Consider the following 144,179-nt stretch of genomic DNA (forward strand, 5'->3'; position numbering starts at 1 on the left):
GGCTCTGACGTAGCTCCCGACGCCCGTGTGGAACCTGAACAGGAGCTGCAGCGGCTTCCCGGCCCACCGCCTGTGGCCCTGGGTTCTCTGCAGTGCCCCGGACTGGAGAGAGAGATTCCCTAGGAAGGACGGGGCAGAGAAGGGAAGGGACTCACCCCCCAAGGCTCAAATCAAGACTGGGGACAGCTGAGGTCTGTCCCATATTTGAAATACACTGTGGGCCACCATAGGCAGTGGAAGCAGGTGCACAGTCTCCAAAGGGTTAACCTTCACGCCAGGGTGCTGCCGATCTTGATATACTAATTGCACCAACAGACAATGCACTGGGGCTAACACAGGCACTGGGCAACCCACGGAGGAGGCAGATAGGGAGTGAGGGGCATTCGTAGCTAGCACACGAGGGGGACGTTGCCCCTTAGCCACCAAGCCAACCACGCAACCTGCGTCATAGCCAGCATAGGGCCAGCCCACCCCCTCCATCCCCAGAGGGATCTTCAAAGGGCCCCTTCTCTGGGACTCAATGGCCAGGCGTGTCTCTGGACACTGCTGTTCTGCAGAGATTCAAAGGTGGAAGATTGGTGCCCTCTGGTGGTTATTGCTGAGGAGCTTCTTAAAAAGTTCCTTTTTTAAAACCTGCCTTGGGAAACTAATTCCAGCCCTTACAGTGTGGGGTCCGCGGGCACTGGCTCACCCAGGCCGGCTTTCCAGAGAGCTGGCCTTGGAAAGCCCACCCCTGCTTCTCCTTCCTTTTGCACCCTCACCCTTCACACTGTCACCTTAAAATCAGCACTGCTGGTGAAAGAGGCCAGCCTGATAGCCCTTGAGCCGTGTGGGTATCCACCTAGCAGGTACAGCCTGACCAGAGGCAGGGCATACTTCCCACACTCTGCCACCCCAGCATGACCCAGGGGGAACCCTTCCGGGGGTGAGAGGAAGGCTGAGTCACCACAGCCCAGCTGTTCACTGGCCGCTCCAAGGAGAGTGATGACGAAGGCCAAGATTTGGGCTAGGGAGGTTAAACTGGAATTAACCGGCTTGGAATCTGGGCAGGTGCCGGAGGTTAACACCCTGCCCTCCATCATTCATGTCCCAGGATCTTCATTCCCATTGGTGCTCTGGCCCTTGGCTTTGCATTTCACCTGCAGCCAGCCCCTCCCAGCAGCAACGCGGACCCTAACGACACCCTGGGTCTTTCATTCAGTACTGCCACCAAGGGATGAGTGTGGCCAGCTGCCCTTTACTGCCGCTCCTTGGAGGGGCTAAACTAAGCTGCCCCCGACGAGGGACGCCGGATTTGCTAAGCCACCCCCGACGAGGGACGCTGGATTTGCTAAGCCACCCCCGATGAGGGACCCTGGATTTGCTAAGCCACCCCCGATGAGGGACCCTGGATTTGCTAGAGCTGGACAGTGGTTTGTTCTTTCCACACCACGGGACGTTCTAGTGTAGACAAGGCGCTGGTGTTTTGTTACCATGCTTGCTGCAAGTCTAGAGGCTGTGGTGCAAAACTTGGAAAGGAAATCGGAAGAGGTCATTCGGGTTTGACAAGGCCTAAGGCACTTTGTTATTGCAGGGCTCAGCAGCGTATGCATGCGTAGCTAGGCCAGACTCCCACTGCAGTCAGCATTTAGCTTGGCAGCCCAGCCGGCCTTACATCTGCCTCCGTGTTCTTAGCCTTCCTTCTAGGTGAAAATCAACCCAGCACAGAAGCCAGCCCAAAACGTGAGCAGTTCCCACTTACACTGTTCGTTATTGGCTGTTTCCTGTCATGCCCTTGCCCGTCTGTACCCAGCTGTTGTCTCAGGCCTGCATCTTAGATTGGAAAGTCTTTGGGACAAGGACCCAGTTTTTTGTTCTAAATATATACAGCACTTAGCACAATGGGGGGCTTGGTCCACACTTAGGTGCTATCTCAATACAAATAATGAATGTAAATGCTCCAAATCGGTTTTACATGGGGCTCAGTTGGTGCCTAGCCTCTCTGCCCGGGGTGCATTTCAACCTCACCAAAAGTGCTTGGGTCCAGTTTTTCAACAGCAAATGAAAACCAAAGGGAGCTCTTTTTAGAGATTTCAAACTTTGAAAGTTTATTTAAATTTTTTACAGCTATTTAATGGCATAAAATCTGACAATGGTACAGACACAGAGCCCCTCCCCGCTCGCTCCTTGTCAACGATTCTTTTAGGCCGACTGGGCAAGGCATGCTGAGCAGACCAACAGCAGGTGCACGGTTCCACAGATCAGCGGCGATGGCACCCAGATGGGACCGGGGAAACCAAACAGGGGAGGGAATGAAGTGGGGGAGGACTTCCATGCCACGCTCCAGCAACAGCCCGAAGATAAGACTAAAAAGCTTCAGATCGTGTGTCAGCCGCACAGAAATCACACACAGCGGAAACGCAAATGCTGTAAGATGCACCCAACTCCACCTCCCACCTCTGCCTCCCACGGATGTCGTAAAAAGGACCAGATCCTCAGCTGGTGTCAAGCGGCACAGTGTAACTTCAGTGGAGCCGATTTGCACCAGCTGTGGAGCTGGCCTGAGGTTGACACTCTGGAAGCTCTGCCCAGGGCTGGAGGACAAGGGTTACCGTGTTCATTGGGCCTCCTTGTTGGGGCTGTGCTGTGTGGAGGCGTTTGCCCCTCTCGGTTTAACACTCTATTCTTGCTTACCCTGTAGGCAGCTGCTGCCCACTTCTCCTCCTTCAAGGGCTCCCTCTCTCCTTCTTTGCCCCCCTCCACACTGCTCTCCTCTCCTCCACCCTCTCCCCGTTGCCCTAGGTTTGGGCTGGGTTGCAGCATGAGCTCTTGGGGGCAGGCGCCATGTCCTTGGTATACATCATTTGCCATGCCCCCGAGCCCCCAGGCTCTCTACACGTGTTCATTAGCCAGGCTATAGTCCCTTGCTGTGAATCAAGTAGCAATCATGAGCTCTGGGAGACCGGCCCAGGGTAGGAAGTCATCCTGCACCCTTGAGAGGATGAAAGGACTCCAGGGTATATTGCTCCATAGACACACGCCAGGAGGGGGGTGCTGGGTCACACACGCAGAGGTGGTGGCTGCTCACTCGGGCCCTACCGTGGAAGGGCAGCCCAAGCGTGGGGGCAGACCCTTTCCAGTTGGTGTCTAACCATTCGTCTGCTCTGCCTCTCTCAACGCAGGGGCTCAGTCAAACACAGAAAAGTGGCACCCCTTCCCTGGGGCTTTCGAGAGCTGCTGATTTATACTAGCCACAAGGGCAAGAGGACCACTGTTGCACAAAGGGACCCCACCACGCTCAGACAGCAAATGAAACCCAGGCTGGATTGGCCTCCCCGCTGAGCTGGAGCCATGTCCTCTGCCCTGTCCCCTCACCATCCCTTTGGCTGGCTGGGCCTCCAGTGGGGAGGGAAGGAATCACATCTGGAGCCCACTTGCCAACTCTCCAGTGCCCTCCTCAAGTTGATCTGACATACAAGCAGCCTGGTAGGGAGAGGTCCTGCCCATGCACAACCCCCACCAGCACGCCCAGGGGATGCGCAGCACCTGCCCCAAGCACAGCAAGTGACTGTCCCTCCGCCCCCGAGATTTGTAACTTGACAGCCAGCCTGATCTGCTTCTCCAGCAGTGGGAAGGGAGTGGGGAGCACCTCACCACCTGATTTCTCTCTTCGGCCACAGGATCAGGCTGGGGGGAGTCTGCCAATCAGTCACTCCTTCTTCTGGTAACGGATGTGGAGGCAACTCACTGTCTCCTCTCCCTCTGGCCATAGACTGGAAGGGGAGAGGGCAGCAAGGAACAGGGGCCAGTCCACCCTCAACGCCAGCAACGCCATCAGCTTGATTTGAAACATCAGACTCCAAATCCCTGCTCTTGTTTGCTCAGCTGCTATTTCAGATTGATTCGGTTCCTTTCTAGGTCAGTGCCGGCAGCTGACATCCAACCTGGGCTTTGGCTACCTTATCGCTTTCCAGTGTTTCAGAAACAGCACACGGTCCTACAGCAGCTGAGCACCAAAACAGAGCCAGCCGGCTGGAGCCCTGCTTCTGCACGGTGCAGAGGGGAACGTAGGCAGAGGCCTTGGGGCTGATGAACATGCGCCCCCATGAGCCAGCTAATAACCCGTGTGGTTTATCCTCAGTGCAACGTAAAAAGCTCTTAAACGCAGTTAACCAGGATGGCAACTGGTAGGCCTTTCAGCAAGTTTTCAACTTAAAATCCGGTAACAAGGAAGGGAAAAACCCCTGAAGAACCATTGCAAAACCTTCAGTCAAGTTCATCCTCAAAAGGTATAAAACAGCAGTCCCCCAGGATGCTAAACCAGATGCACCAGGGTCCATACAGAATGGCAAACGACACCTTCAGCCTGTGTCTCTTCCCGCACACCTCCATCCGTCTTTTGAAACATTTTCTCACGCTTTTCCTTCCTTCCTTCCTTCCTTCCTTCGTTCCTTCCTTTCTTTTTTGTTTTTTTGCTTTATCTTTTGGAAAACGCTCTCATCGCAGGATTTTTTTTTTACAGTACTTTCCAGTTTCACAAAAGCTTTTTTGTTTCGTTGGTTGGTTGGTTGTTACAGGTTTATTGGAAAAAGTTAACAAACAAAACCAAAAATAAATAGTAGCAAGATGAAATCAGAGCTTCCCATGCATGGAACTGCTGATGGGAAAGAGACAGTATAGGTACAAGAGTCAACCAAAGACAATAAATACAGCCACACACGGCATCAGAAAGGGTCATGGTGCCGAGGGTGGTCATGCCTCTTTCAGGGATAAGCAGCAAGGCTCGGGTCCTGATAATGCTTGCCCTTGTTTAAACCGCTGAGTAGTTCCCATTGACTTCAGCTGGGATTTTCAAAAGGACCTAAAAGAGTGAAGTTCTTGTCCTAGATGACCGGCCAGATTTTCAAAGGTGCAGGCAGGTGCATATTGGAACTTACAAAAAAAGTCTCAGTAGCTTAGAAATTAATGGGCATTAGGCAGTTATCTCAAACAGACACTTTTGCAAACCGCACTAGAAAACCGCACCTGAAAATCTGGCCCCACGCTCTTGGGGTAGGGCCCATCTTTTCTTATGTATTTGGACAGCACTAGCACACTAGGTGAACTGCAATACAAATAAATAATAAATAATAATAATAATAAATAATAATAATGAAAGGTGACTACTGCGGATGGAAATTCAATGGAGGGGGGGTTAACTTCTCTGAAAATCCCAGCCTTCAGTGGGACTCCTCACGGAAGTAAAGCTACTCGTGTGCCTGCGTGGTTGTTGGCTCGGGACCCTTCCGTCCTTGTTGCTCTGTGGTATTTGTGCTGCAGTCACGCGGACGATCAAGCAGAGCAGGGATGGTTTTGTGCACCTTGCTATTGGTAAATTCTGTGGTTCGTTCACTGCACTGTTGAGGTCCCTGGTGCTAATGATATGATTCGTGATATTTTTCGGTTGAATGTTTTCAGAGCTGATGCTGCAAATGATAATACCTAGCTGGCACAGGGTCTGTTCCATCCACAGGAGGCCTTCCAGTGACCTCAATGGGCTTTGGAGCAGGGCCATTGTGATTATTACCATGAGCCTGCAATGGCTTGATGAGACCGTCATGGTAATAACACTAGGCACGAATGCTACCTAGCAGTTGTTTGGCTGGATCAGGCTCTGAGAGTGAAATTCACCCCTGTTCATAAAGCCTACAAACCACTTAATGCCATGATTTAAACCCTATCTTGAGGCTCTGAATAATGCCTCAGCCTTGTGCTGGGGAGAATTTCACCCTTTGTCCTCCAAAGAACATTGTCAGATGATAAAAAAAAAACAAGAAAAGAGCAAATCCCACATCCACGTCATTCACGATCCCCCTGCAAGAGAATCCCTTCTGAAACCATTTTTTTTACACGCTAAATGGCTTTCTGCCATTTACACAGTCGTTCACTTTTTGCATTCGACTCCTCTTGCACAATGGAACCAGATTGGTCAGTTTAAACTGTTGGGGGTGGGGTGGGGGGGAATTAAGACAGTTTCAATTCCTGGCTCCGAGGTTGGGTTGCAAAAACTGCAGGAAACTTTTAAGTCCTGCACAAAAAAATCTGTTCTGATAGAAATCAAAAGAAAATCCAGGAAACATTTCTGTAAAACTTGAAACAAAATCTAAATTTGGGAGCTGAACCTCCCTGCCAGTGTCCCCGAGACAGAGTATTTGTGGAGTCTCAGGCCCTGATTCTGCAAATACTTAGGCGTGTGCCTAATTTCATTCATGTAAGTTGTCCCGCGGCGGTCAATAGGAATGACTCACACGAGTAGTTACCTGTGTGCATGTTTGCAGGATCGAGGCCACAGTCACTGAAGAACAAGGACATAAAACTGCCCCATAATATCTATTAAAATCCTTTTTAACATTTCAAAAGTTCTCTGCAATTTTTCATAAAATAACCCATCTCCCCACCCTGGCAAATAACTGCAGCTCTTGCGGAACAAAATCAAGGCAAATATGCCATGAAAACCCAATGGACTGAGCCTCTGACACTGCCCTGATGTGTGACCATGGGCATGTCAGTTACCATGCTCTGTGCCTCTGTTTCCCCTCCCACCCTTTGTCTATTTAGATCATAAGCTCTCTGAGGCCAGCACTGTCCCTCATTATGGATATGTACAGCACCTAGCACCATGGGGGTCCTGATCTCAGTTGGTTGCTACCATAATACAAATAATGATAGATTATAAAACAGACAGTGATAGGGAGTATTACTACCCCTTTAAGGGACAGTCTGGAGTTTACAGCCAAGACAGGCTGGGCACAGTCAAGGAGCAACCTGCCCCACCCTTGTGGCTTGGCTACATAAACAGGAAAAGGAGGCAGCCGGGCTGCTAAGAGTGAGAGGATCAGCAGCTATGTTGTCTGCTGCAGGTTGCCCAAGTCACTAACCTGTCTTGGGCCCTAGAAACTTTGCTGTTTCTGAATGTAAGTCTGGTTGCTCTGAAGTAAGGAGCTTCTGATCTTGGTTAAGTGGTTCCTCCCCGACCTGGTGCCTCGGGAAAAGGGAGAAAGCCTGCCTGCCTCCGACAACATTAAGGGTATGTCTGTGCTTCAGCTGCTACAGTAATACAGCTATGGTGCTCTGCTGTAGCGTAGACCCTGCTGTGTCTACACTGGGGGTTAGGATGACCTAACAGGTGCTCAGGGCTGTGAAATTTTCCACAGCTCTGAGTCGTGTAGCTAAGTTGACCTAACTTTTAAGTGTCGACTAGGAGCTCTGGTGACTGGGGGTGATTTGGAGGCTTTCTTAAAAGGCTTTTTTTTGTTAGTTTGGTTTTGGCCTCCCCCCATTCTTGAATCCCGTGCAGACCCGAGAAGATATGTTTGCTCAAAACAGTTGTGGTGTGTCCTTTTAAAACAGAGCTTAGAGATAGAGAGGGAAACCTGTCAGCCAAATGAAACTTGGGAAGCTCTACGGTGCAGCCTGATCACTACCACCAGTTTAGCAACCCTTCCACTCCGTCTCCTGTGCCTCTTTGCCTTCTATGGCGCGTCTCTGACGCTTAGATGGGAAGAGCCAGTGGTCAGCAATTGCCCTTAGCTCCATAAGGGAGAGCATGGGGCCTGATTCTGATTTTCTGCTGTTGTAAATCAGGAGCAGTCAGTGGACAAGTGTGGGGTGAGAGGCGATTTAGCCCTAGCCACCCAATGCGTGGGCCTGAGGCTGCCTTACATCTTGTCATAATTTGCACTAGTGCAGAGTGGCTAGAACACACTCTTGTTCTGGTAGAGTGGCACTTCCCCCTCACTTGGCGTGGAAGTAAATGATGAGACGCAGGGCAGGGCAAGGGCAAATCAGGCCCTACACCTCCCAAGTCTAATCTCCACTACATTTCGTCTTCAAAACTTCCTCCCTTCGTGTATCAACATGTTCCATTCCAGATTTAGTTCAGCCTCTCAATGCTGCCGATGGCATGTTTGATGCCAGCCATCTGAACGGTTGTCACCAAGTCTTTGAAACCAAATTCCGCCAGTGAAACAACCAGCCATTAAAATACATGTGAAGCAAGGTCCTCTTCTCCTGTTTCTGCTACGACTGACCGGAGGCAGTGTGTGCAGGAACAGCAGAGCTATACTTGGACTCGGGTGGGCCTTGCTCCTGAGGAGAAGTGGGTTTGGAGGGTATCACGGGAGTCTGCCTTGGAGTTCTGTTTTGCCTGTTCTTTGCTTTAGCTCTGGTGCAGCTCATAATGCGGGGGACAAGGGGTAACTATGCGGAAGCCGTCAGAGACCACAGTGATCGGTGAACCACTGGTCCAGATGGTAACGCTGTCCCTGCGGCCTGTACAGTGATGCTGACAGTGATCGGATTAGGGATGGATGATGCTTTTAGAACAATGGACAGGCAGAAAGATCCCACAGATTCTCATCCATTGGGCAGCAGGGGAGTGGCTGATTCCATGGAAATGCCTCATGCTCTGTCAGCGTTCTAGCTGCAGGAGGAGGGAATCAGGTCAACATGTGAGTCCTGAGGCACCAGGGAAATAGAGGGAATGGCTTATTGAGAAGGGGAGGAAACTTAAGGGAGGGGTTAAAGGGCCCCTCTTCCTCTCTTGCTCCTGGTGGAGCACACGTGACCTAACTGAGGGCTGACCCAGGAGTTAGTGGTCATCTCTACAGAAGGGATGGTCCCTCCTTATCACTGTTGCAGACCATGATCTCGAACTGGTTTTGCACATGTAAAGAGCTGCTTGAGGGGCGGCATGGTCCAGGGGGTAGGACATTGACCTAGGATGCAGGAAACCTGGTTTCTATGACCAATTCTGCAACTAACTTACTGGGTGACTTTAAGGAAGCCACTTCCCTTCGCCTCTCCTCCCACTTGTGTGTGTCTCCTATTTAAACTGTAAGCTCTTTGGGGCAGGAACCCTCTTACTACACGTCTGTTCAGCACAATGGGCGCCCGGACCTTGATTTGGGGCCTCTAGGTGTTACTGAAATACAAACAAAAATACCATTGTAACTTCTTATTTACACTAGTGTGAAGAAACAATCAGGCCCCCAAAAAGGAGCTTAACCCTTTGCTCGATAAATCAGAACCCCGCCCCCAACCCCAGTACAGAAGGTCACGAGCTGTCAGTGCTGTGGAACGGCAAGAAGCCCGTTCACTAGATTGTCTTTTTCAACTGCCGTTTTGACATGAAAAACTTTAGCTTGCTGCCTAATCCAGGCGGGATGCTCCGCTGAAGTCCGTGGAGCTACCCCAGTGAAAGGGGAACCAGAACCTTGATTTTTTGGGCCCCAGTGCATGAAAGCATTTAAAGCATGTGCTTCTGACTGCCCTTCTGCGGGACAGCACTTGAGTGTGTTTAAATCCTACAGACTTCAAAGAGACTTTAGCAAGTGTTTAAAGTTGAGCATCTGCCTACGTGCTGTCCTGAAGCAGGACACTTTTCTGAACCTGGGCCATAAGTTGTAGCCATTTTTATCAGTGTATTAAGATTTTTGCCCCTCGGGTCTGAGAATATCAAACCTGATGTCGATAGATAAATTAGCTCGCCATTTTCAACAGAATCCGAGTTTCCTTGGATAACTGATAAAATCAGGAATGTTAACTCCAGCTAAATCCTTACAAAAATACAAAATAAATAGATGTATAAAAGAGAGGTTGGGGCTCACATCCCCCCTAGTCTCCAAGAAGGCTCAGAGCGTTGCTCGTACATTTCATGTGAGCTTTTCCAACGGAGGTCTCTGCAGTATACGGCTGATCATTCTGAAGAGCAGTCCCCACCACCCAACACCAAAGCCAAACATGGTGGGGTGTTATTGCAGGCGTGCCCCCTCCCACTGCCCAAATGTTCTCGGTCCATATCTTAACCACGAGTGCCCAACTCAAATAGACACTCGAGGCTCCTGGACCCAGTTCTAAGTGCTGGTACCAGTGGCAGAAATGCAGGAGCCAAGCTTAGGTGCCCATATTTGATAAAGGGACACCCCACATGTGTTCATCCTTCATAACTGGCACGGAAAAAGGCAAAAGGATGTTGGAGTTTTTGAACGGGCATTTGTAAATGTCTTGCAGGAAGGATTGCCATGAGGAGGGAAACAAGCTATCAGTTAAAGAACTCCTGGGGTCTGATTCTCCATCACGTTGCACCCTGTGCCACCCTTTGCACCAGGACCACGCTACATCAGAACAGGAACGTTTCACACCTACTTTGCACAGATGTGTCTGCACAACGTGGAGAGAATCAGGCCCAATGCTTCCTCCTCCCAGTCCGTCCACCCTCTAGTCATTTATTCTTTAACATGCATCCATTCTGGCAAAGGTGCAAGGATCATACACAGACAAAGATCTGGAACAGGAAATGCCAGCATGTCCTTTATGAGCTGTGCTTCTTGCATGTCATTTGCAACAACCCTTGAATAACTGACCTTTGCATCATACAAATGGGATCCTTGCACTTCTGCCTGTAGGAGCAATCCTAGCTAGGATTCATTGGTCAATTAAGTTAGACCAGGAATGAATTTCCTCGCTAGATCGTTACACTCCAAAGTCACAGCATGTCCCCGGTTCAGCTGAGAAACCAAAAGATAGCATGGACAAGCCCATGCCACCTTCTAGGTGTCAAAGCCCAAGAAACCAAGGGAGAGACAATACAGACAGTTTTCCTTTAACGGACAGAGGTGACTGGCTGTTCACCTACTTATGACAACCCCTCCTTCCAAGCACTCAATCCTGCATTCTGTGCCACACCCACCACATCCACTGACTTCTTTAGTACACCACAAGTGTCCGTGGAAGTTCTGGCTGTGTCAGGAAAGCAGGAATGAGCTTCAAAGAGACGAATGGCCAAATGCTCTGTGACTGTAAACTGGCGCAACTCCACTGAAGTCATTGGAGCTACTCCCAATTGCAACAGGAGAGGATGTGATTGTATGTGTGTATACATACACACACGCACAGAAATATGAAACCATTCAAGAAACTTTTGAGACAACATGCACTGTCTTCTTTAGAGACATGGAGGCTGTGATAGCAGCTGCGTTTTACCCCCACGCTCCATTCACAAATGGAAACAGAACCTCGAAATAAATTAAAACATGCGCACAACACTTTGCGTAGATCGTAAATTTCATAGGTGCGATGTTGGAAGGTCCACGTGTCCCTGAAGAGATCAAACGAAAGCCAAAGGAGAAAAAAACAAAAGCCAACACAATGTGTTTCACCTGTGCCAGAAGTGTACGAGTTTTCTGATCGGAACCCGAACTGGTATCCGCTGGCCACACGCCAATGATCAGCTGTGCAAAGGACGCCATCCTAATAAATAAATAGCAACCCCAATTCTGCATCCGGCTTGTCAGCTGTTTGGTAACAATGGGAATGCACGTGCATCTGGTCTGGAGAAGCTGGTGTGATGTGTACATTCTGCTTCATCAAATATGCAAGCTCTCCTGGGAGCAGAAACATTAGAATATTCACTTGAGCTCCACTTCTTCCTCTTGCTATTGATTTCTTTATTGCATCCCAGGTAGGAGCTTTTCGCCAGCCTTGTCTTTAAGAAAAAACCTCTCCTCTCTCTAGAGAAAGTTTCCCAGTGGCTGGGTTCGAAGGCAAACTCTGCTCTGGATACAAAGCTTTTAAATTACAGTCCCGGTGGTGGCTGGCATGTAAAGAAAGCCTCGTGCCCAGAGACTATCACGATCATGTCATTTAAAAAAAACCAAACAAACATGTCAGTTACAGGTTTCTTCCAAACTCTCCATCGCTCTCCCCATCCTCACCTTCCAGGGCTTCACGGAGGAGTGAACAATCGTGGCTCAACAGCCCACGCTGCTGGCCACAATGAGGATGCTGGATGTGAATACGGATGGGTGCAGGGGGTGGGAAACCAGACTGAACTGAATGAATGAAGACATTTTATGGAAGGCTCCAGTTTCTCCCCCATCCCTTTCCTGTTTTCTCAGTAGGAAAATGGAATGCTGCCCCAGGGAATCAGCTGGGGAGCAACACATGCTCCAGGAAATAAGTGATGGAGTCCCAGTGCTTCCAGAGGAAGAGGAGGAAGAGGAACAGCAGGGCGGTGCTGAGGATCCGCATGCGGGTCTTCATGAGGGGCGTGATGAAGTTGGCGATGGTGGAGACGAAGACGAGCAGCACCGCCATGAGGGCCAGGATGACGTTGATGAATTTGCCCAGCAGGGCCCGGGCATTGGCGTTCTCCACCCCTTCCAGCTGCACCACCTGCTGCTGCTGCTGCTGGAGCTCCAGCTTGGTGACGCGGGTGAGGCACGACTCTACCGCTTCCTGCGGAGGTAGACGAGAACCAGGGTTAGTTTGGCCGCAGGGTAGGACACCACAGTGTAGCAGCTACATTGTGTGGCAGAGTGTGCTGTCTGGTGGTTAGAACCAGGACTCCTGGGTTCTGTGCCTGTCTCCATGAGAGAGGGGAAGCTAGTGGGTTAGAGCCAGGGACTGGGAAGCCAGGATGCCTGGGTTCTGTACTCAACTCAGTGAGGAAGTGTAGGTGAGAATACAGCACTCCTGGTTTCTGTTCCTGGCTGTGACATCTTGGGACAAGATGCTTAAACAATGCTGTGTGCCTCAGTACACCCACCCAGAATAGGGGAGTGTTATTCACCTACCTCAGGGAAGTTGTCAGGATCAATTAACATTTGCAAAGTGCTTTGAAATCTGTTGATGATGGGAGCTATCGCTATGCAAAGTAGAGTTATTATTAGGGTTCTGATGTGACAATCTTGTACCACTTAAAGCATCACCCCAAAGAACCTTACAATGAAGGTGTACAATAGTCAGAAAACCCCAAGTAAGGAATAAGCCAGTTGCAAGACTCCATTTTGGGATCCCTGGTTGATGGGACTCTTGTGCACAGGGCAAAATATTCCTCCCTCAAAACCTTCTCCACCTTCTTCCACACAAACCCGCTAATTCTGAGCATTAGACAGAGGTATTAGAGCAAGCGGGAGTATATAGTATGCACAATGCAGTAGGGAGAACGGAGCTACAGCTGTGTCTACCCACACGTGCCTGGTGAAGAGGGTGCAATGCATGTAAGTAAGGAAAGCACAGAGCTCTTCCATTGCTTTGCAGATTTGCATTTTGCTTGGTTTGCGCTTAATTCATGTGAAATGTATTTGCTTCCCTTCCACAATATATGTGCTATTTTTTTTCAAAGGCTGAATAAAATCTGAGCATCAGATATAGTCAATTCCACTGGGAAGTTCCCCAAATTGCCACGTGGGGGCAGAACAGTCCCCTGCAGATTGTGTTGAACAGCTACAGTCAAATCCACTCACTGGGGGCCTCTGATAAATGGCCCGTATATTATTGACACCTGAAAGGTGACAACGCAAAGGGCAGCGCGATGTGACAGTTCTAACAGAGCACTTCTGATCAGTCCCTCTAATAATGGGTGCAATACAAAAACCCCGACAGGTAGACAGACGGACTGACAGATGCATAGATTTCAATGGCCTGTCCGTAAGACTCCAGCAGCCCCGTTTTCAGAGGTGCTCCAGAGAGAAGTGGCAGCTGAGCACCTCTGGAAACTTGACCAAAGCTGGGAGCTGGCATTTGCTCCCGTAGGTTTTAATGGGAATGTTGTGTGTAAGACAGGAGAGGTAATTGTCCCATTCTACTTGTCAATGGTGAGGCCTCAGCTGGAGTGCTGTGTCCAGTTCTGGGTGCTACACTTGATGTGGACAAACTGGAGAGAGTCCAGAGGAGAGCAATACAAATGATCAAAGGTTTAGAAAACTTGGCCTACGAGGAAAGGTTAAAAAACTTGAGCACACTTAGTCTTCAGAAAAGAAAACTGAGCCGGGACCTGAGAACAGTCTTCAAATATGCTAAGGGCTGTTATAAAGGGGATGGTGATCAATTGTTCTCCACGGCCACTGAAGGTGGGACAAGAGGTAATGGGCTTATTCTGTACCAAGGGAGATTTAGGTTAGATATTAGGAAAAGCTTCCGAACTCTCAGGGTAGTTAAGCTCTGGAACAGGCTTCCAAGGGAGGCTGTGGAATCCCCAACATTGGTGGTTTTTAAGAACAGGCTGGACGAACACCTGTCAGGGATGGTCTAGATTTACTAGGTCCTGCCTCAGCACAGGGGGCTGGACTAGATGGACTCTGGAGGTCCCTTGCAGCCCTACATTTCTGTGACTTCATGTTCCCTCCAATGAGCCCCTCTGCTCACCTCAGGCTGCTGCTCTGCCCAGCTGCTGAGTGAGTGACTCGGACCTTTGCACTGTTTCCAGAAACACCCTGTGTTTTCCTCATGTTCAAAGTGAATTTAGTTCACTAGGACCTGGACACGCTGCAGGCACACATTCCATGTGGGCCACTGAACAGCCATCAGTAGTCCATTACCAGTCCCCTGAGCCATGCAGCTCCGCACCAGACTAAGAGTCTCTGAGGGTCATGGCTAAATTGTCCCATTGCTGTCTCCTCTGGGCTCTCTGTCTCTGAAGAGCGTATCACAGCAAGTGACTGCTTTGGAGGGTGATAGCTCATTCCTTGAAAGTGGGATCCCCTTGATCGTTCAGGTACTAGCCCCACACTTCCCCCAAGGCATGTAGTGTCCCTTCTCCCATTGCAGAAATCTGCCCCCTCCACACACCGCCCTGCCTCTTTCCTATCTCATCTGCAAAAGGACGCCAGTTCAGCTGAGTAAGGATGGTGGCGTGGGCTCTCTGAGTTCCCATACCTGGATGTCCCTGGCCCTCTCATAGGACTGATAGGCCACCTTCTCCTCCATGCTGGCTAGCTCTTGCTTTAGGTTGGTCATTTCATTCTGGTGGAGCTCCGTCAGGTCATTCAGCTGCTCTTCCAGGCGCTCGTATCTGGGGGAGGGAGGAGAAGGTGCATGGGGAAGGTGTGAATGCTGGCAGCCGGGTTATTACATTTGACTCCTCTTTCTCCTATCATGCAAGGAGAACCGTCTGTTTTCATCAAATTCAGATTCCATTAACTCCAGCTCCCCTCCCCCAGCCCAAACCTCACTGGCGCCCCAGATATTCGGCATACAGAGGTGACGTGGATGACATGGAAATGACTTTGGGTGTCAAGCAATTGAAGCACTCCACACAGCAATGGCACTATGGAATCTAAAATAAATAGGACAGGTTCCAGTGCTGCCTGGAGTCCACAGATGGACACTTTGAGGGATGCAGATTAGAAGCAGACAGAGGAGGCTGTGTGCACGCAGCGATCGATAACGTGGAGTTTATTTCATCTCTCCTGTTTTGTCTCTAGGATGCCTGGTTTGTGCTGCAGTCCCCGAGGGGCTGGCCTCGCTCTCAGAAGCAGCCATCTTGGATTCTCCAGCATTCCCTTAGCTGTGGAAGGGACTCAAATGGCCCTGAAACCAGAGGTCAGTGGAGCTTCAGAATCTCCTGGTTACCCAGCTCCTAAGCATCTCCCGTGCCTCCCTCTCTGAGATGAAATGTGTTGGAAGGGGACCTTGTGTCTAATGGGGTGGGGGAAGCGAACCTTCTACCCCATCTTATCCACAGAAGAGGCATAGCACAGGCAACAGCAGTACGAATACAGCCCAGCACCTTAGCCCTGATTTCTAAGGGTGAGAGGGCAGATTAGCTGCCTTCATCACCCATTCAGTCCTTGGACTTTGTGTCAAGACTGCCATCCAAGTGACCACGACAGGGGTGGCTGCCACTTGAGCTGCACCCCCACCTCGCTTCATGTGGGCCATCAGATGGCAATGGCTTTCCTACTAAACCTGGGCCCCTAAGCTGCATTCAGACCAGCAAACTCTAGTAGATGAGAGAGGCTCTGTGACCCTTACTCCTAGTCCCCTTTGTTGGAGGTGGGAGGGGGGAGGAAGGAAGGGAGGGGAGTTTCTCTGGTCACTTAAGACTATCTGGATTTGGGAACATGGTGATTTATTTCCATCTCCTCTGACACTGGCAAGGATATTTCAGGACATTTTCCAGCTACTGAGAAGGGCTTGGAAGAAACTTCAAATAGCCAGGGAAAGAAAGGAACCCCAATGACATCACAAGCCCATACGTCTGTAACGTGTGAACTCTCACACAGGCTCTCAGTTGGAGAAGTATTTTTAAACAGTGTTTCAGCTTTTGTCCTCAGCCAAAATGATCTAAACAAAGAAAGCCCAAGCCAATGCCCCCTTTAGAAGCTGGTCCTTATTTCCTATTCCCAAGAGTTGAGAGGGCTGGCACTGCCTGTCGAGCAAGGTGATGCATTTCCTCTTGCCTCTTATAAATAGCAAATAGCCTTTTTTCTCAGGGTGATTGGCAGAGGGGAAGCATCACGGGATTCCTTTAGGGCTATTGGCTGCTGGGAGGTCCTACAGCTAAACAAACAGACAGAGCCTGGCTCTTCAACGTAGAGGCTATATGGGAGCTTGCCGGGATCAATGTAACAAAGCCTGGTTCCTTTCCCTAATGGGAACAGAGTCCCAGGATTCCACTTCCCATGGAAAATAGAACACTCAGGTACTACAGTATGTACGGAGCCTTTCACCACTAGATTTGCCCTTTCGAATGGCTCTGCTTTGTTTCATTCCCTAAGCCCGTGGTTCTCAGCCTTTTTTTGATCTGTGACCCACAAAATGGCCAATAGGCCATCCCAGGATCCACCTTATTCCATAATCCTTTGTAGCTGGGTTTGTGGGTTTAAACTATAGTGCCCCCCCCACTAGTAAAATAGATTGAAATTTACATCCCCCTAAAAAGCCAAGTGCTCTCAGTAACACCCAATTTTTGTTTCTTCAAAGACACTGTCAAGGTGTGTGGCATCATTGTGGTAAATCAGTTACTTTCCACACTGGGAAGCTTGAAACATGCATCTACTTCCTTACCAATATCCTCGTCCTCTGTGCACACACACTTATTTGTTATTGTTGTTCAAGTGTGCACAGCGGTTTGTTATTGTAGGGTTGCTTCTGAGGGCCAGGCTGCATACACGGCTTTGTCACTGTCGAGTTGCTCAGGGGGTGCACGGGAGCTGCGCACATTGGTTTGTTATTGCAGGGTTGCACATGAGCACTGTGGCAGTGGGCGTTGAAGGCATTTGCTTTAACTGAACAGCTCTGCACAACGAATTGCAAAGAACTACATATAAAATAGCAATGCTATGAAGGGCCGATGGAGATGCAGGCCCACTGGTGTGAGCCACGTAGGAACAGCCTTGCAGAGACAGGGAGGTGGCACTCATGCACGCGCTCACACACAGCTGCACTGGGGCTGGCCCTACCTGTACCGCTCCTCTTGCAAGCACTGCGTCATGTAGGTATAGTCCCTCTGCAGCTGCGCCTTGAGATCCTCCATCGAGTCCTCCAGGTGCGACTGACTGTCCTTAATCTCCCGGAGCTCCTCCAGGATGGTGTCAAAGTTATTGTGGTGACTGTCCAGGGTATTGGACTTGGGGCTCCCCAAGCCGCCGGGCCCTGCCCCTGAGTTGCTGCCTGCCGCAGATCCTGAGGTGGCGCTGGAGCACTCGTCGTCGCTGCCATACTTGGGGCTGGACACCAGGGTGGCACTGCCGCTCAGAGTCCTCGAGGCCTCCTCGGGGTGCCCGTCATCCAGAGTGTCCTTCAGGTGGGCGATGTTGTCGGCGCTGCCAAACTTGTTCCGGATCAGGCTGGCGAACTCCCGGGGCTTGGAGACCACAGCCGTATGGGTGGCCTGGGACAAACCCGACAGGCTTCCCTTGACACCTTCCACTACCCCGCCTCCGAAGCCGCTGATGCTGGACCGGACGTTGGCCCCCACATCCTTGAGGCCCTGGTGCATGTCCCGGAAGACATCCTTGGGCTGTCGGGAGAGCCCGTTCTGTTCAATCTCCTTTAGCTTCTTGTGGTAGTGCTCGAGCTTCTTATGGAGCTGGGCGATGGTCTGGGCCGACTTCTGGTTCTTCTTCTCAAAGACTTGCTTAATGCGGGAGGCCTGCTGCTTGTCAGCGTTGTTGGCCAGCTTCAGGTACTCAGCGACGTTGTCGTCCCGGGCCTCCTGCTCAATCTTGATCTGTTCGGTGATCTTGAGGATTTTCTGGTGCAGGTGGTCGATGGCAGCTTTCGTCCTGTGCGGGTCTGGGGTGCCATCTGGGACATCCAAGCAGATGTTGCTGACGTCGGCGTCGCCATGGCTGGTGTTGGAAGGCAGGCTAAGCGTGCTCACGTCCCCTTTGTCCAGCTGGGAGCAAAGAGAAAGGAGAAGAAATCTGAATAGAGGGGTCTAAAAACAATACACCCGGGGAGCCTCCGGTTCCATAGCAACGAACAAACAGAGACAGAGAAAGACGAGAGACAGACCGCGAGAAGCAGCTTGGTTCCTGGTAGATGTTTCCCACCAGTAAAACCATTACTGACACCATTTGTAGAAGCCAGTGAGAAGATGCAGCAACAAAACTGTTACACTGGGTACCCTTACAACAGATAGGCTATTCTTTGAGTAAGCTTTTGCTCTGAAGTCACCTGCACAAGGCAGCTTGCCTCCGACATTTTACCCTCATTCAATGCAAGGATAGCATGCTAGATGCGCCGGTGTTTTACTAGAGTTGCAAATCCAAACAATCTGGGGAAAATATCATGGAAAAAAGTTATAAGTTTGGAAGCATTTCAGGTTCTAACATCTTGTACTCAGGATCTGTCTCCTCTCATTACGGAAGTTACTGCTTTGAGAATTCTAACACGGTTCAGCATAATTTCTTCCCAAGCTGCAAAGGTGGGGAAGTAACATTTTCTCCACTTTCCAGAGGAGGAAACGGATGCTCCGAGAGGGGCAGTGATTAGGCCTGAAGCTATTCAGTGAGTCAGTTTTCCCCCTCTAGCACCTGGCATTGGCCACTGTCGGACAGTGACACCTTCTCCTTCTGTAATCAGATTCCAGATCCCTTTACAAACATTCTCAACCCCTCACGTCCCGCCGGGAGGGAAAAGAGTGCTTTAACTTACATTTTACAGACAGCCAGCCTGAGGCACAGCGAGGGGAAGTGACTAGCCATAGGCCACATAAAAAAGTCGCGGGCTAGAGCCAGGAATAGAAACCAGGCCTGTCCCCCTGTCCCTAGTTTGAAATGCCGAAAGCACGCTGCCTTCCCATTTGAAAACCACACATCTTTCAGTGGCTGAGTTTTCTATGCAAATTGTTATGCAAATCTAGGTGACGCATAAATGGCTTGCAGCTTCTAATGAAGAGTTGGCGAACAGTTAAATATTGTTGGCCGACATGGCCTGATTTCTAATTTCCATCAACTTTTCACCGAATGACCCTTTAGTACAGTATAACTTTGATCGCTCGTTACTTTGGAATACATTATCACCAGCATCTTGCACAGGAGGAGTGGCGCATTCTCCAGAGACTGCACGTAAAGGTTTAATAACAGTGACGTGTCCTAGGTGTGGATGAGACAAGCACAGATTTCATTACTAGGAAGGGATTTGCCTCTGTTGTTTACTGTTGAGTCTCCTCTCCTCCATGGGTTGCTGTTATATTAACCATAGGGACCCCACTATTAATGACTTCAGTGGAAGCAGAAACCGGCCTTTAGACAATAAGCTCCAGGACACAGTGACCTTATCTTCCTATATATCTGTGATGTCTCATGAGCACCTACGGTGCTATAAAAATAATAGGGAGTCTGATCTTGCATGGAACACCCATCAACTTCAATGGAAGTTCAGCACGCAGAGGGCCCAGAAGATCGGGCCTAGGAGGCGATCTGCACTGTTCCATTGGATGCTTTACTCCCCAGGCTGCAGTGGTCCATCCACGCAGTGACCAGCCAGTCCTTCTGTCAGGTCCACGCATGGCTTCTGGCAGCCAGCGCTACTAGGTAAAGATAGCTGGGGCTTGCGGTGGGATGTGCAGCATGTGGATACTTCTAGGGAACTCGAATGGAGCTTTTGGACAGAGAACATTAAGGGTCCGTCCATGCTGGGGATAGTTGTAGCAGTGTAGTAGCTACACTGGTGCAAACCCCCAGCACAAATGCATTTTAAATTGCCCTGTTTAACCCTGGTGCAGCACATCTACACTGGGGCTTTGCATCAGTACCGACAGGCCCTATGCTGAGGATTGAGATGATCTTTGACTATACAAAGAAATAAAGCGTTTTCTCTAAAATCAGACATGTTCCTTCTTCAGTCCTTGCCCACATCCATGGCCAAGAGAGAGATTACAAATGTGTGGAGGGAGGGGGGAATGGCAGATTCCCCTTTTTGGGGTGTGATAAGGACCCCGATTTCTAAAGATATTGTTAAGATCTGCAAAGACCTTTGAAGATGCAGAGAAAGCCTGTGTCCCCTGCTTGTATGTTTTGCAAAGCCCTGGTGCTTGGCCAATAATAACATCAAGCCATAATTGTTATACACAGTAATAGACTAGGAGCAAGAATGTCATTGAATTACAAACTGCCACAGGATTGAAAGCCACCTGCTGCAATATACTCTGGAGGGAGTTTTACTGTTTTTTTTTTTAATTTCTAGGTGCAATCCTAGCCCCAGTGAAGCCAGTGGGAGTTTTGCCATCTACTTCCATGGGGCCAGGATAGAATCATAGGACTGGAAGGGACCTCGAGAGGTCATCTAGTCCGGTCCTCTGCACTCAAGACAGGACTAAGTATTATCTAGACCATCCCTGACAGGTGTTTGTCCGACCTGCTCTTAAAAATCCCCAATGATGGAAATTCCACCACCTCCCTAGGCAATTTATTCCAGTGCTTAACCACTCTGACTGTTAGGAAGTTTTTCCTAATGTCCAACCTAAATCTCCTTTGCTGCAATTTAAGCCCATTGCTTCTTGTCCTATCCTCAGAGGTTAAGAAGAACAATTTTTCTCCCTCCTCCTTGTAACAACCTTTTGTGTACTTGAAAACTGTTATCATGTCCCCTCTCAGTCTTCTCTTCTCCAGACTAAACAAACCCAATTTTTTCAATCTTCCCTCATAGCTCATGTTTTCTAGACCTTTCATTATTTTTGTTGCTCTTCTCTGGACTTTCTCCCTATCTTTCCTGAAATGTGGCGCCCAGAACTGGACACAATACTCCAGTTGAGGCCTAATTAGCACAGAGTAGAGTAGAAGAATTACTTCTCATGTCTTGCTTACAATACTCCTGCTAATACATCCCAGAATTATGTTTGCTTTTTTTTTGCAACAGCGTTACACTGTTGACTCATATTTATCTTGTGATCCACTATGACCCCCAGATCTCTTTCTGCAGTACTCTTCCCTAGGCAGTCATTTCCCATTTTGTATATGTGCAACTGATTGTTCCTTCCTAAGTGTAGTACTTTGCATTTGTCCTTATTTAATTTCATCCTATTTACTTCAGACCATTTCTCCAGTTTGTCTAGATCATTTTGAATTTTAATCCTATCCTCCAAAGCACTTGCAACCCCTCCCAGCTTGGTATCGTCCGCAAACTTTATAAGTGTACTCTCTATGCCATTATCTAAATCACTGATGATAATATTGAAGAGAACTGGACCCAGAACCAATCCCTGTGGGACCCCACTCGTTATGCCCTTCCAGCATGACTGTGAACCACTGATAACTACTCTCTGGGAACGATTTTCCAACCAGTTACACACTCATCTTTTAGTAGGATTTCACCCTTTGCCTTCCTTTTTCACAACGAGACTTCTCGATGCCCCGTAAGCTGACCAGCTGTGTATCCCCTTTACTATTTGTATTATGCTCACACTGGGAGACCCTCAACCAAGGTTGGGGCCACATTGTGCTAGGTGCTGTATAGACATGAAGCGAGAAGCAGCCCTGCCCCAAAAAGCTAACAAAGGAAGGATTTTTACCCCATTTCACAGACCGAAAATAAGTGACCAGTACAAGGTCCCATAGAGAGTCTGTGGCAGAGCCAGGGATTTAAACCAGGTCTCCAGTCTGGTGCCTTCACCATATACCCATTCCTCCTCTGTCATTCACCTCTCTCTCTACAAACAGAATAAGAAACCTCCTTCGGGGCATGGCCCTTAGAGGAGCTTAGAATGCCAGGTACTTGGCACATCTCAGGATCACACCCAGCCCCCTCAGCCTTTTACAGCTGGCAGTACCAACGGTTTCTCATTCAATCCACCCAGATCAGCATTTACAGGGTACCTTCCATTTTTCATCTGGATCCACCAACTTCTTCCGTCTCATGGTAGTTCAGTCCTCATCGCTGAGCAGCGTGGAGAACCCAGCTAAGCAAGAGCAGGGAATACAGTCTGGGGTTGGTAAATGATGCCAGGGGACCCATCCCGAGCATGTATCGCTCTGTTTCAGGTGCCTTTCTGTACACTGGGGCAGGGGGCAGAAAGCCACGGGAACAAAACTCATCCAGTAGGCAACCCTGGAGAGAGCTGCAAACTCGCTTCATCCTTATTAGATCAGCACATTTTAAAAAAAAAACCTTGTAGACTTTGCAAACTGCGGCTGCCAGGCTATTCTTAGCCGTTTGGTTGCTCCTGTCCTTTTCCAGGCCCAGAGCCCCGGGAAGGCTTCACCCTTGTCTCTTATCGGCTGGCAGGAATTGGAAGCGGCAGGAAATGGATTTTTTTTTTTCCAGCTGTATATTGCTATACGCGGTAAAGGATAAAAGCAATTTTAAAAAAGAAATAAAACAACCCGAGATAGCAGCTCCGACAAAAGCTGAAAGAGGAAACGGGGCTCGAGCAATTAACTGGAGAAGTTGCTCAACTTTGTTTCCGTAAAATGCATAATTATGGTCATTTAATTCCCTTTTTTGTCAAGTACACAGCCCACACTGAGACGGGGGGGGGGGGGGAGGGAGAAGTGGTCACTGGAAAATACTCCAGGTCAGCAGCATGACAAACTTCTAGCAGTAGGCGATGGCCTTGAAAATCTATTGGCTTGCAGTGGTTCTAGAGATGGATATTCTGTAGGGTGGGGTCATTTAACAGGAAGGCTGGCTGATTCCCAGACTTCTGGGCCAGATTAATTCAATGGAGGGACGCTAATTTATACCAGCTGATGTTCTGGCCCTTACTTTCTCCCAGCCTCATGGTCAACTAAGAGGCTGGAACAACAGCAAATGCATAGAAAATACCCTAGGGCCCAGATTTTTAAAGGTATTAAGCATTGCTTCGCTAAGCATTGAAACGCCTAATTGATTTAGGAGCCTAAATCTCCTTTTCAAAAGTGATTCAGGCACTTGGGAGATAAAATCCCTAGACGGTCAATGGTATTTTGGCTCAGAAATCCCTTTTGGGAATGAGATTTATGCTCTGAAATCAGTTAGGCATTGCAACGCGGAGCACGCCACCCCCTAAATAACTTTAAACATCTGGGCCTAGGTCCCTAAACAGTGTGACCTAGTGGCCAATACCCAGGAGACCGAGGCCAATATGTTCAAATGTGAGTGGCCAAAATTAGGCCTCTATATCCATATCTCAGTACCCAACGCACTCGCCTCTGCGGAAGCTGTTTGGGTCACTTCTTTAAATGCACTGACTTGGACAACCGTGGCTAACAACTGGTGCTAGCCTGCAGGTCTCTACAGGGGTTTGCACCTATTGAGCTAATCAGGATTTACTCTTAATTAATGTCCTGATCTTCACTTAGGGGTGCAGTTATACTGCATCAGGGTTATTCACAAGTACAGACAAGGCCAGCCAATCCCCGTGGCATTACCCAGAATAAAAGCCACGGGTTATTGAGAATTCTCTAATCTCTACCTACACATACGTTCACTCCCCCATATAGATATATGTGCGAGAGAGACAGCATGCTTGAGCGATCCATGCTAGCGGAGACCTAGCACTGCACTCAGATGCCCCTGAAGACATGCTGAGAACTGCCAGACGATGCTCCACCAAACACCTTCTGATGGGGAAATCAAATTGCTCACGGAGCCAGGGAAGCTACACTGCACTTAAGGCAAAGCAGCATGGTTAATGCTCGCTTTTTAGACAGACGTCCCTGGACTCAAGCGGCACATCAAAGAGGCAGCAGCATTGACGAAAGGGAGATTAAAGGAGTACCACACCCTGCCTGGCATGTATTATTCAAGCTTCCTGTCTCTTTCAGAAAGAGCAGGGCACGTCCGACTGGAGAAGTTCCATCAGGGGTCACGGCTCCAAAGTCGTTGGCTTTCTATGTTAATCGTTTAATAAGAAATCCCATTTCACGCTGCTTCGTTAAATTAGCTGGGGCACCGATGTCATTAAGTGAGGTTAAAAGGTTGACGTGGAAACGAGGCAGAGCCAGACAGTGCAAAGTCACTTTAAAGCAGCACCAAGGGAATAATCCTGCCTGGGGAAGGGGGAAAGAAAGCAAAGAAAACACTGCCTCTCTGCACCAGACAGCCTCTCTCTGTCTGACTCTGCCCCTGATGGTGTAAACAGCCCAGCGGATTACAGACTTAAAACCGGGAGGCTGGCATTGTTGAAATACTGAATGCAGGCAGTTGGCCACCTTCGGACCAAATTTATCCTTCACAGCCATGGCTGCTCTACCTGACAAATGGGTATCTGCCTCTTATCTCTCTGCACCGCTCCCATTAGTGCCAGTGGGTACTCTCTCTCGTGTGTGAACTCTATTACAATGAAGCCCCTCGTCCCGACTTTGTTCTCTCCTACACAGATATAAACACCCAAATTGTGAGCTCACTGGGGCAGGGACTCTCTCCTTCCTTACTTCTCTTCACAATGAAGCCCCAAGCCTCGAAATAATAACCAATAGCCCATGTAGAAGCGAGGGCGCTGCACTAGTTTTAACACACTGAACATCTGGCCTTGTAAGTCACTGTTGGTTTGTAGGGCTTGTAAGGCTTCGTTGGTTTTGATGGAGCTATGCCGGTTTATACCAGCTGACTACCTACTCATCCCGCCATTGTGGGGAAGTGGGGTTTGACGATTGCCTTAATCCAGTGGTTCCCAAACTTCAACAACCTGGGAACCCCTTTCGCTAAAATGTCAGGTCTCGCGAACCCCCTCCTAAAAATGAATATTTCCAGTGATTTTCTTCTTTACCTGAGTATAAATTATAAAAGCAGTGATCTTGGAAATACACAATTTGTTGTTATGACATGCTTATTGCAGAGTATTTGTTATTAATTATTATTGATCATTACAGTATTTTTATTACATTATGAAAACGGCAACTCTCTTCCAAGATATCACTTTCGTAGCTTGTATCACTTTGAATAAGATAAGCCTGTTATAAGACAAGGCTTCTATGTTTCATCAAGGAGTATCAGATGTGAAAGCATGAAGGTATTTAAGGAGCCAACTCAAAGAGTTCCTCCTACACAAGCATTCAGGTCTGGAGAAGTCCAGGCAAACAATGCACGTTACAACAAAGCTTAAACTTGTTCTTCATAATAATTTTAAAAACAACACTAGCTGCCTATTTAATTTTAAAAACAGCAAAAAATATCCACCTCCCTTTCCATTTCGTATAAGGAGTCTTGAAGTTTCAATCTCCTCAGTGTGATAGATCTGCTTGCTTTGATCTGCTTAGCTCATGGAAGTCCAGGGGCTCCGGGCTGTGCTGCCCAGGGTCTCTAGGGACAGCTCTGTCCACCATTAGGGAATTTTTTCCCAAGAACCCTGTGTAACATTTTGCGAACCCCCAGGGGTTCACGAAACCCAGTTTGGGAACCACCGCCTTAATCCATGACTCTGGTGAGATCCAGGCAGGGTGTTGGAGGACGTGCAAGAAGCAAGGATCTCCACTGATGTCTGGTGGCGTCTCCAACTAAGCAGTTCCCTTTACACGCCATTAAGCAGGCTCCGTTTCCAGACTGGGTGCCTGGTTTGTTTATCTTCTGACTGAATAGAAGGTGGAGCTATTTCAGGTGCAGACTTCCAACAGAACTGAAGAACACTTTTAAAAGATCAGTGGCAGGAATCAGCAGCGACTGAGACAGCTAGCAATTGTCTAAGGATGCTATCAGTTAATTCTTCTGCAACAAGAACAAGAACAAGGCCCTAAGATGATAAATCAGACAAGGGTGCTCATGAATGAGAACACTTCATTTTCCAGAGAACAAAAGCAACCTCTATGCTTTTGTGTCCGCCTGCCACTCTCCGCAAGGAAAACCCGCCTAGAAACTAGGAAACAGCTTGGGTTTCCAGGGAGGGGCCAGATCCTGCTCTCAATGCCTCTGAAGTCAGTGGAGTTATTCTGGCATCATTCGTGGCAGAATTCAGCCCAGGGCATTTGCCCTGAATTGCTCTGTGGGGAGAAGGGGATGTCTGCACTTGGCAGACAGTTCCGTGCCCGAAAGCTGCAACGTCCCGAGATTCATGCAGATCTCTGAGTGGCTGGAGAAGTCAGGAGCCTCTGCAGGAGCTGGGAGTCCCCATCCTGAGCCCTGGGACCCATGCTGCCATGATAGCAGCTGCAATCACCCACTTCAGAGGGGGGTTTGCAGCTACATACATGAGCATGGTGGAGGGAGGAGCTGTTCCCTAGCTCTTACTTCAGACTACATCCCCTAAGCTATGATGCTCCTACCAGCTGGAGAGGCACTGCTGCTGGTGCTCTTCCCCTTCCACATGCTGTGCATGGTGGAGGGAACATGAAGCCTTAGTCTTTAATCTCCAAGTAGTTTCTCCCCTCCATGGGGCTACAGCTCAGGAGCGTGGAGTGGGGGGATTCCCTGGACCCGTTAGCCCACACCCCAGTGCAGGAAGGCTTTGCACTTCCTTGCTTAGCACAGAAAGCGGCTTCCTCAGCCTGACCTGAGACTGACACCGGAACAGCGCAGACTGCCCGGGCGCTGAGCCTGCAAGCCCCTGGGCATGAGGACAGCCCTGAAAGGCTGCTAACGTAATGAGACAGGACAAGCAGGCTGGCTGCTAATGGCAGAATCGAGGGGAAATGTCTGAGAAAACCCGACTCCTGGATGACTGTGTAAACAGCATGGAGGGAAGCGGCAAAGCAGCTCATCTTCGTAAGCTGGAAAGGGGACGCAGTCACCATTCAGGGAGGTTTACAAGGACACTGAGGCCGGACACCACTTTTATTGACTGTTTGGTGAAGGAAGCTTGGCCAGAGGTAGGACACCAGCCTGGGGCTCAAAAGATGCGGGTTCCACTCCCTATGCGGCCACAGATGCCCTGAGTCACGTTGGGCCAGTCACACAACCCCTTAGTTTCCCACGTGTGTAATGGAGATAGCAGCACTGGTCTACCTCTCAGGTGTGTTTGGAGGATACATACATTAAAGATCTTGAGGTGCTTAGATACGACAGCGCTGGGGGTGACCCATAGGTGCTGGAACTAGGGGGACTGGGGGCGCTGCTGCACCCCCTGGCTTGAAGTGGTTTCCATGATATCCAGGGTTTACAGTTTGGTTCAATGACTCTCAGCCCCCGCCACTGTACAAATTGTTCCACCACCGCTGGGGCCAGCTAAGTACCTAAGACAGAAGGCGTTGGGTCAACTGTCAGATAAACAAATCTGAGATCCAGGCTGACCTTAAACCTTAATTTTCCCGCCAGCTTCTAACAATCCACACTTCACACACGTGCGCAGGCAGGAACGAGCATACACACAAGCACCCATGAGAATCTAGCCCCACATCGCGCTTGGCAGGACTGTAATCTATAGAACATTAACACTTCATTTCCGGCTTCCAAGTTCTCTGCAGGAACCTGAGACCCAATGGCAGGTCACGTATTCTGGGAGACAATTACTGTTCTCATCTGGAAAGCGGCTTTGCAGATACCAGGGGTGTGTGGGTGTGTGAGAGGAAAAGACAACTGCCGCATGTGATGTAATCGGACTAAATGGAATAATAATAATAAAAAAAACTCCAGCAGTAGGACAAGATTTTCAGGGCAAAGCTGTTTTAAAATCATAACGATCAGCCACATCTGGGGAGTTGTTTTGTTTTTCATTTTCAGCCTATGACAAATATTATCATTTTAGGTCTAATCTTCAATAAGGGCTTGATCCAAAGCCCATCAAAGCCAATGGGAGCTGTGGGGGCTCAGTGCCCCTGAAAAACCAGGCCATTTCTATTTGGGTGCCCAACTTTAGGCAGCCAGGTTTGGGCTTTTTGGCTGGCCCTCGACAGCTGAGCATCTCCCTTTCTTTGCCTTGTGCTCTCTTTGTTTGGTTCTGTTCCATTCTCTATAGTTTCTTATACCACATTCATCACCTTCCAGTAGTGCAGGGAGCCATGGGACTAATATCTGTCACGTATTGTTTGTATTGTCCCCGGGTCAGCAACTGGCAGCAGGATACTGGACAGCTTACCTCCCAGTCTCCCAGGTCGGCTGGCTCTTCGGTGGCTTATGTGAAATGGATTCAGTCCAACTCCTTTTGAAAAGAGGTCGATATCACCACAGCTCCCATCGCTGGCTCTGATCCTGTGCAGCACTGAGGGTAGGTCTACGCTGCAATTAGATACCTGTGGCTGGTCCATGCCAGCTGACTTGGGCTCATGGCACAGGGCTGTTTCACTGAGGTGTAGACATTTGGGCTTGGGCTGGAGCCCAGTCTCTAGGACCCTGCGAGATGGGAGGATCCCCGGGCATGAATGTCTACACTGCAATAAAACAGTCCCTTAGCCCAAGTCCCGCAAGCCCAAGTCAGCTGGCACAGGCCAGACGTGTGTTTCTAATTGCACTGTAGACATACCCCTGAGTGCCCTCAACTCCAGCTGGAGTCAATGAGAGTGGAGGACACGTGACACCCTACAGCCCAGCGCCTACCATCAGTGCTAGCAGACCCCATTGGTGGCAGACTCAGCAGATAAAATGGTGTCGATGGGGCTGGAAACCAAAGTCTCCTCTCCCAAGAGGGCTTCTCCAGGGCAGGGCTAAAACACACCAGCAGGGGGAGCATGGGAGTAAACTGCCCTGCTTCCCCGCATGTTGTAACTTGTCCTGAGGCTAGCAGAATTTGGTGTCCGGGGCTGTCTACCCTGCCCCTCTCAGGTGAATGCAACTCACAAAGCTCTGCTCTGTCTCAGACGCATAGCAACCCAGAGGGAAAACCAACCTGGTTATTATTTTCTAAGCAAAAGGCTAGTACAGCTTTCAGCACTATTAACAGGCACTGCCATTTAAATCCCAGCAAACCTAAATGACTGCCCAGTGGATTTAACAGAGGGATTACTGAAAGCCGCACTTTCCATACACGAGGAAAGCCTTTCAAAAGTCAAAGCAAAATTAAACTTCCATTTGTTTCCCATCATTTCTTTTCCAAGGGAGGCTAAGGAGTAAGTGGGGGGTTAGTGTGCATCTGGTGAGTCTGTGGGATGCAGGAGGAAAAACAATTCTTATAAACACAGTTTGAACCAGGAGAACGAAGTTCTGCACAAAGCTCAATCTAATAAGCTGAGCAAACATTACCTTAAAGGCCACAGCGGGGGCACAGTTATGAAACGTTGATTTACTATCGCTGTTACGATGTCACTGCGGTTTGGATGCAGGAAAGCTAGGAGGACAGAGCTTGGGTAGACAGCTGCTTTTGGGTCCTTTGCGAGCTCTCCTGAGAGCTGAGAACTTCCTGAATCCCAGGATTCTGTGCTGCCCTGCCCTGCGGCCTCTCTGGTACAACGGTTTGAGTCCTACTGTGCACTGAGTGTGCATTTATGAGTAGTCTATAAAATGCCCGATGTTTTAATAAACGGTCAATCAACTGAAAGCTCCACAGGTTCTCTAGTGATGGACACCTGTGCAAAATGGCTTGTGAAGTGTCACCATTCTGATCCAGTCACACAGCAGGGCATTGTGTCACTTGAGGGACCAAGTGGTTTCGATGATATAATGTGAAGGCACCATGGGGTCCTTGTGCGTATAGTGAGGAACCTTTGAGGCTCTTTGCCCTTGACGGAACAACCCCAAAGAACGCAAGAATTATTGTTGCTGGTGCCTGCTCTTCCTGTAATCAATGCTACATTACTCTTCCATAGCACTGCTCATCTGAGGATCTCAAAGCCCTTCACAAACATTAATGATACTTGCAACAGTCTTGTGAGTTAGGTCATTATAATTAGCCCTGTATCATAGATGGGTGCACTGAGGCAAAGGAGTGGAACAGAGAATAGAACCCAGGAGTCCTGACCCGCAGTCCCTACTGCTCTAACCATGTATGCCACATTCACCTCGCAGAGCAGAGAACAGAACCCACTCCTGACTCCCAGTTCTTCACTGCTGTAAAACACTCTCCTTCCATGGCCAGGAACAAAGCCCAAAATGCCCAGACCCCCACCTCTACTCTCTGAGCACTCTGACTATCACTGCTAATGCCGCAGCACTGCCTAAAGCATACAAGAGCGGACTGTGAAGAAAAGTTAACAAATTAGATAGTAACAGATTCCTCCTCCAGTTCACTAGCTTGAGAATATTTCTTTTATTTAATCTGGGGAGCTGAAATCAGAGCTTTCCACACAGTCATAGATGCCCTGAAATCAAACATGCCAGTCGATTTTATTTATTCATGGAAGCCTTTCTCAGTTCTTCAACGAGCATTAGAAATATAACTACTGACTGCCCCTGCAAATCCATGTCTGTTTTAGAATGATCTTTCCCTCGACATTACTGTAAGATCAACAATTGCCAAGACCTACCTCCATCTCACGAAGGATACAGGAACCCAAAGGTTAGTCCACATGGGCTTTTCTGCTGCTTCGCCTTAGACAAGCTGAACTGGAATGTGATGTGCCAGTGCAAACCTGATACATCGTGCCGACAGCTCTCCCTGCCATGCTGAGCAATGCTGGCTGGGGGAACATGCCCATCCAATTACCTGCGAAGTTTAGAAGAGAGGGAGGGAACGAGGGGTATGTCTAAACTACAGCTGCTACAGCAGCACAGCTCCTACACTGCCGTGCTATAGTGTAGGTGCTTCCCGTGTTGACGGAAGGGGTTTTTCCGTGGCTGTAGCTAATCCATCTCTTCGAGAGGCGGTAGCTAGGTCAACAGAATTCTTCTGTCAACCTCGCCGTGCCTATGGAGGGGGATAGGTCAACCTAACTATATCGCCCAGGATGCAAAATTTTTCACAGCCCTGAGCGATTTAGCTAGGTCAGTCTAATTAGATTGACTCCAGTTAGAACTGAACAACTAGGGCTCTGTTCCACCATTCCAATGCACTCAAAGCTCCCACTGAATTCCCTGGGAGTTTTGAATGAGTAGGGACTGCAGGATTGGAGCCAGGCTGTTTTGCCCGACTAAGGACTGCTGAATCAGTACATCTACTCTATCAATGCTGTTTAAAATCCCAAACATTATATTAGCTAGACACTTAGAGAGACATAGTATCTAACTAACTACCTGTGTATCTAGGTGCTTGTACTGCACCTATTACCGTACTACCTGAGCACTTAACACAGCAGGTATTACTATTACGTGCCTATGGTCTCAAACGGGTACTTCCTCAAGGTGGTTGGCCCACCCCACCGCTCGCGCCACCATGGCTATCTTCTATTTTTGGCGCTCGAGCTTGTACTGAGCTAGCGCAACCACGTCTCCTTGAGCTGGCAGCTGGCAGTGTAAACATACCCTCACTCTGACACTGGTGTGACTCCACTGAATTTCATGGGACTTCCTCCAGATTTGCTCCAGCAGACATGAGATCCAAAGCTGATCCAGCGCCATCTCACTCTTCTGATGTCTCATTTCATTTCTTTTTTAAATTGTAAATGAGGACAAGGTGCAGCCAAATAAGGGATGAAACGAGGGAGAAAACGCCTCTACCAATCTAGGAAGAGGAATGTGTTTGTTTCTATAAATTGCCATATTCTCCTGTGACAGGCGTAGCTTGTGGGCACCTGAGCCAGTCTCTGCAATCGCTGTGTTTGTGCTTTGCTGAGTGAACATTTTGGCATTTCTTCAGCAAGCGAGCCCCAGTTCTTTCCCAATGCACCGAGCAGCAAAGCTATTAACTAATCCTGACACAAGTGGCTGGGTAGGGGTATTTTTCTGATAAGTCATTTTGTTGTTGTTGGGTTTGTTTTTCTCAGGCTGGATTTTGTTTTTTTAGATAAGGGAAAGTGTGAGACGCTGTGATGCTTGGGTGTTCCCTGCTTAGTGAATCACCCTGTCTATCTATGCACGAGAGGTAGCACAAGTGTCTCCTCGAGCTGGGATTCACACGCCCCACTCCAAATGTAGATGTGTCCCGAAGGAGACCAGCTTCACTGTAGTTAGAGATGGGGCCCAAAGTAAACACCGTGCACCATGTCATCATGGAAACATGTCTAATGATTGTGGCTGCCTCCATTTTTGGGTGACCAATTTGAGACACCGGAACTTCAGAGGACGGGTGCTCAGAACGGTCTGAAAATTGGGCCCTTTTAAGGTGTCCCAGGTTGGTGCACTGACAATCACTAGCCACTTTTGAAAATCTAGGTTTAGGTTTGAACGTCCCCAAACTTTAAGGGAGTTTGGAACCTAAACCCAGCTCTTTATAGTGAGGCAAACCAACCCACTAGAGCCAAACGCGCCCAAGCTTTGGGTTGTCCAACAATCCATATCAACGGAGTACAGTATATCAGAAGCATTTACACACTCTTCTCATGCAAGCTACAAAGGCAAAGGTTCATTTCCAGTTCTCCATTAATCCCCCCCCCAAAAGCTACTAGAGACAACAGCTTCCAAGATGTTCTTTTCAATGCATTTAATTGTACAGTCCAAAACGATGAGCCGATCTTGTCCCAGATATGTGCTGAATGGGGAATCCAAGTAGATTCCTACACAGCTTATTTGCACTATAACATCATGATGCTGCAAGCGCTCAGCATGAATTTTTGTCTTGCTGCCCCAGGGGCAGAAAACGGTAGCCAAGGTGGCAACTCTATTGAATACTTATTATTAATCATGTTTATTCTGCGAGTGCCCAAGGGCCAACCAAGAGTGGGGTCCCATTCTGCTAGGCGCTGTACAAACACAGAGTTCCTGCCCCAAATTGCTTACAATCTGAACAGACAAGAGAGCCCCGAGGCGCAGGAAAGGGTATAAAACACAAGCACGCTGAACAACGTTATGGCGAGACATGGCCTTTTAGTGACACTTTTGGGGGGAAGGGAGTTACTTAGGAGGGGATCGGCTAAATGGAAAGAAAAGTGCAGGATAAAATATTTAGCTGTCACTGGGGCTTGCCTATTCTAGATTAAACACACCTTCCCCTGTTTACACCAGAATGGGTTAAAAAACCCAGTGCTCTAGAAGGCAAGGTGGTCCAGTGGGTACAGTAGCAGACTCACTTAGGAGATCTAGGTTCTGTTCCCAGCTTTAGGGTCAGCTGGTTGAGTGCCCTTGGATACATCACTCTCCTTCCTGTGTCTCAGTTTCCCCATCTGTGAAATGGTGATAATGATACTGTGACCCACTTTTGAGCAGTGCTGTGTGTTGTTATTCCATCTCTGATCACCCAGAGAATGGAAGACATTAGGACAAGTTCTAGCCAGCATTGTCGCTGCTCCCTTTGGCCCCGTCTACACTACGAAATGGATCTTGACCTGCTTTACCTGCTAGTGCGGGCAGCATAAAACCATCCTCTGTACTGACAGCACTCAAGACTCATATCTATCACCCCACAAATGCCCTGACCCCAAATCCCCATGCCTCCATGTGCTGGGACTGTGGGCTCCCCAAATCCTGCCACCACCAACCCTGCACAGCAGAAACTCTTATATTCTATTAAAAAAAACCCACACATGTTAAAGAGTGGCTGGCCCCTTTAAGAGGGAGTGGTGTTCAGAACTCCTGTGACTCACTAGCTGCTTCCCAGGTATGTGGGTCAGAGAAGGGGAAGGAGACAGGAAAGGCACGGTGTGACCTGTCTGAAAACGGAGGAGAGACGGAAGGAGCAGCAGAGTTACTCAAGGAAAAGAGCTGCAGGAAACCAGGAGAGCCATAACTGTGAGCTACTGGTGATGGGTGCTGAGGAAATGTGTGGAAGCTCAGGCTAGAGCTGGGGAACTCTGCCCAGTTGCAGGAAGGCGTATGTAGGGGCCCTTAGGAAGATGTGAAGAACCAGGGTGGTCGGTGAGAGCCAGGCAGCAGCAAGGGGTTGACTCTGGAGGGAGGTCCCCAGAAACAGGGGTAAAACTCACAGGCTAGGAGGCCTTGGGAGTGAAACACTGCAGGGAGCCCTCTTGAGGGAGACCTGATTTGGGGCTACAGGAGAAGACTTGTGGGCGAGAAGCGGGTCTTGGAGCTCTCAGGTAGATAGTATGGAGAGTGGGGCCCTGGAACAAGGGTCAGAGTGGCTAATGACTCTCGGGTGAGTGACCCTGGCATGGTGACCCTTGAATGGGATTGAAAAGCTGCTGTATTGTCACCTTGTTTCACTTTAGGGCTTGGGGAGGACCTGTTTTTACTATGAGGGATCTGCAGACTGTGGCACTTTACATGTACGAAAGTGGTTGAATTTGCTAAGAAAGGCAATTTTCCTTGGCCTGGGCTATAGAAAGGGGAAACTGAGGCAGGCATTCATGCGGTGCCGTGGCCATGTTGACAAGTTATGAGCTTTCGGTAGATACCTTACATGTTACTCTTTTGGGATAAATATCCTGCAAGACATGTGTTTGGTGTAATGAGTTTCTCAGGTCTGAAGTGACAGTTGCCTGCAAAGAACAGGGGACCCTTTGTCAAGTTGTCTTTCTGTCACAGCTGCCACTGAACGGCACCCCAGATGGAGGCTGCCCTCTTACAAACTAAGAGGGAACATTTCCCTTTTAAAAAGCATACACCCACTGGCAGGTCTGGCGACAGGTCCATGCACTGGCCGCCTGCATTATTTAATAGAAGGAACGCCTGCAATTTGCAGATAAGCTAAACAGTGTGAAAGGAGGAACTAGCCACAAAAGCAGCAGGCCTGTTGTCAGGCTGCATAGAGACCATAAACTGGCTGCAACTGGCCAGTCTCCAACTGGCAGAACCGTTTCTTATAAGTGCCCGCGTGCAGCTCTGACCTTCTGGGGGCATCAGGTCCTCAACAGCCTACTCTGCATATCTTGAAAGGGAGTGAAGCATCCTTAGATAGTTAATCCTTGCAAAAGGTGGCCCTGCAAAGAAGGTGGGATCCAAACTGCTCACAGAAAGAGGGAAACAAAATCACAAAAAAATAACATCTCCAACCTGCTCTCTGTATAAAAGAGAATCTGACCTCAGCAATACCCCCAGTAGTCCGAGGTCACCACTTTAGTGGCAGATCAGAACACTTGGGTCCATATTTATCCCTCAGTACCACTCCTGCTATCTCACAAAGTTGGGCAAGGGTGTAAACCAGGGAAGAACTCATCCCTATGCACATGTGATTTGCGTCTGCTTGTCAAAAGTAGAGTGCTGTTAACCACTAAGATGGTTAACGGCAGTTCATGTAATACGGTATACTCACAGCGCCTTTCATCTCAGGATCTCAAAGCACGTGATCATTAAGACTCACACCCCTCTGATGAAACTGACACACAGAGAGGTGAAATGACTTGCCCACACTGGGCCTGTGGCAGAGAGGGAAACAAAATCCTGTAGCCTTGAAACACCATAAACTGCTCTAACGACTAGGCGACATTCCCTGCCAGGTTCCATGGCCAATCCTTGCTCTGAGGAAAATGACCCATGCTGGCACCAGGAACTGATGTGAGTAAAGAATCTCAGACCCAGTGACAGTGACACAAAACATTCCAGCTGGGGACCTCTAGACTGAAGTTGTCATTCTGGCCCTACCCTCTTTCCTCTAACCATGTCCCAGCCTGGGAAGCGGGGGCCAGGATGTGGCTGATGCAGGGGCTAGCTATGCCAGCTCTGTGCCACACAGGGATTTCCCCAGCATGGGGGGAATTCTGCCGGCTAGTTACACTGGGCTTTCCAGCTCCATCATGACACATTTTTAAAAGACAGTTCAATCCTCTCCTTTTCTGGTGTGTGGCTTAAAAGCAGGGAAAAGGCTGACAAAATAAACCACGTGAATCAGTAGAACTCATAAAAATAAGAGAAGGGGTAGAGATGCAAAATTCAGATCTGGTTTTCAAACGACAAAAGTAGGTGAGGTTTGGCTATATCACACATGAAAAGTAAAACTCACAGGTATCCAAATACACCTCTACCTCGATATAACACTGTCCTCGGAAGCCAAAAAAATCTTACCGCGTTATAGGTGAAACCATGTTATATTGAACTTGCTTTGGTCTACTGGAGTGCGCAGCCCCGCCCCCCCAGAGCACTGCTTTACCGCATTATATCCAAATTCGTGTTATATCGGGTCGCATTATATCAAGGTAGCAGTGTACATATGTCCCTGGGTACGCAGCTTATTGAGTGATAGAGAGCACAGTTGTTAACCTGCTTGACACGGACTGAAAACCCTCTGCTGGAATTCCAGCACCTCAGTAATTCAAAAGCCCAGGTTAACAGAGTCTTTAAACTTTTTGATTTTTAATTCCACTGTTGGGTTTGCCGCTCCTGATAGAAAAGAAGAGCTTACCCAAATCCCCCCCACCATATCCAATTCCCAGCAGGCCAGGAAAAATCCCCCAGCACTGGAAACATGCACTGAATATCCCCTCCCTGCCCCATGCTGAACTTCCCCTTCTTTTTTAAGCTTTCTGGGGAAACCCTGGATTCAATTCTGCTCTCACTCACTGGAGTGAGATGCACTATAGCCAGTAGGGGATGCACTCATCCCTGCTTTTACGGGATGGTGATTACAACCGCAATTCAGAGCTGAGATTCTCCGTTCATGGCCCTGCTGTTAATTCTGATGCTATTGAGAGCCTCCTTAGCCTGCGAGCCAGTCCCACGGAACACATGCAAATCCCATGTCACCTGCCAGGCTCTTCTGGGTCAGTTTAGGAAAGACTGAGCTGCACAGACCTTCCCTCAGGATGTTCGAGCAACACTGATAAAAGCCCCAGAGCTCAGGATCACATCCTACACTTAGCCTGCGTCTGAGGGAACCTGGAAAGCGGCTTTATATGTTCAAGTTCAGGGGCAGGTCTAGTCACAGGAGATCACCTGTTTTGACATCCCCAGCACAAAGGAGGTTAGTGGGCCTCCTGGCCTGATAGGATGGAACGTGCACAAATGTTTCCTCTTAACGTTTTAACTCCTCCAGGGTTAGCAGGACTTAGAGGACGCACTAGTGCCAATGTTTTGCGGTGTCTGCCATCAAGGGGACTGACTGCACTTTTCACACATCCATTCACTTAGCCTCATGACCACCCTATGATGTGGGTAAGAATTACTACCCTCAGGTGGCAAAGAGCTCACCTAGCGCACCAACATCAGGGCTAGGAATAGAACTGAGTAGCCAGCCTCTGCTCTAACCAGTGTCACACTGCCATCTCAAAAGGCCTTATCGAGTTGTTTCTTACTTGGCCCCACAGGGACAGCGCCTTGGTGGGGATCCCAGGAGGTAGGATGGGGAAAGTGGATTTTTTTCACTAGGGTGTTGGCTGTTGGCCTTGCTGGTACGCTCCCCTCATCTTTAGCCCTGGCCTCTTGCTACCAGACATAAACCACTGCAAGAGCTACATACGTATTTCAGGCCCTGCTAATATGAGGCAGATTTTTCCAAAGAGTTCAGATCTCATTTAGGCACCTAAAGAAGTGGCTGGATTTTCAGAAGCATGGTGCACACTGGGCGCTGAACAATCTGACCTGAGCTCTTTTGAACCCTGGCCCCAAGCATCCACAATAAGCAAAGGGTCACCTAGCAATACAAGCCATACGCACCCAGCACTTTCAAGAGCACTCAGCCACACTGCCAAAAGCCTGTCCTCCAAGCTGCCAAATGCTGTGGCAGGGCCTAGCGGAAACACCTGAGGTACTCGATGAGATCAGAGCAGCTTCCAAATCAATGCCCGCCATTTAAAAAGTCAAACCATGGCAAAGCTCTGCAGCAGGGTAAAAGCCAAATACTCCCCCCATAAAGGAGAGAAAGCTGTGTCCTTAAACGTATGGGTTCACTAAGGCCACAATACTGATATATGCAGAGATCTGCAAGTTGACCCACTCCTATTCCTCACTGACCCCAGCCCTCTATAGACCTGTCAGCCCTAGTGCTCAAAGCATTACAAATCATCTCCCAGCCTGGGCCTTAAAATGCTGCAGCTGGGCTCCTTACAGACCTGAGAGCCAGCCCCTTAGCAGCCTACTTAACACGCACAGGTTCCAGGTTGGTCCTCAACCCTGGAAATCTTTTCCTTGTCCAAGCACAGAAGTAGGAAGGAGAGGAATGTACTTACAAAGGCTCCCACTAGGGAGTTTAATAGCAATATCCTTTTCCCAGGACAGGAGTCGGAAGGGTGCATTTCCGGCATGAGGACGCTCCAGTGGCTTCTGCAAAGCGTCTGGCCGGTGATCCTTGTGCTGGCAAATTCTTCTCCCTCTGTCATGGCTGAAGTTAAGGATTAGAAGGGTGAGCGGTGGCGGGGGACTAGGTATATCTACAATAAAAGAGAGCTATGTGTGCAGAGGCCGCTCTGTGGGGAACTGAAGCTTCTGTATCAGCAGCCAAGAACAACTAGCACAGGCAGGTGCCAGTGAGAACAGAGGGAACCCGGAGGCTGGGTGCCGGAGGGAACGCTCCATCCCTCTCACATTAGCTTTTCCAACTGCGTTCTGAGAACAAAATATCACTGTCAAGCTTGTTTGATCAGGTTGCCCTTTTCCCGCGAGACGCAGCTTAAGAAATAAACAAAAAAATCTAGTGATATTTAACAGTACAGAGATGATATGGGATAACTCTTCCACCACATGGAGCTAGCAGTAATAGATATCTACCAGCAGCAAAGTAAGAGTTCTCTCTTGTATGGTCTTTTACAAAGAGCGATTAATTAAGCCACGCAGTCTTAGAGGAAGGATGGTCTTGTGGCTAAGGAAATGGGCTAAAAAGCGAGCTATGGGCGGTCAATTCCCTCCTCTGCCACAGCCTCCCTGTGTGACTTTGGGCAAGTCACTTAATCTATCCTGTGCCTCAGTTCCCCATATGTAAAATGGAGATAAATGCATCACTTCTCCCACATGATGTCCATTTAAATTACAAGCTCTCCAGAGCATGGACTGTCTCCTACTACATGTAGGTGCAGCCCCTGGCACAATGGACTCCCAATCTTGGTTGGTGTCCAGGGACACTAGTAATAATGAAGTGTTATCATTCAGCTTCAAATCTCGGCAGGATTGACTTCATCCTTTGTATTTGGGCAAACTCCCACTGACTCTGAGGGAAGGTTTGCCCCAATAAAGGCCTCAGGATTTGACTGACTGAGAAATAAGTGCTCAAATGGAGAGGGTGGGTATGAGGGGTCGGCTTATACTTGACTCAGCCAGATGGGTCAGCTGTGGTAAACTGGGACTATATTTTTGCAGAGATGAGTCAAAGATGATCCCTTAAGTGTGGGATTTGCTACTTCCTGGGTGGGCCTCAGGGTGATGCTATTTAAGGCCCTGCTGACACTAGGGGCATGCCTGGAAAATTTCCCCCAGTTGTTACTATTTGGTCAGCTCCACCAGAGAAAACATTGGCAGCCTTGGAGCTGGTGGTGTTTAAAGCATCAGGGCAATTAGGCCTGCTCTGAGTAGTGTTAAATGACATGGCAGCCCAAAGCCCAGCTACTCCAGGACTCCCAGTGCTGCTAATAGCACCGGAGACGAGTTGGCGTTAGCAACAGAGGAGGATTTGTAAAACATTTTCCTAGTGTAGACAGGGCCATGAAGTAGGACGAAACTGGACAGACACAGGCTGTGAATGTAACGGGGGTGAGGAGTCTAATGGCGACCTAGTCGCTGTACAGGAATACCCTGGTTTGTTCATTCTGCCTTGGGTGCTGAGAGCCAAATTCTGCTCTCAGCCACAAAACCTCACTGGCTGAACTGGATTGCAACAGATGTAGAGGAGAGAACAACGTGGCCCTGGGAGTTTCTGAATGTACTGTTGTCTATCACCAAAAATCTTGCCAAGTCAGCTTTGGGAGGGTCACCTTCTACATGAGTTGGTGTATACTGCTATCTGTACAGTGGGCATACGATGCAAATCTATATTGACTGCACTCTTCAATGGAATCTGCATAGTCTCTTGTACCACTAACTGGAACAGCAAACAACAGCCATAGGTCAAACGAAGCTTTGCAACACCAAGTCTCTTCGCTACATGGTGCGTTGGTTCTGTAGCTACATCCCCTTCAGAATTAATTAAATGAGACTATCTAGGAGCAGTATCTAGCCTCTTCTTGTGAATTAATTTTGACCTCTTCTAGCACCTTTCATCCAAAGATCTCAAAGCACCTTACCAGCATGAATGAATGAAGTTCCACAATACCCCAGGAGGAGCTTATCAGTTTACAGATGGGGAAATGGAGGTGTAGAAAGTCTAGGTTACAAGTGGCTTCTGATGCCTCAATTTTCTTGGTGCCCTACTTAAAACAACGTTGGGCCTCATTTTAAGAAATGGCCTACAGCTCCCATTGACTTCCACTGGACTGGTAGACCCTCAACGCCTCTGAAAACCAAGCCCAAGTTGTTTCAAGTTGGGCACCCAGAAATTATAAACCATTCTTGACAATATGCGTCCCTATCTGACTTATCCAGGGTTACAAGGGAGCCAGTGACAGACCCTGGAATAAAAATGGCGGCATCCTGTCTTCTAGCCCCTGCTCTACCACATTTCCCTTCTAAAGGGAATAAAACCCAGTGGTGTGGCCTGCCCATCTCCTGCTCTACTCACTAGACTGCGCTCCCGCTCATAAATGGCTAGATCAGTCTCTGTACACTCCATTCAAATTAATGGACGCTGCACTCTTGAACTGAGGGGAGAACAGGCACTGGTAACTTCAGAAAAGAATCATGAAACAAGCAGACACAATGAACTGATCTCTCCTTTCCCAGGGTGGAGGAAGCACTCAAAGAGCACATCCAAAGAACAATCCATGCTGAGGATGTTGTATCTATAATGCATTCACTTGCCCTGCTTGCTTTGATTTCCCTGCAACATTGGTATTATTCATTATCAGGGCCGGCTCCAGGGTTTTGGCCGCCCCAAGCAGCCAAAAAAAAAAAAAAAAGCCGCGATCGCAATCGCGATCTGCGGCGGCAATTCGGCGGAAGGTCCTTCACTCTGAGCAGGAGTGAGGGACCGTCCGCCGAATTGCCGCCGAACAGCTGGACATGCCGCGCCCCTCCGGAGTAGCCACCCCAAGCACCTGCTTGCCAAGCTGGTGCCTGGAGCCAGTCCTGTTCATTATTATTAAATATCTGCGAGGTATTGCTGGGGTGGATTTATTCTATGAACCTCAGCATAAAATATCCCTGAGATCTGCAGCTGTTATGAAATCACAAGAAAGGCATGTAGCAGAAATTCCCCAGGTCTGGCTAACGCTGCTGCTGCAATCAATTTACATTCTCCAGCTAAGGGGGTGGGGACACGAGTCCGGGGCTGGGAGGGGACATGAGGCAGGGGCCAGATTACATCATTTTACCCTGTTTTCTTTTCTCAAGAATGGTTTGACTCTTAGCCCCTTTCTCTGTGACTTTTAAACCACTAACATTTTCCGAAGGTCCTGGGGTGACTTACCCTTCGCCTCCCTTGAGCACCGCCTACTTGGGTAAGGAATTAAGCCTCACAAACAGTTATCCTCATTTTACAGATGGGAAAATTGAGGCACACTGACCCAAAATCCGACATGAAGCCTAAGCCACAGTTAGAAGCCAAGTCCATAGGTACCTATGTGAATTAGGTCAGATTTGGGAGGCAGTGTTGCCTAGGGGATAGAGCACAAGACTGGGCCTCAGGAGACCTGAGCTCTATTCCCAGTTCAACCTCTGGCCTGCTAGGTGACCTTGGACAAGTCATTTCCCTTCTCCGTGCCTCAGTTTCGCCATCAGTGGGGACAATGCTACTGAACCTTTGTAAAGTGCTTTGAGAGCCACAGTGCTATTATTATTGATCGTTACAAGGTGCTGAGCACCTCAGCTCCTATTGACTTCAGTGCAATTTGTGCATGCTTTGCCCTGCTGAAACACGGGGTGCTTATTTAGTGCAAAATATAGGCATAAGAGCTTAACGTTAGGCTCCTTCCTACATTGGCCTGGATCCTATACCTACAACCATCCTTTCTCCTAGCAAAAATACTGAAGGTGGGCGCTCAGTGCTGATTTCACTATCATCACCAAGCAAACTCTGATGCGACCAAGAGGGAGATTGACTTTCTATTTTCTTTACAATTTTAAAATGTGCTTTGACAATCTGTTCAGCTATTAGTGTCCCAGGCTGTGTCAACCTATCCAGTTGCTGTGGTTTACTCCTAAAACACAGGCAAATCACTACAATGAACCCTTGCTACTTTGTTCTTTGCTAACCCACCAGCCTGATCGTTCTCCTTACAAAAGCGGTGGTCTCATCCCACTGCTGAGTACAGATTTAACAGCTAGGAGCGCAGCAGTGAGTTCTCATGGTTCTATGACTTCACGGCCCAAATTCAACCATGGAGTAACTCCACTGGCTTCTAAGGAATTACACCGGGAAACAACTGGGCCCCATTCCTTAACAAAAGAACATTTATTATTACACTATAAATAATTGAGGGCCAGATCCTTAGGTGGTGTAATAGCTCTAGTGAGGATCTGGCCCTTAAAATAAACCACATTTGTCAGATTCAATCAGCAATGCAACATCATAGGATTCAGCATCCTGAAAATATACATATATTTAAATCACACTCGCTAGCTGACACCTTACTTCATAAAACACACAATCCACTTTCGGTTTGCCAACGGTTAGGGTGAATTAACGAGGCTCCTCTGTGCTAGCGGGTCCATCCAACATTGAACATGTTTCAGTCTAAGCCAGCTGGCTTCCTCTCTGCTCCCATCTCATTCCAAGCTACAAGCAATAGGCAAAGGATACTCCAAGGGTGCTGGGATTCCTGGCATCCCCTGTCCGACAGCTCAAAGCACTGGGGTATTTCTGCTCATTCTTCAGACACAAAATTGCCTCCTGGAAATGAAGTCTCCTTTCACCATCTTCTCGGCTTTAAATTCTTCCCCTCCTGAATTTGCTCGGCGTTTGGTCTGACTCAGGAAGAGTCACTGCCTGACGTGCAAACCCCTCTGGCTCTCTCCAGCTCTGGAGCATAATCTTTCACTGGACAGTTGTTAATTCTGACAAGTTCTACGTAACCTGATCCTTAAAAGGGGGAAAGCTCCCCCGCCTTGAAACCTAATTCCATCAGATGCCAGCTGGCGCTGAGGAAGGAGCCACTGCTGTGCCCGGTCCGTCACAGCCAACAAGAACGCGCCTTGTCAGAAATGATGAACTTTGACTGACTTTCCTGAACTCCCCGCCCTAGGCTGCACTGCAGATGGCTGAGCTATCTCCACTGAAGACTTCTCAGGACTTTCAAGGCTGAGAAATGGTCAGTCCTCAATGTTACCGGGACCAGTCTGGAGTTTTCCATATAAGACCAACTACGAACTGGAGCAAAGGTTGTGACCTAATATCTAGGGAAAAATTCTTCCAAGGAGGTCTCTCCAGAACACAATCCCTGTGTTAAAGGGCCTGATCCAACTAAACTCTCCCATCGAGTTTGGTGGGCTTTTAATGAGGCCCTAAAAGCAGAGACATAACTCTGGTCTTTCCAGAATTTCTGGGCTCAATGGAGTAGGAGCAAACATAGTCCCATAATGACAAAGGATTGGGTAGAATTCAGCAGACAGCATGCTGAAGCGACAAAAGGCAGCAATTTTGAGAAGGAGCCGTGCACCTGAACAAACACTGCTATGGACTCCCAAAGAAGCAGAAGAGGACGAAACGGAAGGCTACAGAAAACGTGTGACGAACAGGGCATCTGGATACTCCATTTAAATTAGAGAGGGAATGGGAATCGGGACACCTGGGCTCTATTCTCAATTCTTCATGTTTTGCGGCACTTATTGTCACTGAGCCTTTAATGTGGACAACACACAGGACCTCGATTTTTAAGGTTTCATATGCAAGACCCGCCACATGGGAAACCACACGGGAACCCATGATCCTTAGGCCCCCTAAAACTGCCCAAACTCTGAGAATCCTCAGGCAGGTAATACCATTTACGCAGGGATTGGCACAATGAAAGCAGCTGGGTGGGAGGGTGTGGACACTGATGAGGAAGAAGAAAAGATGATTGTGAAGCTAATGGTTGCCTTTTGTTACATTTGAGGCTACATGAACAGGGCAAGAGTGTAAGTAATAACGGGGAACGCTGGGGTCAGGAAGAGAATATTAAGACTGCCACGGAGCTCTCCTATTTTTGTGAGTTAGTATAAACAGAGAACGCAATTTCATCCCCCTGACTGCTGTTTACTGCAACCAAAATACAGCACCCTATTTCACCCCAGAGGTGATTGCATTTCACGACACCCTTGTGTACAGTCACTGTATCTGTTTGTGACGTATTCTGGGCTCTTCTGTATTGAAACAGCTTGGTATAAAGTCATCAGGTCAAATTCCCCAACACCTATTGGCATCCACGTAGTTACACCAGGGATAAGGCTGACCCATTACATTCAGAAATGGATCTCTCTGTCTACTCAGAAGCTGATCTGAAGTATTAGCCCCCACCTGTCTAATGACTGAAGTATCTGAAAAGCATGAAGGTATCACTGCTGGGTGGGGGAGGGAGGAGGAAGGAGGAGAAAAGAGACCACAGCTGGTGCTGTCATTTGTTGCTGTAATTTTATCCTGTCAAGAGAGCCAAGGGCAGCCGTGCCAAGAGCCTGACTGAAGCATTTCAATGCGCTGACAAAAAATTCAGTGCTGCTGCTACTGAGACTGGCTTCTGCCCCATGGCTCTACAGGCCCCCACATTATTTATTTCATATTTCGGCACAGCTAACTCCAGCTACCCCAGTTCTGTATCAGGCCAGTCTGCCTCAGGACAACAATTTATGTATCCTCGTGATTATCTCACCTAGACGCCATACCTACGGATCGAGGCCCGCTGGTGCTGGGTGCTACACACACAGCTAACGAAAAAGGGCCCCTTCCCCAATGGGCTTAAAGGCCAAGTACACAACGAGTCTCTTATCCTGGCTCTTCTCTCTAGCCCCCACAATATTTGTTGGCAGGGAGTCAAGTATCAGGGGGTAGCCGTGTTAGTCTGTATCTACAAAAACAACAAAGAGTCTGGTGGCACCTTAAAGACTAACAGATTTATTTGGGCATAAGCTCTTTGTTGGCAGGGAGATTTACCCTAGAGAGAGAGGGACAAATTCAACCCTCCCGAGGTTGCTCTGTTTTCAGCCAGCACTCAGCCAGGGGGCTTCCGGGGTGTTCACAGAGCATGAGCGGGCATTCAGAAAACAGCAGAGACAGCGACATGGCCCTGGTTATCTCTGGGTTTTCCTCCTTGCATTTCCTCTCTCTCATTTCCTCTCTGTCTCTCTCTCTTTCTCTTATCAGGGGGTAGCCGTGTTAGTCTGTATCTACAAAAACAACAAGGAGTCTGGTGGCACCTTAAAGACTAACAGATTTATTTGGGCATAAGCTTTCGTGGGTAAAGCATTTCAATGAGTGAAGTGAGGTTTTTACCCACGAAAGCTCATGCCCAAATAAATCTGTTAGTCTTTAAGGTGCCACCAGACTCCTTGTTGTCTCTTTCTCTTGTCACTCTGTTTCCTCCCAAGATGGCTTGTGGGGAGCAGACTTCTACAAAGCCAGTGTCAATGTCCTCACTTCTTTCTGGACAACAAGGAAACCCACCTGTGCAAGTCCTTCCTCCACCCAGCTCTGCTGATGCACCTCAGCCCTGACCTGAAACAACCCCTGCTATTCCAGTAATGGACCCCTGGGACAGCTCTGCCGATGCGCCTCAATCCTGACCTGCAATGCTCCCTGATATTCCAGTCCTAGGTTCCCCATCCACACAGCTCTGCCAGTGCACCTTGATCCTTACCCACAGCACCCCATGCTATTCCAGCCCTGGGTCCCCTCTGTGCTCTGTCACTTCCCCTCAGTCCTGATCTGCAATTCTGCTACTCCAGTCCCACCCCCTCCTCACATGTCTGCCACTGCATTTCAGTTCTGACCTCCACCCTCTTCCCCACCGCCCACCGCCACTATTCCAGCCGTTCACAGGGAATGCCAATTGGATCAAACTGCCTTGCTTTTGTAAGGCAGGCGAGGAACCACAATGAGTCCTCACACATTCGTTGCTGCCTTCAATCCAGACTGGAATCTGCTAGGTGTAAACCAGAATTGCACCGTTTACAGCCCGGCTACACACACGCACTTTCCCACAGTATCTGAATCTCTAGTTTAAATTCTGCTAAAACAACTGAATTAGGAAGCCTGATGTATATCCCCTTAGCAGCCCTGATGCAGGGAGGAATGCAGTAACAATGCCACCTAATGACCAAAGGAGTGGCCAACGATTGCTGCTGAAACTTCTTTTGTAGAGTAATATTTCAGACCAGCACCTGGGCCCATGCGACTGTTAAATGGATCTCACACGCCTCATTCTCTGAGCCCTCTACTGAAAACACGCCTGTCAATATTAGAGGTGCATGGCTCAAATCTTCCCACTATGCCTTTGTTTCCAGGCTGGATGCAAAACTGGAAGAGGCTGATTTTCCACCCCATAGATTCTGCAGGTGCTCAGGCCCCGAAACAGGAGTGAGGCGCCTAAATACCTTTAACGATCCAGGCCGCCATTATTATGATGCTGAGAGCCCTGTAAATGAATAGACTGATTTGACCGAGATGCAGCCCATGATGGGAGAAACGTCATGTGAGCGGCTGATTGAGGACAGTTTCCTTGCCCTGCAGGACAAAATTTCACAGGAACAACTAGTGAAGTTTAGGCACAGCCACACGGGAACACGAACCTGCTGGCAGAAGCTCCCACAATGCTCAGCAGCAGCCCCCGCCAGGCTGGAAAGATGGCCCATCTAGTCATGGTGGGACTGGCTGCGATGTGGAGGCTTGAGGATGGTAAAGCAGAAGAATCCACAGAGTTCTGGTGGGGACGTGGTAAACTCTGCAGGTTGGGGCAGGGAGCAAAGAGTGAATGAGGAGTAATAGGTCTTTTATTGAGGATGAGAAGTCCCCACTCTTCTGCTCTCACCAAATAACTATGTAAAGAACTCAGCAAGCCTTGTCTCCTTCCTGGTGCCTCTGAAGCAGAAGATGCAACCAGCCCACTCCATCTCGGCCCCCTCCAGCCTGTGGTCTCACCCACCGTTAGCCTCTGATCTGTGCAGCTTTCCATCAGGAACAGCAGCCAGACATACTCCTCCCGCACCGCTACGGAAGGTCTTTCCTGACCTCAACAAGCCATTCGTCTCCTGCACTGTGCATGTGATGAGACTCCTGCCATGCCTGGAGACAAAGGCATTAACCACCGCCTTTAGTTTCCATCAAGAAACTGGTTTGGCACCATCAAGAAATAATAATAAATACTAGCCACTGTTTTAACGAACCCCATAAATGCGGGAATACCTCTGCTAGGAACAGGGCTGAGTGCTGCCACACAGCCACTGGATAGAAACAACCACCGCGGGCTGGATTTGAATCAGCAACCTGGCCGCAAAAGGCTTTTTAGCTCCTTACAAAGCCCCCGCAGCACCCCCTGTACAAACAGCTTCTTTCTCTGAGAGTCCCGCTCTCTGGTTCCCTGCTCCATTGCAGGTCATTCCGTGCACCCTCTTGCACCTTAGCTAGACAACGTACTTCCAAACAGGGAGGCACAGAGAGCATCCAGTTGTGTTGAAGGAATCCTGCTTTTCGGGATGGGGTATGTGTGTGTGGAATAGTCAGAAATGAAGGCACTCACCTGGTCATGAACCATCTCGTCGCATCAGGCAGGTAGTGCAATCCCAGGTGACTTTGTGCTTGGCTTGGAAAGAATATTCCTTCAACTGCACACAGAGGCGGCGGCCACACAGGATGCCATCAATCTGCATCGGCGCCGCTGTTAATCTGACAATGGCTGCAAACTATCTGGTCTGAACAAGGGCCAGGGAGGGTTAGGACCCGCGAGCACAATGCCAATGCTTCCCATCCCTCCCTCCCAGATGCGCAGCCCGATGGGGTTGCGCTGTGCGGGCCTCAGCAGCCGACTCAGCAGGATAATAATCCCCTTCTGTTGGCCTCTCCCAGGAAGGCCTGGCAGGTCACCAAGGGGAGATTAGTGAGATAATGAAAAAGCTCCTCAGAGCGCGCCCGCCGCCATGGCCTGCCTGCCTCCACCCTCCCCCAGCCACAGTGCCTGCGCCACTGCTCCCATCACCCAGCACTTTGAAAAGTGCTCGGCTGTGCAGATGGTAAATCCGCGTCTCCCACGGCCTTTGGAAGCAGCGCTCCAATGTTCTTCCCAGGGGCTGCAGCAACACCTGCTGGCCTCATCCGGACATGCCACGCTCTGGGGAACATGGCCCACCTTGCAGCACAGAAAACACCCCCATCAGCACAGGAGCAGGTGGTGCTGCTGCTAACCAGCCTCTCTCCTCCCCCTCTGCACATGTGCTGCAAAGACATAGAGGAAGCTCTCACCACGAGCAGAGCTGCACAATGGGTTAGGCGCATTAACAGGGGATTTACACCTTCCTCTCAAACCATAGGTATGGGCTGCTGTCTGAGGTAGGATATCTGATTTCAAAGACCAATGAACTGAACCTCTGCAGCTAATCCTACGTGTGTCAGCATCTGGGGCTCGGTCTGAGCTAACTCTGTTTAGGAGGCTAAACGCTCTAATGATGGGGACCATAAAAAGGAAGAGGGTGCAAATGAGGCACCCTGCTGGCTGATCAGCCCAGAGGAGAGTTGGCCAAGTGCTGGGTGGAACAGAGGATAAAACACTCTAGCCCTCCACTGCTGCAAACTTAAGATCCTGGCTTGGCTCACTAGTGAAAAGAAGTTGTCCAGTTTCAATCTAGGGCCCAATGAGACATCTGTCCAAATCATAAAGCCACCACAATGGCCCAAAGCAGAAAAAGGACGTAGAATGTGCAGCCACTGTTGGTCAGAGCAACTAAAGTTTTAAGCCGCCCACAGCCAGTCAAACAAATCTACATCAAACGCAAGGAAGTCTAATGCAATCACTTGAAATCTGAATTAGTCACAAGATGCTCATAACTATACCAAACGCGTCCGCATTCCAGGAGAAAAGAGCTTCACGGAAGGGGAGGGGGACTCGGTTACCCAGTGAATTGAATTGTAAAGTGGCAGATAAAGATTCTCGCGACCTGACTGGCAGATAAAAACGCATATGCCACGGGTTGTCTTGCAATAGCATGTAGAATCCCTGGAATTCTCAGTGCAGTGGGAAAGAGCTGTACATCAGGAGTTGTTTGCAATCATCCAGCCAGAGAGCAAGTGTTCCCTATCTCATTCCATAATTATCCCGCTCTGAATACTTGCCTGCTTTTCTAGACTACACAAAATAATAGAAAATGTAGAGTAGGTGGAGCATCCTCGAGGAGGACTAGAGAAGCTGCTCTCAGGTCCTTTTCATCTCTGATTTCAGGAATTCATAATAGCAAACAAAGGTTTGCTCTAATTTTAAGATATTCATTTACCAGGGACTGGAGGCTCAAATGTCAGATAATGAATTACATTATGAGCCTGTCAGCTCCGGGTTGCTGGTTTTGAATGCAGATCATGTCAACGCCGATTAAAACTTGTTGCCACCTGAAGGCTGTTTTATGGTCTCAATCCAGTTCTTAGGAGACAAAGATCAGTGTCATAAACCTGGCCTCCGATGCAGATAAATATTATCCAGTTTTACAGAGGGGCATAATGAGGCACAGAGAGGGTAAGTGACTTGACTAACATCACACAGCATATGAGAGTCAGAAATAGAACCCAAGAGGCCTGAATCCCAGTTCTTTGTCCTAATCACGAGAATTCCATCCTACCACTTCACCTGGGTAGCACACATCCCACTCCTGCTGGCTTCAGGGACTAGGATGGGGCTTATTTACCACTTGTGTAACAGAGATCTAGCTCCTTTGAGAACACCGCTGAATATCAGCTCAGCCCAGACAGCTGTTTCTTTCCAGCCAGACCAGGACTTGGTAGAATTTGCGGAATTTCAGAAAATAACTTAGTGCAAACAATTTTGTCACCAGTAGAGGGGGTTCTGGGTCAAAAGAGGCAGGCTGCAGGGAAATAGGCAGAGAGATCTTTAAAACAGACGTGCCTTAAATTAAGTTTGGTAAGGCGGGCAGTGGGCTGCAGGGACCTAATTAAAAAAAATGTCAATGGCTGCTCAGAGAACACTTGCTAAGGCTGAGCAATTATGTAAAAGATTAATACAGCTCTTATACTTAAGCTGTTATGCAATGAACTCAAAATTCAATATGAAATGCCTGGGTGAAAAGTTTATTCTTATTAATGCTGCATGTCAGCATTGCAATCTGCTTTTAACAACACAGCTGGGGTAGAAAGGGTCGGGGTCAGCCATCTCTACCCATGTGGACACATGCCAGGCCTGATTCAGAAAGCAAATCGGAGCCCAGCACAGAGACACCTTGCAGGATTCATCTTGTTGGTGCCACTGGGAGTTGCACAAGCTTCTCAGGAGCAGAATGAATTTGGAAGTGGCAGGTCACTTCGTTCCTTGGTGCCTTGGTTTCCCCATGTGCAAAATAGGGACAACAATACTGACCTGCCTGCCATGGAGGTACAGGGAAAACTAATTATTATTATTATTGCAGTAACACCTATGGACCCCAGTCAGGGACCAAATCCCCATTGTATTGGGCACTATACCAACAAGTAACACAAAGGCCTCTTTGCCCCAGATTGTTCGCAGATTTACACAATACACAACAAGGCCCGATCAAACAAAGCACTTAGGGCCAGATTGTAGAGAGATGCAGATAAGAGCTTGTGGATACATAGGTGCCTAACTCCCACTGGAATCAATGGGAACCAATGGGAGTTGGGTGCTTGGAGCTTTGGAAAATCCCATTAGGTGCCTATCTGCATCTTTAGGCACTTGAATACCTTTAAAAATCTGGCCCTTAAGCACATGCTTCAATTTAAGCACATGAGCAGTACAATTGCCCCTGGCCGGCAGATAAGTATTATCACCCCCATTTTGCACAGGGAGAATCAGAAGAACTGAAGGTGAAGGGACTTACTTCAATGGAACAACGTGTGCTCAAAGTTAAACATGTGCTTAGGTGCTTTTCTGGATCAGAACCTATATGACTAAACCAACACACACAGCATGGGGAAAAGGCAAGGTAAGACTAGAGCCAAAGGCATGTGCATAAATTGGTAGTCACCTCAGTCTCAGCAATTACAGGTGGGTCACCTGCTACAGTAATGCCATAAACTAGTGTTGGTCAAGCAGCCGGGAGACAAAGGCATTAACCACTGCTTTTAGTTTCCATCAAGAAACTTGTTCAGCACCAACAAGAAATAATAATAAATACTAGCCACTACTTTAACGAATCCCATAAACGTACATGGTACGAGGTCAGCATGGAACACTGGAATGCGTCAGTAAGAGGACCAGCAGTTACAGCTGCAGCCCGCATTCTCTCTAGTCTAATGTCTCTGAGTTCACCCCACACTCATTCCATCCTTCACCTCATTTTCATGCCCTTTCTGTACTAAAAGAAAAAGCTCTTTGGTCTGAAACTAACTAGAGTTAGATCCTCAGCTGCTGCAGGCATGCTCAGTGCAGCTGTGGAGAGTGTGGGGCAAAGGTGGCTTCAAGTCACTATTAAATATTATTTTTATTTGAATTACTGTAGTGTGTAGGGTCCTCAGTCATGCACTAGGACCTCCTGGTGCTAGGCACTGTACAAACACAGAACAAAAAGATGGTCTCTACCCCCAAAGAGTTTACCATATAAGGTCATCTTTGCCTACCCCAATCCTGGGCCAGCTGTGGACTCACAATCCCCACTGTAATTTAGAGCATCCAGTACACAGACTGCAGCCAGGATCTGAAAGTCCAGCCAGGGTCTTTCTGCCTCTTCTATTATCCCTGGTATTATTCTTATTTGTACTCCAGTACTGCCTGAAAGCCCCAACTGAGATCAGCACCACATTGTGCTATGTGCTGTACCAATGCATATAGGGCTGAGAGACAGTCTCCGACCTAAAGAATTTACAATCTAAATAGACAAGGCAGATTAAGAGTGGGAGGAGAAACAGAGGCACCGAGAGTGGACATGACTGACCCGTGGGCACACAGCATGTCACTGGCACAGCTGGGAATAGAATCCAACTATTTTGAGTCCTGGTTCCACCCCTTATCTGCTGCCACTCTTCGTAGTGAAGATTTGACAATTGGCACCTCGCTGCCAATTTTATCGAGGATATATGAGCCAGAACAGAATGTATCTTGTTCACCTGCAACTGCACAGGCAACTACAAGACTAATATTAATACACAGCTTGTTTGTTTCAGCAGAGAAAGCGGATCTGAGTCAGAGAGACTAAGAAGCAGATATGTTGAGTAAGACAAGACAATTTTTACAGAGTCACATGATTTTAACCGCATTTGAATGCACCAAACTTTCCCTAACCGCAGAACGTGCCACTGAAAATCAAAACAAAAAATTCAGAACAAACTGGCAGAGGTGGAAACTCCCTGTGACTCAGAAATAACTGAGCGACTGCTTGAACTATTTCCATCAGCCAATACTAGTAGCATTACAAGACACAGAGTGTGGGAATGCTACAGAGACAATAACCTCTATGAATTCAATCTTGCTCGAAATTGTATCAGTATACTGCACAAGTTGGTCCTGTGTGTCTCTTTGCCCTGTCCGTAAAAACAGGGATAATAATATTGCCCTCTTGTAATGATTAATGAATGAATGCGTGAAATGTGCCCATGTGCAGAGGGCAAAGCACAAAGCCGACGTACCACTTAAGACCTCATATCAGAGTTCAAGTGGTTATTAAGTGGCTCTCTGCACAGGAATGAATTTCATCCAAATGTCTGTAAGGTGCTACATACAAGCTGGGAAAGTGGTTTCATTGTCTTAACTCTCCCTAGCACATTTGATCAGGGGTTTTCACTCCAGAAAGCGGAATTGTTTGTGTTATTTTAAGAAGCAGGATTGTTGGGGGGCTTCTTAGCCATAGGAAGTGGGGATTTTTTAGCCTGCAATGGATGATTTTACTATTGATTTTGGGAGGGCAAAACATTTTAATCATATCAAGAGGCTCTCCCCTGCATGTGATTCCTGCAGTGTGAGTGGCTACTGGCTTTGTACTGATTTATAGCCCTAACAAAGGGACCGCTCTTTGGCAGAAACCCAACAAGGCAGGCATCCTCTACAGTAATCTTCCTGGCTCCCAGACACCAGCCGGTGCATTCTCTCAGGCCACAGCCATCAGCTTAATTACAGTTAGAAATCTACACTGCTGAAATGCACGGCTAGATGCCCCCTGGCTTTAGAGCAAAGAAGCACCTTTCTGAGTAACACTGAAAACAGGGAGAGGAGAGAGGCTAGATACAGGGGAAGATAATTTATGGCTGTGTCTGTCATGGACTCTGATGTGATGGAGAAATCCCCTTTTCCCAGGTCACCCAGTACTTTTCCGTGGATACTAAAGATTTTCTCGTTCTGTCCTTCTTTCTCCTCCCTCCCTCTCTAAGGGTGAACCATGGTGTCAAAGGAGCAAAGGGCAGCATTGCTGCATGCTATACAGTACTTAGCACCACTGAGCCCAGCTCTCCCCTGCAGGCACCTTGTGCAGGCATTTATCCTTGTGCAGAGTGGGTGTCAAATGCTCCCATGTGGATCTGGGGTCTATTTTATGCCCACTCTGCAGAGACATAAATGCTGACTCCAAAAGAAAGGTAGGAAAGAATCAAGCTCTGTAGTCAGACCGTGACCCTCCATCTCCATGTGCCCCCGTTTCAATACGGATATTCACCCTTTATTATTATTTGTTTTGCAGTAACATTTAAGGTGCTCCAGTCATGAAGCAGACCCCATTGTGCTGTACAAACACAGAGCAAAAAGACAGTCCTTGCCCCAAAGAGCTCTGGTTTTCTTCCCCCTCAGCCTAACCTGCCCCTATTAATGGCACCCCCAGAAGACCAAAAGTTCTGGAGAGTTTGCTTTACACCCCAGCAGGCAGATGCCTGTTTGGAGAAGCATGTGTCAGTAATGAGGACAGGGCAAAGGAAGAAAGAAGAGCTCCAAATTCAGGAGCCCAGGCTGGCAAAGTGGTGACAGGGAGTTGGTACTGAGATCATTCTGACCGCTCTGCAATTTGTGGGTTTGTACTGTGGGAGTGCACGCGCGTATATGCATGTGTGCGTAAGTATTTTAAGTGCACGAATGTGTAAGTGCATGTGAGTATTTGTGTGGGTGGGTGCATCAATGAATATGTAAATGTGCTTAAATGTATATGGGGGGGGTGTGAGGATGTATAGGTAAAGATACATGTTCATGCATATGTGTTTATTAACCCTTTCACTGTCGCTGGACTACTCATGTGCCTCGACTGCAGTTTTCATTCAGACTCCATCCATCTGAACAGCACATCGGATTGCACCATGCATCACACCAGGGAGGAGCAGCCAATTTCCTGCCTGTACACAAACTGCCACCTAGCACAAAAAGGGGCCACTAAAGAAAAGACCCTGGATTAATTTCAAACAGGAGGCTTTATTTTTTCCCAAGGCTATGGACAAATAATACAACGTGAGAGAGTTAATATTACAGAGCTCTTGTCTTCCTAGAACACACTTATTGTTCCCATTGCCCTAAGAAGGCCTCTCTGCCACAATATCACCTTTAATCTTATTTTTTCTTTGTCTCGTGTGCCTTTAATTATTCATCTGCCTTTTTTGTGTTCGTTTATGCAGCCTTATCAGCTGACATGAGCCCCGCTTTGTTTTCAAGTTCTGATATGTCAGTCTGAATTACCCTGGTACGAAACTCTTGTGGCAAGCAAACAGGGGCCAACGAGGCTGGGTGCTGCAGCAAAGGCCAATCCTGGACCATAAAAAAGACCAGAAGCAAAGCAAAGCAAAACACATAACACAGGGGGCCAGAACAGATTCCCATGTCCAGTAAGTTCCTTCTCACACTGCTCGGGCTCTGCAAAGGAGCCTTCAGGAGGGAGCGAATTTACACACTACACTTGTTTGAAGGCGAGTGTGTATGTATACAGGTCTGTGTGCGTCTAAGAGCATGTCTGTGCCTGAGCGAGTGTGTGTAGACGGGTGAGTGAGTTTGTGAACGTGGGCTAGTGAGTATCATGCGAGTGTCTCTGTGTGTATTTGTAAGACGGTGGAGGAGTGTGTATGACCTGTGTGTGTCTGTGAGGTTGTGTCTACGTCTCTCAGTGTGAGAGAGTGTGTGTGTCCCTTTGTGTGTGTTTTAATTTGTGTGCGCAACTCTGTGTGCATGGGTGTGTGTTTGTGTCTGTGCGTAACTGTGTCCAGGTCTAGTCACGTATGACTCGGTCTATATATGTGTCTGAGCACACGTTCCTAGAGCTTTCATTGTTGCTGCAGCTCAAATATATACATAGGAAAAGCCAAATGCCGACTGCAAAACAAACAAACAAACGTTTCCTGTTGGTATTGTTTCCATTGCCTCATCAGGCAACGAAAGAGTCCAGGTCATATTTCATTCCTCAGAGATTCAGTAGAATATATAGAGAGAAATTCATTTCAGGCACCAAAGGAACAATCCTGGGCCAGGCCTGCCGAAATCCATCTGTCCTGCTACCCTGGATCCCTTTCTTCTGACTGTACAAATCAGGTTGCCAGGAGGCTGCTACGCTGCTGACTGGTTATCAGCTTGGAACAGGAAGCTGTCACCTGAAACCGCAAGCTCCCATTTGAGCAGGTAAAGCTGTATCTGCATCCATCAGCAAAGAGATCCGGGCCATGAAAATGAACAAAACACTGAGGATTGGGGCCAGGGAACTAGTTTTTCCTCTTTGGGGCCCTGCCAGGCCATTACTGATGGGAGTGCAAGGATCTGTTGTAATGACCTTTTTTTATTCCTTGTTGTGAAATTGTGGATTGTGTAAATTTTGTTGCTTGCTGTAAGACAAGGACCATTCTGCATAGAGCTAGGCAGAGTGCAAATGACTCACACTGAGCCTAATGCACATTCACCCTGCCACTCCAGCCCTGTCCCGCCCCACCCCACCGCTCAGCCAGTGCACCTGGAGCCTGACCTGCAGCACCCCTACTAGCTCATCCCCAGAACTCCATCCTCGCATACAGCAATCCTTGCTAGTCTAGCCGCCCGGAACCCTAAAGCACCTCAGCCCAGATTTGCCACCTACCCGATACACCTGAATCCAGACCTGTATCACCATCCCCCTCACCCGCTTGCTATTCCAGGCCTCTCCACCACCTCATCTCTAGTGTCCACACACTTCAGTCCAGATCTGCAGCCATTCCTACTCTTCTGGGACGCTCAACTCACCTCTGCCTAGCAGCAGCCTGCTTTTTGAATCCTGGACCACCCCCCACAGCTCTGCCAATTCACTCCAATCCTGACCATCTTTTCTTCCTCTAGTTCTGCCCCCAGCCTATTCACATATACAGTTCTACCCAAGTATCTCAACCCAGGGCTGCTATTCTAGTTCCCGACTGTTCCTGAGGCCAAACAGTGTTGCTAACTCTTGTGATTTATTACGAGTCTTGCAATATTTGGTCTTTTTCTTAAAGTCCCAGCTCCTGGAGTCATGTTATCCCGTGAGAATCTCAGCTTTCATCTAAAGCAAAAATAAGTTTCCAGCCCTCATGATTGTGGAGAAAAGCTTGAACATAGGAACCCTAAAGGCTCAAAACGCAGAAGGCAAATCAAAAGAACCCAAACTATATTATTTTTAAGCCATGTTCCTGATTTTTGAGGGCCAGACTAGTGAGTTTCGGGGTTGGTGATGCTGCTGTGTGAGCGAGTGGCATTTCAGTCACGTCTGCCGAGTGTGCAGCTGAGACCACCAAAATCATTACACGAGAGATCCTGAATCCGCTTTGAACCACGGCTCCCAGAGTGACAATCTTGTGCACTGGGCAACTGCGCCTGAGAATGAAGTGAACAAGAAACTCATCTTCTCCTCCCGGTCACTCAGAGGCAACAGAGCTGAAAGCTGCTCCCAACTAACAAGCATGTGTCACTTCCCTCACGGGCTGCACTTTGTCCTCAGAGTGCTGTGCAGCTGTGTTAATCTGCACTGTTTCATAATTAAGACGGCTAAATGCTAGCTGGAAATATCATCCTCTCTATTAGCTACGTGCAAAGCAATTTAAAAATCACTTTGGACAGTCCCAATTTGCAACCACTTACCCTGTCTGCATATTCCTGTTGGCTGTGTTTTTTGCTGATCCAGGATGAAAGCCTTCAGGAAATCTCGGCTAACAGGTGCCTGAGGTCTGGAGATAGGAGACTCAACCCCTTACCCTGTGTGCTTGATCCTGTACCATGTAGGCAGGGAATACTCCATGCACTGTGCTGAACAGGCCAGGGGAGTGTGGGGGACCTGGATCTTGCATTTATGAGATGCTACCACAGGAGCAGGAGGAAGCCTGAGATAGGAGCATGGAGCTTGGCGCCCACTAAGCAGGATATGGGTCCCACTTGAGCCCAAGCCTCCTGAGACACACCCAGGTCCACGCTCCCTTTTTAAACCTGCACTCTGCCAAGTAAGAAAGTGGGCATGCAAGGGTGGGCATGCTCAATGCACTGTGCTACACACAGCACACAACCTTACACAGCCTCTGCTCACGCATGCCTGGGAGCACAACCAGCACCCTGCACGCCCTCCTGAGCCTGGTGCTAGGACTTCCAGGATCAAGGCCTTTTTGCAAATCCAAGGATGTAAGGTCTTGGGGGGTCGCTGGATTGATTTTATTAACCGTGCACCCCACTCGGTAGCTCATGCCACGCTGGCTGCATCGTAATAACAAACAACTAATAATGAAAGAAAGAAAGAAAATAATAAAAAAACTAATGACACAATAAGGGCTAATGATGAAATGGATCTGAAGGAAGTGACACAACAGAGAAATGGAAATGATCATCAGCTGGCCCTATAGCACTTTCCACTCCTCCCCTGCACAGCTGGCTGCTGGGATGGAACGTGGTCCATTTCCCCTTTCCCTCCATACCTCCTGGATGCTTGTGGGGGCACAGAGTGGAGTGGCAGAGGTTCCAATGCATCTCCTCACATCTCTCCTGCCAAACGCTAATTTTTCCAGTAGGAAGTATTCTCATGATAAGTAAGTTCCTTGGGACAGAGATTTTTGGTACAGTGCCCAGCATAGTGCAGCCCCAATCCTGATTGAGGTCTCTGGGTCCTGCTATAATAACAAAAAAAAAACCAGAGCTCTCTCTCTTTCTGGGACCCAGAATTTCATCTTTAAAACAATTGGCTATAAATGCAGCCCTTGCTTATCCCAATCCCTTCCAGGCAAATAAACAAGCTGGCATCCTTGATGTCTTTCCAAGCTCGGACTCACTGTAGCAAGAGCCAGCGGCTCTCCAGGTTTTCTGCTCCAGGCAGACACAGCTGTTTGTTTACAGTGAGAGAGAGGGAAAGTGAAGATTAGATGCAGGTGTCAGGACTTCCAGGTTTTGTTCCCAATTCTGGAGAGGATGTGAAGTCTGGTAGTTAGAGCAGGGAACAGGAGTCAGGATTCCTGGATCTTATACCTTAGTGTGGGAGACAGTGTGGTTTAGTGGTTAACACAGAAGATTAGGAGCCAGGATTCCTGGGTTCTGTTGTCAGCTCTGCGAGGAATGTATTTCTAGTAGTTAGAGCTCAAGAATGGGAGTGAGGATCCATGGATTTGTCAAGAACAAACAGGGCCAAACCAACCAAATTTCCTTCTTTGACAGGGTTACTGGCCTAGTGGCAAGGGGAGAAGCGGTAGATTCTGATTTTAACGCAGTCGCAACATGACATCCTCATAAGCAAACTAGAGCAATGTGGTGTGGATGAAATTACCATAAGGTGGGTGCAAAAATGGCTGAAAGATCGTACTGAAAGAATAGTTATCTCAAACCGGGAGGATGTATATAATGGGGTCCAGCATATGTCCTGAGTCCAGTACTATTCAAAATGTTCATTAATTAGTTGGATAATGGAGGGAAGAGTATGCTTATAAAATCTGTGGATGACACCAGGCTGGGAGAAGTTGCAAGCACTTTGGAGGACAGGATTAGAATTTAAAACAACCTCGACAAATTGAAGAATTGGTCTGAAATCAACAAGAAGAAATTCAATAAAATGAAGTGCAAAGTACTGCCCGGAGGAAGGAAAAATCAAAAGCACAATATCAAAACGGGACTAGCTGGTTAGGCAGTAGGATTGCTGAAAAGGATCTGGGACTTATCGTGGATCACAACTTGAACACGAGTCAACCGTGTAATGTACTTGGTAAAATGGTTATTCTTCTTCTTGGTGTATTAGCAGGGGTGTCATACGAAAGACACAGGAGGTATCTGTCCTGCTCTATTCCCCACTGGTGAGGCCTCAGCTGGAATATTGTGTTCAGTTCTGGGCACCACGCTTTACGGAATATGTGGACAAACTGGAGAAAGTCCAGAGGAGAGACAAAAATGATGATAGGTTTAGAAAATCTGACCTATGAGGAAAGGTTAAAAAAACCTGGATATGTTTAGTCTTGAGCAAAGAAGACTGAGGGGGGAACCTGATAACACTCTTCAAATATGTTAAGGGCTGTTACGAAGAGGATGGTGAACAACTGTTCTCCACGGCCACTGAAGGTAGGACAAGAAGTAACGGGCTTAATCTGCAGTGGGGGTGATTTAGGTTAGTTATTGGGAAACACTTTCTAACTATAAGGATAGCCCAATTTATGACCTACGGATGAAAAGCACTATGTAAGAGCTAGGTTTTATTATGGTACAGGGCACTGCAAACACAAAGAGCAAGACAGAGTCCCACTGCAATGAGTTTACAACCTAAAGAGACAAGAGATAGGAGGGGAAACTGAGGCACAGAGTGGTAACGTGACTGCCCAGGTCACAGGCGGAGCAGGGAATAGTGCCCCAGTCTTCTGACTCCCAGTCCAGTGCTCTACTCCATAGTCCATACCGTTCTTAATCATTGGGCTATAACCTGTCATCGCAGCTGTTTAATTCTTCTCCTCTATCATGAGGGTATTTCCTCCTACTGGAGGGGAATGGGCTGGATGCTTTGACAGGCATTCTCCATTTACAATCCTATGGTAAATAACTGTATCTTTGACTCTGCTCCCCTCCCTGCTGCAGCTACTTTATGGGAAAATTTAATCACGGAACAACGGGCAGCGTGTTAGAAAAAGCCATGGGGACAGATGGCTTAGCAGTCAAGTGACGTGGCACTCCTTGGGTGAAACGACCACGCAGTCCATTGTTCTCGTAGCAGTTTGGTTCTTAAAAGCTGCTAAAGTCCTTATGCAGGATTTATACAGCTCTCCGCAAGATCCCCTTCTCTCTCCCACAAATCCCCTTCCTGGGAATATGCAATGGCACATTCCTCACCTTCATTTCACCCAGAGACATGCCGAAACAGCCGGCAGCCACCAAAACCAGCAGGCTTGTTTGGTTAGGGTGAGCTGCTAGCTAGCATTAAAATTCATCTCACGGACTGGGATAATTACAGCAGCTTCTTCCTAGGAGGAAAGGCATCCTCTTTCCAAAGGTGCTTGGGGTGCTCTACTTTTCAGCAGGGCTCTGTCAAACGTGTGCACTTTGAAGCTGTTGACGGGAGGAAAGGGGGAGGCAGTGGGCTATGAGAGCAGGATCTGGTATGTCAACTAGGCACCGTCTGAACTATTCACCTCATTGCTCTGGGGGACGGAAGGAGAGTTGTACATAAGACTTGAACCTCTTCCCACCGGAGCTATTGGGAGCAGGATTAGAATCTATCTCAGGGGAGTGTACAAACCTACCTCAGACTCTTCTCTCCCTGCTCCAGAGGCACTAATGGCCTGACGACACTCTCCACCTGAGGGGCATTTACATCAGCAAACCTGATTTCCAACAGCCAATCACAAGGACATCCCTTCAGCACATCTGGGTGTGCAGCTGATAAGGTTCACTCTATCTAGCTAAGCATTTGTAGTGCACCCATGACTGGTATTTTGGTGCCAGGTTAGATCTCAGGATGATAGACCCCCCCTAGGAATATCTCAGACAGAAAGAAATAAAATCTCTGCCTATTAGCGTCCACCTGATATGGAGGCTGCTTAAGACCCAATCCCCCAAGGGTCCAATCCTGCAAGGTGCTTGAGCCTTCAATTCTGGGTTTTGAAGGTGCAGAATCAAGCCCTATATGCTGCCAGATCTCTCTGAAGCGTACTTGAAAAACCCTGTGAAGCAGAATCCCATTCCTGGCACCCAGGGGCCATGAGTGGCAGGGCAATCTGAGAATCAGGGCTTGGGTTGAAGCTATCAGACTGGATATAAGGCGTACATTTTTAAAGGTGACAGTAAATAGCCCCTGGAAAAATTTACCAACGGTCATGGTGGAGTTTCCATCACTGACAATTTTTACATCAAATTGGAGGCTCTTCTGAACGGTCTGCTCTAGGGATTACTTTGGGGCAGTTCTCTGGCCTGGGTTACACAGGGGGGCAGACTAGATGATCACAGTGGTCCCTTCTGGCCTTGGAATCTATGAATTTTGCCTCTCTGAATCAGCCTGCAGGCATAAGGCTGTCGATCTGGAGCCAAAGCCTGTCTCAGTTACACCCATGCACTCCCCGAAGAGGTTCGCACAGCAGTAACTCAGAGCAGAACGGTGTCGTGTAACGAAACACCCAGCCAAATAAGACCATGACTGCCCAACAAGCCGGCTGATGAGTTCATTAAATCAAAATGACTGCAAAGGGGAGATGAGTTATGAGTTAAAAATAGGCATTGAGGCGAACCCGAGGAGGAGGAGGAGAAGTTATTGAGCAGATGATGTTCTCTTTATGAGCTAAAAGATTCCCGCCCAGAGACTACAGGGATTAAGCAGGAGCCCACAGTCTGACATTAGCTGAGTGGCCACTATGTGAGCTATGAGAAGCGGCTGGTTATGGTGCATCAGGCTTTCTGGATAATACATCGACCTGGGCATGCTTCTGCAGATAAGCTGCAACCATTGGGGGAGGGGCGCGGAGAAGACAAGCACATTCCTTCCCACCCAATCTGTTTACTTTTATTCTGACGTCCTCCGTGTGACTGCAGGACTCGTGCATTTTCCCTCCTGGCTCCCTCCCACCCACAGACACCATCCCCAGGTCCTGCTGCATTGACTCAGGGCTGGTTAACAGCAGGAGGAATTGGATCAAGCGCCTCCTGGCTACAAAGTTCCCTGGGAATTCCCGTGCCTGAAATCACCGTCTGAAGGGACGACTGGCAACTATGCTTCATGAAGGGGCTTTCCAAAAATAGCAACTCCAAGGGCAGCAGCCGGGGAGACCAGAAACTACCCACATCCGGACACAGCTTCTGTGGGGGGGGGGGGGGGGGGGGGGGGCGTCTGTGAAATGATCCCCACACTCCCCACAAAGCAAGCAATGGCGCGACAGGGTCAGACACGGTACATGCAGGGAGCAGCACAGGCTGAGTACCTCTCTACAGGATGCCGGATACCCCAGACAGGATCCCATCATTCTATACTCTTCATGCTATAGGCTCTTGGGCCCCATGTCCTCTCTGGAGCAGACTCTAACAATCCCCTAGTTCACCTTCTGAACAATGCGCAACCACCACATCAAAAATAGGGCCTATTAAGGGTGCTACAGGGTTTAATCCTATGGAGACGCTGACAGTTGCAGCCATCAGACAATCTCTTATTTCCTAGCATTAATGCCCAAAACAATGAGAGTCACATTGGCAATCTGCCTGGAGCTTAAGGAACGCACCTAATTTGCTTAAAATGGAGCAGACGGCAGCTCCTGCATCTTTAACGTGGAGGTACTGCCCATGGATACGGCAGGTAGCAGCAGCAACAGTCTGGCTACTTGGATCAATAAACACCATTGCACACTGGGACTGGCCTCTGTATTAAAGATGGGGCCACAGCATGGCAGAACTCTGCGGGCCTCATTTGATTTCTCGCGGGGAGTGGGCCAGGCACTGCCAGGCTTAAGTCTTTCCACGGTTAGCCTACCTTGTCGGCGAGGCACTCCGACTCCTCCGGGAGGAGGTACACAGCCCCACTTTCAGCCAGCAAGATGGCGGTGTCTGTGGCAGATGAAGACCTTGGCCGGCCCTGGTGCTGATGCAGTATGGCTGTGAGGCTGCTATCCTGGGGAGCCTTCCGGACCAGATGGGGGCTGCCTTTCTGGGGATCAAGGGAGCTGCTTTTGCTCCGGCGGTTGCCGCTGTGCAAGCTGCTCCCTCTCTTGATGGATGGGCGGGAGCGGATCTGCTGCAGCACCCTGTTGAAGGCAGTGGGGCGTACAGGAAGGTCGTGGAGGGACATGGCGTAGGAGACACGGTGCATCTCTGGCGAGCGTTCCTTCTCATCAGGGGAGTCATGGTCAGACATCCCGTAGTGCTGCGACAGAGAGTCCTGGGAGTTCTGGTGCTCCCGTTCCCGCGACCTGCGGCGACTGTGGAAAAGGTGCTTCAGGCCATGGCCAAACATGGAGCCTTCTGACAGCTGCTGTATTTTCTGTGACAGAGGAAAGAAAACAAAGCACACAAACCATTATTATTGTACCCTGGATTGTATGTCCCTGCTCTTAATAATCCATATACAGCAGCTAAATAGTACGGTGATGGAATGACAGATGAAAAATACTCTTTCATGTCATTACAGCCCTGGGGCCAAATTGTCTACTGGTGTAAAGTGGCGCAGCTTCAGTGAAATCCACTAAATAACACTGGGATCATGTAAAAGAAGACACTGCCTCCCTGCATGGCTGGAGGGCTTTCAGAAGGCTGGGACTGTGTTGTACCCGGACACTTCAGCATGTGCTTTAGAAAGATTTCATGCTGCTGACAGCAGCTCCTTGCAGCACGCAGGCACAACAACGTGAATGAAGGCTGGTGTGGCACCTGTAACTCGGCATTCTCAGGTCTGTGTTCTGCCCACACAGGTTTTTCTTTTGCATGTCAGTTTCCCCAAGCCCCGTGTCATAACTATAAAGGGAAGGGTAACAGCCCTCCTCTGTACAATACTATAAAATCCCTCCTGGCCAGAGACTCCAAAACCCTTTTACCTGTAAAGGGTTAAGAAGCTCAGGTAACCTGGCTGACACCTGACCCAAAGGACCAATAAGGGGACAAGATACTTTCAAATCTTGGTGGGGGGAGGCTTTTGTTTGTGCTCTTTGTTTTGGTGGGAGTTCACTCTTGGGACTAAGAGGGACCAGACATCAATCCATGCTCTCCAAATCTTTCTGAACAAGTCTCTCATATTTCAAACTTGTAAGTATAGCCAGGCAAGGCGTGATAGTTTTATCTTTGTTTTCTCAACTTGTAAATTACCTTTTGCTGGGGTGTTTACCTCTGTTTGCTGTAACTTTGAACCTAAGGCTAGAGGAGGGTCCTCTGGGCTCTTTAAGTTTGATTACCCTGTAAAGTTATTTTCCATCCTGATTTTACAGAGATGATGTTGACCTTTTTCTTTAATTAAAAGCCTTTTTTAATAACCTGATTGATTTTTCCTTGTTTTTAGATCCAAGGGGATTGGATCTAGATCCACCAGGAGTTGGTGGGAGAAAGGAGCCCGGAGGATGGTTAATTTCTCCTTGTTTTAAGATCCAAGGGGTTGGATTTGTGTTCACCAGGGAGTTGGTGAAAGAGTCTCTCAAGGCTACCCAGGGAAGGGAGTTAGCCCATTGGGAGTGGTGGCAGCGGACCAGATCTAAGCTGGTACTTAAGTTTAGAAGTTTTCATGCAGGCCCACACATCTGTACCCTAAAGTTCAGAGTGGGAAAGGAGCCTTGACACCCTGTATTTTTGCAAGTCTTCTCTGCCCTCCTTGCATTTCAATAAGGATACCTCTTCTCCCCATCCTGGGAGGCAAAACCAACCAGATCCTAATGTTAGTGCCTTTCCTTTCATCCAGTTCCCCACTGCACCCCTGAACGCCTCCTTTTAGCAGAACGTTACCACTGCCTCCCTCATTTGCACTATCCTGTGGAGGTCCTGTTGCTTATCTCTGCTTGCTCTTTCCAGATAATAGGTGCTAAGTTCTGCAGGCCTGTGAGAAGAACATGCCAGAGTCCTGTGAACAGCAGCACAAAGTGCTGCTATTGCCAAACCTCCAGACCAGTTCAGGTTGCAGACATTTAAGTCAAACCTAGCTTTGATACACCTTGCAGGGGTCAGGGAGGAGTTTACTCCTCTAGCTACCAGACACAGCATTGCACAACAGGCATTCTGGGCAGCGGGATTCTCCTTCCTTTGAAGCACTATGCATTGGCCACCATGGGAGGCAGGATATTGGCCCTGCTAGACTGATAGCCCCTATCCACTTATGTAACAGCACCAATAGTCAGGGAGGGCAGCGTTGTGGCACGGCAAGTGCACAACCATTCAGTGGGCTTTGCTCTCATAGAAAGGAGCCAGTTACGATTCAAGATGAGGCAAGGTTATGGAAGAAGAGAGGCCAGAAACAATCTGGCATCTCTCTATAAAGATGACAAGGACACACGGTGAGTCGCTGCTCCACTCCGCTCAGCTGTGAATGGCTCCCATATGACGTTCACTTCTTGTTAGCATCACAGCCCTGTGGCTCTACAAAACATCTGTTCCTGCACTTTCACTAGAGCTGGAGTGCACCAAAGACTAGTCAAGGTGGTTCAGTGCTCAGTAATACTAACAGCTGGCACTTACCCGGTGCCTTATGAACTTCTAAGTAAGCCTCAGTGCGCATCTCTAAATCATTAATCCCATTTCACAGGAAGGACAAGCAAGATGGAGAAAGGCTACCTGGCTCTCCCGAGGCAACAGAGGCATAAGAATCAGAGCTGGGATTAGAACTCCACAGTCCCGAGATCCCAGCCCTACACTCAGGTATAAGGCCGTGGCTTATTTCCGCTCAATGTATAAGACAGTGGCTGCGCTGTAAAGCCCCACCAAGGTTCCCACCCTAGGTTTGTGCATACTGCCTGTAGCGAGATACACTGGCCCTTTCAGAGTAGAGGTGCCCTGAAGGCCCCATTCCAGTGAGCTGAAATGAACAAAGGCCTGGGAAATGGTCTGGTAGTGGAAGAGAGGAAGTGGTTCTGGGGGGAAAACGGCACACTGTTCCTTTAAGGGCTTGGGATCAGCAGCCTTGTAATGAAGGCTGGGGCAGGGCTCCCCTCCCTTCCAGCCAATTAGGAGGAGTGTACTGGAGGAAGGCAGTATATAGTCTGCCTTCTCTGGCAAGAGGAGATAGTTAGAGCCATAAGGTCAAGTTTCAGGGAGAGACAGTGATGAGCTGTGATCCTGTGAAGAACAGGCTGTGGAAGAAGAGCTCAGTGTAGAGCTGGAGGTAAATGTGATCCATTAGTTTTCAGTGTTGGACTTTATTGGTGGAAATGTTTTCAACTGTTTGTGATCACTAAACCAGCCCCAAGTAGAGGGTTGTAGGACTTATAAGAGGTTGGGGGGGGGGGGAGGTCTGTAAGGGGCCCTGGAGAGGGAGGCTGATGAAAAGGGAATTCTGACTGAGGGACTACTCAGTAAGCAGCCTTGTTAAATGCCCCTTCCAAAGACTTAGGCACTAATTCTCCAGTTTCACCTATGCAAATTCACTGATTTCATGGCTGTTTCATAGGTATTGCGGTGAGGAAAGTTTGGCCACTTGGCTGTATTTTAGCCAAGAAGTGGAGAAGAGAATCTACTCCATTGTAAGGGAAGAACAGTTTGGGATATACAGGAATAGCTTTTTTTTAAAAAAAGCTAAATCTTAGTCAATGTGAAAATTTCTCACAGCCCTGTGAAGATTCTTATTCTTAATACAAGCCCCAAGAACATGAATCAGGCTGTTCATCCTAGTGATTTCTGATGATCAAACACATATGTGAGGTTTCTCTACAGAACCTTTGGAAGGGTTACCAGCTAAGGCCCTGATCCTGCTCTCCGCTCTGCACAGGAGAACCCCTGTGTCCCTACAGAGTGCTAGTGAAATCAAAGATCATCTGTGCAGGCACAAGGATGCAATGTCAGGACTGCAGGATTAGGATTTAATTTACCCCTCCTGGAGCCCAGCTGGGAAACCCACTTTTCAGGCAGAATCTTGTCACACCATGGCTAAGCTTGCAGAAGAAAACTCAGCTACCACTCCTCCACGCCCATTGCAAGGCAGGATATGTTATAAATTACAGACCAACTCCTGCAGGCCTTCCTCAGGCAAAACTGTTGTTGAAGGCAATCAGCCACCCCTGGAGGTGCTTATTTGTGATACCTTTATTCATTTCAGGGCAGATCCTCCACTGGTGTAAATTGTCCTAGCCCCACTGAAGTCAATGGAGCTATGACAATTTATACCAGTGGAGGATTTTCCCCCCTTGAACAGGACCTTACGCTGTGAGTAGCTCCACTGAAGTCAATGGGAATACTTGTGGAATAAAGCATTACCCACTAAGAATAAGAGTATCTGGCCTTTATTTTTTACTTCTTGCTTACTCAACTAACTCCAGTAAAAGCCAATGCGAGTTTTCCCCAGGTAAGGGACTGAGTGAAAACAAAGGAAGGACCTCAGGAACTGGCCCAAAAATAAGTAAGCTCAGCTAACAATTTTCTCTGAAAAATTCATGCAATCCCTGCAATCTTCACTGTATGATTGCAACATAAAGGAAAAGAATATAAAAATAAAAAAGCCCAACCTTTAGCTAGAAAAACTATGGTTACTAGTAGGGTGTTGTTTTTTTTAACTTCACTGCCAATGCATGACAACGCACCACCTGTCCTGATCAACATGCTCCAGAAATTAAACGGCTGGAGTTCTGCCAATGTGATCTTCCACTTTCTTCTGGAAAGGCAGACTGCAATTGCCTATGCCTAGAAGGATTAAACTGTAGCTTGTGGTCCAGGTGGATGAGGTGACCTGGACACTGCAAAAGGCTCATCACACTATGCTCAAAATTGCTCCAAGACATTCTTCTGGTATGGTGCACCCATTTATTCATGCCCAGAGACTACAGGGATTTAAACAGGTGCTCAGTTTCTGACATTAGCTGGGTGGCCACTATGTGTGGATTATAAAAACAAACAAAAAAACAAGCTTTCTGCATGATGTATCAGTTTGGTCATGCATTGCTTGAACATTAGCAATGGCTACAGAAAAGAACTGGTAATGGGATATAGCAGGCCAGATTCTGATCTTGAAGTTGCTCTACAAGGGGAGCTATTCCAGAATAGCTATTCCCAATTAACTGCATGTGTGGATGCTCTTATTAATTTGGAATAAGGCACTCTCGTTCCACAAAGTGGATTTAGAATCTGCTTGCAAATTCACATCCTACCTTATTCTGGACTAATTTTCAGGTGTAGAAAACTCCCTGGTTACACCAGTATAAAGCCAGAGTGACTCCAATAGTCAATGTAATGCCCAGACTTGTACCTATTAAGTGAGATCAGGATTTGGCTGATTGCCTTCAACCTCCACATCACCAATTCATATCCAGCTGGTGATTGAAGGTTGCTGCCATTGGATGGCTACTCAGAGGCCTCTGTGAAATGGGCTTGGTGGGTTTCAGTCCAGCTCCTGGTAGGACAGATGACCCCATCTCACAACCCACCATTCTCATTGGCAGGGGGCTGAATGAGCTATGGTAGCTAGATATCCTCTCTTCCCTCAGGGCAGCATCTCCATATCAATTCAGACCTGAGGCTTGTTGGCAGGACAATGTGAGGGAAGCCTTCTGCATCACTACCTGTGCTATCCCTGCTTTGTGATTAGTTTGAGCACTTCAGGCTGCAGGATTGAAATCCTTACCCTATGGAGGCAATGGGAATCTTACTAGTTACTTCAGAGAGGCCAGGATTTTGCTCCAAGACTGCTGATGTATCACTTTTGCCTACACTCACATTTTCTCCTGCCTGAAGAGAAGATGTGATGGGGGCTCAGAACTAAGAGCTGCTTTTAGCCAAAATGGTCAACCAGAAAAGCCACTGAATTCTGGAAAGGCAGCTGTGTTTGCAATACAAATCCTACAGGAACTTGCAGATGACTGCAATATTTCATGGATGGCCAAAAAAAGAACTCCACCCCCTCAAAAAAAGAACCTGTTTATAAACCAGTGTCTAAGTCCATTATGGTTCTGCTTCTGATATTTACAAGGAACCAGGGTGATAACTAGAGCACTTTGATACAACATCACTAGCCACTACAATTACACCATAGGACAAAAACTCTAATCCCCTCATTATCCAGTCACAATGCAGATTATATCCCCTAGGTTCTATCTGAGAAAAATGTAACGAATCCGCTGTGCTGTTTCTCTACTTCAGGAAATCGTGATCTAAAGTTTATTCTATTTAGAGTCTCTATGGAAACGGAGACAGCATTAGATAATAACCATAAACCCACAGATTTTTACCATCAGGATAGAATGTAGATTTAGATTCTTTGTTTGCCCTTTAGAAGCTCTCTGGGAAAAGAAATGACCAATTTGCATGCTTTAAAAGTAACAAAGAAAATAAAAGGAGGTGAGGAAGGAGGGAGATAATAAAAGAAGGATTACTTTGACAGCATCTATGAGTTCAGGTTATATATCAGTGTTTCCACTGGATACACAAGGCCCATATCTTCCACTGATATACACTGGCATAGCTATAAAGATAACGGAGTTAAACTAGTTTACATCAGGTATGTATGTGGAGTGAAATCCTCTATCATTGAGGTCAATGGGAGTTTTTTACCATTTATTTCAATGAGGCAGGACTTCAATTCTGGCCTGTGTGGTGTCTGGGTGGTGGTTCTCTTTTCCCCCTCCCCCCCCCCCCCCCCATGTCCCCTGTAGGTTCTAAGCATAACAAATCATTTTGGCCTAAAACTTGTCCTAAAAAAAAAAAATTCATCCTGGTGATTACATCATCCCAAATTTTCAAGGGGCTTTACACGCAGGATGCTCAAGGGAATTTAAAGGAGATCTGCATGCAGAGAAAGTCAGGATCATGGTATTGTTGTGTTGGATGGGGCAGATTCAGTGCTACATTGAAGTCTTGTAAAAGTAAAGGAATCTACAAGGAAATTGACCAAAATAAGTGTGGTTTAAAAAAAAATAAAATTGGCTTTTAAATACACGTGAGTCAAAGATTTGAGTCCTTGTTTGGTTTTTACTCGGTTAAAACTTCCACTTGTTTCCAGTGAGTTCTGCCTCAGTAAGGACTTGAAGGTTTGGCCCTATATACTTTAATCTGAAAGGAATAGAAAATAACACCAAAATTGTTTACTAGATTCTTGTTTAGCAGTAGGTTGGGAAATGGTTGGTGCTCAAATGTCAGAGAAAACAGCTTTGTTTTTCAAAACTTAACTTTACAGATGGCTAGCCGAGAAAGCGGAATAAGCCAATTTAACAAACAAAAACAAAAGCCCTTAAAAAGTTAGCAACATAGGCTGAGACCATGGGTGGCCAAATCTCCTTTGAAAATCTCCATCATAAATGTTTATAGACTATGGTGACTTTAGTCATTTTGTTTCATAAAGGGATTAAGATTCTGAGGGCTTCATGCTAAAGTTTAATATAGTTTGCTAAAAGGAATATCATCCAAAATATCTATGAATCAAGGCCAAAAAATCCATGGCAATCTGTTTGGTTTAAAAAACAAAAATCCACTGTTTCAAAAAGTAACTAATGTACAAATCTCTTGGGTTTCAAAGATCTAGCAATCATGCTTTGGGCTTTTTTCAATACAAAGGCCTTGATTCTCCTCTCACTTGATTCTATTGACTTCACAGGAGTTACTCCTGGTTTACACTAGTGTGCATACAACAGGAGAATCGGGCCTGAATTGTTTCTAGCTTTGGCAGGGTTAAATCAAAGGTTTTTGCCTTATTTGAAAACAGTACTGGATTAAAAATAGTGATTCAGCCTATTCTCCTGTTAGCTACTTAACATTTTAACAATTGGTTTTATCAATGTGTATCAAACACAAATGAAGAAGCAGGAATTTTGTAACTACTAAGGGACTGCTGGGAGTTCAGATATCTTATCAGTCATCCAAACCTCCTGCTTGTGTATTCCTTTGTATATTTAAATCTCTCACTCAAGATCTGCTGCAGTGGCCGAAAGCACAGTCTTCATACACCACGTAAGTCCCACTTTATTACTTTAATAAAATCAAAATTGGGGCCCCAAAGTGCTAGGCACTGTAAAGACACAGCGTGAGAGACGCTTCCTTTTCCAAAGAGCTAAACAGAAAGACACAAGTTGTGAGGGAAACTGAGGTACAAAGAGGGGATGGGACTTGTCCAGGTTCCCACATCACATCTGTGGCAGAGCTGGGAACAGAATGCAGGTTTTCTGACTCCTAGACCTGTGATCTATCCATTGAGCCATGCTGCTCTCCTGTCCCAGTTGGGACTTCAATGGTATATAGACGCTGGTGCTCGCACAGGGGCAAATATCATCCCAAATAGAAGACTTAATTCTTTAAGACCGTTTCAGATTGCGTGTCCATGGACAATCAACTCACCTCTAACCCTGAGAGGTCAGGGACCAGGCTAATATAGGAATAGCTAGCAACTCTAGTGGAAAATCAAACAGGCCCCATTAAATCCTTCGAATGGTCTCTGAGCGTCTGCTGGTTGCTCAATTGCTTCCCTCCTGCAGGTTTCAGTTGGAGGATGGGTAACCCCAACACAACCACTGATCTCTTCCAAAATGTCAATGACCAATTGGGCACAGTGGCAATGTTTCCACATGGAAACTTGATTAGATATTGCCAGGGCCGCCGAGAGCAGGTTCAGGCCCCGGTGAAAAATTTTTTGGGGGCCCCCCAGCAAGGGCGGACTAGCTAAACAGGGCCGACGAGGGGGGGAAGCCGGGCCCCCTTCTGGACCACCAGGCCCTGATAATTTGTACAGGCTTCCCCCCCCCTCTTGTCGGCCCTGGATATTGCTGCTGCCTATGCCCTGCCTATCCTTTGGAAAGACAGGTGCCAGTGCTCGGCCGTCTGCTCCCTTTCACCTGCACCACATTCATATGAAAAATAAGATGGCAGTGACTTAAACAATAATATCTAGCAATAGGTGTATACACATATATTATCCAAAACAAGACATTCCTGTATGCACGCTTCTCCCCCAGGAAGAGGATGAGAGAACAAACGTGACAGATGTAAATCACATTGGTCAGTGCATTACTGGAAGGTGCTGATACTCCTGTGATGAGTGCACTATAAGAATCTATATAAAATAGAATCTTTGGCACCTGTAATTATTTTTCAATAATGCTGTGACCCTGCTGAAACTCCAAACTTGGAGTGAAATTTGAAGAAGGGCTGCAAAGAAACTAAGACTTTGGCCATGCCCTCATCTCCTGCCCTGTGCATTAAAACAGCTAGGTCTGTATGGTAAGAAATGCAATTCCTCTCAACCCACAAGCATTTTACCCTTTCCTGTCACCTATTTGTTTTCTGAACAGACTCCAAAGAAATGAAGAGAATTTTTTTCCTCGCTGAGAGGTGAAAGCAAGGCCGGCTTAACTGCTTGGATGCTGATGAATGTTGTAGGTATGTTTAGGCTGAATGCACCTGGCGCGAAGCACTGTTGCCAGCACAGAGGCCCGAGGACAGCAACACACCTGTATTTTTGTTGTCCTAGGTTAAGCAGGTCAATTGCCCTGGTTGTGTGGCTGAATGCAGCCTCTCTTGTTGAATGTACTAGACCTATCCAGAACACTGTTGGCTTCAATGGAATGTTATTAATGGACAAGGGTGAGTTCCTGCACTACAAGGGACATTCAAAGTGAGCAGTAGCAGGGGGAATAATGTGTAAATGGGATTCACGGTTCTAAACCTGACCATGTGGGTGAAATTTTCCCCTGTGCAGCCCAAGACCTGTGCACCATCCCCCTGGCTCTCTCTGGAAGGCTCAAGTGGGATTCTAGTGGCACAGGTTTTGGTGACCGCTCACTGCACAGGGGTGAATTTCATCTTGTGTGAGGTAGGATGCATGAAAGGAGAACATGAAGGAACAAGGGCACGCTGATGAGCCCAAGAGATCTGGAATCCTGTGGAAGGTTCAGTTAACCTGGGGCTTCCTCCTAGATAAGGCATGTAGATACATTTTGCCAGCAAGCCTCAGAGAGGCCTTTAACAATGAAAGCCTGGAAATGTTAATGCCCATGAAAGCGAGAGGGTGATATGGAGAAGCACTGTACAAGCTTCCTCCAATTGCTAGTCTGTCAATGCAACACCATCCTGAGCAAGGAAAGGAAAACAGGGCTTCCCCATACAGAGACTGCAGCCCCACAAGTGCAAGGTACTTTTGCATTAGGCTGAGACCACTCACACATCATTTGTGATGTAATTCACATTTGAACCCAGAACCTCCAGATGTACCAGACTTGTGAAATGAACTTGTGTGCCACCCTGTTAATCTATTCCATGCCTCCCCACCCCCAATGAGCAAGACTTCAACTGATTTAGAGTGTGGTCAGTTGCTTATAGCAGGGAACTTAGAGTCAGGACCCCGGTGTTCTATTCCTGACTTGCTGTGTGACTTTAGGCAGGACACTTCCTGTCTCAGTGTCCCAATCTGTAAAATGGGAAATGATGATCATCATCATTCAGACATACCTCCCCAAGCTATGTGAGCATGAATTATTAACACTTGTAAAGTGATTTGAGATCCTTGGTTGAAACATGATATGGAAGGAAAACGTCATCATTATAAACGTCATCATTATTAACTAACTGCCTGGAGTTCTTGCCTCTGAGCAGTGTGAATTGTTATAGAGAACCTACTCACACCCCCACGCTTTTGAAACGGTAGTTGACATTAGCCGGAGTCATGCGGCACAATCCCCTCTGTGTGCGTGAGAGGCAGAGGGAACTGGAAAGATTGGAGGGAGGGATATCTCAGTGGTTTCAGCATTGGCCTGCTAAACCTGGGGTTGAGTTCAATCCTTGAGGGGGCTGCTTCAGGCTCTGGGGCAAAATCAGTACTTGGTCCTGCTAGTGAAGGCAGGAGGCTGGACTCCATGATCTTTTGGGGTTCCTTCCAGTTCTGAGAGAGGCATATCTCCATATAAAATCTGTGCCTTGAGCCAAGCAGCATTTGATTAAATCAGACTATTCCAGTGACTAAAGTGCTTCTGTTCAGGCTATTTGACCGCAGGGACATTCAGGTAACTGGTGGGGACTTAACTTACCTTCATGGTGTGCTTTGAAACCAAAAAATGCATGTAAATGGCTGATGCAAGGGAGTGAATTCCAACATACATGGGGGTGATGGCTTTTGTGGGGGGTGGAAGGAAACGTGTCTTATCTCCCTCTCTGGGCAACCCATGGGTCAGGAGCATCCATCATCTCTAGCTGGAACTGCAATGGGGGGCCTTGAAAGGTTCTCTAGGAGGGGGATGTGGAAGAGGGGGACTCCTGGTAGGTGCCAAAAACACAGACCCACATGAATAAGGAATAAAAGAGCAAGAGTAAAAGCTGAGTAAAGAGTTCAGGGTTTGGCCCCCATGAGCATTTTTCCTGAGTAAAGTCTAGGTTCCAACTGAGTTTGGCTCCACAGACCTGAGCCAATGCCCACAGAAGCCACTGTAAGTCTTTCCATTGACTCCAATGTGCTTTGGATCAGACTCTGTTTGCAAGGGATCTGATCCTGATCTCACTCTAGGCCCAAACTGTCTCCTCCATTACAGCCAGGGAGCTGCCTCTGATTCCCTTGGGAGTTGCACCCAGGCACTGTCAGCTTCAAGCCCAAATCTCAGCGATGTCCAGCTCAGGGACTGCTCTAATCTATGCCAGCTGGCAAAGGCTTCCAAAGGACTCCCCACCAGCTGGAGACTGCCATAGAGTACACTGTGCTGGCCGTTCCCCTGGCCCCAGGATGGGGTGTGGTGCCAGAGCTGTCTACACTGGCTCTGCAGAACTCCCCTGCAGCAGCGTGGGAATGAGCAGCGGGGATCTGGCTGCTTCCTGCTCCCTTCGCACATGGGAGCAGTGCAAAAGAGGCCTGTTCTAGAGCTCGCTGAAGTCAATGAGCTTCCACTGACTTCCACGGGCTTGCGATCAGGCCCAAGGAGAGGAGTGCAACTCAGGATGAAGCCTTCAGCTTCCCAGCTGCTCTTAACTTCCAAGGTCAAACCCAAGGGGAGAGAAAGGGACCATGAAGATTGAGGTGGTGATGATTTTAGATCAAAACCCTGGCTGATTTAAACATTCAGCCCCTGGTTTCTGTGGCCATCAAATTCATCCAATTATGGGGGGGGGAAAAAGAGAGAATATACTCGGATCATAGCTGCCTAGAGAAAGGCAGGAATGAGATCTAAGGAGTAAAATGCCTTTATGATGCATCCCCCCCACAGAACACCCAGCCTACTGTCTCTTATAGTAAAAGACCTGGATGCTTTCTTTTGCAGTATTGTATGGATTCAGCCTTTTTGCTGCAGAGCTCAGAAATATCTACCACCCAACATAATTTTAAGCAGAATTGTGTCCCACATCTGCTCTGCTTCTTGCCAGGACTTTTTTTTTTGGTCATGAGAAGCTTGCTCATTCCAAAAGAACTGGATTAATACTTGTAAAAGAAATCTGCCATGCATTTTCAGTGAGGGGGACCAGAGAAGTAAGGGGACTAGTGAGAACAGAAGGGAGCCTTTTGTTTCCAGGTTGCCAGCACAAATGCAGCATAAGCCACTGGTGACCAAAAGTTAACATCTGATCAGTATCCTCTGAGATTATTTGGAGGGATGGGTCTCAGTCCACAGCACAAAGCCACCATAAGTAGCATAGCCGGCAGTCTCAATACAGGAGCCAAGGGCTAAATAAGCCATTGAGATTGATCTCCCCTCCCAGCCCTTATAAGTGGCTGCTCCGGTTCAGGATGAGATGAACTAGCAGGGGATTTGTTAGTCTCTAAGGTGCCACAAGTACTCCTGTTCTTTTAGCAGGGGATGGTGTGGGGCAGCTTGCCCTGCTGTCTCTCCCTGTTACCTCCCCATAACTATTCTCCACCCCCTCCTCTCTTGCCTGCTTTTTCCCCCTTCCTCTCTTTAGGGGGGGTCCTCCCACCCACTTCAGCCTCTGCTCTGTTTCCCTCGTCCCTCCTCCTATGTTGCCTTCTCTCCTCACATTTTTCTGACCCCACCTTTGGCCCTACAGCATGAACACCATTCACTGCAGGCACAATCAGAACAGCTGAGCAGTTGGCTCAAGCGTGTATGGAGCTGCTCAAATTGCCACATGAGCAGAAGACCAAGTGTCCATCAAAGGAGTCAGCCAGCAAGTGCTACTTTGGAAGTGCTCAGGGTGAGTGAAGCTGCATGCCAGGTGAACATGCTTCTAAAAGCATACCACTGGGGGCTCTGGTCATCTGTCTTACACATAGCTCTTAACAGCTTCATTCATTGCTGTTTATAGGGCAGCAGTGACAGGTGCAGGTCATTTCAGTAACTCCTAAAGCACAACAGCAGCTGAAAAGAGCCAACAGCAGAGAGCTCCACAACTCCAAGAATGAGCATGTGTAACAATGAACATTAAACAACCTAATGGACATTTCCATTTCACATCTGCCTTTGGGTAACTGGCAGACATTGGCGCATATGGATGAAGCCCTGGACTGGAAGCCATGATACCTAGGTACCATTCATGGTTCACTGTGTGAACTTGGTCAAGTTGTTTAAACTCTCTGGGCCAGATCATCAGCAGGTATAATTCAGTGTAGCTCTCATAATAAGCCAATGAAACAATGATTTACACAAACTGAGCCCCTGGCATTCTGGGTCTCAGTTTCCCCATTTGCAGCTACTGGCACACCTTTGTAAAGCACATTGAAACTGATCAATGAAAAGCACTATAAGTTAAGTATTCTGATGAATGCCTTACTTTATCAACCTAGAGATGAGAACATGGTTTAGATGCAGTGAAATGTACAGTAGTGCATGGAGATTTTTGAAGTGCAGTTACTTTATTTTTGCAGAGGCTAATATTCTGACAGTCAGATTTCCTATTTATCCCCCTTTTTCAATGACTACTGATCAGTACTGCTCATGTTTCAAATCAAAGGGGGACTTGGCTAAATGTCAGGCTGTAAACTCCACCTGGGACCTCCAGCAGTGCCCTTTCTGCTTCTTGCATCACTGCCAGTGACAAATCGGAAGTGATTAGCCAGCAGCTCCAATGGTGATGTGCAAGGCAAAACAGATCCCATCTCTCTCTCTCTCTCTCCCAGAGCTGTACCAGCTTTGCAGTGCTAGTAAAAACCTATTGGTGTCAGTATGTAAGTGTGACCTGAACACCTCTGGGGAGTGAGAAGGGGGCACTTTTTACCTAGTCACTGTTCTAACTGCAGCTGCCCTTTAATCAAAGCAGATAAGATGTGTGTTTCTCTAGTTTAGCTCTGCAGTACCTGCTGCTATGGGTTTTATTTAATGTGATCTGCTGAGTTCTTCTGCAGAACAAAGGCCCTACCACGTTCCCTCATCCTTCAAGAAAGGCCTACATAAGCCACAGCTTCTGACTATGTTTGGCACAAAGCCAGATTCTGATCTCCATGACATCAGTATAACCCCCTTTAAATCAGAAGCTGGTGTAGGACTGTTCAGACCTGACTCTTAAAAGAAGACTAACATCAATTTATAAACTCACAACACTTATCCCTTTGCTCTTCATGTCCCATAAACCACAGCCTTACCATCACCTATAGCACCCACAATCAAAACCAAGGCCCCCTTATGCTAAGACAACTGCATATGAGAGCTTAAAGAACTTATCCTCTAGTAACGATAATACCTAGCTCTTATTATACAGCACTTATCAGCTGTAGGTTGCAAAGTGCTTTACAGCAGAGGCAACTCCCAATCTCCCCATTTTACAGAAGGGAAAACAGAGGCACGGAAAAGTAAAGTGGTGTAGCTAGGGTCACTCACCACAGCAGTGGCAGAGCTAGGAAGAGACTCCAGGTCTCGGGAGACCTAGCCCAGTGCTCTACCCACTGCACCATCCTGTCTCTTGCAAGCACTATCCAGTCTGTGGCAAACCCTTCCAGAGGATTTTTATCCAGTACCGTTGCTCAGCAAATCGCATAATCTCCACAAAGCTGAACCCAATATCAAGCTCCCCTTTTATTTTTTTTAATAATCAAAGTTTTGGTGAACAGGCTTATAAACACCTAAAATACCAATACACACATATCTGTGGGTACAATCTGGGAGACCTTGAAGAAAATACTGCTGTCATGTCAATCATAACTATTAAAGTAGAAAGTCAAGTTCCCATGTCAATAATAAGCCACATAAGAATCACTGAATGGAATTCTGGTTCCAGTTGCATACAGGAAAAACCCAACTCCCTTTGTAATACCAGCTGGGAGGCTTACCTTTAAATCAGGAGGCTTGCTCCGGGGAACAGGATGGGGAGCAGGGTTTGGATTAACAGCCGTGCCCGAATCTGACAGAGCAGAAGCACAATCCCCAGGTTTCGCATCCATGGCAGCCAGGTTGGGGGCATCTTCAGCCCCAACACAGTCCTCCTCCGGCTGCTGCAGCTCATCCGATGTGCACCTCTTCATGCTGACGAGGTGGGGTGGGAGGGCGATTTTGCACTTCCACTTCTTGAAGGAATGGCAGACAAATGTCAACGAAAAGCAGGAAAGGGGGGTGGGGAGGAACCAGAGGAGCCTTGGTCAGTGCCCAGACAAGTTCACTTTACCTGCGAGAGGCAGGCAGGCCACAGACAGGGGCTGGGGAGGAGAATCCTTTATCCAAACTCATTGCATGGGTTGGAGGGGAAGGAGAGAGTCTCTGACCCACCCACCCACCCCCAAACTTTCTCCTCTAATTCAGCTGCATGGGGTGCAGTGCGCAAAGACTGTATTTTTGCTTTGGGAGGGTGCAGGTTTCATGCAATTAATCATTTCCTCCCTCCTCCCCCGATTCTGTTACTCACTGTTCAGGAGAGAAAACGAGTGAGGCGAAACCCTGGAGCCTTGCATGGCTGCAGATCCTCGTGCCTTGGGTGCATCTCTTCTCCCCCGGCGCCCCCGCCCCGCCTTGACATCTGCTGCTTCTCTCCCCCTGCCCAGGAGCCGCTTCCCACCGCAAAGGTGCTGCCGCGGCTCCTGTTCGGGAGGAGCAAAAAGGCTCAGCCTACCCCATCCACCTAGCCGGCTTGAGAGCTTGACGGACAGCCGCCTCGGCCCAATCAGAGCTGGCGGATTGAGTGGGGCGCCTGGAGGGGGCGTATCGCAGAGCCCGTTTCAAGCTCGGTTGGCCGGCAGCTCTCCACCTCTCCCTCTCCCCACCCGCGTCCCCAGGAGCTGTCAGTGGGAATGGTGCTGCACCGGGCTGCGGCTTTGCAGTGCAGGCGGCAGCGGGCAGGGTGCTGCAGAGGCGGGAGGGAAGCCAGTGGAAGCTCCCGGAATGTGGACCCTAGAAAGGAGCCCACCTCGCCCTACTTCTGCGGGTGGTGGATGCTAGACAGATGCACCGGCAGTGGAACAGTCACCTCTTCATTGCCATGGAAACTCCTCCCACTAGCATGCTATTCTCTGATTGCTGGCCAGAGCTTCCCCTTTTATTTATTTATTTCACCTCTGAGTGTTGCAACTTAGTAAACTTCATTTCCCTTAAGAGATTTTTTGGGGGGGGGGGTGCCTTTGAAGATGCATGTACCTGCATGCGTGCACACACAGAGACTTAACAATTGCACTGTCTGAGCTTGCCACGCTCCTACATGTCTTGCATCGACAAAGGAAAAACCAAGAAGACAGTTGGCACCACGGTTGTTTTCAAGAGATGCCTGAAATTCTTAATTTGTTTTGCGTGGAATTTCTTGTGCCCGTTTGCTGCCATCTTACTACACACATAGACACTGAAAAATACAAAATTGAGCATCAGTCTCACTTTGAATGAAATGCCTTTTTTTTGTACCCAAACCACACAAAGTTTCACTTTTTCACATTGTGTTTCATGAGACAGACATCTTCACACACACACACACACACACACACCACCCCCAAAGAGATTGGCTTGCTTTTCTTCAAAGACTGGCTTATTTTCTGTGGAAAACGAGGCCATTTTTTTAAAACAAAACTTTGTGAATAAAGCAAAATTTTCTTGCCAAGATGGGCCAATTTTTACCCTTGGAAGGAAATTGGGGGGGGGGAACCCTTGAACTGTTCAGTTTTGTATTTTGTTACAAATGTTTAACTACATTTTATCACCACCAGTTGTCTGAAGGTGAATTCATTGAACTAGGGAGACAGGCTGGATGAGTGAGGAAGGGGCGAACAGAAGGGGAGAGTGATAGAAGAGGACAGAGTAGCACCAAACATACATACATTCTGATGAGTTAACAGCTAGTGTAACTATAACCATATTTAATCATAAATTATTCTGGGTTTAAGCCAATCTCTAGCTATTGAACAGCATGAGACCTATATGAGAAAAGTGTGTCCAACATCTGCTAACTGCAGGGTTCTTACATTTTCCTCTGAAACATCTGGCAGTGATCACTGTGAGAGACCGGGTAATGTACTGGATGGATCATCGGTCTGAGCCAGTCTGACAATTCCTATGTTCCTATGACAACCTCTTATGGATCTAATGATTCAGGAGCATGGTGTAGTGTCTAGAGCAGGGGTGGGCAAACTATGACCCGCGAGCCATTTTAAGCTGGCCTGCAGCTCCCTCTGGGGAGCAGGGTCAGGGGCTGGACCACGCAGCTCTGCCCTGCTCCGGTGCTCCGGCCGGGGCGCTGCGTCGGGGCCTGGACCACACAGCTCAGCCCCGCTCTGGCCGGGGTGCTGCGTTGGGGGCTGGACCACCCGGCTTGGCCCCCCCTAGCTGGGGTGCTGGGTTGGGGGCTGCACTATGGGGCTCCCGGAAGCCATGGCATGGCCATGCTCCGGCTCCTACGCACTCCAATGGCCCCCTTGGGCACTCCAATGGGAGCTGCGGGGCAGTGCCTGCAGATGGGGCAGCGTGCACAGCCGTCTGGCTGCACCTCCGCATAGGAGCTGGAGAAGGGACATGCTGCTGCTTCTGGGAGACGCTTGAGGTAAGCGCTGCTTGGAGCCTGCACCCCTGAGCCTCTCCCCATGTCCCTGCCCTAGCCCTGATCCCCCTCCTGCTCTCCAAACCCCTTGACCCCAGCCCCAGAGCCTGTACCCCCAACCAGAGCCCTCCCCCCCGCACCCCAACCCCAATTTTGTGAGCATTCATGGCCCACCATACAATTTTTATTCCCCGATGTGGCCCTCTGGCCAAAAAATTTGCCCACCCCTGGTCTAGAGCCCAGGTTGTGGATTCAAAAGGGCTGTACTTTCTCTGCCAGTGACTTGCTATGTGACCTTGGACAAGTCACTTAGCCTCTCTGTAAAAGGGGGATGTCACTCATTGGGGGGAAGTCAACAGGAGTTTGGATGCACAAAGTATGCAGGATAGGTGAACACCTGGCCGGTATTTGACCAGCCTGGATGGTTTTTTTATGGATTTGTCAGTGGCCAGAAAAACTATTTAATTTGCAAGGGTCTAAAGATTTGCATTAAATACATTGGGATATCTAATGTTAAAAGTGTCTGTGTCCAGCTAAAGATGCTGCAGTGTTCCTATTTCTGCAGTTTGAATAAGAAAATTATGTTGTTCAATCTTATCTGTGTTATTTCTCTAGATACTTTAAGTGGCTATTGAAGGGGACAGGGAGTTATAGAATTGCCTTGTGGTTGGGGCAGGTTTGCCTCCTTGGGTAAGGAGTGAGTGCTGGGTGTTTTGCATAATAAGGGAGGAGGCCTAGCGTTTGAAACACTTGGAGATCTTTGGATGAAAGAAGCTATTCAGTGTTAGTAATGGTAACATTCAGTAGTAGTACTGATTCTATGTATCAGTGGATAAATGAAGATGTTATAACCAAACCCTGAAGTTCTTAGCCATATTTAGCTCAGCCTTTATTCCTGTACAATGGCTAAAAATGACTTCAATAGCTAAAAAATAATTAAGAGCCTCAGAACATGGCCTTCTAATGATATCTTATTTGAATGCTACAGGTAATTTGATGTACCCTAATGAAACAAAATGGTTTGGGTAGCTCACAGATGTCCTGTTTTATCAAGAAGGAAAAGCTCAGATGAAAATGGATCGTGACAGGTATGAAAGCTTCTCATCTTGTCTGCAGCATTTTTCTTATCTTCTGTTTCTGACTGATGCCTGTTGTTTCAGCACAGAGCAGATGTGATCCAGTAGGTGGTCTTATTGCTTGGACTATTTCTGCAAAGAGTTATTTTTACTCTGTCCTGATATAGCTTCATAAGCACATTAGTTCATCTGCCTGAGGTTTAGCATGCCTGCGTTATTCTTTGTCAAACACAAAACCTTAACGAACAGAGGTGCCCTTTTATTGACGTGGGTACGGAATAGGTTTTTTTGGGTGTCGAGGCTAATCTCTCGTGAGTGGGATTAAGCTTTGACTGATAAATTCACAAACACGGGAGTTTTCTTTCATTTTAAGGTATAAACCTTAAGCAAACTATAATACATTGTTCTCCTACAGCCTCTTCATTTTGAAGATCTGAAAGGAGTCTACAAACATTAACCAGATGTGCTTCCCAACACCTGTGGGCTACATATTGTTATATTCATTTTACAGGCAACTTAACTAAGGCACAGGATGGGGAAGTAATTTTGTGTACAGTCACTCAGTGATGCCATGGGACCACCAGGACCAGAACCCACAAACCTTTATTCCCTGGCACCTGCTCTAACCACTCAACAGCACAGCAGTATCACACTATAGCCCCGATCCTGAGAAGTACTGCGCACCTGCTGCCTCAATTGTCCATCATTCCACCTCTAACCATCAGGCCCAATGGCTGCATGATCTGGACTAAACACTGAAGATACAGTATATTGGTGAAGTTCCCTGTGCAGAAGGCCAGCAAAAAGCATACGTACCACTTACGTGACACCCGAACCCTCAAAATATGACTTAAATGGGATTCAGTGGTGGACAGGCCTCATGCCATCTCTCTGCACCAGGGAGAATTTCACCCTTTGTGAACTATTCCAGCCTCCATAAACAATTTACGTCTCCAAAGAACGTTGTACTGTTTTCATAAAAATCCTAGCAACTGGGCATATCTTTTTAAAATAAACACATGGGAAAATAAAGGATTGTTTGTGCGAAGGAGAAGTTGCTATTTATTAGACACATTTTCCATTTGACTGGAAACAGCGTCTGTGGGATCTGTGCCAATTAGCTCTGTCTGGCACTCCAGAGATCAAGCGGGATCAGGACATCCATTTGCAATGGGGGCTCAATATTTCTTCTCTACTCTCATCCGCTGAAAGATGCCAAGCGCCCTTTGTTGTGTGAGATACCACAGATCAAGTCAAACGTAGACTGACTTGTATCTGATCCTAAAGAGCCTGATGTATAGTACATCTCATTGGTTTGTGGAGCTGTAGTGGGATTCTTGCTTTGTGGAGCTATGGTCAGTTTCTGCAGTCTTGGAAAAGGATCACCACACTCAAACAACGGCTAGGAGTTTTCTGAGGGGTATTGTGGCCTCAGCAGCTCAGATGCCAGGAAAGAGCATGGAATATATAGATGTGATTGAAATGCTAGCATCTATATATTATGGTGATGTGCAGATACAATCTGCTGCTTTTATTTTTATCAACCACAAGGCAACAAAATGTATTTGATTTTAAAAGAACAGTCAATAATTACATTGAAGATATTTTCCACCATTCTTTTCTCAGGAAAAAAACTGCAAGTTAGTTTATTCAGTCAGTCTCTCTCTCTCTCTCTCTCTATGAAGTATGACCATACTATAGCAGCATCAAATTCATCTGCCCCTTCAACCATAAGCCCTTTTAGCATGCACAGCAAAGAGGGCCATGCCCCTTTCTGGGATTCAGCCTTCCAAAATTCTGCTCATGGACAGTGCCAACTATTTGGCTCAATATCGTGGGAAAGAAAAGGAATTGGGGAGAGGAAAGTGACCGTGGCAGTTGAAAAGTACAGCTTAAGCTGATCTTATGACTGAAAGGTTAAGAGTAGGGAGGAGGGCACGTTTAAATAGCATTTTATCAGCAGGAAATGATATATCAAAAGGGAACCACATTCTTGCACATAAAAATCGAATGTAATGCTATGGATAATTTGTTCACAAATCACTTATTTCAGCTCAACAGAGACCATAAGGGCCGAAGGGCATGGAAGGAGATCAAGAAAATGTGGAGAAGGCATAAAGGGCTTTTGTTTTCTTTTTTTCAGATGGGAAATGGGCCATCCTGCTCTGTTACATAAGTGTAAATCTGGGGTAACATCTTTGAAATCTATGGAGTTATTCTGGATATACACCAGGTAACTGAGATCAGAATCTGGCCCTAAATACTGAGAACAGCCTTGGTGGACAACGATACCATATCAAATACAGTGGTGTCTTTTGAAGATGCTGTTATACAGTGTCCTTAGGACAATGATGTACTTTTTCACAGGACACGTGCCTGGGTGCATGGAATAGCCCTACTACATTTTGTTTTTATTATGGGAAAAGATACTTTAAGGAATCCGCTGAAAACAGAATTCTGGTCCCAAAAGTAGCATGCAGTTTGTTTTTTGCATGTCACTGAAAACAAGGGAGGTCAGAAAGGGGTTTTTGTTTTGTTTTGCTTTTTGTTTTGGAGGAAGTAGAATTAATTTCCACTTCAGACCCTATTCCCCATCCCTTGCAAGGCCTATCATTTGGAAATGAGAAGGAGAAAACTCGAAGTGCTGCCAACTCTTATCAGCGACTCCCCTCAGTAACCGCTATCATCAGTGCTGCCAACACTCACGATTTTATTGTGAGTCTCGCAGGATGTTGTTTGAGCTGAACACACACAATTATGTGAGAATCTCAACTTTCGTTTAAAAAGTACATTTCTGGCCCTTGGGTTGCAGAGAAAAGCTTGAGAGGGGGACCCACGTGCACCCTAAAGGTTGCGAAACAAGAAGACAAAAAGAACCTCACAATTATTTTTTTTGTATGTCTCATGATTTCTAAGACAATCTAATTAATCTGGGGAGCCTGAGTAATGATTTTTGAGCATTTGGAGTTTGCAACAGTGCATCACACTCCAAATGGGTTTTGAGCCACCTCTTTCCAAACTCAGCATCATCAATACAGCGATTTGAATTCTTCATTGCCATTAATATTAGCTGCAAATCTAGCTCTTTGTTTTGCTTGTGAACCATTCATGAACTGATCTCCGCTACAGTGAACAAGTTAGTTAATGGTAAGTAAGCACTGAAGAGTTTGGATGGACAATTTTTAGCCTTTGAATTGTCTGGCAATGATTCACTGCAGCTATTCATTCTTGGTTATATGTGTAATTGATTGTCTAAGTCACATGGTACTGTTCTCCTGTTTGATTTAATTAACTTTTTAAACTGGAGAATGATGAAAAATGAATACACTTACCAGTAGTCATGTGTGCTAACATCTGTGAAACTTCTGGAATTTGCAAACATTTTCATTAGGCCGAATACTTATGAATCCACAAATATAAGAGTAAAACCAGTTTGTTCATTAATATACTGACAAGTTACTAAGATGGCTCTAACCACATGGCAGAAGAAGGAGCAAAGAGAGCAGGTGCCCCATGGAGCTGGGTTTACAAGGAATGTAGGATCAGATTCTTGAACTATAATGTTGACAGGGAGTGGGAGAAATATTAAAAAGCAGAATGCTAAATGCTAAAGCAGAAAGAATAAATGGAAAATGAATTACATGGTATTACCAATATGTCAAGACAGCAATGGAATACTGTAAAAGAAACAAATTGTTCTTTACAAGGTAGGGAACCTGTGGAAATTGCTTTACACCTGTCCAGGTCTCTGACATAAATAACTGTAGATGGGTTTGGCAATAAATAATAACTTTAATTTAAAAAAATATTTTTTAAAAGGGTGGTCATCACCCTTAGACCATCTTTGTCATTCTTGATGTCATTCTTTTTTAATTATTTTTATCTTTCAATTCTGGGTGAAGGTGCCTTGAAAATGAGTAAATGACTGACAGATCTGGCTAGAAGCCAGGCAGAACGATAGAAACTACTGTGAAACCTTCCCCTTTCAGATCTGTGCTAATATCAACTCTGAGATGAACTGTAAGATTGTCAAACTTAGGCAATCTAAGTGAGTGAGAATTAAAAACAAAAATGAGTGAGTTTTATCATCATTACATGAGACCCAATTAATATTTCTTTATCACTGGTCCAAAACTAGTGCTGAAAAAAGTTTATTGGTACTGAAAATATTTAGTAACGTGCCTGTAGGGAAAGTGTCCTTCTACCCCCCTGTCCCAATAACTAGAGGTTATAAAGGTCCCCACAGAAAGGGAATTTGCCCTCTCTCCCCATAGAAAAGGGATGTGCCCCCCCATAGGGGTCTCTCGCCACAGCAATGGGATCTGCCCTCTCTCCCCTTAGAAAGGGGATGATGTACCCCCCTCCCCCAGGGGTCTCTCCCCCACACGAAGAGGCTGGCCCTGCACTAGGAGGAGGGTGACCAGATGTCCCAATTTTATAGGGACTGTCCTGATTTTTGGGTCTTTTTCTTGTATGGGCTCCTATTACCCCCCAACCCCCATCCTAATTTTTCACACTTGCTGTCTGGTCACCCTAACTAGGAGGAACCCCCTTTCCAAAGGGGCGTGGCGACGGCTATGCAGCGCTTTAACCGGAGCTGGTCAGGAATCCTATTGCAAAGGACTACACATCCCATGGTGCACCTTGGACAATAGCCACAGCAAACGCGTCCCCACTAGAGGACTACAATTCCCACAGTGCCCTGCGTCGAGGCGCAGACACCCTAGGCAGAGGACTACCATCCCCATGGTGCACTGCGGCTCGGGGGTCCTCCCCCCCGCCACCTCCCCCTTCCCTCCGCGGCGCCCGGATAAAGGTTCCGCTCCGTGCGCAGTGCGGCTCGGCGCGGCGCTGCCAGTGAAGAAGGCGGTGGGGCCCGGCCGCGGGGCGCTGTTCCCTCGCGGAGAAGGAGGCCGAGGCTGCAGCCTGGCAGCGGCGGAGTCTCCGCCGGGGTGGGGCTGGGATAGCGGAACGGACCTGGAGGACATGGACGGCGGAGGAGCCCCCTCGACTAGGGGCCACGGCAGCGGGGGCGGAGTGATCCGCGAGCTGTGCCGCGGCTTCGGCCACTACAACCGGCACCTGGCGCGGCTGCAGCACAACCTGCGGGAGACCAAGAAGTTCTTCCGCGACATTAAGTACTCCCAGGGGCAGCCCTTCCCCATCGTGGTCGCCGCCCCCGGGCCCGGGGAGCCGCCGCCGGCTGTCCTCCCCACGCCCGGCTCTAGGGACAGCGCCCCCAGCGGCAGCTTGTTGCAGCCCGGTAAGCGGGGAGAGGGGGGCACCTATGGGGTGGGGGTCAGAGGCGGGGGAGGGGCAGCTCAAGGGGTGGGGGTGGAGCCTCCGTGGGGAGCTTGGGGTCTGTGTAGAGCACAGCTGGGTTTAGGGGTGGGCTGTAGGGAGGGAGCAGTGGGGGATTTGTGGGGCAGAGTGTGTGACTGTGGGCGGGGTGGGGGCAGTGGATTGGGGGGGCAGGGTCGGGGGGGGCAGTGTATTCTGGGGTAGCATAGGGCTGATCTCTGGGCAGGGTCAGTGGTTTATGGGGTTGGTGTAAGTGCTGCTGGAGCAACAAAAATGGGGTAGAAAGTGTGGCTGTGGGTGGGGGAGACCTATGGAGAGATGTATAGTGAAGAGGAAAGGGTTGAGCATGCTGAGGTCCAGTGGAGAACTGGGGAGGAGAGGGAAACTGTGTTACAAGGGGGCATCGATACAAAAGGTGAGATGTGCTGGCAGATTTAAAGGGAGGTGAGGTTCTTGCTAGGTGAGTAGGGCTGCTGATTGGTGGCAGTTTTGCAATTACTGTAAAATTGAATGGGTTATGTGCAACGCCGTTTGTGTCAGTAAGAGCTCTCAGAAGTAACCATGTTTCTTTTGTTTTGTTTTACCTATGAGCAATTGTGAACAGCCATGGTACAAACATCTTTATGATGTGTAGAAGTTCAGTTTCCAGGGAATATCTTTGAGAAGGACCTACTGCAATTAACCGCTTTATAAACCTTTCCATGCACGCAGAAGTCATTCCTGAAGTGTACATGAAGTTTTTCTTAGATTTTTTTGCTCAATAGGCCTTGTGCACCAAATATTAAACATCCTGATTTAAAAATCATTATTGTTAGACTTAAAATCGGTCACACTCAAAATAAAATGTGTTTTATATAGAATACTTGAGACTGAAAGGGCTACTCTGAAAATGTAACCTAATTCTTACCACTGATGGGTTTTGTTTACATTCTGTTTTTTGTGGTTTTTGTTTTTAGTTTCCCAGGCAATAGGAAACAAACCAATCAGTTTCACTTCTGGTTTTAGCCAACTTTGATGTGATTTGTGCAGTGTCACAATACTGAAAGCATTGGTTTGCAAGCATTCCGGGAGAAATGTTTAGATACAAATAAAATTGTATTCAGTGGTATTTTTGACTTGTGTAATGTAAACTTTTTCCTTTTGGATGTTAAACTTGCTTAAAAACCTCTCAGTTTCGGGCATAAACTTTAGGACTTCACCCCTTTAAATTGCTTGAAAAACAATGTAAAATTTCAAATCACCAGTATTATTCCAACTTGAGCCCTTGCATGACTACCTAGTTTTGAATGTCAGTTCACTTGTCCTTTAGATATCAAGGCTGCAAAGAATGCCTGAGCAGACTGTTAAGCAGTCACTGGGCGGTTACTGTGGCCATGTATCTAGCATAAATGACTGGTCCAGAACTGCAGTTTGTTCAGTGGCTGTGTAGCATCCTGCAGATGTAGATGTAAGAATGTCTTAAGTTATGACAAGACATGAGCATCTGTTGCATGCATGCTAAGGTCATGGTCCTGCATGTTACCTTAGCATGTGAGTAATCAACTTCGTTGAATGGAACTACTGGCTTGCATAATGTTATTTCGTGTGCTTAAGTATTTCCAGCATAGGTGTCTAAAGCTGATATCTGTGTGAGATTTGAAATTTTGGGGCTGCTTTCTTCTGGTTAAAATATTTAAAAAAAAAAAAATTATTTTAGTGCCCAAACTCATGTTTTGTAGAACCAAATTGTAACCGAGGGGAGAGACTTTGAGTGCCTTAGGAATCAAGGAGCACAGCTCCTATTGATTTTTCAAGAAAGCATTTGCCTTGCAGAGTTAAATGCTGTAGCATTCTGTAGAGTGCATGGGAATCAGGAAGTAAACCGTACTAGTGTCTTTATTGTCCAGGGTTGAGAGAGACTTCCTGAAATGCTACACTTCTAATTTACTTTCTAAGTTTATAAGGTCATAATATCCAAAGAGGTCTTTAAAATAATAAAAAACAAACAAACCTATCCCTAGCTTGTTTTCAAGAACACAATCATGGCAGCCAATGTTATAAAATAACTTTATAGAAATACCTGGCTCCAAATAAGCCACTGGGAAGCAAGCTATCTAAAAGTTAGGTTGCCTTCACCTTGTTCTGTAACAATATCAAATGTATCTGTTAAGCTGAATTGCAGCCCTTCTGGTTTTATTGGAAAGGGAGGTTAAAATAATGGTTGGCTGGTTGTAGGACCTGAGCCCTGTCTTTCATGTTGTACACCTCTACCCTGATATAATGTGACCCGATATAACACGAATTCGGATATAACGCAGTAAAGCAGTGCTCCGGGGGGTGGGGCTGTGCACTCCGGTGGATCAAAGCAAGTTCGATAGAACACAGTTTCACCTATAACGCGGTAAGATTTTTTTTTTTTTTGGGTCCCGAGGACAGCGTTATATCAAGGTAGAGGTGTATTTGAAAGACTTCTAAAACAAACCTTAAAACTTCTGGCGATTAGGAGGGTGACCACTTAAAGCTGTTGGTAATGGACAAATGATTGATCACAGATTGAAAGGATGTCTCCTCTACCCAATGTACATCAAGCACTAAGACCACTAATTTCTTTGCTAGCAATACAAGCAAAATTAACTTGAGGATGGAAGCTTGGATTATGTTAATTACTGTTAAAAGGAGAACACCTTTGTTTGTAGCATCACTGTTTGTGTGTCTTGGGTTTAATAACAAAACATTGTCACAGATATACGTGTATCAAGATATTTCTACTGTGGTTTTATGACAAGGAAAAAATCTTTCTAAAGAGAGGCTTCTCATTAGTCTTCTTCAATGTTAAAGATGCTGCTTGTACGAAACTCTGGCTGTTCCTCTTTCTGACTTCACTAGCCGTCATGTTTTCATATAGAGTCTTTACATAATGGAATCTTCCCAGGGGTTCTGATCAGGGGTTTATAGATGCTACCAGGTTTTACTCTTGTATGTAAAGAACTGGCAAAATAAACCCCCCTAGACAACCGAGTAAGGGTTGTTTAGGGTTGCCAAAACTCGAATTGAAAACTGGTCCCCTTTTGGCAGTGGTGATGGGGCAAGCTGTTTGCTCCATCTGATAAAAAGAGATCAATTAAGATATCTCCTATGTAACGTGCACCTTATGAAACGGAACCCTGTGTCTACTGCACTGAACAATGATTAACAAATTGCAAAATACACATGGAAACTAAAAAGAAGAGAAGGTGGCTTGCGTAACTCTGTGTTAAAAATTGGTACCGAAGTGAAACCCTGCAGTAATCAGGACTTGAGTGCTATGGCACTAGTAGTGCTTAGAGCAGGGGTAGGCAACCTATGGCACGCGTGCCAAAGGCGGCACACGAGCTGATTTTCAATGGCATTCGCACTGCCCGGGTCCTGGCCACGGTCCGGGGGCCTCTGCACTTTAATTTAATTTTAAATGAAGCTTCTTAAACATTTTAAAAACCTTATTTACTTTACGTACAACAATAGTTTAGTTATGTGTTATAGACTTATAGAAGGAGACCTTCTAAAAACGTAAAATGTATTACTGCAACATGAAACCTTAAATCAGAGTGAATAAATGAAGACTCGGCACACCACTTCTGAAAGTTTGCCGACCCCTGGCTTACAGTATCTGAAAAGGCGAAACCTGCAGTTGCTGCATGGAATGGAATGTGATCTAATTGAATTGTGGGATGGAGGACTAATCTGAATGGCTGTTGCTGTCAAGGTGAGTAAACGGAAGTGAGCATATGCGGCTTTTAAATAAGGAATGCTGTGCTCTTGAACATAGCATGGTTGGCATATGTGGTAGGATAGCAGCAATAGTTACCCTGATTTTATTTTGAATCTGAGCGGTAACTGAACAAAATAAACAGCGAAGAAAACAGCATACCTTGCAAAAAGATGTGTTCATGGGCGAGGTACTTGGCTGCATACTTCGCTTAATTAAATAAAGTGGGGGAGACATATGGAGAGATGTATCGTGAAGAGGAAAGGGTAAAGTAACCAGGGATGCACTTGTAAATAGGCACTAAAAACCCCTTTTACTGTTTGAGGAACTGTTTCCCTTATTCTAGACCTAGCATCCTTATGAATTCTTCTGAAAGAAGACCTTACCATACTATGAGAGCTGGGGAAAAGTTTGAGATAGGACTGGTGTGGAAAGAAAGGGAAATCCTAGGACACTGTTCTGGAGAACAGACTTTGAAACTGCCATGCTGCCCAATGTTCCTATTCTTAGGTGATTAGCTCACTGTCCTGTTCTTTTACATCTGGTTGTCCAATGAACAGTTTTGTTCTCTTCAATCTCTGCCAGCAGTTTATTTTAAAGGTCTATCATTCTGAAACCTAAAACCGTTCACCCGGCTTCCTTAATGGTTTTCTGTCTTACTTTGGATCCTCTTGTGAAGTTCAGCTATTTTCCCTTTTTTTTTGTATATCGGCATCTAGATGAATCCGGAGATTTGCTGTATCAGTGCTTCAGGACTGACAAGTGTAAAACTGCTACAGTTGATGTTCTGTTGACTTTGTACAATGCTGTATATACAACTATTGAAGTTACTCTTTTGAAAGAGTTCTTAAACGGCTACCACAGAATGCTTGCCATATGGCTTTTTTTATTAAATGTTTTTGCTTCTTGTTCATCTAACAAGGTTACACATCGTGCTTAAAATAGCCACTTACTTTATGTGTATTGCAGCAATCCCCAAAGGATTGAGGACCCCATTGTGGTAAGAGATGGCAAAGATATGAAAACAAGTTCCCTAACACCGAGACTAGTTTTAAAGGACTGTTGGACTACCTGCTGGGTAGTACTTGGCACTATTCTGGCTCAATGCTGCTTTGACAGACCCTGTTCAAATAGATGAGAGAAATGCTGTTGTGGCTACCATGGTTCAAGATAAGGTGTAGACAGAACCCAACTCCACATACCATGAATACAGTGGCCACGTTATCAGTATAGTCATGGCTGCTCTTATAAGAGTCTGCTTTGGCATGTTGATTAGCAAAATACGTGTGTGTATGTATATGTTGCTGGGTCCTTTTTTTTTTTTTAAGATGTCTGCAAAATGATTTTGCAGAAGTCAGGGCACTTCACAGATGTTTTCAATCTATGTAGTTGTATTATAAATTATGTAATCGATCAAAGGGGTGCACTTGCTCCATACAGGGCAGAAATGCCCCTTGCTGGAACTCTTCAACTCCATAGTGCTGGTGTGTTCAAAATGTGCTACTCTTTGTATAGCATAGGAGACAGAGGCACCAGAACAGGGGGGGTCAGGGGACCGTGGCCCCACCACTTTTACCGGCCGTAAGGGTGAATGATAGATGGAGGGGGGGGGAAGAGGGGGGGGGGGGGGGGGGGGCATGGTTTGGGCACTGGTGACCCACCACTTCTGATCGGAGGAAACTTACACCCATACACACTGTAACTCTAGCTTCTATAACTCTTTCAAGGTCAGTAGTGTAGTTATCTGTTTCCCATAGCTTACTGCCTCCATTAAAATGTAACTTGGGTAACTGACTGCAGTGCTTTCCGCTCCAGTGCCCCCAAACCAAATTTATAAGTGACCTTAGATTTCATTCTTTGCTGTGCAGCCAGTTCTTTGGTTAATAGATTGTGAATCTTTCAGGACCGGGATCATCCCTTCCTCTTCCTAGCAAATGAGCCACTGGCTTTGGTCGGGGTTTCTGAGTGCTGCTGTAAACTTAGTAGCAGTAAAATAGTTTTAAATGGGGCACAACTGCTGTTTTGGGCATGGCAAATGAGCAATACTGACCATAAGGAATATCCTTTCCCCAGTAAATCTTGTTGTCTAATTTTACTCTAGATTTGCAGATTCAAAGGCTCTCATGGCACCATATGCTTAGGTGGCCCATGAGTGAGAATCTCTCAGTTGCAATGGTACTTACAGACCCAGGATCTCTTTTCCTTGGATTCTGGAGCAGTAGGAGAGATTCTGTTGGTGGAGAAAGTGAAGTCTCTTTTTGTGGACCTTGTTCACTTAAATCTTAATGATTTCTTCTTCAGCCAGTTTCTCTGATGCTGGAGGTGGGTACCTTAATGTTCCTGAAGCATCCCAAAGTACGTCTAAGGATCGTAGCTTCAAGTGTTTGAATTTTTCCAAGCTGTGGGCCACCAGACTGATACTGAAATCTAAAGAATAGCTAGTCAGTAGGCGCTGTTTTTACCATTACTGCTGAGGTGTTTTGACCTCATATGGTTTGCTGCGGAACTGATACTTTCTTCATGACTTCCCTTATACTTTTAACCTCTGTCTTGGGTGCCTAGAATATAGAAAAGATGCTTTTAAAAAATTCTGTATTGCTTGATTTACAAAACTAAAACTGGCAGTATAGGGAACACAGTCTCTAGTACTGTCTAGTGCAGTTTATATTTCAGCTTGGTAGAACGCAATTTTTTTTTATAATTTTGACTGATCCTATTGATGATTTTTAAGCATTTTTATTTTTATGAATTTAAATGTTCAGTTGTTTAAAACCCATACTTTTGTGTGTGTGGTTTTTTTCCCCCCCTGTTTTTATTGATGTAAATTTTCACATTTGTGGGAAATTGTGTGTGTGTGACAACAATGTAGACATTGAGATTTGAAAAGTCAGCGTCACATGTCAAAATTATATAAAGTAAATTTGCTTAACTTTTAAGTTCTCAAGCAGGATTTTTTTTACTTTGCCTGTTCGTAGATTTCAGTTATTGATAAAAATATTTTTGTGTGTATGGTGAAATCAACATTTACTAACAATTACTGATAAAAATCTAATCTTTCCAAGCCTATTTATATTTATAGAAGGACTGTCCTTAGTGAGTTTACTGTTTAGAGGCTTGTTCGAATTGAGTTTTGCCATCTCAGTCCAGTGTAGACACAGCACAGAAAGCACCCTCCTAATTAAGCCCCTGGTGGTAGACTGGTGCTATGGATGTCTTTTGTTTATGGTGTAGGTTCCAAGTTTGCACTGAGCATGCATACTCTAGTCAAGAGTTGACACTGTATAGTAGTTGACTTAATTCACTGGCTCTATCACTTACACTGACTGTAACAAATTAACTTGTTGAATGGATGCTGGTCACTGATGGATGTTATGGGCAGGAAGAAGGATGAGAATATATAAGCTTGTAGAACTGGAAATGTTCTGATCCACTCGGTAACTCATCTTCGTTAGGCTGCTGTATTGTAACCTTATTGATGTCTTGGTGTGGAGGGGTGAGTGTGCAAGCGCATACATATACTTGTGATAGCTTTCTGCACTAGTCAAAGAAAGTCTGGAAGAATCCTTACAAACTGTTTGTTTGAACATGTCTTCACAAGGTCCTGCTGTATAGAGTGTTGCAGCTGCAGTGGTGCCTTTGTATGCAGTGTTTGAGTTTGACATGTTTATGCTAGGCCTTGGTAGAACAAGGATGCATTCCAATCTAAGGTGCAGTAGGTCTGTAACTATTCTAAGACATGATTCACTTCTTGCTTTGTCTCAGAACTTTCAGACCCAATGTCTTGCAAGCTGCTAACCAGAGTTGGCTGAAATTTTCAATGCAGTTAGTGCTGAAGCTAGTCTGTCGTGGGTGTGAATTCTGGAACGACGTAAAACACACAATTAGCCTTTTTTTGGTATTCAAGATACAGCTTCAAGTTTTTCAATATTGAGAACTGATTCATTTTTTCTATCTGAGGGTTTTATACCGCTACCCATCATTGAGGGCCATCTGTGTAGAATCAGTACCAATAGCTAAGTCCCTAATGGAGTTCATGGAGTTTTGAGCATTCTTCCATTTTCAGGGTCAAATCTTTGGGAGAGTCGGGGAAGTGTTGTAGATTTTGGGGGGGCGGGGGGTGTCCATATTGTGAGCCTCACTTTTATGGTGGAAAGGTGTGGGTTTTGTTTTTTGTTTTTGTGTTTTTCTTCTTAAAAGTAAGACTTCTTGAACATTGCTATTGTACACTTAATAATCTGAATTATGGACAGGTAAACCTGACATCTTTGTTTTGCTTAGACACTTAATACCTAATTAACAAATTGTGCTGCCCCTAATCTGAATGATGTTGAGTAAATTAGATTAATGGAAAGGTATTGTAATGTAGGCTAAAATAATAGCCCTCTTTGTTAAATGTTAACAGACTTAAGTTAGTAATATTGGGAAATATTTGTCAATATCAGAGGACTCATTGTTTCCTCAGGATTTGAGGTGCTGAACACAATAGCTGTAGGTTTAAGCAGGTTCTCTTCATAGCAAACCTGTTACAAAAGCACACACCTCACTTGTGTTACTAACTGGCCATCTGGTCTATGGTGGCTTTTTAGAGAGTCTACTGAAGACCTTTTATACTGTGTTGATAACACAGTTTTTCTGTGGAAAAGATTGAATTAAATGCTGTGTATGCACACAAGCATAAAGGAACTGGGGGCAAGTGTATTTGTAATTGTTGTTGTCCAGGAATAGTAGTGCAGTCTTGGAGCTGCTTAACTCTTAAAGGACTAAATTTTGCCCTGGAATGCATATGTGTAGCTACTGTTGGTAGGTACTGTTGAAGTCAAGGGGAATCTTGTATATATATCTAGGGCGATGATGATCCAGACTGTGTATATAGAAAGCGCTCTAGTGAAGACTCCCTAAATATGGAGCGCTCTGCAGTCATGTTGACTCACCTTACTCCTTTTGGCACCTTAGAGAATAACAAATTTATTAGAGCATAAGCTGTAATTTGTTAGTCTCTAAGGTGCCACGAGTACTCCTGTTCTTTTTGCGGATACAGACTAAGACGGCTGCTACTCTGAAACCTTACTCCTTTTGTTCCGGTGGCGTACTGAAGTCTACAGGAGAGTTTCTCCTGTTGACACGGCGTGGTGTAGACAACGCAGTAAGTCAATCTAAGCTGTGTCAACCCCAGCTACTTTATTCACGTAGCTGGAGTAGCATAATTTAGGTCGACTTACCCTGGTAGCGTAGACAAGGCCTAAGACTATTATACTCATGTCTGATTCAATTTGATGTATGAAAAACTTCCTTAGGTCACCTTATCAAAACTTTTAATGTGTTCAAAGCCAACTCTTTTTAACTAGTCTTACTTCATATGTCCGCTGGAACTTGCTGCTCATGTATTGACATGTGGTATTCATGGTGGTCTTGCATTGCTGAAGTCCTCTGGTGTTGCTGATCTGATTGTCAATTGAAGGATGAACAATAAAAACTCTTGAACATTAGCACCACATCATTTCTCAATGCTCTCAAAATATTGGAGTGTGCTTACTGGCACATACATGCAAGTGTACTTAATCTCTTGTAGGGGAAAATGTTATGAAACACATTGAGTCTTGTGAGAAGTGTCTCTGAAACTAAACCCAATCCCTGAGCCTTATCAATACACCTGTTACCTATTGTCCTTAATGCTGCATAACTTTTGTAAGTGATACCTACAGGAATCACTTGACCTGCCACTGAAGTGCAGACCTTTGGATACAACAGCTGTTTAAACACTACCACTCTATAGTAACTTAGGGCAGGAAGTAGAAGAAATCCATATCCAATGGAAACTCAAAGGGAAATATTAGGTGAGCAAACTACTCAAGCTAGAGTTGGACCAGGATACCTGGGCAATGCTCCCTTCTCTTGCAAAAAGTGGGTTCTGTAGTTTTCCAGTGGTCAGGACCTACAAGTTAAGTCCACAGTGCTCTGTCTAGCTGCAAAGCAACCACTTGGCATAGGGTACTGGTTCATTATCGACCGGGTGTTCGTGACAAAATAGATGGCATCGTTTCTGCAGCATTTTGTCTCTTCCTTTTGATGTTTACCAATCGGGTACTGACAGGCTATTGCTACTAGGCTTATAAGAGCTTACCGGATAAGATGTAGGTGTGATTTATGGTCTGCTTCTGTGAACTATTGGAAAAACAAAGTTAATTTAGGTTGTGCTGGATGTAATCTTAACTGTCAAACTACAAATCAGGCAATTAATCATCACTTGTTATCCATAAATATGGCACCCTATTTTCCCTAAAGAATTGCATTTTGGAACGTACCCTGGCTTGTTCTCCTTGTTTGTCTATGAGCAGCAATTATACAACATTCCTACAGTAAAATGTGATATTGATGCAAGAGAAGTCCTGAGAAGGCTTTTTATTTTTGGACATGAATCTATAATTAAGATAAATAGCCCTTGCTCTGATCTTTTTGTGTAGATGAACTGGATATCCGAGCTCTGCATTTCTCTTAAATGTACTCTTCAGACTTATTATTGTGGCAGAGGTTTTAACCACAGATACCAGGCAGCTATTACGCTTCCTGCTTCTAGGTTGTCTTGTATCACAACGCACACCACAAGTGACAGAATGGAAGCAAAGGTAATTTTAGGGCAGAATAGAATGCAGGATGCAAACAACATCTCTTCTGTACCAATCTTGTGCTGCAAGCGGTCTGTCAGAACAAACTTTTTTTTAAGCAGGTAATTGTAGGGCAGTTACTTTTACGAGGGGTTCTCAAACTTCATTGCACCACAACCCCCTTTTGAGAATAAAAATTGCTACCCAATCCCAGGATGGGGGACCGAAGCCTGAGCCCACCCAAGCCCCACTGACTGGGGGGACGGGGGGAGTGGGACAAAGCTCAAGAGGAGGGTCTGTGACCTGAGTCCCAGCATGCAGGCCTGAAACACTCAGGCTTTGGCCTTGGGTGGTGGGGCTTGGGCTTCGGCCCTGGGTCCCAACAATTCTAAGCCAGCCCTGGGGACCCCATTAAAATGGGGTTGTGACAGACTTTGGGGTCCAGACCCACAGTTTGAGAACCGCTGCCTTTACTATAATATATAAAATAACAGTGTATGACGTTTGTAAAGTGGTGGTGGGTTGTGCCACACAAAGGCCTCAAACTTGCAGACTGAAAAGTAGCAGATGTTAACTTAACAAGCTTTTCCCCTCCCCCCTCCCACTGGCAATATTGGGTCACTTCTGTGGCTGCTTCCCTCTCACCATTATAGGTCACTCTCTAAATGTATAGTAGATGGTATGCAAATAAGATTCTTTGCTGGGTGCCAGAGCAAAATTTTAATGGCAAGGCTCTGCCTACTTCTCAGAGCTGGATAAATTACAATTCAATAAGGGGCCAGAGAGCATCTGCCTGCTCGTGTGGAAAACTACTTAGACTCTAACAAGGCTTTTGCAATACTAATGTAAACACTTTAAAAATCTGTCCACTGTTGAGTTTAAAATTACACAAAGCTTATCTAGAATAACAAATGCCTCTGAAGATAACCAGATCAGTTCGTGTGTGGCATTGGCATTTCACTTGTTCAGGAACATGTCCTCTTGCAGCTTGTCAACATCATGCATTTTGCTACCATCACGTAAAAAAGTTTATTTTGCTTATCAGTATTTTACTGATGCCATCTGCTAATTACCTGAATCTAGATTTAGGGAATTGATTAACTGAAAAAATGGTTTGTGGAAGCCTTTTCTGTTTTGATATTGGGCCTGTGTTGTAGAAATGAAATCTTACCAAAATAAAGCTGTTTAAACTCAAGACTTGAATTGAAGGCTAGCCTTGAATTTTAGCTGCTCTGTATCTGTTGGAATGTAAATTATGTGAGTTGACCAACAAGGAAAAATAAATAGTTTTACTGTACCCTTTCCTGAAACTCACCTCTCCTGATTGTGATGTTTCACTTAATTTAACATATCAACAGTGGATTAAGGCTCCCATATTCTGCACTTACACATTAAGTTCTATGTTGTAGTAGGAAATTACTAGCAAGGCATGAATTAAACTACCTTTTTGTGCATGTCCTTCACACTCTTACTGTAGCTGTAAGGCTTTTGTCCTGAACTTTTGATGTCCATTTTATTCGTTGACAGTGAGGTTGTCCGTGCTTCTTTTAGAGCTAGAGAACTTAATCTTTCCTGTCCCTACAACCCATTACAAACAATGCATTGTAGCAATTCTCCTTTCTGGCGTAGGGTGCCTTCCACCACGTCTTTTTGTTGGGCACAGTTGCTAGACAATGATGAGAGAGAACTGAGCATGCTGTCTTTGTATTAAACTGTCCCTGGCCAGTCAAGCTAGTTCTAGCACAGGAAACGACTTTATTTTCCAATTCAGTCTTGCAACAACTATTTCTAATTACAAATATTTGATGGAATTAAGAGGACAAGTTTCTTTGGTGTTAAAGAGCAGCAGGTTTGGCATCTGCCCTCTTGAGTTTTATTTCTGGCGTTGAGGGTTAGCCCAAGGTGTTACAGTCTAGCCGCCTGTACGACAGTGACCCTTTGTTGTAAGTGACAAGGGGGTTGTGTGGCTTAATGGCTTGCATGGCGATTGAGACTTTTTTTGTTTAAGGATCTGACTCTAAGCATATGAGTTTAAAGTCTGAGGTGCAAATCAAAAACACTACGTAAAGAGCAGCTTGAAAAGGTGGCGTTATGCCTTCTACTTCTCTCTTCTCCAAAGACATCCTTGAAGCTGGAGGGTCAATTTTGGTTAAGTGCAGAGATACAGTGATGGGGGAAGGGAGAACTCCACCTATCTTTAATCCAGCAATATACTGGAGATGTTGCACTCCTCTTGTCAGTGATAAATGCAAACTCCGTCAGCATTCCCCAACACTTGCAAAACGTGGATGGTTTATAGCCATCAGCCTGTGTGACTAGTGCAGATTGGTTTGTTTTTGTTTTTTCAACTGACTTTGGCAACAGAAATCTGAGAGAAACTTGACCAAAATAGGTAGTGACTTTCCTCCAAACTTCCCTGTTCTTAGGGCTTTTATTCAATATAGAGCATCATCCTGTATGGAGTGTTATAGAAAGCGTATCCCAGAATGCTTTAGAGTTGAACAGGAGAGAAATGGAGATGTAGAAGGGAAGAAAATATCTGCTAGGTTTGGAGAAATATGGTTTAGGACTGTCCCACTCTGAGAACTTTTGGTGGGGCTCTTTGTTCTATGCTCTGCACTGGCTTTACAGTGTTTTTTTAAATTGAGGAATAGGCACTACAGGCCCATGTCTAGGTGTTGGCAGCAGCTGCTGCTGAAGTCTTGTGGTTACATTAGACTCTTGGCTTCCATGTAAAACAAAGCAAGTTTCTAGCCCTCGTGGCTATGAAAAAAGCTTGAAAATGTGACTTAAGTGTAACTGATGCAGGGATGTCTGTCTGGGTCTCCAAACAACCTGAGACGATAGCTCTGAGTGTGGTAAACTGTCCTGTTCATCTCATTGTAAGGTTACCTATATGCAGTGCTCCTGGGGGTGGGTGGGGAGTGCACTACCACTACCCCATCAGGTGAGGCGGTAGATACATCTCACTACAAAATAAAAAAGGACTGTGGCACTGAGTCTGAGACTGGGTCAGCTGAACTCTGCACATGCTACGGAGCTTAAAAAAAAGCAGTGTAGATGTTCAGGTTTAGACTAGAGCGTGGACTAAGAGACCCACCTGGGTTTCAGAACCCAAGTTCCAGCCTGAGCCCAAACATGTCTATACTGCTATTTTTAGCTCTGTAATGTGAATCTGAGTCAGTTGACCTGGGCTCCAAGACTCACTGCCACAAGTTTTTACTGTGGGAGGAGAAGAGTGTAGTGAGTCTGGCCAGTCCATCCTGGCTGCTGGCTTAAGTGTTGTGTCCCGCCCCTGCCTTTTAGGGACAGAGGACTCTTGTTGACAGTAGGAGTGAGGGAGGAAAGGGCTGCCATGCTGTTGCCCCAGCCTCTTGGGTGAAGGTGAACGTGGCAGGGGCTCTACCACTGCTACTCCAGGGCGAGAGGGCAGGTCCGTAGCATGGTGGTGGAACCCCATTTCGTACTGTATCTTGGGGTCCAGGTTATCTTCACTAATAGCTGGCAAGGGTTGAATTAAGACAAAAACATACTTTACATTTAAAGTAGTTAGTCAAGCAAATAATCAGGACTCCATAAACTTCTGGAAGCATCAGCAGAGTTTTTTCTTCCCGAAGTTTCAGCACTCTTGTGAAATGTTGAATAACTGCCATATGCCCTAAGAGGTTCCGTTTATTAACAAAAGGACTGAAAAACCTTTTACAAAGTAGCATATAAGAGACTTGGTCCATAACATTTCTACAATAAACATGTTCACTTGACCTAGATATTTGTAGTAACTCGCAAGCCAAATCTGAAATCCAGTATAGTTCAACATTTTGAACAACATGTTGTATATAATATACAAGATCTTCGAATGGAAGCAGATTCAATTGGGCGCTCCTCTTGGACAAAAAGGCTGAAATGAAATTAAAATTAAAAAAATAAATAAAAACAGGCCCTGCACTTGGAAACAGAAGTGCAGTAGCTTAGAGCATATATTCCCAAGCGCTAGTTCGGCAAGATTCTAGCAGGAATATACTTCAAGTAACTGTTTTTGAGCTTAACAGTATGATGGATAAAGGTTTTGGTTTTTTTTCTATTGAGTTTTTCCCCCTCTCGGGGTCTGGCCTTGTTAGCTCTTGCTGGGTGGACAGGTTGAAACAGATCCATCTGTAACACTGGATTTATCTAGTTTAAGGACTTTCCTCTAACTTAGAGGAGATTGAATGGGGGAAAAGGTCAAACGAAGTATGAACACCAAGTCTGTGTTTTGTTTGACTGGTGCCGTGATGTTGACCACGGGGCCACAAGGCAGGAATCTGAATCCTGGCTTAGCAATTGACATGCTCTGTGACTTTAGGGAAGTCACTTAAACTTTCTGTACCTCAGTTTCCTAATGGGGATGGTTATCCCATCCATCAGACAAGGATGGATTGTGTAGTATTGGAAAGATGGAGAAAATCTATATAATTGCTTAAGGTGCCTATCGTTATAATATTTAGACTACACTAAAGAAACTTTCGGACAGGAATCAAGCTCTCGTCAATTCTCCGATCAAAGATGTCGCTACAGTGATCTATGGCTGTTCCTCCCGCTCACTTCTTAAAGGAATCTTGCAATGTGACCTGAAGTACAGGAATTGGACTCTGCCTGACTCCATGCCACGGTATTCTACTGCTCAAGATTCTTCACTGGGAATGCCCTGTCTGACTTCTCTTGGTAGGCTTTCTGCATGTTCAACCACTTCTAGCTTCCCAAAGACCACGTGGATCAAAATAAGGAAGAGTGGTTGTAATGTGGCTGTGCACCAAGGGCAAAGCCACATTACAAGTAGAGGGTGACGGCACTAGCTTTACTGGTGTTCAAAGACTGAAACATTCCTGGGCAGTGCTGCAAGGGATAAATAAATACTAAGATGAATGGATGAAATTTCTCTCTGATTTTGGATGTTGCTTGCTTTGCTACTGAGAAATCAACAGCTCTCTAGCCTTCACCGTAAGCTAGTTCAGTGTCACGCTTTTGAAATGACTACATGACATTGTAAAACTATTGTAGCTCGTATGGTTTTTTGTTGTTGGGCAATAAAACATACTGTATAACCTGTATAGAAACTCCTGCATTACATCTTGTGGCTTTGGCTGTCCCAGAAGGCAATGTCTTTTCAGGTGACTAGACTATCTTAAATTGCGATTAAAGCCATGAAAGCAAAGCTCTTATCGATGCATTAGATTCTGGTATTACGTCAGTGAAAGCCAGTCTGAGCTGAGTTTGTCCCTAGATGATTAAATCTGTTGTCTAATAACTTTGGAGCATATGCAGCGTGAGCCTACATGGGCCACTAATACAACTGCAGGGCACTTTGTTAGACCTTAATACTTGAAACAGTTTTTATAATGTACATTTGACTTTTTATGCTCCCATTGCGCTTCATTAGTAAGCTGCTAGTGTGAGCCAAGAAACTTGCATTTTCAGTGGAAAGATAAAAATTATAAGGCCATTTGGGAATTGACTGAAGCTCAAGTCAGGATGGCTGGCGAGATAACTGCACTCAAACAGCATGAGTATTCACTGTCTGAATCTGCTCAGGTTTCTAGAAACAGGTGATAAAGTTACCTTGTAATATGATGACTATCCTTCCATTGTTCATAAAAAGAAGGATCTCTAGTACCTTTGTGCACCCATAAAGTGAATATATTGATACATGAACAAACCCAGAATAACATGGAGATGCTTTAATTTTAATAAGTTGCTTCAGCTTTGAAAGGTTTCTTCTTTGCCATTCCTTCCCCAAATTCACTTATGTTCTAAACTGATTTAGCATGTTTGATGCCTGAGCTTGGTGCATTTTGTCATACGACACTACTTATCAGGGTAAAGTTCTTCCTCCTCCTCCACCCCTAACAAGTCTTGTGCATTCATTAATTTCCAGTTTAAGACTAACTCTCGATTGAATTGGATCTCTTATCGCCCCCCTGGACATCAGTAGTTTGTCCTGTTTTGATACGTTCATGGGAATGGGGGTGGAGTAGAAGAAGCTCTGTTCTGCTGTCATAATTGTCTTGGCTCCATGCCGGAGTCTGAAGTGTAAACTCTGTAGTTACTGTCCAGGCAATATGCTGTGCAGAAATGACTGTAGTAAAGGGGCAGTGAGAATTTTATTGACCAGCGTCTCATGCCTTTTACTTCTGCTATCCCTAACTCGTGCTTTCTTTTGCAGTATGAAAAAGCACATCCCTGTGAAGTGTCTTGCCCCTTAATTGCAGAATCTAATTTAAATTTGCCTCTGTTTTGAAAACTTTGTGCATTGATTTTCCCCCCCTCCCCCCATCTCATGGATCTTGGCTCTTTGCTACTGACCACCAGTCTAGCACTCATCTCTTCCCTGTTTCTGTGTGTACTATTGATGCAAGAATCTTAACCTACACAGATCACACTACCTAGAATAATCTTTCTATATATCAATCTTTTCAAATCTCATCCAAAACGTGGGCCAGATTCTGGGCTAGTTTAAATCACTATAGCTCTTTTGAACACAATGGAACTATGCTGCCTTAGCCAGATGAGAATCTGGCCCCATATCAGTTTTCTCAATTTCTTATATCATCTAGAATTTCTCTGTAGTTGGATTTAGCGCAACTCAAAGGTCCTTAAGATGCGGTTTATAGGGCAGACAGTTTTGTCCTATACAATCTCGTACTAACCAGGAATTCAAAAGGGCCAAAACCAGTGTTGAGGAGTAACTCTTCAGTTATGCTGAGCATCTTGTGTTGGCCTTATTGTATAAGTGGGAGCAGACAAAGTTATAGGTTAATGGATCTGCAAAAAGAACGAGGAGTACTTGTGGCACCTTAGAGACTAAGTACTCCTTGTTCTTTTTGCTGATCCTGACTAACACGGCTACCACTCTGAAACCCGTTAATGGATCAGGTATTCAAGTAATAATTCAGACTTCTCAAATGAAAAGGCAAGAGGGTGTGGCAGCAAGAAATGCCACAGCTACTGTGTGGGAGATGCAGATATTTAATAGACAATCTGTAGTGATTTTGATTATAAAGCAGTTTAGACTAAAGTCTTGCTGCAGCTCACTCTCCAACGACAATGCAATATTTACCACTGGCAGCCATGAACAGGGTCTTGCTTACACTGCATCCTGTCTCTTTCAGATGTGAAAGCATTTAATTTCCTTCTTACAGATGTGAAAGCATTTAATTTCCTTCTTACATTTTTGTAATGTACCAATATCTAGCAGTGAGGGAGGCTTTACAGTGGCATTGCTGTAACTTCTTTGATGTTACAGCCAGAATCTTTAGAAATTGTCACTTCCCACGTCAATGAGCCTAGGGTTTGAAGGTGAACAAGCCTGTCTTTCTTGTAACCCTCTTGGATGTGTTACACACTGTCAGGTTATTCTAGTTTGTGGGGCTGGGGGGAACTTCAACCAATTCATTGCTTGTTGGATTTTTTTTTTTTTTTCTAGTGCATGACTCAGAGCATTCTGTTCAAACAGGGCATCACAGCTTGGGAAGCGTTTGCAAAATGCTTAATGGCATTCTTAACTCTGTCACTCCATCTTGTTTTGAAGCCCCAAGATGAAGCACTATTCTAGCACACTTCAGTATCGTACACTACCACCAGTAAATGTAGGTGCCTCTTAGTCATTTCAACCTTCCTAGTTTCCTCCTCTCTCTTCTTAATAGGAAAACCAAGGGGTGGCTTTTAACTTGTTGAGGAAAGACCATTTAAAAACTTATTTTCATATGAAGGATGTCTGGGTGTTGTCTGTCTTCAAGTACTTGCTGTAATACACTGTCAGTTGCTTTGCTCTGAACTCTTCTTTGGGGGTTTATAACAAATCTTGAGGGATACTCTAGAATAAGCTGATCTGTGAATCTCACCTGCTGGGCCAAGGTGAGGGAATATATTGTATGCAGGTGAAGGTAGAAAGAATTTTAAGTCTGGAGGTGGTGGTCTAGCAGTTAAAATAGGGGACCAGGTGCCAGTGCTCCTGGGATGTTGCTCTGGCTGAGTGACTTCCCTCTTAGGACTATTATCCAGCCTACAAAATTGGGGTGGCTAGCCCAGGGATGTTGAGATTTGTTAGTTTCTCTCCTGAGACTGTAGAAGTACAAAATTACAATTACAAAGATCATTTGACGTTTCTAATAGTTGTAACTGTTCATTCAACCACCTCCCCACCCACTCCCCAGGCTTGCCTGGATCTTGTCAAAGTGTTCTCTTAATTCCAATTTAACTTTCTATTCAATTGATTAGTAAATACAGAAAGTGATGAGATCCTTCCTAACGAGACCCTAAATTTCACGAAAATGAAGTGCAATGAACTTCTGCTGTTGGTTTTAATTCAGTACAAGCCCTGAATGGGTGAAATTAGTTTGAAGGTGCAAAACACATGTAAATACTTAGTGTTATTAAACATGAGTGTCTGGCTGGGTTTCTGCTTTGTTCCTTTACAGGGCATGCAACTTTCCGAAAATAATGCTGTGCTGACAATAGATACAGAACTGTAGGGCACGCATTCATAGGGTTGCCTATTGCATATGTTAATCAGCATTCCTAATGCAATCTTTGTTTGAATTCTAGGACAATTGATTTCCTTATCCTTCCCCCACTATGAAGAGGAGTACCTCCAGCTGACAGTGAACTGGCACCCATGCCTTCTAATCCTTGGTCAGAACTGCAATGCCAAATGCCAATTACTAAACATGCTTTTGGGTGAGAAGCTGCTACCCACCACCAAAATAAGCAGTGAGGAGAACTGTAAGAGGCGGCGGATCCGCTTCACACATGGGACACAAACACGGATTAGTCTGGCGCTGCCCGGGCAGTATGAACTGGTGCATATGTTGGCAGCCCATCAAGGGCAATGGGACACAATACCAGAGGAGGACTTGGAAATCCATGGGGACAATGAGGATCCAGCACACCAGATGGCAGAGCTGGAGGTGACGCTGCCTTACTTGCTACTAAAGGTACTGATCAGAGACACACGTGTGGTATTGTCTCTATACTTGTTATATTTAGGCTTATCAGAAGATAGTTTATTGCACATGAAAATGTTAAGATATAAAACAATGTGAAGGAAGCTGGAAGAGGCAATATCTTTCCCCCAGAGAAGCCTGGAAGTGTGGTGGTGATGTAACAGATAGGGTGTGTGTGCATACATATGTTTATTGCCCTAGTCACAAATAGATCACTTTTTTTATTACTACTACCTATCTCAAAAGACCAAATTTAAACAGATGCACCTTAAGCATCTCTTAAACCTGAAGGACTGCAGTCCCAAATACCTTCAGAATCTGCCTCCTGTCCAGAATGACTGTCTTCAAAGTATGACTTGCTGCACACCACTCATGTGTCAACCCTGTGGGCACAGCCTAAGCATTCCACATCCCAGTTCTGTGATGGGACAGAATGACTTGGTGTTCTGTAAGGGCTGAGTACCTTTCGCTCCCAGACAGCAGTGTGAGTTGAGAACTATTGGCATTTCCTAGGCTCAGGTTTTATAACAGAGTGCCAAACCAGTTGAGGCTTTTTTTGGGTGGTAACAACCACAGGTGTATGTTTTTCCTGTTTGGTTAGAGCAGGGAACTGTGAGAGTCTATTCCTAGATTTGTCATAGCCGTGCTGTGACCTTGGGTGAGTCACGTAACCTCTCGAAATATCCTCATCCATAAGATAAAGATAATGCAGTCTTACCTCGGGAGTGTTGAGACTCCACAAATATTTAATAAATGCTTTTAAAGACAAAAGACTCACTGTGGCTTACGTTCAAAAGCATTTACCATATCGCAGTATATTCTTATTCCTAGAACACAATGTGGTGACTGGCAAATAACTGCATTAGGAGATACTGTAGTTTTATATCTACTCAATATCTGATCTGAGAAACAGATCAGATATTAAGATTATCAATGTACATCTACAGAACAATAAAATAAGTCAGCTAAGACAGTAATTTCCGTCAATGAGCTATTGATAACTTACAAACAAGTCTGGTGGGAAGCTGCCTTTCCTCACTTCCAACTCACAACATATATTGTATAAACCAGCCTACAGCTAAAGACAAAATCAGCCCATGAACATTGTTGGGTTTTCTTTTATGACTTTTTCCAATAGCCATGAGTGTTCATGTTGGAAAATGTTGTCGTGGGCATGTGATCATGTGATATCCAGTGGAGTTAAGCTTGAAAGTATTGTCTAGTTTTAAATTAAAATATTTTACTTACTTATTTGGTTAAATTTTTATATAGGTCATCTGAGCACGGTGCCGCTCACAACCCTCTTGCCAATTTCTCATGCAAGTCACAAAGATCTCTTTGTTTGGCTTTGATTATATTTAGGACAAGTTAGATGAAAACAGCCACTCAGATTAACTTGAAAAGGATGGCGAAGTAAGGAGACCTCTTCTAGCGGAAGAGGGAGTTGCGGGGTGGGGGTTACTGCTAGCCTCAACTTGGGTTGAAGGCTTTTTTTAAAAGACGAAATTTCATGAGACTAAAAGCAGGGAAGATCAAACGTCTAAGAGTATTTATTTAATACACTGCAGCAGTGGGAGACTTTGTTAATGTAGATAAGGATCAGTTGACTAGGGATAGCTTTCTGTCCGTGTCAAATTATCGGGGCCTGGTCCGGGCCGGCCTTAGGGAAAATGGCACCCTGGGCCCCGCTGCCTCCAGCCAGTGCTTAATTTGCATTGAAAGAGGTACTGGGGCTGAGCCAAAGCACAAATTAAGCACTGGCTGGGAACTCTCCAGCCTCCCATCTCTCAAGATGGCATACCAGAGAACTGCCAAGTGACCAGAAACTTATCGTACTGTCACATTCTGTGATTTGGGCAAAAAAATAGTTCAAAACGCTATACAGATCTTTCTGTACATTGTAAAAGATGTCACTTTGTAGAGTTTGTTTCTTATGTCTGCTCTGTCTGGCTAGTTGAATACAATGCCATGAGAGAGGATCATTTCTAGATCAGCTTTCCCTCTTGCTGGTCTGTTACAGATTTAATAATTTAAAACAAATCGACTTATTTTACCTGTTTTATTTTTTGTATTTGTAATTTTAAGTGATCTAAAAGAGAAGTACACTGTTCTGCACATTCCAGTAAAATAGGACGGACACTGCATCATCAACTATAGGAATTTCCACTATCCGTAGCTCTGGAATTGGAGTCTCAAGATATTAAGGCTTAAAAAACATATTCACAATAACCAGTCAAACAGAATACAGAACATGCAGTGCTTGCTTCACCAGGGTTCTGTTCTTACAATTGTATAATTTAGCTACCACTTAGCAACTTTCTATGTTAGCTAAAATGTATAAAGTGCAAAAACCATGGCATAAAGGGATATACATTTTGGACTTTGACTTTACATTGTCTGCTATTAAACAGTGTTTACAAAAATAATAATTTGATTAGGCTAATAAATATTGCAAAAGTGGATCCCAGTGCTTATTCAGAAGAAATTACCTTTATTAGGAATTAATTTTTAGGGAAATTCCTCCTGTGCAAACCCATGTGTTCTAGCTTTAATAACATTTTACATCTGCAGTGTGTCTCAGAATCAGCAAGAAAAACATGCTTTCTCTCCCAACACATGGTGTATACAGGAGTCTGCCATATGTGATTATACTTCAGGATACAAAGACTGTATGGTAGAACATACAATCGTTCTTTATTCCTCTTGACAGCAGCAAAACTTAAACACGTTTGCAGGCAAAGCAACACAAATATAGTGCTGCTCCAAAACTCGGAACTACTGAGCGACAGCGGGAGCTGGGGACAGATCTTGCAAGCTTCATGAGTTCAGTGGGATTAAGTGTATGAGTAAGGGCTCCTTGAAGATTAAAGGTTTCAGGATCAAATCTTTTGCTCCCACTGATCCGTTTTTGCATGCTCCCAAGAAAAAAGTAAGGGAAGGAGAGAACCCAGGCAGACAGATGGGGAGAGGGAGCCATCTTGTGCTAGTGCAGAGAAGCTGAGACATGGTAGTCTCTGATAAAAAATTTGAGTGTGATTATTTTTCCCCCCCCCCCCCCCCCCAGGCATCTAATCTGAGAGGTATATCTGAAATTTGTAAAATATATTAACAATAATAACGAATAACCCTTTCTCCCATAAGACCTGCACTCCTCTCCTGCACCCCCTTCTCCCCTAACCTCTTCTGTGCCCACATAGAATCAGAATCATCTCCTCAATCAGCTCCTGGAGTATTCTAGGATGCATTTCATCAGGCCCTAGTGACTTGACATCTAATTTGTCTAAGTAATTTTTAACTTGTTCTTTCCCTATTTTAGCCTCTGATCCTACCTCATTTTCACTGGCATTCACTAAGTTAGACATCCAATCACCACCAACCTTCTTGGTGAAACAAAGTAGTCATTAAGCACCTTTGCCATTTCCACATTTTCTGTTATTCTCCCCCCCCCCCCCCCCCCATTGGGTAATGGACTAACCAGTTTGATCTTGGTTGGTGCCTTGGCCTTTCTGATTTTGTCCCTACATACTTGTGTTATTGTTTATATTCATCCTTTGTAATTTGACCTAGTTTCCACTTCTTGCAGGACTCTTCTTTAATTTTTAGATCATTGAAGATCTGGGTAAGCCAGGGTGGTTTCTTGCCATACTTCCTATCTTTCCTACACAGTGGGATAGTTTGCTCTCGTGCCCTTAATGTCTCTTTTTGAAAAACTGCTAATTGTCTTCAGTTTTTTCCCCTTAGACTTGCTTCCCATGGGATCTTACCTACCAACTCCTTGAGTTTGCTAAAATCTGCCTTCTTGAAATCCATTATCTTTATTTTGCTGTTTTCCCTCCTAGCATTCCTTAGAATCATTAACTTGATCGTTTCATGATCACTTTCACCCAAGCTGCCTTCCACTTTCAAAATTCTCAGCCAGTTCCTGTCTATTTGTCAAAATCCAATCTAGAACAGCTTCTCCCCTAGTAGCTTCCTCCACTTTCTGAAATAAATGGTCTCCATCAAGTTCTTGGAATGTATTGAATAATCTGTGTCCTGCTGTGTTTTCCCAATAGATGTCTGAGTAGTTGAAGTCCCCCGTCACCACCAAGTCCTGTGCTTTGGATAATTGTTACTCTTTTAAAGAGAACCTCAACCACATGAGGATATGGACCTGGACACACAGCACCTGACGTTGCTGCTCACACACACCCCAGCCCCCTGGGGGCGGGGGTTGCAGAGGAACATTTGGGGGTGTGTGTGAACAGGAACACCAGGTGCTCTGTGCATCACTGCTCACCCTCCTCCCCAAAACATTCCTCCTTAGGGAGGAAGCAGAGAGAAATCTGGGTGTCCCCCACATGTCTCCTCTGAGTTTTGGGGGTAATGCCCCCTACTTTTCCAAACTCCACCTATGTGTGGCGCTCCCCACTGTCACTCACTCCTCTGGGTGCTCCCCTGTCCACCGGCAGTGTGCATCTCTGCACTGTGCCTAGTGTCCCCTGACCACAGTGCCCTAGGTGGTAGCCCACGTCACTGGTCCTGCCTGGAGTACCTAGAGGGCTTTCTGAAATTCTTCAACCATTGCTCTAGCTTTGGTGGGCATGTTGAGCAGACTAGAGCCACACTGAGCAGAGGCAAGTGTAACAGTGGTAAAATGCCTGCTGGTGATAGACAGTAGTGCTGGCACATTATTAGAGCAATAAGAGGATTTACAAGAACACTTAAAATAGACATAAGCCCTAATCTGCACCTCTGTAGCATGGCTCTTGCCAAGAAATTCCTGCTTACTTGGACTAGAGAACCAAAGCTAGTGAGCTGCTAGTAACAGTTGCATGCTGGGGGAGATCATGACTTTAAAGCGTAGGTGTCCACACTATGGTTACTTTTTACCAGAGGCACGGAGCGTCCCAGTTCCTGTTGACACCCACTGAGCTGAAGGAGCCCAACACTTTTTTTGAAAAATCAAGTTGCAAATATACCCTCGCTGTAGCTGCTGCCGATGCTATTCCTGATGGTCTCATTTTTATTTTATTTATAATTAAACTCCTTCCTCCATTAACAGTGTGTTTTTTTTATCTAGATTGGCACAAAGATCTGTAAGCACCAAATATTTTGTTAGTGACACCATCTCCCCCTTACTAGAGTCACCTGAAGAAACATTGTGCTACTATTCTCTAAAAAATTAGAATGGGCTTGACTGTGGCGTTGCCTTATGGACTCTGAACGCTTGCTTACTAGACCTATATTTGAATTCAGTAGAACTTGTTCTGTATCTGACTTGGATATTTCTCATAATGGTCCTAACCTCTAATTCTGTCTCTTAAAACGTTTACCAATAGAATTCAGTCTTGATCCTGGAAATGCTGACACATCTATTGCTTGTAATGGATGTTGTGTGGGTTTAAAAAAATCTGGGCAAGATGTTTAATTACATAGGCAGGTTTGGACTGGGCACTTAAACCATGTCTGTTTCACTTTTCTATAAAGAACAAAGTGGATCTTAAGCAACAGTACATCATAGAAGGTTCTGTAAGGCTCTGTAGGAACACAGCAGATCTGGAGCATTATGCAGTCAGCACATGTTAAACAGCCTTAATGTGTTAACCTATAGCTTGACAATCTTTGGTGTTTAGGATAGGATTTGCTACCTTTTTCTGGGTTACTAAAGGATATACTAGCTGAAATAAACATCTTGCTTCACAGAAAGAAGAGCCAGGAATCTGACTCTATATGGGTATGGTGGTTTGGGAGCACAATTCTGTGCTGGCAGGTATATTTGCTCTTAGGCATATTTATAATGTAACTGGTCCCCAAAAAAACCCACATTTGGCAAAGCTATTCTACTCCTTGGGGATCACTTGTACAAAGGAATGCATCCGAATCACGGAGGAATAATCAATGTAACCAGACAGATTTATGGTGAAAGTAAACACTTGTTAATTTTGCTGAATCAATAGTGCTTAGAGGTTCCAACTGAGATCTCTGAAATATTGTGCATCCCAAGGAAAACCATTAGACAACTAAAAAGCACAGACTGAAACTTCCTTTTATACCCTAGATCACAGATCAGTCTTGCTTTGTGCTTTACTCTTAGTGGGGTGATTTTCTTATCTTTTGAATGCAGGTGGAGTCTGAGGCTTGTAGGTGCTTACAGGAAATTCCCAATAAAAATGTAAGGAAACAGTACTTGCCACATGCGGTCAATACTTTCAGTTTTATCTCTTTATCTCGGGTAACAAAAGTAGGTGGGTCAGTAACTTCATTGAATTGGCTTTGCTACTGCTGCTTGTGCACCAATGCAATGCTGTTACGTTTGAATTCTCCTCACCATTTGTCCGTTACAGGTGGCAAAGAATGACTGCCTATCCATTTGGTGTTGGTTGTAAAGAACATTCTACGCAAAGGCCCTGAAGTATACGTTGGTTTCCTGTCTTGTTTCTGAGACCAGTTAAAATGTTTGGTTTTGACTTTCTGTGTAAAACCCTAAGGGGATGTCTACACGGCAAAGAAAGACCCTTGGTGGCAAGTCTCAGAGCCTGTGTCAACTGACTCAGGCTCATGCTACAGGGCTAAAAATAGCAGTGTAGAAGACATTTTGGGTTGGGCTGGAGCGTGGGGTCTCAAACCCAGCAGTGGGAAGGGGTCTTTGAGTCCAGGGTCCAGCCCGAATATCTACGCTGCTATTTTTAGCCTTGTACCCAAGCCCAAATCAGTTGACTTGGGCTCTGAGACTTGCTGCCACGTTACCTTTTGCAGTGTAGATGTACTCTATATGGCTGGATTCTGGCTCAGCCTTTCCTCCAAACCACAATCTAGCACTGCTGCATTAAGCTTGACTGAGGTGCTTTTGCTGAGCACCAGAATTAAATGTCTGAGAGCTGTTCTGTTTAGGTCTGACCTGGGTTCAGTGCTAGAGGTAGGGTATTCTCAGAAGTACAATCACTGTGAAATTCATATTTCCTTCCACCCGTATCCAATTAGAACTAGAATCTGGGTCTTGTGCTATGCTCTGAATGTCACTACTTTCAGTTTTTTTGCTGGCTTAGAGTGATCTCTCTCGATGGGGCAGGTTCTGTGGCTTTTGCAGTAGGGTAAGAAGAGTCTAGTGTTAAACACCGTTCAAACTGTTTCGTATCTCTTGAGTGTTATCTGTAAACTTTTTTAATTGGCCCTTTTACTGATGGAAGAACACAAACTTTCCATAGTGGAGCAGGATTCCTATTAATGACACAGACGGTCTTTATCCAAAGAAACAAAGTAGCATGGACAGCTTGTATTTGCAAAGGGTGCTGTCACAGAGTGTTACTGTCAGTTTTAGTTTAGGGTGCTGGCCTGGGACTCAAAGTTCTGGGTTCAATTCCCTAATCTGCCATATGCTTAGTGTTACCTTGAGCAAATCATTTAATTTCTTGATGCCTGAAGTCTGTGTTCAATGAGGATAATAGTACTTTCCTACCTCATAGGGGTGTTGAGGGTAAAAGTATCAAAGATGGTGAGGTGCTCTGGGCGTATAAATACCTCAGATTTATAGCACAGTTGTGTAATTTGTCCCTAGCAGCATCTGATTTATTCACCTAGTGATTGCATTGATTGTTTGTGCTCCGTGGTGGATCTGTTCTTGGAATCAGAAGAGTACTGGACTTGAAATACTGAATTGAGACTTCGAGTGGATTATGCTTAGTGAGACTCAACAGCAAAAGCTTGGTTAACAAAGGATCTCCTCTGAGCACCTCTAACTACAAAAGTCTTTCCCCCAATAAATGGAAAATGAAACTGTCCCAGGTCTAATAATCTGGGGTAGGGTCATTTTGGAAGCAGCAAATGAGTCTCATTCTTAGATGAATAGGAGGCAGGTATATGAGAATATGGCAATCCTCTGCCAATTTTTATCCTAAAGTACAAGGTAACTGGCTGTGTCCCTGAAGATCTTTATCCCGGTGCAATAAGCTATTTAATTGTTTCTCTTCTTCATTATGTATTGTCTATAGTGTTTTTCCTTTTACCTGTATTTATTATTTATTTAGTACTGGGGCTAACTTCTGCCCTTGAATAGAGACATACAGAATTTAGTCCATAGAAATATGCATAGGCTGTCAGAGTGAGAGGAGAATGGAATGCCTTTTTCCTAATTGGCTATTTTGTATTGCAGTTCTTATTGAATAGGTGCTGTCAACATATGTTGGGCAATATTCGCTCAAGAAGCAGAATTGTAACCCAGATAGTTGTGGAGTTGGTGTTTAGGTCTCCAAGTGTTCAGTAAGTCTTGATTTTAGACAGGGTTTTAACTTTGGGAAAACATAGATGTAATTATTTGACAGTAATGTATTTGAAGCTTTTGGCAGATACAGCAGCGCATACTTACTGGGAGCTCTAATTTAGTGAGAACTGCTTAAGGTTCCAAGATATTTCCATAGGTGTACATGCTGCAGGGCACATACAAGAAGACTAGATTGCTGCCTTGAAGAGTTTGTAATCCAAGTTTAAGAACATACAACCGAATAGCATATGGAAATATTCAGAGAAGTGCCGTAAATTGGGGTAAATTACCTCATTTGTTTGCTTCTACTAATGTTGCCGGAAAACCCTACAAGGTCTCTGCTAAAACAAGGACCAGTTGCTCGCACTGCATTTCTTCTCCCCCCCCCGCCCGCCCTTCCCCCCCCCCCGTCTCCTAGAGACAGTACTAGCTTCCTCCTTTGTTTATAGTCATCCATGTGAGTCATCTTTCAATGTGAATATTGCAGAATTGCCCATCCAATTTTTCTTTAATTTGTACTCTTGTTTAGCTACAGGCTTGGGAGTCCCATGACAGGCTTAGTTTAGCAGGCAAACTGCTGGCAAGACTTTTTTCCCCTCACCCTTTAAAAAAAAAAAAGGGGGGGGGGGTGGAGAGACTACTCTACTCAAGTCTTTCACTTGACTAAAAATTTAGTCATGTATTTCTCCCCCACCCACTCTGAGCTCAGAGTGGTTCCTTCAGGTGCACAGTGAAGATCTCACTTATGCCTTCACTTCTGGATTATTTGGGAGAAATTTTGAACTCTTAATAAAGTAGCATCCAGAATTGTAATCCTTTCAGCCACACCCAAAGGGGCATATTTAACTCTTCATCAAATGTAAAGGAAGTTTTGTTTCAGAGCTGGCCCTTCATTGTAAGTTTTTAGTATTGGCATTTCCAAGTTGCAGTGCCAACCAGTGGCGCACCAGGATGCAGGACACCTAGGAGCAATCCATTTAAAGCACTGGGCAACTAGGCACTCGCTAAATGGAAGCTGTAAAAATGCATGCATCATGATTAGCTAGTTAAAATTGAGCTGTAACTTATTCTTTCGCTTTTGTTAGCAGAATTGTTTTGTGCCTCCTCTTTTTTTTTTTTTCCCCCCCTCTTTAAATAGGAAACTACTACTATTGGAAACAAATAATACTGAAATAATGCTGACTAGGTGAATGTTTACTCGAAAGCTCAAAGGGCTATGCATATAGTAAAATCATGCTTAAATTAAATCTAAGGCTGAATCAACCCCCTGTGGACAAAGGCAAGGTATCCTACCTAGGGCTTCTTGAATACCCCAAAGGGTGACAGTATTTTTGCTGCCTTGCACCTCTTTATCAAAGGCTCTGAAAGCATCTCACAGATATCAGAACTGTCTGATTAACCCTCTATATGTGAGTAATTTGCATCCATTAGAGTGAGATTTGGCTTCAATACAGAGGTAGAAAATGAGCTGTACCGACAATCTCATCTCCTCCTCCAGCACTTCACCTCCTGTGTAAATAATCTAATTGTCCAAATAAAGGTCTAGACTGAACAAGTGAAAGTGAATCTTAAACTGCATCCTTAAAACTGCTCAGCTCTAGGGCCACCAGCCCTCCTCCCACAGCTCAACTCTGAAGATTGAGCCTAAGAAGCTACTTCAATTTTAAAAGAAGGAATGTTTCTCACCTTTGCCTAGTTCTTGTGTTTCATTGTGACTTTTCATGGTCTAATGCAATACTGATTGGGTTTCCAACACTGCAGGGCAATACTGAAATTCAAAAACTTTTCACATTTATATGGATGTTAAATTTTGTTTCTTGTTGTTTTGTAGTTAAAAAGAGAGATGCTTTTTCTTGGGCCTCTACTGCTGGAGTGTTTTTATTTCTCATCTCAGGGAGCACTTCACCCCTAGCAAAAATCTCTAGGAACATTTTAAAGGAGACTCCTAGAGTCTCAGATTCTGTGGAAATGAGTGACATGTCCTCCACTTGGTTCCACAGCAGAGAAACTAACTGGGATACTTTGCTCATGTCTTTTAAAGACAACACCATTAAATCAAATTGAAATAGTTTTGCCTGGCTATATAAATGCATTTCCAGTTAATTTAAAATTAAATCTTTTTTTCCTTTCTAAAAGGGTGATACTGTACATTAGTCAGTTATTTGTAGCACAAGCCCGGGGCTGTGGGGCAGTTCATGTAATGAACTATGTCTGTAAACATGAAAACTGGGGATCTGTATTTCTGAGATTGGAGAACCTTGGAGTTGCAATCAAAGAAACTGAAGTTCTTACTGTGAAGCTTTCTCCAAAGAATTTCACGAGTGCATCTGGATTTTTACATGCAGTTCTGCCACTGGCTTCTCCAGCAGTCTGCATACTGTGCCAAACTCTGATGTTGGAATGGAAACCTAAGGATCTGTTAACATTTCTTCTTAGTTGAATCTCCAGGAAAAAAATAAAGTACTTGCATGAGAGGATCTCTGTGATAGCTCTACATCTGGTCTAGACACCTAAGGGACTTTGATACTGCAAGAATGGTAGCCAATAGCAGAATCTTGAGGAACAGCACTGATTTGTTTAAGATGCCTTCCTAATGTTCTTTCTTGGCTGTGAAATCTTACTGGTTGCACTGTAAACCAAAATGCCAAAAATTGTATTTAGAATGTTGATACTGTACTTGTACCCAATGTCTAAATGGTATGAAGATTGCAGACTCATCCCACCCGAATGACACTGTTGCTGTCATCACCATCAGTACATACTTAACAGCTCATCAATTGTCATCAGCCCCTTCCAAATGACCAAATGGTAAGTAATTCACTAACAACCAGAAATCGATTTTAAGAGCCCTTTATTTCAAAATAAATGGCTTCGTTGTGTGGACGGGTGCAAGGTTAATTCAATTTAACGCTGCTAAATCCAAATTAAAGTCATAGTGTAGACCAGGCCTAGGAAGTGAGTTCCAGTCTTGGACACTGACTCACTCTGACCTTGGGCAATTCACTTAATTCAGTACCTCAGTTTCCCAATCATTGAAATGGTGTGAATACTTGACTGCCTCAAATTGTTGATTCTCATTTGTAGAGTATTTTGAATCAGGAAAAAACTAATCTGTAAATGTTAAGTACATATATCTCCCTTTCCAATTCATCAAGCCATTTCTCCCATATGAAAACTTAGCTCTATAGCACTTGAGAAAAGAAGGCAAGTATCTCAGTGACAGAGGAGAGGATAAGTGACTGGCCCAAGTGTGACTTGTTTAATTCTTACTGTGTTGCAATGCTTATTGATGTCCATATGCAACATTCACTGGGCATTATGTCAGTAATCAAAGTATTACAGTTCTGACCAACCTCTAGACAGCTATTGGTGCAGTCATTTGGGCAATTACTCCACAGGGCAGGCATTCTCCTGGAGCCTTTCCATCTATGAGCAGTGTGGGAACACCATTTGTAGCTTTAAAAATATGTGGTCTAGCTCTGTAAAGTTATACCCTATATGAATTTTATCTGTAGCTAATAATGCAGCCTCCTAACTGTATTTAACTCCTATTCAGGTGGTAGAGTCCCAGAGCCACGCCAAAAACTGAACTCTTACCTTTCCAGCTGAAATGTTCAATGCTTGAATCACTCATTAGAAACATAGGATATGACTGGCAACTTAGGTGTGCCAGTTTGAACTTGGGTATTTCTTCTAGCAGTGGCCAGTGCCGCTTTCACCATAGGCAGGTGAAGAGCCTACAAATGAGTATATTGTGGGAAGGATGAGGGACAAGTTCACTACTGGAAGTGCCAGGAAGTTAACTTGTTCTTCTTCTTGGCTTGCATATCAACAAACTTGGGCAGTTTATATTGTCATCGTATTTAACCCCACTGTTATAAAGGTCACTTAGCCATTTTCATTTATGCAATAACTACAGGTTGTAGTAGCTAGCAGTGGATAGGAGTCTATTCAGGGCATTAACGGTGTGCTTGGAATACACGCTGAAAGTTGAAAAGAGGCTTGATGCAGGATTTTTCATGACTTGTTGATCCTGTATGGCTCAGACACTTACAACTGGTCTAAAGAGGACCAGTACAAATAACTGCAAAATGGATCAAAGAACTTCTTGAAGCTTCTAGCCAGAAAATGTAAAAGCTCTCCTGCATGTCCCCACACAACCTAAAATTTACCTGACTGGCTGCTTGCATGTGTTTGTGATGTGCGGTTGTATTTGTTTTTGCACCTGGGAGAGGGGCTAGCAACTTTTTTGTTTCCCCCCCGTGGTAAAACTAATGGACAATCCCTGATTTTTCTGTTACGGTCCTTAAAGATTTGGTTCGAGGTCAACAAACAAAGGAATGAGTGAAGCTAGTTAAAGATTTTCCATTCCTTTTGCCAAAGGTATAAATACAGAAGGCATCTGCTCTTAACACTAACTCAGTCATTGATCAGACTCTTTGAGCGCTTAAACTGTTTTATAGCCACCTGTTGGCCAAATAAGGTAAACAAATGTGGCTGCAACATAGCCTTAAATGAAAAGCAAACTTTGGTAGTAAGTCGTGTCTTCTTTTTAAAATTAGCCTGAGGATGTTGGCATCTTGGACAAGCTTCTTGAGAGGTAGCATGGAGGCCTGAATGGTGGTGATGGTGGAAATGATTATAGAATAGCCTTTTCTCTAGGTCTGTGGGTTGGGAACCCAGAGTGGGTCATGACCCTGTTTTAATGGGATCGCCAGGGCTGGCGTTAGACTTGCTGGGGCCAAAGCCTGAGCCCCACCACCTGGGGCCAAAGCCGAAGCCTGAGGGCTTCAGCCCTGGGTGGCAAGTCTCAGGTTACAAGCCCACCCCACCTGGATCTAAAGCCCTTGAGCTTCAGCTTTGATCCCACCTCACCTAGTCCCGCCTGGGGTGGCGGGACTCTAGCAGGCTCAAGCTTTGTTCCCCGCTCCTGGGGGTCATGTAGTAATTTTTGTTGTCAGAAGGGGGTCACGGTGCAATGAAGTTTGAGAACCCCCCCGCTCTAGTAACTAATTCAGATCCAGTTCTGTGCAGTAGTGAATGAAAGCCACCTCAGTGTGATAACTTTGCATTAGTGTATGTATAACAAGTTTGTTGATGCAATTGAATTTCTAGTGTCCAGAAATATCTGCACACTAACTGCCCTTTGTTGGCAGTCTAGAAATGGACCGAGAACTGAATAGGCCAGGGAGGCTGAACTCTCTTCTGGCCCTAAATGGGGGTTTTTCAAGACAGGGTTGAGTCATGCCAGTGGATAGCAGAGAAAATATAGCACAAGTTTCCCATAGCTATTCTTGTGTTGCGGATCAACTGATTTCATTCTCTAGGCTGGCAGTGTGCTCTCACTAATTCCTGTCCTAAAAATCATCATAGTATTTTAGAAAACCTTCAATGCTGAATCACAAAAACATGGCTCTTGTGACTTCAGTAGCTTTAGCTGGTCTGAAGCATTCTAGCCATATCTCAGCGAGACGCAATGAGGAAAAATTCTAAATGAAGTGACTCAAGTGAAAAGTCTGACATATTGAAGTGAGCTAGGATATATTCTCAGTTCTCCATTTTTCACAATGAAAGTGAAATAAAAGTCAGCTCTTGCAAGACAGAGAGAGGCTTGAGGTCTAAAATAAGACCATGGATCCTATACTGCCATGTGAAACTTGGGCGGGATTTGAACCTTGTTTGCTGATTCCAAGGCTTCATTGTCTAGTATTGCTGTAGACACCCAAAAGGATGAGAAATGAGCCTTGAATAATGACTTTTATAGGCTAATACAAGGATCTGGGAGAAGCTCCAATCAGCCCAGTGGACTCATGGGAATTGCATGTTTAGACCATGAAATGGGTCCCACCACAGGGATGAACTTTTAGTGGGGAGAGGGAAGTTGGGAGAGTTACTAGCAGGGTTAATTGCTAAAACTTCAATGTGGTGATCTCCTTTTTTTACTCTTTCAGGAGGTGGACATTGTGGTAGCCCCATGTCGGGGATTCCAGTCTGCTGAGGTCACCTTGGGAGAGTACGTGAACCATGTCTTGCCTGTCGTCACCTTTGCCATCAGTGAGGCTAAACTGTCAGCATCTGATGAAAACGAACTGCGGGAAATCCAAGAGAAATTCTCTTTGCCTGTTTTCTTTTGCAAAGTGCCAGAGTCAGAGGCTGAACTGATCTCTCCCAAAAAGGCTGAGAATGAGAAGTCATCCCTCTACTGTCAGCTGATGGACCTAGACTACCTGAGTACCAACCACTGCAGCTGTGGGGCCCCTAGTTCTGATGCCAAAGCCCAGAGCATGCTGGTGGAGCAATTTGAGAAATTCCGTCTCCTGAGCACTTTCTCCAGACAGGTGCTGCAGAAGCACCTGGTGGATGTAGCTACCATCCTGAACATGGTGCACTGCCGCTGCCTGGACATCTTCATCAACCAGGCTTTTGACATGCAACGAGATTTGCAGATCACCCCAAAACGGCTGGAGTACACGCGCAAGAAGGAGAATGAGCTCTATGAGTCTCTGATGGGTATTGCCAATCGCAAGCAGGAGGAGATGAAGGACATGATCATAGAGACTCTCAACAACATGAAAGAGGAGCTGCTGGAAGATGCTGCTAACATGGAATTCAAAGGTAATCTCTGGTAAGAGGAGAGAGATGGGCAGATATCTGAGGATGACTGAATTTATAAGCCCCTCCACAAACTTTGCTTCCTGGGCCAATGTAAATCAGGATCAGACGAGGTCTACCTTCCTGCATGACCTCTTCTGCGTCATCTAATCTGTAAAACAATCAACTGGTAGAGTCTGCTACACTGGACTGTTTTCTCTAAGCAGATCACTGAAGTAGGTCTGAGCACACCACTAGACCAGGAATGCCTGACTTCTAATTAAGTCTGACAGTGATTCATGCTGCGTAGACCAGAATAGGCTACTTAGGCCTAGCCTACACTAAAAAGTTAGGTTGACCCAGCTACATCGTTGAGGGGGTGTGAAAAATCCATGCCTGTGAGCAACGTAGCGAAGCAGATCTAGACAGTGCTAGGTTGATGGAAGAATTTTTCCAATCTTCTGCTTCTCAGGGCGGTGGATTATCTATGCTGACAAGAGAGCCCCTCCCATCTGTGTAGGCAGTGGCTACACTGAAACATTACAGCAGTACTGGAGTTGTATCGCTGTCCTGTTTCAAGTGTGCACAAGCCCTTGTGGGAAACAGTAATTGCCTACATTAGTGGTGGGAAAATGATTGATTGTGAGTAGTCAGAACTGGATAATCAACTTTTTTCAGCAAAAAAATGGAGGCTTGTGGTATCAAAACATTTTGGAAATTCATGTTGACTTTGTCAAATTGTTGGTCATAGAGCCTCATTTTTTTTCAGAATTTTTTTAGAGCACTTCTCACTTTGACACCTTTGAATCTGCTTTTCTAGAAACTTATTTTTATACTATTAAAGGAACTAAAAAATATTCTAAAATAGAAACATTTTGCTTGCCTCCCCCGCCCCCCCAATATTTTTGCCAAAAAATAAAAAAACCAAAACCCCTTCATTTTGGTTCAGCTCAACCAATCTTTTTAATTGTCAGTGGACTGAAATATTGCTAATTTGCCTAGCTGTAGTTGTGAGGACTGTAAATCTCTAAAAGAAAACTGTGGAGTGCAAGACTCTACCCCGCACTCCTAGAATTTAAAGTCCCTTTTCTTTTTCTTTCACAGTTGATGACTTAAACAGCTTTACAGTATTGAACCTTCTAAAATAAAATACTTCTATATAGATGCCTGGTTACCCTTCTGCTATCTTTGTTTCCTGCTGACCTCTAGGCAGTCATCTGGTGGTGCATCAGAAAGCATGGGTTATTGCCCAAAAGTCTATTTGGCATGCTCAACACATGGAAGAAGGCAAGGACACGTGGTGTGGGTTTTAACCAGGCTACAGTTTTATTAGTCAAATTACATCCAAAGTTCCCATCCGGGACAGTCCAGTGCAGTCACTTGCACCACATTGATCCTTTGTCAATTTGTGGGTTGCTCCTACTGTAAGGGAGCCAGTCATCACACTAGAAGGTTCTCAGGGCACCTCCAGCTGCCCACTATCATCCTTTTTTGGCAGTTGAGGTGACAGGTGACCTCGACAGCCAAACAGCACTGCCATGAAGTGCAGTGGTGGGGCACTTGCCCCTTGGTAATATCCCAGCCCTTGGTTTGCATTTGACCCGGGGTGGGGATGAGGAAATAGAGACGTTGCCCCATCTCACAAGGCGATATCTTTCGGATGCCCACTAATATGTTACTGCTTTGGGTCTGGAGCCTAAATCAGAGAATTCCTGCACGGCGCACCTTCCAAAAGTTGCAACAGCTAAACAATTCTCACATAGGTTCTAACGGTGACCTCCAGGAGCAGGAGAATCCCAGCTCTCCTGTTGCCCAAAAATCCAACCTCTGGGTCTCTCTGTGAGGAAGGTGAAAATCCCAAACAATCTTGGTCAATCGGGTGGAATGGGGAGAAATTCTTTCCCATCCCCAAAGTGGCAATAGCATAGCCCACAGTGCCCTAATAAGGAAGGGTTGGGGTGGGCTGATTGTTGGGAATTCGTAAACAGGAAGTGGCCCTGAGCACAGGTCTCCAAATCCTGCACAACCTCCACCCCACCCTGGAAGTTGTATGTGGGCAGGAAATCTCACTGTCCTTTTTGCCTTCTCCCATTGTGGAAACGACCAAGCTCAATCCTGGCTAGGCTTGGGGCCCTCTTTTGGGAAGAGCTAGCAAAACCTGCTCTGTTCTTGCCAGCTGAATGCCATGGGTTGTCTTTTGCTTTTGAAGATGCGTGGCATCCCAATGTACTTCCCAATGAGGTGTAACGTCTGTTGATAGCTTTTGAGCTCCAGGAGAGAGGGGTTTATTAACTGTTGTGAATGGTTAAACTTTAAGTAACTTAGTCTCTCTGAGTCTTTTGGTCTGGGGCACTAGACAGTCCCATGATTAGCAACAAATGGGTGCTTTGATGTGGCCGGTTTTATAAAACTTTCTCTTGCTTGTCACGCAATGGTTTGCGATAACTTTTGGTTCTTCAGGAAGGAACGTTGAGATGGAAATGCACTTTGAAGTGACATGAAGGCTTTCTGCTTGAAACGAAATTGAAAATAGCTTTCGGCTGTAAGGTTGGAGGAAGTAGTTTGCTTTTCTTTACATTCAAAAGGCGCAGAGTACTCTAAGGAGGCTTCTAAATCTCTAGACTTGCACTTCAATTTTAAAACTGGAAAACAAATGCGTGCAGCCCTCTAGGAGAGATGGAGGGTGTAGAATAGAGCACCCGCTACAAAGTAGCGAATGAGCAAGTGGAATACCATGTATCCAGATTTTTGTCTCTGGAGTGCGGAGACACTCATTAGTAGGGAGGGAGGGAGAAGGATTGTTCTGTGACTTAAAATGTTTGCTTTGTATCATTCACGTAAGTACAGCCATAATCACTAAGAGTTGGTCTACACTGCAGTGTTGGTTTGCGTTAACTCTGCTTGAGTGAGAGTGGCCACACTGAAATACTTGAGTAACGGTGTTTGTATTAGTGGCCTGGAGTAATTGACTCCCCACGGCATTATTAGTTTGAGCATCAACAGCACTCAAGCTTCAGCCCACATCCCCTGATGGGCCAGCTAGCTAGAGTTTAAAGCATCATTTAACTGGAGCTAGCGACTGTGTGAATGGGAGTTGGGTTATGGGCAACATGTTGCACTTGGAGCTAGACAAGTCCTCGGGCTTGATCTGTGCTGCAACCCAACCAATCAGATGTGACTGCAGCTTGGGGAGGCGTACCGACAGCTAGCTTTAATCTAGCTCGTGCAGCTAAAAATAGCAATGAAGACATGATTGCACAGGCTAGAAACACAAGTATGTACCCCAAGTACCTGGTAAGCTTGTACAGCCCATGCCAAAGCCTGTGCTGATGCGTCTTCACTGCTGTTGTTGTTGTTGTTTTTTTTAGCTGCGTTAGCTAGTTTAAAGCTAGTGCAAGTATGCCTACTTGTGCTCTAATCACTCCTTCAATTGCAGTGTAGACGTAGCCTTCAGTGTGCATGCTGTTTGTTAGAGCTTGGCATTCAGGAGGATGTAAAACCAGACTATAGTGACTTGAGGGCTATCAGCATTTGAGAAAGTTTTTGCTGCGGGAAGGAAGGTAGATTCTCCTGTTGCAGCCTCTGATGTCAGAAGTCAGTAACTTGATTTATGTTTAAAGAAGCTAGAATCTCCTTCTGTATTTGAACACAAAATCCAGGTCTCCTGCCTGACCTCTGAGCGTTGCTGTAGAACTGGGGAAACCGGCTATGGTGCATGCACAGTAGCAACTTGACCAGCTAGATACCTATTGAATAATACTTGGCATTTTGTATATCAAGCATTGAATAAGCACCAGATAATCTTTCTGTGATGTGAGGAATAATATGGAGGAACTGAGGTACAGCAATAAGTGGCTTGCACGAGACCTTGCTTTTAACCGCAAAGCTGAGACCAGATTTCATTTCTGACTGGGAGATCGCTGTAATGTGCATTTGAAATCAGAGGGCAGGGTAATCTTCTCACTTTCCATCTTGAGGGTTAGATGGAAGGTTGGCAAGTGCATCACAAGAGTGTGACTCGTATGGCAGCCCTCTGAAAACAAGCTTTAGTGTCCAATTGGGAGCTAATTATAAGCTCCTTGGGGCAGGAGGGCCCCTTTTATTCTGTCTGTACAGTTTCTAGCACAATGGGGCTCTGTTTTATGACGGGGCTACCACAATACTACTGCTAATAATAATCCTATAAATGTAAACAAGCAGGCGCGAGCATTGCAGTGGTGTGTATGTTGTTCTCACAGGCTATTAAGTTGGCTTGAAATTGCAGTAGGACACACAAGGGATCAAAAAGTATGTTTAGAGACTTGTCTTGCACTTTTTTGCATTTAGTGGAGCAAATAACTTTTCATTGAACTTAGTTCTCAGCACTAAGAAATTCTGTGTCCGAAAATGAACTGGAGGGGGTGAGATTGTGGCTTTGGAATGTTTGGGAATCACTGAGTTAGTTAAAAACAGGCAGCCTGAATTCCCCCACCCTCCCAAACCACCATTCGAATATGCTTCAGAAACTACCTTATCTCTGCAAAGAAAGTTGTTCTATGTGTAGAAATGCTTTGCTCACTTTTTTTTATTTTTTTATTGTAGCCTGGAAACATTTGTTAGTTGAACGGTGAGCAAAATATTTAGTCACATCAAGAGCAGGAATGTATAAAACCTTCCTAATATTCCTCTTCTTGAGAGGTGAACAAAGACAAGTACACCACTTTGTTTAAAAGTGAAAACACAGAGGAGTCAAATGGTGAATGAGTTAGCCTTTCACCTCAGTCTTGGGTCCTAGATTGAGTCTATGGCCCTAGGGGTGCAGTGGGATGCATGCTTGTAGAACAAGCTTGCACATAGGGTGAAACTCCTGCTCCCTACAGACCATTAAACAATCTGGTCTTTAGAGGTATTAATCTTCTTTTTATAAAGACTGCAGAAATCATGACTATCCCAACCAAGTTATGGCTGAAACCATGGTAACGGTTTAACATGGTGGCTGCTAACAGGGCCCTTTCATGACCAGTGATTTTGAAAGAACGGTGCTAATCAGAATACTTCAGAACATCTCTTCTTTCCTCCCTCCCCCCCAATAAAAAAACCAAAGCCTTACCCACAGTCCGTCACGGTCTTTTAATCTTACTATCACGCTCCTTTGGGAGCAGTGGAAGGGCCCCTGTTCACATTGTTTCAACTACCTTTCTTTCACAAACCACTGTTAGCAGCAGTTTGTCCAATAGCATGAACAGGACCTAGAGGTCAAAACTCAAGATAATTAAATAGTGTTAGAAGGGGTGGAGGGTGAGCAGAAACTGTCCAGACAAGTGCTGGAATAAGCTTGTGCTGTAGTTGCTTTGCAAAACACAGTGTGCAGCAGCGTGTCATGTTTGACAGCTAATAGTACAATTGTAATGCCTTTGTGTCCTATCTGTATAAAACTTTCCTTCCTTCCTGCAGACATCATAATTCCTGAGAATGGGGAACCTGTGAGTACCAAGGACATTAAATGTTGTATTAAGCAAATCCAGGAACTGATCATTTCTCGGTTAAACCAAGCGGTTGCCAACAAATTGATAAGCTCCGTAGACTACCTGCGTGAAAGCTTTGTGGGGACACTGGAGAGATGCCTGAGGAGTCTGGAGAAGTCTCAGGATGTTTCAGTACATATCACGAGCAATTATCTCAAACAGGTATGGTAGCTCAACCAGTTGCTGAGAATTTTCGTAGCATTACTTTTTTACAAAGAATTTTGTTGGACTGTCACAGCAAGACTTGACTTTATCCTGATGGAATAAGAGAGCAGCACTAAAAAACAAGGAAGAGTTGGGCAAGGCTATAATGTACAAGCCCTATTAAAAGCAATAGAAGGAAGCAGAAACCTTTGAGGAACGGATGTAGTGGCTGAAGAAGAGGGGTAGAATTGGGGAATCATAGGTTCTATTCTCAGCTCTTCTCAGGCTTGCTGTATGATCTCTGCCAAGTCACTTAACCTCCCACTCGGTTTCCCAGTCTGTAAAATGGCGATAATTACCTATCTATGTAAGGGTGTGGTAAGGATTAAATACACGGAATAGTCTGGTCAGGTAGGCTGGGGGCCATCTGCAGCATCCGGTATAGAGCATTGCCAGAGGCAAGATACAAGATTTACAGGACCGGTGCTCTTATTTGTTCTAGGTCAGTTTTTTCCATACAGAATCAGAATTAAGCAAGTCATGGTTCCTGCTTTGCTAATTTTCCCCCCTCCCCTCCTCACTCCAGATACTAAATGCAGCCTATCACGTTGAAGTCACTTTTCACTCAGGCTCATCAGTAACCAGAATGCTGTGGGAACAGATCAAACAGGTATGAATTTTCTACATTCCTTTCTACTTGGACTGTAAAATAAACTAGTTACTATCACACCCTGACTTTCGCTTACTAGAACAACGATGGAATGTTTGGATTATAAATGCTGCAGGGATTGCTTATGAAACTTTGATACTAAATATTAATAACTTCTGCTTGTTTGCAGAATGTTCTGCATAATCTTACTACTTTTTTTTTTTTTTTTTAAATGGAGATATCCCATCTCCTAGAACTGGAAGGGACCTTGAAAGGTCATCTAGTCCAGCCCCCTGCCTTCACTAGCAGGACCAAGTACTGATTTTGCCCCAGATCCCTAAGTGGCCCCCTCAAGGATTGAACTCACAACCCTGGGTTTAGCAGGCCAATGATCAAACCACTGAGCTTTTTTACAAACCATAAATGTGCAAATTAATAATGTGCCCCTAAAAGTGTGTTGGATGCTTCACAAAGCAAAGAATTGACTTGACAGTTGCTAGTTACAAATGTTAAGGCAAACCACTATTATTCATTGAGTGAGTGTCCATACAGATTTCGCTCTTTGTGCATGAGATTGGATTTTTTGGGACTGTGCCTGTGCCCGGAGTACATTCTTGTTCCTCATAATGGAAGGCATAAGGAATGGGGGGCAGCAGCCACCTGCAATCAGTTCCTTCTTACTGCCCATTGTGGTTCCTGTATGGGTGTTCCTAGCTCTTTGTGCAGCTAGTACATTCTTTTTTTCCTCTACTGTAGGGGGAAAAGTGTTGGTCTTTGTCTAGTGTTGATTGTTAGGTTTTCTCTTCCAATTGGCTTTAGTTACTTAATCTTAAACAGAGTAGTGAGAAGGTTTCTTCTACACAAGGAATCTCTTCCTTGTATAGGTCGACTGTACAAGGGCAGACCCCAAGTCATTGGGGTTGAAGGTCTGCCCATCCTGCACCTGTTATTCCTGTGAATGACTGGCACTCCCAGTGCCTGTTGTGCTTCAGAGCAGTGGAGATCTGGCAGAGTTCAGGAAAAAATCTCTGGGACGCACTGGAAGATCATCAGGGATGCAGAGCAGTCCTCCTGGTACCTGGTCATTTGTCATCCTCACTGTCCATACCAGCCATGGCAGTACTGGTCTCCCTACAAGTAAACCTCTGTTCTAGGAAGTCAGCTTTGTCCACTTTCTCTAGAGTAAGATCCCCCTCACCAAAGAAGCAGTCTCGGGCTTCTCTCCTGTCTGTGTCAGTTTCTGGAGGGTGAGAGGGAATATGGTGGAGATTACTACTCTCCAGAGATTTATCGGCCTCTGGCCATCTCCATCTGCAGATTGAAGTAGTTAAGCCCCCATTCACTACTTCTGTGGATGGGCTTAAAGCCCTTCCAAGACCTTGCTAAAAGTGGTGGAGACCCTGGATATTCCACTGGAAGTCATCCAGGAGCATGTCTTCTGAATGTCCTGCAGCCTTCCTCTGCGGTGTGACTGGCCATGTCCACTGGTGACTGACCACTTGACTTGGCATACATTGGCCTCAGTAACAGCAACATCAAAAGGGGCTGTTGGATACCAGGTGCCTGCGAAAGGGTTTGAATATTTTACCAACACCCTACCCCTGGGACTGTCTTTATAGGGCAGGTAGCTCATGGAAAGTTGAGGCACCAAAGCCAGTCCAAGTCTTCCCCTGTGGATAAAGACCCCAATAACTGAGATCTATTTCAGGAAGAAGGAATACCCCTCAGCAAGCCTTCAGATATGAGTGGCAAATGATCAGGTGCTGCCGCCAGAGAAGGACTTTCTGTTATGGGACACTTTCTATTTTTATGGACAGACTCCTGAAGGGCCAGCACAAGGAATTGAAATCCCTTATAAAGGCCAGCACACTGCCTGACTGGCACTTCAAGCAGCATTTGATGCATCAGCTGCAGCAGACAGGTTCATGGCTGCAGGCATCAGGAAATCCACTGGAAGTCCAAGTCACCATCAGCCCTCCCATTTGAGGGCAACAAGCTCTTTAATAGTGATATGGATGAGGAACTTAATTCCCTGAAAGACTCCAAAGCCACCTTGAGATTCTTGGGTCTGTATGTCCCAGCCCCAGAGAGGAAGCTACCATGATACAGATTGAAACTAGTCTCAATACTAGCCACAGCTACTGACTTTAGAGCAGCTGTGGAAGGGGTAGTGATTTTACTGAGTCTGCTCCACAATATCGGGCTTCAAGCAAAAATGATGTTTTATTTGTTTTTTTGTGTTTGGGCAAACCTCCCTCAGCTCCTCCTTCCTCCAGGCCTCTCTTTGACAACAGCCTGTCCTGCTTCCAGGAAGCCTGGGATGGGATCAAGGACTGGTGAGTCTTGACGATAGTCAGCAAGGGGTATCCCATCCAGGTTCAAACTGTTTTTATCCCCCAAGTCCCTCTTCCGAGGCCTTTCTCGTCAGAGGCTGAAGGCGTCCACCTCTTGCCTCACATAAATGGGAGAGAGAGAGGAAATCCGCACCCCCACAGAGTTCAGGGGCAGGGGACTTCATTCCCACTGCATCCTAATTGCAAAGTTGGGAGACTCAACACTTTTTTAGACATCGCTTCAAATTCTGCATGGTTACCCTGGACTTTATAATCTCCTCTCTGGATCCCATGGACCGGCTCACTGCTCTTGACCTTCAAGATACATATTTTTCCCATCTTAATCCTTCCAGCTCATGGATTCCTGGCAGGAACATCCATACTATCAGCAGAGTTCTACCCTTTGGTCTCTCAGCATGCCAATAGGGGTTCACCTAAGTCCTAGCTGTGGCAGCTGCCCACCTGAAGGCAAGGTATCAAGGTGCATCTGTAATGGATGATGGGCTGGTTGGCACAGGGGAGCTCCCCCAGCAAGTGACCAACTTGCTTCAAAAGAAACTAAACTGCTTTTTAGTCACCAAAGTGTGGAATCTTTGTGAACAATAACTTGAATGGTTACGTATAGTAACTGTGATTCTTTAAGATGTGTCGTCCACAAAGATGCCATGACCCACTCTCCTTCCCTGATGATTGGAGTCCTGCTCCTAGGGGATCCCTATTGGAAGGAATGGAGTACGGGTGCAGCTGGCCCTGCCCGCTTAGCTACAGGGAGCAAGGGGGTGCTTGGACTACAGATTTGGCCCCAATGAAACATTGCTATTGAAAAGAAACCGGACTTGTGCACATTGGGCACCTGCATGTCAAGAGTAAAAGCTGTGTGGGTAACACATCTCAAAGAACCATACTTGCTCTTCTTTCTGAATCCGATTCTGCCCTCAGACCAACTCTTAAGATTTCAAAAGAAGTAAGTAGTATATGAGGCTTGAGGGCAAGATTTGGCCCTTCAGTTTAATTGGTTTAATCCTGTTCTGTTAGATAATTCAGCGGATTACCTGGGTCAGCCCACCTGCTATCACCATGGAGTGGAAGCGGAAAGTAGCTCAGGATGCTATTGAGAGCCTCAGTGCCTCCAAGCTGGCGAAGAGCATCTGCAGCCAATTCCGGACCAGGCTAAACAGCTCTCATGAGGCTTTTGCAGCCTCTCTGCGACAGGTAGGTGTGGGGCTGTGAGGTGGGCAATGCAAAGGCAGAGCACCATGAGAAGAAACAAATTGGGGTTTCTGTGTAGTGCCACTCCGGGAAACCAGAACGGTCACAAGTGAGATGGCCAAAGGGTGGGCAGACTAGTCAGCCCATTGCTGTTCTCTTCAATGTGGAAGTATTGCCTACCTAGTGGGAGACACTCTGGCTTGTGATGCTTTGGCTTCATCAGCATGGCAAGCTAACTTGGAGCCCTCCCTGCAGTGAAGTGGGTGCATCTTAAATGACCCATCTTGAAAATGGGACCCCATATGATCCAGTGTCTTACCTTGCTTTCACCTTTTGCTTCTATGTGAGGCATGTGACCATATAGAATGACTCTACATGTACCATCTCTGGCCTTCTGTTTTGGTAGCTAGAGGCTGGCCATTCAGGCAGGTTGGAGAAAACGGAAGACCTTTGGCTGAAGGTGCGGAAAGACCATGCCCCTCGGCTAGCCCGCCTCTCGCTGGAGAGCAGGTCTCTGCAGGATGTGTTGTTACATGGTGAGCACCTATACCCGATCTTCTTTCCAGAGTCTCTTGGGAGGGTGTCTTGGATTAGATCTGTCCTGCTTCTGCAGAGCAAGGGGGACTCCTCATCTAGCTGTAGATTATTATATTAGAATAGTGTTGGCTTGAACACTAGTTTTCTTCTGGCTTTGCTTCTACTTGACACCTGCCAACTAAGTCGAAGTATTGGGTATGGTTGCTTCTAATCCTGCAGGCCTGTGAAAGGGAAAAGCCTCACTCATCTTCTAGTATAGGACTTTGTGGGAAGGCTGATCGGGGGCAGTAGGATGGATAGCTAAAAACAATGAGTTTGTAGATTCAAAACTGGGAGAGTTCTGTGGAGGGGAGGGGTGTTAATTAGAGAACTCTTTGCAAGGCTAATTGTTTAAATCAAATATACTTCAATGCTGTGCTCATTTTTAAAAAGAAAAATTTTACAACAAATTTGTGGGCATAACAAGAACTTTTAGGAAGGCTTGATAAAGACGCAGAGATTTGTTTTGAAGACTGTCTTAAATCCTCTGAAAGACTCCCTGGGACGATTCATAGGATTGATAATGGGCTATAGAACCTTCAGCCTCTGTGGTTATGGGATCAAACCCAGACTCTGTGGGTACTGACCAAAAAGCTTGTCTGAGGGTTATGTGGCTTGTATGCTGCTAGCTGGAATGAGAGTCCTGTTCACTTACAGACTGTTGCTAGATGTCTCCTGTGTTGGCAGTCTCAGATTAGACAAAGGATTGAATGAGCAATGAAGATAGAACTCCCCTTTTTCCTCTTTGGTACCTCAGCATATGGGGGTGAGTCTCACTTGCAGAAGAGTCCAGAGAGAGCTTGTACTGGGCTGTTACTTGTTCTGCATATAAATATTGTGGCCTATACCAGTTCCAGTCTAGCACCGACCTAACAATTTAAACTACCTGATTTCAAGAAGGACCCACCTACCTCCCCCTGAATGTGAAATACTAGTCCAGTTCATGGCATCATCATAGCCAGATACTTATGCTAGAGGGGGAGAACATGGAAACTTTACCTCTGATCAAACTGACACATTGCTGTGTGTTTGCAGGTAAACCGAAGCTAGGCCGTGAGCTGGGCCGAGGGCAATATGGAGTGGTGTACTTGTGTGATAGCTGGGGGGGCCATTTCCCATGTGCACTCAAATCAGTCGTCCCTCCAGACGAGAAGCACTGGAATGACCTTGCACTTGAGTTTCACTATATGAGGTGTGTATTGGTAAACTCTCTTCTAATCTGCAAATGCCAACTGAACCTGGTTAGATTCTAGTAGCTACGCAGGCTGGCTTACATGGCTTGAGGCAGAGAGACTTTGGTCCAACGTAGTTCCTTACCACTCCCAGTGACTTGGTCAGTGCTGAGGATTGCCACTAAATGCTGCACAACTTTGAGTGAGGACTAAATAACTGTCGACGCTACTTGTAGAATAGATAAGACAGTGCAAAGCTCACCTGCTGCCCCGCCTCATCTCTCCCCAGGGCTGATTCTCTTGTGTCTGCAATACTCCCATTCCCTGCTGCTTCCTGCAATAAAAGTCAGTTAGTATTGCATGGTGTTGCACAGTTCTCACTGTCCTGGCCTTGGTATCTGATGTACTGTCTCTCCCTTCATCTAGTACTGAGCACTCTTTCGGCCCTAAGTGTGCTCGTCTGTATTCACTGACTAAAATAACAGTGGGATGACAATGTAGGAAACGTAACCAGCCTTGACTATATAGAGCTGCCTCTGCTGCAGTGCAGACCTCCTGTTACAACACACTGACTCAGTGATCTGTCCTTTGCTGTAGCCAGAGTGGTGGTAGTATTGTCAGTCATCTCCTGCTACACTTGTTAAGAGCCCAGATGTTGGGTGCCTTGTAAAGAGACTAGGCTTGATTTAAGAGGGCAGGAGGGGAAGTAGGCAGAATTGTAATCTAGGGGAATATAGTCACATTGTCTATCTGTTGTGCTGATTTTGTTTCTCCAGGTCTTTACCAAAGCATGAGCGACTAGTAGATCTCCATGGCTCCGTGATAGATTACGGCTATGGGGGAGGTTCCAGCATTGCTGTCCTACTGATAATGGAACGGTTGCACAGAGATCTCTATACAGGACTAAGGGTGAGAAGGAAAAATGGCTGGAAGCACCAGCTGAACTCATAAACTGGTGTAGAAGAAAGTTATTGGTCTATTTACCACTTGCAGGTGTCATTTTCCTCAATATGTTTATAACTGACTTTAGTCAGAGCAAGTATGTGTTTAGCAATACATGGAAGGCATGTCCTGCATCCATGTACAATCTCAGCGGCACTCAGAGTGCTTAGAATGGCAAATTACTTAACTGTGACTGTTGCAAATTTTGTGTTTGCATGTAAAATGTAGCTTTAGCTAGTTCTGGTCTGTGATTCAAACAGTCAGGAACCTAAATGCTAAAGTGGACAGTATCCTTGATTTGTAAAATTTGGGCTACAGAACAACCATAAAAATACATCTGAGCACATCCTTGGAGAACTTTTTGACATAACTAGACCCAGTTTTAATTATGGAAGCTCCTAAACACTATAGATCCAATTCTCCTTTATATGAAGGCCCTCTTATACAGCTGGAGAGGTGTAAAGCGACGTTAGTGTAGCTGAGAATTCAGGCCTGCAAATGGCCATTTTAAGTTGGCCTATTTTACACAGGCTACCATACTGCCAGTATCAGTCTGACTGTGAAAGTCCCCTAAAAGGGAAGTCACTAGCTGAAGGCTCAAATGCTAGATGGAATCAGTACTTGAATTTCCCAGGATATAACTCTCGGCTTTTATGTGAGAGGTCCTGTTCGGGTGACTTTTCAGATTGCTGTTTGCGGCTATGTTCTGTAGCACCTTACAGTTCCAAAATCCCTCTCAGGCCAGAGAACATTTTTGGGGAATCACTTCATCCATGCTGCCAAACTGAAGCACATCCTACTGTGGGGTGAAACACAGCAGCTGTCTAACAGAACAGTGATCCTAGACTATTTAGACCAGAAAGTGAAGAACACTCTCTCTTTTTTTGCTTGACAAACCCAATTGAACAATTGGTGCTTCAAACTGTTGTAAACAGCACAAAGCCGGGATGCTGTGCCCTGTGTCAGTATAGCAGTAGAGCAGACCAAACTTAGTTTGAGTTAAACACATAAAGGCATAAAATATAGGAATAAAAAAAAACTAGATTGTGTGCTGTAGAAGTGAAAGGAAACATGACTTCTTGCGGTAGTGATCTAAAACCAACATCTTCCTGAAGATCTTCTAGTTGCATTACTGTAACAGTTACATAATGCTTCAGTGTGGCTTAGACTACTGTACTGTTTTGATCTGGCCTGTATTGGTAAGGGTGGCATAAAAGATGCTGCATCGCTTGATCTTTAGCAGCTGACAACTTGGAATGTCTCGGATACCTTACTTTCAGAAGTCATGTGGCCTTTTTGCTGTTGGCCCATCCATCCCTTTCACCTTGCTGTCTGCAGTCCTGGCTGACTCCATCAAGCAGTTTAGTAGCCACTTTGGAAGTAAATAGTGGGATCATGACTGAGCAAAATAAATAAACAGACTAGGATAAACAGATACCATGTTCAGAACCTAGTGAAACTAATGTACCAGGATCTTGGCAACAAAAGCCGCTCATGCCAAGTCCATTCCATTGCCTGGCATTCACCCATGGCTCTGGCAGGAGCTCCTTGCATCTGTTAAAGGGTCAGTTAGTAGCTAGATGGCATTTACCGGGAAGGACAAGGAAATCCCACAAATACAAAGTAACTTACATTTCTAGGATTATTAAATCATCCTGTGTGCCTCTTCCTCAGGCTGGGCTGATACTGGAGACACGATTGCAGATTGCTCTGGATGTAGTTGAAGGGATCCGGTTTCTGCATAGTCAGGGGCTTGTTCATCGGGACATCAAACTTAAAAATGTATTGGTAAGGGAAATCTTTTTACACTTCACTTTCTTTTGGGTAGTCCCTAAAAGCCTTTTTCTCTCCACTGCCAAAGGGGAACTAGTAAATCGTTCATAGCATTGACAGTAAATGAAATAATGGCCTTATTCATTTAGATGTTTCTGTAAGAAGACTTACGAACAAATGCCTTTCACTTTGATAGCATTCTTCATGAACTCTCAAAACACTTACTACAAATATCAGTGTTACAAGGTCCCTGTGAGCTGTAGAAGCATTATTAATATTTTGCAAGTGGGATAGTGACTTGTGTGAGGATAGTTTGTCACAGCTGGGATTAGATTTAGGACTTTCTGGTTCCCAGTCCTGGTCTCACACTGCTAGACCATACCTCCTGGTTAATAAAGATGTAAAAACTTGTCATGTTAGTTAGGACAGAGTCTATAGCATAATTCAGAATAACGTACATAGAGCAAACTCCCAACAATTCAAACACGAATACATTTTGTAAAGTTGCTTTTAATATTAAAAAGCCAATAAGAGGATTGAAAGCATGATTAACCATCACCTGATGTATGGATGGCTCTACAGCTTGACAAAAAGAATCGTGCCAAAATCACAGACCTGGGATTCTGCAAGCCTGAGGCCATGATGTCTGGCAGTATTGTTGGGACACCCATCCATATGGCTCCTGAGCTCTTTACAGGTAAGGTGGTGAATGGAATCTCCTATTGACTGTCTGCAGTTCCAGTCCTGAAGGCCCAAAACGCTGTACTTTTATCTGTACCTTTTAACTCTTGAGGGGGAAAACCTAGTCAAAACTGTAGTAGGCTTCAGTTGCATGTGGTGTGTATTTAACTTCACCTTCCTGTATTTTCAGTCTAAGTGATGATCATCTCCATTCTTTTTTTCCTTTATGAGAAGAGCGGTTACTGTGGGAATCATGGCCTACAGAAGTCAATAACAAATTAATACATTGGAAGGGCTATTGGAGGTATTTAGTCTCTCTGGTATAAACCATTTAAAAAAAAAAAAGTCCGCTGTATTTTTAGGGTCTGATAAAGGGTTTCATACAAATTGTAGAGCAAGTTTAATACAAAAAGTTGGGGAAATTCAGAGTTGGGGATGACATCTAGGCTTATTTCCCATCCTCAAGATGAAATAAGTCTTGATTCAAAATTTGACTCTCAGTATTATGGTTCTAACGTAAACTATTTTTCCTTTTTAAATCCTCCCCCCCCTTTTTTTAATTTAAGCCTTTTTTTTTTACAGTAGTTCCTAGAGGGCTCAATCAGGATCAGAACCCCATTGTGTTAGGTGCAGCACAAACATGTCACCAGGAACAGCATCTTTTAAGATTAGACTGATCACAGCAAACCTGTTTGTGTGTGTACTTCAAAGGGTAACATGCAGATGCTCCTGATTTAATAAGTGTTCATAGTTAACATGCTAGGTTCTGATCCTGAAAAGACTTAAGCATCTGCTTACCTTCTGTATACTGTAAGTAGTCCCATGGGCTTTAATAGCACTGCTCTGTGTGTAAGTCTTTGAAGGAGTGGAGGCCTTAAGTTGTTGTCATGCTGTACAATAACACACACACCAAGCTGTGATGCAAACACTCAGATTAGTTTTGTACCTTTCATTTTATGTTGGTTTCAAACTCTGGAGACGTTCATTTGTCCTGTTGATCAAACCTGTTTGTTGTTCATTTGCCACAGGGAAATATGATAACTCGGTGGATGTTTATGCATTTGGTATCCTGTTTTGGTACATCTGTTCGGGACATGTGAAGTTACCAGAGGCCTTTGAGAGGTGTGCAAGCAAAGACCACCTTTGGAACAATGTTAGAAGAGGTATGTATGACTTACGCTGTGTTACTGTTAGGTGATCTAGTACTGTGTGAAACCTCCTGGAAAAGTAAATCCTTTTTACCCCCTTCATTTTTCCTTAACTAGGACCTGCACTTCCAGTCCCAGCCTCCCTATGGATTTAGTGGCCTTTGAGTAAAAAGTGCACTGCAGACTGTCACCCTCTAAGAGTATAGATGGGTAAATGGCACCTGACACTTTTTTCCTTTCTAAAGATTAGCTGGAATCTGGGCAGACTTCAGTGGGATCTGCTGGAGGCATGTCACCAAAAGTCTAAATGAAATCTCTCTAGCTACTGGCAGGGTTCTAAAATAGCTTCCGATAAAACACAACCTGTCCCTGCTGATTACTGTCACTGTTTTAGAAGGTAGAGTAAACCACATCCCAGAAACAGCCAGACGTGGCATAATCCTTTTAAGGAATGCTTAATTCCTTGCAATTTCCAGACGCCATCAGAATCCTTCACCCTCAAGTGTTTGACTAGGTGCTAAAACTAAAATGCTGGGGATGGTTAATGAGTGGAAGGTTGAAAACGTTTTTTTACAATGGAAGACTGTCTATTATAGTTTCCCATTCTGAGCAATTAACTTCTGCTTCCCAAGTTAGAAAATAGTTTAACAGGGCAGTTGCTATCCTGTGGTAGCACATACTTTCTGTGATGAATCTAGTATAAGAAAGTGTCAGTGCATTACCCTTTTTAATTCCTGTCCACAACTTTTCCATGTATGAGAGAGACTAAATCAAATGGGTGAGCCATGCATTTGCTCGGAAGGATGCGAGATGTGCATTCGGTCTCGTGTTCCAGGACTGAGTTCGGCAATTGTGGGCTAGCTACTGAAAAAGTTCTTTCCCCTGTACTGTTAAGCTTTTTCCTGTGGCCAACTGCTTCAGTGGAACTGAATCATGCACATCCATACTTGGCTTGGTGCCTCCAGCCATTACCAGCTGTGAGATTTAACAGTACACACTTCTACGGCTCCTAAAACCCCATCTGAAGTGACTGGGGAAACTGTTGGGCACTGTATTAATTTAGATGGACTAAATGGGCCAAAAGTATTAATGTAACTCAGTATCCGAGGGGTAGCTGTGTTAGTCTGTATCCAGGGCTGGCTCGAGGCACCAGCTTAACAAACAGGTGCTTGGGGCGGCACCTGCGGCAATTCGGGCGCGGCAGGTCCCTCACTACCTCTAGGAGCGAAGGACCTGCCGCTGAACTGTTGCCGCCAATCGTGGCTTTTTTTTTTTTTTTTTTTTTTTTTTTGCTTGGGGTGGCAGAAATGCTGGAGCCGGCCCTGTCTGTATCCACAAAAACAACGAGGAGTCCGGTGGCACCTTAAAGACTATCAGATTGATTTGGGCATAAGCTTTTTTGGGTGAAAACCCCACTTCCTCAGATGTATGGAGTGAAAATTACAGATGCAGGCATTATTATGATCATAATATATCACAGTAACCTATCACAACAAATGTTGATGGGGAAAAGGTAAGAAAGGGAGGTCAGCAGACTGAATTAGTCCAAACAAAAATCCCTATAGCTATAACCCAAGGACTATGTTAAGATTGTGCCTGGTAGACAAAAGTGTAGAACTAAATATCAGTAAATCAAAACTGGTGTGTCAGAAACTAGGTCTAATTGGTGGACCAAATCATGAGGTGATGAGCTATAACTCACACCACTCCCGTCTGGGGTCCATAATGAAAAGAGGCTTTGGGGAAGAAAAAAACTGGCTATGAGAGCGAGCTTCACCACCCTGGCTGCCACCCCCCATGATCTCTTGGGTTCCTGGCCTTCATCATCCTGATCCTGAAAGATGTCCTGACCAGACCAGGACTGAGCGGGGGACCCAGATGAAATCACCAACTCTACCGGCTCCAGCTAAATCCCAAATACCACCTGGGATGAAACAGGATTGACTTTAACCACCACCCGCCCATCTCAATTAACTTCTCCTTTCTCCCAAAAGGACAGTTATTTACCATGTAAAACTGTCAAACAGAGGGATGGCCCTTCTAAAACGCTTCAGTGAAAGGGAATAAGGGATATTAATTGAAAGCCCTATTTAATACTTTACATTTCAAATGTTTTAACGGTTTGTCCTTCTTTTCTGTATCCTCTATTAAAGGTTAAAAGGAGGGTGGTGAAACACTGGAATGCGTTACCTAGGGAGGTGGTGGAGTCTCCTTCCTTGGAGGTCTTTAAGGCCCGGCTTGACAAAGCCCTGGCTGGGATGATTTAGCTGGGAATTGGTCCTGCTTTGAGCAGGGGGTTGGACTAGATGACCTCTTGAGGTCCCTTCCAACTCTGATATTCTATGATTCTATGATTTTAATGGTGTTTGCACCATATCACTAAGTGACCGGATGTCCCTGTATACCAAACCCCAGACCTTGTTTAACACTGTTACGATCTTAGGCTCACTTTTCCCAGGGAAGCCCCTAATATTAGGATAAACTTCTAGGCCCAATTATCACAACAGCACCTTCTTTACTAGGAGTGTCTTGAAAACGCCTAACATTTACTCCTCCCTGGCCACTATAATCTGAGCCAAAGTGACTAACAGCAAAGGATCTCCTATGCCTATTTAGTCAGGATTTTCTAGCCGTTACCAGCCTGTTCTTTCTTTCCATTTTCCAGGAGTACGCCCAGAGCGCCTCCCTGCATTTGATGAGGAATGCTGGCAGCTGATGGAAGCTTGCTGGGATGGAGACCCTTCCCAGCGTCCCCTCCTGGGCATTGTCCAGCCCATGCTGCAGCGGATCATGGACAGACTCTGCAAGTCAAGCTCTGAACAGTCAAACAAAGGGTTAGATGATTCTACTTGAAGGAAACATGAAAGAACCGTTTTATTACGGGAGAACTCTGATCCCCTTCTTGCAGATGTCTTCTTTGAAGAAGTAGCTCTTGCTGGGTAACAGGAGTTGCACTGGAGCAAACAAAAGATGTCTCGCCTCTGAGAGCATTATGGACATTGCAACTTGGGTAGCAGCCAGAAAAATTCCACTCCAGTACACAAGTTACCCCGGCACTCATTTTTATTACAAAGATGAGTGAATAAATAAAAGATGGAAAATCCAGGCCATTTGGACTGCAAGGGATCTCTGCTAATCCCCTCCAGACTGACCAAAAGAAAAGCATCTGGTAGCAACTGAGTTACTAGGGATTTATTACTGCAGTTCTCACACAGTGGTAACAGTTGAAACAAAACATCTTCCATCTGCTGCTATCTGTGGTTGACCTTTAGTATATCCACCAGCTTTCCTTATCTTCAAAATTGAGCTTGGATGGTTTGGGGGACAAATAACAGTAACTACCTGGGGTGGGGCCCTTAGGCTACAAGGGGTGGGGGGATATGAGTGTCGTTATGCATTAGCTGCTTACAACACTCGGTATGTTTACATTGATAGGATCAAAGCATCCACACTTTACCTAAGGGGGAATTTCCGCATTCCACTGCAACTGGAATACCCCAAAATCATAAGCTATCTGACTTTTTTTTTTTTTTTCCCTCTTACTTACTCGTAACCTGAAAGACCACTTTTTATAAACAAGTTATTGCTTCAAATAACTCTGCTTAATAGTGGTTGTTGGGGTGTCTAACCTGGCCTTTCTTTTAGTCTTTTGGTAAGATGGGGACTTCAAACAAATGGTTCAGAGAAATTGCACATAATATTATAGAAACACAAAACGTCATTAGCAACTATCGACTGATGTCCAAACCCACTGGAAAATTACCAGTTTGTGTTTTTAACTAAAATGCTTTCCTTGTTTTGAACTAAGTGTAAAGGCAATGACCGTTTTAAATTCTGCTATCGACATTTTAAATAAGATTTCTTCAACTTTTTAAAGTCATTTGCTGGGTGAAAAAGTACCCAAGGGAAAACAGGTCTGCCATTCTTCAGTGGGGAGTGGAGAGGTGCAGGGTTTGCTGTGTCCACATCTGATTTCTTCACTTCCTTGGGCTTTGCAGTTTGGTTGTATTAAAAATTGGAGATCAATTGCAGGGTGTGTGTGGGGCAGGACAGTCTTGATACCCCTTACATGAAGGGCTCCTTCTGAAAACACACCCTTTCCACAGTGTTTCCTCTGCATTTGGTTGGGCGAGGTTGATACTTTGAAGTGCTTCGGGATAGATGGGGGGTAGAAGGAGGGAATCTGAATGGAGAACACATTTTGTATGTGTGAGGAAACTGATTACTTGGCAGTTTGTCCCTAGGTATAACGGCACACTCCTCCCCACCACTGCAGGAGATGGGGCAGGCAGTGGCTTCATTTTAACAGGAAATCTAGCATGCCATGTGCAAAACCATGCAGGCATGTGAAATTATTACACCTTGCTGCTGGAATTTACTGGGTGGTACAAAGCAAGATTATGACCAGTCGCCTTTTGCCCGTTAAACAGCTTGAACAAAGGAGAGGGATAAATAACCCTGCAGTGTTACTCAACAGTCTAGTTTAACCCATCTTCTGCATGCAATAAAACTAAAATAATGCTTTTTAAAAAAGATTGCTTTTTACTTAACTACAGACGATGGCATAAAAACTGTTGTCATAGTTCCATAGACTGCAGCCTCTCCAGTAACTTGAATGGAAATGGGCAGTAGCTATAAATCACATGCACAGAAAAACCAGTCTCTTTTCAAAGCAGGATTATTACTAGGAACTTCACTGCCTTGGTGTATATCTATACCACCAATGACTTTAACAGTATTAATCCGTTTTATATCCGTTTACTTTGTCCTATGGTGGCTAGTAACTACGTTGAGAACTAGAAGAGTCTAGGTCAGTATTTTTGCAGCTATAGACATAGTTTGTGTAACAAAACAAAAAAAAAATAAATGAATAAAATTTAAATCTATATATGCAATTCCAGAAATGTCTTGTATAGCTTTCTCCTTTGTGGCACCTTCCTGACTTTTATCCTGTGCCTTTTTAATGCTGATTGTAAGTACTTTGAAGTCTTTTAAATAATTCCCCTGGGATTGTTTTATGTATCCAGCACACATAGGCCTGCACAAGTTTTCCCACATTTAATACACAGACACTTTCCTACACAGTGGGGTTTTTTTTTTTTTTTTTTTTCTTTTTCCTCTGTTGGGCACTTGACCTGTTGCAAAGCAGATTTCACATTTTTTTTGCTTCAAAAGTAAGAACTCTTCATTAAAGCAAAAGAAAAACAAGATGCGTAAACGATCCCATTAAAAGGCTCTACTAGGTAATGATGTAACCAAAGACAGTTGTATGTGAGTTTAATTCTAGCAGATTGAAAGGCAGTAACAAACTTGGATATTCATTAATGTTGTGTAATTGACAGCTAGCCTTGTATAGAAATACACAGAGCCTATCATATGAAGCAGCCTTCATGGCCTGTGGATGAATAGATAGATGTACTATAAAATACTTAAACACTAGACTGTAAAACGTACCCTCGCTGTTAGGCATATAGAAAGAGCTCCATGTTATTTAACAGGAATTCTGGTGGCTTCTATTTGTATGTGGACCCAAATCAGTGGTGAGTGCCAGTAAAATAGTGTCATCATTGTCTTATTTTAAACAAGACTCTACAAAAGACAGAAATCCTTCAAAAGGCTCAGGCTGACTTAATGTGCATTGCAAAAATATACAAACTAATGGCACTCTTTGCCCTCCAAATCCACTATCCCTACCCAGCTTTCACTTCAAGCCTCTCTAAAGATGCACAGGTGGGGTTTAGACCTAAAAAGATTTGAATAGAAGCTTTTGTTTACTAAGCTGCATTGTGAGGTTTACGTTCTGCCACTAATTTGGTGGCCGTACCAGGTGCTCTAGTATAATGCTTATTCTTCAGTCAGTGAGTTGGAAGCATGTAAAAATAGGATAAAACTAGTTTACCGAGCAAACGTAGTTGCAAGGTTAAGACTTAAACTTGAAAGCTGCTAGTAGCTTACTGTGCAAAGATAAGAGCCACTCATTCCTGACTGATTTACCAAGGTAGCAACTTTTCAGCTATTGCTCTGTCCAGGATGGAAGCGGCTCGATTGTTTCATACACTACATATTGTGGGATGAGTTGGAAGAAAATGCTTCCTAAATGCAGTGGAAGACTGGATCATAGCAATGCTGGAGGACTCCAGCCTCAGTGTTCTAATGCTTTGCCACTGCTGTTACTCACTGTATAGTTGTCGCATGTACTGTATATCTGGATCCGTAGGACATTTCTTTGGCTGGGCAACTGCTGGTCGGTGGGTGGGAGAACCCAAACATGTGTCTAAACCTATTTGAGAGGGTTGCTAATTACATTAAGCAAACTCTACAGCTTGCTTGTTCCTTTTAACTAAAAAGCAAGCTGCTCCAGTTTACGCTTTGCACATTGTTTTGAACGGTGATACTAGCCTCTTTTCCCCTCCACAGCTTCTCTTTGGAGGGGGAGAGGATATTTACATTTATATTGGTTTACACATGGTGACAAGTTCTGTAGAATTTCAGAATGGGATTGAGTAATCCCTTTGCATCCCTTGCTGAAGGAATAGCTGTTCCCTACTGTTCTCCTTTCCTTTGTGTTCAT

General features: G+C 45.7%; 2 protein-coding genes across 8 annotated transcripts in view; one reads left to right on the top strand and one right to left on the bottom strand.

The window, feature by feature from the left end:
* Positions 1 to 2,060: 2,060 nt before the first annotated feature.
* On the bottom strand, positions 2,061 to 78,944 carry TMCC2 (transmembrane and coiled-coil domain family 2). Of its 3 annotated transcripts, XM_034767182.1 has the most exons (6): positions 78,858 to 78,944; positions 78,289 to 78,522; positions 62,962 to 63,468; positions 17,205 to 18,142; positions 14,677 to 14,812; positions 2,061 to 12,255 (listed from the first exon to the last, which is right to left on the bottom strand). In XM_034767182.1, the coding sequence occupies exons 2-6, from the start codon at positions 78,478 to 78,480 to the stop codon at positions 11,944 to 11,946; spliced, it is 2,085 nt and encodes a 694-aa protein (XP_034623073.1). In that variant the 5' UTR covers positions 78,481 to 78,522; positions 78,858 to 78,944; the 3' UTR covers positions 2,061 to 11,943. The 3 variants fall into 3 exon arrangements, with proteins under 3 accessions (XP_034623073.1, XP_034623074.1, XP_034623075.1); XM_034767183.1 differs by lacking the exon at positions 78,858 to 78,944 and having other exon boundaries at positions 78,289 to 78,562; XM_034767184.1 differs by lacking the exons at positions 62,962 to 63,468; positions 78,289 to 78,522; positions 78,858 to 78,944 and adding an exon at positions 22,065 to 22,535.
* Positions 78,945 to 86,853: 7,909 nt separating this feature from the next.
* Positions 86,854 to 144,179, top strand: part of DSTYK (dual serine/threonine and tyrosine protein kinase) — a 57,981-nt gene continuing 655 nt past the window's right edge. The window contains exons 1-13 of one of the 5 annotated variants that reach the window (XM_034767185.1): positions 86,854 to 87,305; positions 106,250 to 106,638; positions 120,838 to 121,501; positions 126,911 to 127,143; positions 127,712 to 127,795; positions 131,143 to 131,319; positions 131,723 to 131,852; positions 132,928 to 133,084; positions 133,841 to 133,973; positions 135,681 to 135,794; positions 136,362 to 136,476; positions 137,489 to 137,623; positions 140,274 to 144,179. The exon at positions 140,274 to 144,179 is cut by the window's right edge and continues 655 nt beyond it. In XM_034767185.1, the coding sequence (XP_034623076.1) occupies positions 87,029 to 87,305; positions 106,250 to 106,638; positions 120,838 to 121,501; positions 126,911 to 127,143; positions 127,712 to 127,795; positions 131,143 to 131,319; positions 131,723 to 131,852; positions 132,928 to 133,084; positions 133,841 to 133,973; positions 135,681 to 135,794; positions 136,362 to 136,476; positions 137,489 to 137,623; positions 140,274 to 140,461 (2,796 nt within the window). In that variant the 5' untranslated portion in view covers positions 86,854 to 87,028 and the 3' untranslated portion in view covers positions 140,462 to 144,179. Of the gene's footprint in view, positions 87,306 to 90,927; positions 91,065 to 105,155; positions 105,292 to 106,249; positions 106,639 to 120,837; positions 121,502 to 126,910; positions 127,144 to 127,711; positions 127,796 to 131,142; positions 131,320 to 131,722; positions 131,853 to 132,927; positions 133,085 to 133,840; positions 133,974 to 135,680; positions 135,795 to 136,361; positions 136,765 to 137,488; positions 137,624 to 140,273 lie in introns of those variants that run through there. The other 4 variants (XM_034767187.1, XM_034767188.1, XR_004645357.1 and 1 more) reach the window with 4 other exon arrangements.

Source organism: Trachemys scripta, chromosome 4 (genome assembly GCF_013100865.1).
Source record: "Trachemys scripta elegans isolate TJP31775 chromosome 4, CAS_Tse_1.0, whole genome shotgun sequence".
NCBI lineage: Eukaryota > Metazoa > Chordata > Testudines > Emydidae > Trachemys > Trachemys scripta.

Excerpts from the sequence above, each read along its gene's own strand:
- TMCC2 (XM_034767182.1), bottom strand. The coding sequence starts at position 78,480 with ATGAAGAGGTGCACATCGGATGAGCTGCAGCAGCCGGAGGAGGACTGT. Across the intron at positions 63,469-78,288 it reads GCAAGCCTCCTGATTTAAAG|AAAATACAGCAGCTGTCAGA; the intron begins GTAAGCCTCCCA and ends CCTCTGTCACAG. Across the intron at positions 12,256-14,676 it reads AGAGGGCCAGGGACATCCAG|GAAGCGGTAGAGTCGTGCCT; the intron begins GTATGGGAACTC and ends CTACCTCCGCAG.